At 42.0% G+C, this 101,205-nt stretch overlaps 5 protein-coding genes across 6 annotated transcripts in view; 3 read left to right on the top strand and 2 right to left on the bottom strand.

The window, feature by feature from the left end:
* Positions 1-2,891: 2,891 nt before the first annotated feature.
* On the bottom strand, positions 2,892-75,549 carry LOC119720493 (E3 ubiquitin-protein ligase UBR4-like). 2 transcript variants are annotated; one of them, XM_038190177.1, is made up of 112 exons: positions 75,413-75,549; positions 75,136-75,233; positions 74,307-74,410; positions 73,460-73,592; positions 72,950-73,095; positions 72,462-72,694; positions 71,548-71,815; positions 71,315-71,374; positions 70,637-70,848; positions 70,240-70,339; positions 69,425-69,565; positions 68,746-68,866; positions 67,715-67,923; positions 66,987-67,072; positions 66,694-66,776; positions 66,222-66,307; positions 65,643-65,880; positions 64,873-64,990; positions 64,654-64,756; positions 63,969-64,134; positions 63,439-63,521; positions 62,922-63,050; positions 62,260-62,454; positions 61,570-61,692; positions 60,508-60,648; positions 60,223-60,323; positions 59,608-59,824; positions 58,610-58,682; positions 52,426-52,504; positions 52,003-52,117; positions 51,351-51,472; positions 50,634-50,740; positions 49,794-49,889; positions 49,432-49,621; positions 48,339-48,530; positions 47,791-47,854; positions 47,233-47,315; positions 46,721-46,826; positions 46,463-46,533; positions 45,835-45,982; positions 45,391-45,720; positions 44,806-44,976; positions 43,957-44,208; positions 43,733-43,822; positions 43,083-43,235; positions 42,134-42,361; positions 41,727-41,811; positions 41,259-41,331; positions 40,934-41,114; positions 40,153-40,360; positions 39,037-39,200; positions 38,314-38,445; positions 37,951-38,035; positions 37,044-37,327; positions 36,458-36,592; positions 35,568-35,811; positions 34,739-34,921; positions 34,067-34,188; positions 33,226-33,459; positions 32,507-32,816; positions 31,953-32,087; positions 31,433-31,698; positions 30,846-31,067; positions 30,520-30,639; positions 29,979-30,071; positions 29,248-29,319; positions 29,020-29,097; positions 28,422-28,555; positions 27,974-28,058; positions 27,761-27,839; positions 26,929-27,090; positions 26,323-26,497; positions 25,530-25,674; positions 25,145-25,230; positions 24,491-24,578; positions 24,083-24,276; positions 22,961-23,200; positions 22,586-22,724; positions 22,116-22,241; positions 21,309-21,437; positions 20,875-21,059; positions 20,239-20,344; positions 19,558-19,740; positions 18,842-18,926; positions 18,513-18,640; positions 17,837-17,969; positions 16,977-17,188; positions 16,233-16,415; positions 16,022-16,103; positions 15,520-15,693; positions 15,154-15,275; positions 14,890-15,043; positions 14,322-14,365; positions 13,952-14,032; positions 13,476-13,563; positions 13,143-13,224; positions 12,624-12,777; positions 11,605-11,918; positions 11,404-11,476; positions 10,888-10,988; positions 10,185-10,284; positions 9,696-9,824; positions 9,003-9,092; positions 8,686-8,808; positions 8,231-8,331; positions 8,122-8,154; positions 7,758-7,883; positions 6,698-6,892; positions 6,268-6,492; positions 5,632-5,815; positions 5,197-5,263; positions 2,892-4,954 (listed from the first exon to the last, which is right to left on the bottom strand). In XM_038190177.1, the coding sequence occupies exons 1-112, from the start codon at positions 75,547-75,549 to the stop codon at positions 4,890-4,892; spliced, it is 15,831 nt and encodes a 5,276-aa protein (XP_038046105.1). In that variant the 3' UTR covers positions 2,892-4,889. The 2 variants fall into 2 exon arrangements, with proteins under 2 accessions (XP_038046105.1, XP_038046104.1); XM_038190176.1 differs by lacking the exon at positions 8,122-8,154 and having other exon boundaries at positions 8,198-8,331.
* LOC119720494 lies at positions 54,131-58,543 on the top strand. The gene is made up of 2 exons (XM_038190178.1): positions 54,131-54,485; positions 56,716-58,543. Exon 2 carries the CDS (start codon positions 56,736-56,738, stop codon positions 57,786-57,788), a length of 1,053 nt encoding a protein of 350 aa, XP_038046106.1. The 5' UTR covers positions 54,131-54,485; positions 56,716-56,735; the 3' UTR covers positions 57,789-58,543.
* A 222-nt stretch (positions 75,550-75,771) lies between the features above and the next one.
* Positions 75,772-82,805, top strand: LOC119720609 (AP-3 complex subunit mu-1-like). Its single transcript, XM_038190345.1, has 11 exons — positions 75,772-75,923; positions 77,171-77,249; positions 77,621-77,726; positions 78,317-78,429; positions 78,981-79,102; positions 79,363-79,489; positions 79,952-80,098; positions 80,693-80,766; positions 81,551-81,653; positions 82,193-82,471; positions 82,682-82,805. Exons 1-11 carry the CDS (start codon positions 75,889-75,891, stop codon positions 82,745-82,747), a joined length of 1,251 nt encoding a protein of 416 aa, XP_038046273.1. The 5' UTR covers positions 75,772-75,888; the 3' UTR covers positions 82,748-82,805.
* A 6,193-nt stretch (positions 82,806-88,998) lies between these two features.
* Positions 88,999-99,668, top strand: LOC119720209 (integrator complex subunit 5-like). The gene is made up of 20 exons (XM_038189797.1): positions 88,999-89,195; positions 89,782-89,980; positions 90,441-90,544; positions 90,835-90,943; positions 91,476-91,614; positions 92,116-92,308; positions 92,648-92,762; positions 93,182-93,399; positions 93,795-93,970; positions 94,235-94,343; positions 94,875-94,985; positions 95,220-95,493; positions 95,670-95,788; positions 95,978-96,181; positions 96,829-97,061; positions 97,585-97,655; positions 97,784-97,932; positions 98,415-98,519; positions 98,831-98,906; positions 99,376-99,668. Exons 1-20 carry the CDS (start codon positions 89,169-89,171, stop codon positions 99,573-99,575), a joined length of 2,931 nt encoding a protein of 976 aa, XP_038045725.1. The 5' UTR covers positions 88,999-89,168; the 3' UTR covers positions 99,576-99,668.
* Positions 99,669-99,998: 330 nt separating this feature from the next.
* The window catches only part of LOC119720210 (tubulin polyglutamylase TTLL11-like), a 5,808-nt gene continuing 4,601 nt past the window's right edge, over positions 99,999-101,205 (bottom strand). The window contains exon 7 of the mRNA XM_038189798.1: positions 99,999-101,205. This exon is cut by the window's right edge and continues 366 nt beyond it. The gene's annotated coding sequence lies outside the window, so the exon portion shown is untranslated.

Below are 101,205 nucleotides of genomic sequence, written 5' to 3' on the forward strand. Positions count from 1 at the left end.
TTTCTCTTGATGTTCCAGCTTAAAAGCTCACACTTTTTTTTTTACTTGTGACGAGATTTCGTATCTGTATGCTGGGGGAGCCTACATAACGAGTCTTGAAATTTTTCTCGAAACATGGCAATTTGCATTTAAATAACTGTGATGATTTCAATGTCTGTTTTGTGGTCGTTTGCTCAGGGCTTTCAAGTACAAATCTTTGGGCATTTTGGTCTCACGAAATGTTTCTTTTTGCTTTAGGGATTTGTCTATGAGAAACTGTCGTTTTGTGTTTCCAGAAAAATCGAAATGGCCAGAAAAAAATTCCGCAAATTGTTGCGAGTGCACCACATTTACTGTGCATTCAGAATTCTTTTAGAATGGTCACAGTTTTTTTTGTTCTTCAAATTGTGAAAGGTCACAATAATTTGTCTTGTTTGCTAAATTGTTCATCCAGATTAGACATAGCTTTTGTAAGCCAAATTATAGTTTTATTATCATCACTTGGTGTAACTTCTAGTACATTTTGGTACTAGTTCTACTAGAAATGCAATTCTGGTAAGGTTTTGGTTCTAGTTCTAGGTCCGATTTAAGTGCTGGTTCTGAATAACAGGGGTTCTAGTTCAAATTCTAACTCAGATTTCAGATCAACTTTAACAGGGGCAAAAGGTATGCACTGTGTATAATTTCAGCAGGAATTTTCAGCTTGTATTTCAGCTGGAGTATAGTAAAAGTGTCACAAAAGCCAACTCATCAGAATTGGTGCATTATTACTGGAAAATCTTAAGCTTCATTTAGCCTCCCTACTGCTATGGTTAAAAATCTTAGGTCTAATATTGTGTTGCCAAAAACATTTTACTCATTGGTTGCCATGACTTGTATATTTTATCTCAAGTGGATGAAGTCTGAAGATTTTCTAGTTTTTCTAGACTGGTTGCCGATTGGTAATTTTTTAGAAATGTTTGTCACTGTATTTACCTTTTTCCTTTCATTCTTTTTGCCAAGGTATCCCCAAATTGGGTCAGAAATGATAGAACACAAAAAGTATGTTGCAAAATCTTTTGTCAGTAGGTAATGTGGAACCATGAAGTGCCATTGAAAGTCTTTTTTAAAAGGAAGATGATTATTTTTGGGGAGGGGTGTATCTAAATTTGTATTGTAACTTTGTAAAGCAGAACTTTGCTGTGTTAAAAACACAAATGATATGTGATGTCTGATAAGGTTTGGAATTTGTTTCAATTGTTTTTATACTTAAAACGATCATTTCTTTCATAATTTATTAAAATACACCCCAGATACAACAAAAATGTAAACTGAGTCATTTTGTGTTTAGTATTTCCATCTTTGTTAAGTACCCAGAATGCATGAATGCGATCTTTAAAGTTGAGCACTTGATTGGCAAAGCCACCAGACTATTTTGGCTCTCGTGTTCATTGCTTGCTATTGAAATATTAAAACCCTGCAACTGACAATTGTGATGACACAAACTGGCAAAGGAAAATGTGCAGAACACAAATTTTGTCTTTGTGAATTTTTAATTGAGCAGATGTCCTTGTAAAGTTTGGGTAATATTGTGTAGTATAGGACACTAAAAGGCTCTTGTGTTTTGCAAGTTCAGTTCATAAGGCCAATAAAAACCATGAGCTCTGCTTCCGGTGACCCTACCTACCCTATTTTGATGGCCCTATGCTCTAATTTTTTTTTGGGGGGGGGGGGGGGAATGACGGGGAAAAACCCCAAAATCACCAATTAGCTGTTACCTTGATTACACACAATCACCTTTATACATTCGTACACAACAAAAATTGTCAACAAAAATTTAAAAACAATCTCTACCTGCCTACCCTATTTTCAAAAGCCATGTAATCGGAAACGTGACTATTTTGTTTCTTTTTTGGCCTTAAAAAATGGTAACTGATTTTTGTAAATCAAGTATTGAAATATTTATAATGTATCAACAAATACGAACGTTATTCTCTACCAAACCCGAGGTTAGGCTGTGAATGACGATAATTAAACGTTATTTAAATAATATGATTCAACATAAGTAAATTCCTACCACTGTTGCACCACGCATTTGAACACGGTCCGATTGTGTGCCCAATTTCCGGACACAACTTCAAAGAAACAAAATGTCTGCACTTGGAACGACCTTTTAAAGGGAAATATGTTTCGAATATTCTGCTAGTACTACATGTAAACTAATTCTAGCTCGCCGACCACGGCGTTGGTTTGGTAACATAACTTGACGACATTGTGGAAACGAATTGCGCTACTAAAACTAAAAAAACAAATACCGGAAATGGGTGTGCACTGCATGCAAATTCTTGCACTGTCAATTTAGGAGCTTACCTTTCTCTGTCTAATTTCTACACCAACTCAAGTACTATTTCACGCCGCTGTGACTTTGCTGCATTCTGTATAATCCAAGCTGACGGTTGTTCATTATTCTATCTGTTGGTGTAACCGACTACAGAGCTGTTTGGTAGACCTTTTTCCGCATCGTCTCGAAACCAAACTCAAAACATGGCTAGCAGACGACAAAATGTCCTGCGCGCGCACCACAGCTAGAACAATGTGCATGCTTAATAATACATGTACTCACGTTGTAATTCTTCGGATAGTTCGAGAGGGAGTAACAATGGAGCTAATAACATGACACATTTACGTAGTTCTAACCTAAATTACAAAACGTGCGGCGCGTCGACGAGGAGCAGACGATATTTGCAGACCAACAAGTTACACTGTCACGTGATCCCAAAAGGAAACCAGTGACGTCACGATTCCAGCGAAGCCAAAGCTGAATCAATCGTTTCGAAAACGCTATAAGTTTGGCGCACATGCCGACTTGCCTGTGGATGGGCGTGTTTGTCGGGGGGGGGGGGTGAAAGGGAACAAAAATTGATCTGAAAATCAATATTAGCTACACTGCTTTTATTGTTAAACAATTGACAATACATGTAGTTGGATAAAAGCAAGGAAATGTTAATGTGGATGATATTAAGGGAATTAAACTCAATAAAACTCTAAACTTTAAACAAATTATGCTGAAAATGCAAGCTGTTCGAACATACTCAAAGGCAAATTTAAAAAGTTATTTAACTGCAGTTTTCTGCAAGTGTTTATCATTTGCAAACTCCAGCACTTTCTTCATATTTATTTTGACAATAGAATGAAGCTGTTTTTTTAAATATGAAAAAAAAATTAAGGGCTTTTGTATTACACTAACTACTGAACTACTAGTACACTCCTAAAATATTAATGTCTTGGATATAATTTTATAGAGAACAATTATTCAACATTTCCCTGCTTGATTATTGTAAGAAAAGTCGAATGTTCAAGTCTTTGAGATGAAGAGATTTGGATGACAAAACAGGGGCCATTCAAAGATTAGTTTATAATCCGAACATATATTTATGTCTTCTGAACACATCATCACTTTTATGTCAGCAATTTTGGAATTTCTAATGACTTTACCAGTGCCATAAAAATTCCCGGATATATAGGTTTTTTTTAAATTTAAAAAAAAACTCCAACTGTTTCAAGAGTAATAACAATGGTTATAATGATATTCTTTCTGTATTTTAGACGTATTTTCAAAAACACAACTCTCATAATAATAACGGGTACTTATATAGCGCATTTAACTAATATCGAAGCGTTTGACATTATTATTACCCCTGATCATTGTGCCAGTGACACATTCCACACGACTGCATATTACATTGGCACCACGCATGTACCATAAAGATTTTTTTCTCTCAACTTGTACTATTTAGGATCTGCACATACATAGAACCAAGAGTTTTTGTAATGGTAAACAGATATCTTGGATTTCTTGTAAATATTTTTATATTTTGTTAATATTATTAATTTTTTTCCTCTCTTTTATTTGTCCTTTCCAATGCTTTACAGTAACATTCAACGATATAGATTTAATAATATCATGCACTAGTTTGGCCAAAAATGACTTTTTTGAGGCAAAAATCTGTTCAAGTCTTTATGTTTAACATGTCCATATTTCTGATGCTAATATTTTCAAGGAAGTTATTATGTTCTCCTGCTGTTGCCAAGTTATGAGTAGAGATGCAAAAAGCTTCGTCACTTTCTACGTTTTGGTGATACCAAGTTGAAACTTCTGCGTTATTCTGAAATACGCATATGATTATGTGTCCATATCAAGCAACTTGCGTATAGATACCGACTGTCACACTACTGCTAACACTACACTACTGTTAATACGCATTCTGACTGTGTGATATATTAAGCACAGGACATTAACATGAAATATAGATTTTTGTTAAGTGCTGACAATTATCACGTGTTTTTTTTACTTAAGAAGTGTGACATGACAGTGTAAAACTGACTGAACAGAAAACAAGCCAATGAAAAAGTCTGTCGAAATTGAATTGCAGTCTGGCGCCCTCTGTGGACTTGGCACAAAGGGAACGACAGCCTCAGTCTGCAACTGTGCAGGGTGACAACTGTAGAGGGCGCTTTTTGGCTTGCCATTGACAGCCAAATCAAAAAAAAAATTATATGAATGCAGGGAGTTTAAACAGAAAAGTTTCTCACTTTGTGCCCTGTATTCAAACAAAGACATGGACAAACTGGGAAATTGCCAACACAGGGCTGGATAGCTCAGTTGGTAGAGCACCGGAACAGCAATCCGGAGGTCACAGGTTCAGAGCCCACTCAAATCAACGTTATATTGATTAACATTTCAAAAATGGAAATATGACAAAAAAGTAGTGACACAAGAAACAGTTCTGCATTTAGGGGAATATGATGTCATCTAAAATACAATATTAAATGCGGTTACTATAATATTCTACTGTGAAATTCTTGGTAACAGTTACTAGATTAAGAGAAAGTGCTTAGCATAGCTGCTAAGCTGGGACGAGAACAAAGCGTCAAGGCATGGAGCTGATGGCGTCCGCCAAGAACTGGTCCGGGTTCTGGATGTCGCCTAGCAACTCTGACATTGAGAAACAAAAAAGTGTAAGAAAAAGAAATGTAAGAAACATAGAATCAGATTTAAAGCTACACTTTTGACATGTTTGTGCTAGAGCTTAACCGGTAGTCTGCAACTTGTCCTGTTTAAACTTTCTAAGACTAAATTTGTATTAGAACTTTAGAAGTCTGTTTGGACCTGGAGAGAACTTAAAAAAAAAAAAAAACTGAATCCTCCCTCAAAGGAGCAAAATGTTCAAATCTTACCGGCTACATCACAGAATTCAGCAAATGATTCGCAAGGCAGACTATCAACTTCATAGCGATACAAAACCTGTTTAAATGAAAAGAACAAAAATGTAGAATTTAATGATGTCAAAACTGGAAAATTGGATAATTTTATTGTTAGGGGTGTAGCCTGTTTTTGTTTTTTTTACAAATTTCAAAACCTAGATAACATTGGAATGTGGACAAATGTCACATCAACTTCTGGACTCGAAGCACAGAAGTCCGCTATTAAAGCAGTGAAGATGTCCAACATCTCTGTCAAGGTAGAATGCCACTGGATTCTGGTCCTAAAAAACTGGCTGTGGGCTGATTTTGTTAAAATCGCCTTCTATGATTGTTTTCCTCCAAATTCATTCATTCATTCGTAACAGGCTTATTCTAAAAAAGTTCATTCATTGCGACAGACCAGCTTACCTCGTCACCTCCTTTCAGTAAGGCCTCGTCGTTGTGTCGGATGTAATGCGCCAACGAGACCGGCCAACTGGTACCCTGGTGCGGCGTAGGCGCTAGCAACTTGTCGTAGACAGAGTCTAGCAACGCAAAGAAGACCAGGGCCGGCTTGTAGACGATGTAGTCCTTGACTTGCTTGTCTGTTGACCTGAGGGGAAAAATACGACTTGTGATGACTTATGATGACTTGTGAGGACTTGTGAGGAATTATTAAGACTTATGAGGACTTATGAGGAACTGTGAGGACTTGTGGTGTTTTATTAGGACTTGTGATGACTTGTGAGGACTTGTGAATTCTTGTGAGGAGTGAGGACTTGTGAGAAGTTGTGATGATTTATGAGGACTTGTGATGACTTTTAAGTAATTATGAGGACTTGTGACGACTTGTGATGACTTGTGCATTCTTGTGAGGACTTATCAAGACTTATGAGCACTTATGAGGACCTGTGAGGACTTGTGGTGTTTTATGAGGACTTGCGATGACTTGTGAGGACTTGTGAATTCTTGTGAGGAGTGAGGACTTGTGAGGACTTGTGAGGAGTTGTGAAGACTATTGAGGACATATGAGGACGTGACTACCACGGACATTGTTATACTCACGTAGTTGCTCCCATAGGGGTAACATGTCGGACGTGTGCCGCAGCAAGCAACATCTTGAGTAACCCAACCCTTGCTTCTTTCCATTTCTCTGGGGTCAGCACAACAGGACACAGTGCGGCGTAATAAAATGGCCCGTCTATCTCAAAGCTGGCTTCTACCCATTTGGAGGGCGGGGACTTGAGGAAGGTGGATAGGTTTTTCTCCTCGCGGGACACCGAACGAGTCCTAAGAAGGGAGAAAACAAAATGAAATACAGCATCAAATCAGATTAAATCGGCCGCTGGTTTCAATTTTTGGATGTGAGAAAAATTCTTTTGAAACTGGTACTGCAAAAATGCACCTTTTGATTTATTTGAAATAGCAATATAATGCAAAGTCAGTTTTCCTCTGTGGTTCATTTCAATATTTCATTTTGTTGGTTGAGACTCACGTGTTGATGACGTAGAGCGCCATGTGAAGCATGTACGGCAGCAGGTGAATATTGCTCTGTCGCCCGCCGCCCCCGCTGTCATTACTGAAGGAACGCTCGGCGGCAAAGCGCTGCAGTAGGAGCTTGATGTCGTGGATCGTGGCATGGTAGTTGGGCTCGTGGTGGCCGGTGCACTCCTGCAGGTAGATGTTGTGTCTGCGGGGAAACAGGACAATGTCGGGTCAGACGGGAACCGATGTAGGTGGAAACAAGTTAGGATAAGCGAGAGCCTAATAGGGATATACTGAGTCTGAGAAGTCTTTGGAATTTTGGCAGCGCTACCCAGCAAATTCCAAGCATACCTCACCCTAGTTCGAAAATTTGGGACTCTCAATACTGTGTATGAGAGTTCCAAATCTTAAGGTATTGAAAACATGCAATACAAGAAAATAGACTGGCAACTGAAACAACCAGTCCAACACCCCTTCAGTACTGCATTACATCAATCAACTGTGCCAAAAGAAACATCTGGCCGGTCTGGCACTGGTCTCTATTCCTACACATTTCTCCATAGTCAGCCACCAGACTAATGAAGAGGTCAGTCTTTTCAAACAGTTGGACCATGGTTGGACATGTACCATTCTGGTCTTTGGCCCCAAATTGACATCACTTGACTTCCCTCTCAGGTGCAACATATTGAAGAAAAGTCTCCTTGCGACTTCAAACTTGGCTGGTGAAACATTGAGGACCTTGTCTTTGCCTCGTGAACATTTTGGAGAATTTTGTCAGCCAAAGAGTGAGAGACGTTGGCCTGACTTCGTTTTGCATGTTTTTCAGCACTCAAGGTCCTAGTCTGACCTTTATACACAAGCACATTAGCTTGAATACAACGCAGGTGAGGTATGCTCGGAATTTCACGGGTAGCGCTGCCAATATTGCCAAGACTACATTTGATCCATCTTGTAGACAATGCCTTCAAAGGCAACGACATCCAAATTCAGTCTTGGACCAACACTACCTCGTGGTAACAATGTGGGCGGAGCCTGAAGGAAGTCAGGGTGGGAGGTGGTTCTTTCCTTACCTTGCCAGGCAGCTAGCGAAGGCGGATTCCGGGACCTGCGGGCCCCACAGTGGCAGCAGACCATTGCACTTGGTGTTGGCGTTCTGTAACGCCGCGCTCTCCCACTCTTCTCGTCCCCGAGCATGCCTGCAATACAAGTAAAAACAGTTATAGGGTCTGTGCGTGCAAAACAGAGGGCGCTGTTATACATTTTGATTTGGTTAATATGCAATGGAAGGCCTTACAGAGACAGCACAGTGATTTAGGCTGGTTCCTGGTTCTGCAAGATTTTCCTAAGTGGTAAGGGAGGAACCAGACATTGTAGCCCTAAAACACTTAATGCAGATGTAGCCTTAGCCAAACTAAAGTCCGCTCAACGGCTTACCTAACGGCTGCCATGTGGCAGTCATAGTGCACACAGCCTTAGACTTAGCCAAACTGAAATCCATTCAATGGCTTACCTTACGGCTGCCATGTGGCAGTCGTAGTGTACAATGTTGAAGTGGGAGACGGTGCTGTAGCCCTGCGTCTTGCGAGACTTGGTTTCATACTCCTCCAGGGGGTTGCACTTCGTGAACGTGTAGATGCCCAGAACCTATGCGGGAATAAAAAGTTTGCCGTTATATTTCAATAAAAATGATTTCTGCATATACCCGCCCACTGTTCGACAAGCCACTCCCACTCCTTGTTTATCCATGATTACCTTCTGTGGTTGATACTTGTTAAACTTTTCTGAATGTCCTACTTGGAATTGTTGGGTCAGAAATCTCACACAATGCCACACCCTGCCTCGTTCGCCCCACTCACATTTTATTCAACTTTGCCCCCTACTCCTTAAGCTCCACCCACATTTCATTAAACTCCTCCCTTTTCTTCACTAGCCCCACCCACATGTCATTCAACTTCTCTCCTTCCTTCATTAGCCCCACCCACATTTCTCCGCCATTACCTTCTGTGGTTGGTACTTGTAGCCCTCCCTGCATATACAGCAAGTCAGACCAGATTCGTCCACCAGTTCCTCCATCTGTTTCAGCACAGAACGCTCGGCTGTAACTTGCCCCTTCTCGTTAGTCTGTTCAAGTAAAAAACAAACTTGAAATCTTGAGACACCTTCAGAAGCTCTGAATCATTTTCATACTGGTTAATCAACACAGAAAGCATTACAATCTTGTGGGAGCTCTCACTGCATGAGCTGACAATAGCGCCCTCAACGGTTCACGCATGTAGCCTATGGCAGGCTAAAGCTCAGGACAGTGTCCTACTCACCGACATGCCCAGTGCTCCCAGCTGCTTCTGTCTCATGGCCATAGCCAGTCTCTTCTTCTCAGCCTTGGTCTGGGCTCTCACCTCCTCGATCTGAAAGGAGAAATCGAGATTACTCTCATTGAAACCTCAACTTCTAGGTCTACTCTAAAATGGTTGACTCCCTGAGGTACCTTGGTAATGAAACCCCATTCCTAACCTCAAAATGGTCCCTTCAACCTCAGTTTTGAAGCTACCACTGAGTTCTTTTTGACTGACAGCGCGAGTTTCTTTAATATATCTGCAATCCAAATAACCACCTATTTTCCAACTTTTTGCAATATTAAGATCAAATTCTACGATGTTCTTGTCGCAAACTTCCCAACAACATCCATGAGGTTCTCAGACAGCAATCCGACTTCCTACCCTCCGAACCCTCTCTCTGCCAATATGGTTATTTTACCATGAGGTTTCCAAACCCTCAAACCCATAACCTCACATATTTTTAGAAACGTCTGGATTCAGCTTGATCGACTCCGTGAGGTTCTCAGATAGCAATCCCTCTTTGGTAACTTCAGAGTTCAGCTGGAATTACTATGAGGTTCCTAGATAGCAACCTCTCCACCCTTCCAACCCTCTGCCATTATGACGAGAGAGGGTCACGTTAAAAACCTCACCATGAGGATTACAAACCCTAGCTCAAACTCCAAACCTCACCTTTTTAGCCACCTCAGGGTTGAGCTTGATTGACTCCATGAGGTTCTCCGACAGCGATCCGATTCCTTCCTCGCTGGAAATCTGTTCCATGCGATGGATGGCCAGGATACACTCAGCACCAACCAGCAACTGAAACGAACAAAAAACATGGTTAGTTCTTAACTCATGATGGCTCACTTCTTTTCACTACAGACTTGACATGGAGCATGTGTGAGATTTACTCCTCACCAGAAGTGACCATCCTTGATTCAAATTTCATGATTTTGCTTACCCGAAATTTCTGTGCTAATGATCACCATTCTGTGCTTACAGTATAAGCAAAATAATTCAGGTCAAAGCTGTGAGCAGATAATCTTAACAATCCACCGCATGTATGCACGCTCACACGCTAATGTTCCTTTACTAAACTGTGAAATGTGCTTACTGTTAGCGCAGAAATTACAATTATGGTAAGCAGATATTCCATGCATAGTCGTTACATGTGCTTACCTGTGTAGCAGGGTGGCCTGTGCACAGTCCAGTCAGCAGTCTAAGCACATACGGCAGAGAAGGCTTAGCTAGGAACTCCTTCCATGGGGGTGACTCAAGACTAAAAAAGATTGAGCAGAAATAACTTATCAGACTAGGGAAAATGTGAATTAAAAAGGCAGTAACTTGAGGTTCACCTGGAGGTTTTGAAGGAGTAACAGGCAGGGCGGTTTGGGGCAGTACAGGGAGTAACAGGCAGGGTGGTTTGGGGCAGTACAGGGAGTAACAGGCAGGGCAGTTTGGGGCAGTACAGGGAGTAACAGGCAGGGCAGTTTGGGGCGGTACAGGGAGTGACAGGCAGGGCAGTTTGGGGCAGTACAGGGAGTAACAGGCAGGGCAGTTTGGGGCAGTACAGGGAGTAACAGGCAGGGCAGTTTGGGGCAGTACAGGGAGTAACAGGCAGGGCAGTTTGGGGCGGTACAGGGAGTGACAGGCAGGGCAGTTTGGGGCAGTACAGGGAGTAACAGGCAGGGCAGTTTGGGGCAGTACAGGGAGTAACAGGCAGGGCAGTTTGGGGCAGTACAGGGAGTAACAGGCAGGGCGGTTTGGGGCAGTACAGGGAGTAACAGGCAGGGCGGTTTGGGGCAGTACAGGGGGTAACAGGCAGGGCGGTTTGGGGCAGTACAGGGACTACTGGGCTAACAAAAAATTGAGGACACATTACTTGGATGCCTGGGGTAGGTTCCGCGTGATGAAGCCGACGGCCTTTCCCACAATGCCTTGCTGGATGATCAGATCCTTCAGCTCATTCCCGTTGGAGTTATTCTAGGAACAGAAAATGTTAAAAAGTTGTGTTATTTAAACAGTTGGACTTGTATAAAATTTGAGGTGTTTTTTTTTTACAGGCACTTTTCAATATCTCGAGATGTGAATTTAATATTGATTATAAAACTATTGGCCAGGGGAGAATACAAATTAAACAAGCGGCTACTCAAGGTTGAAACCTCGCGGTAAACCTCATGGTAAACCTCGCGGTAAACCTCATGGTAAACCTCGTGGTAAACCTCGCGTTAAACCTCAAGGTAAACCTCGTGGTAAACACTGCTGTTAACCTCAAGGTAAAGGTAAACCTCACAGTAAACTTCGTGGAAAACACTGCTTTAACATCAAGGTAAACCTTAAGGGGGTTTAACCTCAAGGTTAATCTCAAGGTTAACCTCAAGCTACATTCGCCCCTTACCTCAATTCCTGCAGCGATTGCACAGAAGCATTCTAGATGGATCTCTTCATCCTGTGTGTGGTCAGCGTCAAATCTAATCACAAAAAAAGACAACTTCCTTATAAAGGAGAAATTTCGAGAGATGGCGCCCTTTTCGGCTCAAAACACATTTCACATGAAATGATAATCATTGAAAAGTATTGAAAAAATACAGTTTCTTACTTGTCAAAGTCCAAGTAAGGCTCAAAGTGCATGACTAGGGTCGTCATCTTATCCTTGTCGCCGAAGGACAGGAACGGGATGATTCTCATCAGACCCTGGAGAACCGTGGAGTGGGAACGGACAAAGGGACTATTGATGCGGTCTAAGAGAACCACCAGTTGGCTCTTGTCGCACGCTAGGATGACCGTGGGCTTGAAGTGGTCCAGGGGCTCGTTGTTCGCCTCTTGGAGGATGACCTCCATGATGGATAGGAGTTGCTCGGTGACGGCCGTGCCGCCGCCGGAACCGGGCTCTTCGTTCTCTGCCAGCAGGACCTATAAGTAATGACATTAATAAAAATTGAATTTTAAGCCTACTTTCCTTAGCATTTTGCCTAGGTGCCTTGCTTATATGTATTGGACACCATCTGGAAACATTCAACTGCCAAAATATCATGAAATATGCTACTTGATTGTAGTAAATGATAGGATCAAGCAGCCTGTGAATCATTGCACCTGGTATGCTGTCATTTTTGACAAAAGAGGAATAACTTTCATTCCTCATGAAGATTACGACCAAACCATTGGGAAAAACAAGTTTTTCGTATCTGAAAATTACAGCAACAGCCAATTTTATATATTACCTTTGATTATCATGTTTACTTGAAGCCATAATTTACAGTTAAACGAGTCAGGGACAAACTCACGGAGTTCTGAAGCTAAACAAATCTTCCTTCTTAAATTTATGAGTTAAGCAAAAGTAGCAGAAAACCTGTCAATACAGATATACATCACATTAAACATTTTAGCTTCCAAAAAATCATGTCTGCTCTTCGCACAATAGAAGCTCTATCAGATCAATTTCGTGGAGCAGGTAAACACAGAAAAGTGCTTGGACTGAAACCACTTGCAGAAACAGCTACCTGCTTAAATACACTGTGCTGTATATTTCTATTGGCAGTTCATACATTTTCTAAGCATATTTTTCCGCTTAGCACCTCTAGGAAATCGGCGTTGGCTTATTCCGGTGACAGCTCTTACCCTGTTCAGCACGGCCAGCATGATGTTGACTGCCTGCATGGCCGGCTCAATCAGCCGCTGACGGTTGACTTTCACTTTGGTGCAGAAGCACAGTAGTTTGAGCAGGACGGTGAGTAGCTGACGCCCACGAACCAGATCAGTCAAGCAGGCAAGCCTAGAAAAAAATCACAGCAGCGTTGTAGTCAAGTCCATCACAAGTAAATCACAAGTTTATTCACAAATTCGGTCACAAATAAATCACAAGTCCACTCACAAGTTGGGTCACAAACAACAGGAGATTAACAATAACAATAATGCCTTTGTCACGGCTTCTGTTAACAGCTTGTGACTTAACTTGGGACTGGAAAACAGTAATGGACTTGTGAGGACTTGTGATGGACTCATATACGCAACTCTTAAACATCGACCAATGAAAGCAGTGCATTCTGACATGAATATGCATGACGTGTAATCGGACATGAATATGCATGACATGCAATCGTCCATGAATATGCAAGACATGTAATCATTCATACATACCTGTGCAACATGACCTCCAGTCCCTCGCATTCACTCAGCACACCAGCCATCTTGTAAGTCTCCTCATCATCAGCCTCCTCATCTGAATATTCATGAACACCGAAATGAACCAATCAAATCAGCAGACTGCCTAATGAATTCGTCCTCACTCTCATGTGAATATCCATGAGAGGAAAACCATATCCAAACAGGAGACTGCCTGCTGATGCATAATTTACCACCCCACATCTGAATATTCATGAGGTGAGGAAAACTTTATCCAATCCTAACATTTGAAAATGGTTCTAACAAATGTAATGTAAACAAATTCAATTAACTAGACTTTAGGCTTACCGCTGTTATTGTCCACCGACTCAATGATGTCTTCTGTAGCGTCGCCGAGAAGGCCACGCATGCGATAGATAATGCGCATGGGTTCACCCTACAATGATAAAATAATTTTTCCAGGTCAAATAATTTACATACGGTGTCGCTGGCAAGCAGTAACACAATGACAACAATACACAAGACAAACTAGTTTCTGATTTGAGATTGAACAAAGAAATTGACTGGAGCAGGGTTTGAACCTGCTACCTCCGGATTGCCGTTCCGGTGCTCTACCAACTAACCTATGTTAGTGGTCTCCAAATTTGTTAAATGAAAAGTTAAATATTTGAAACAGTTAAAAGGGAACAAAAAGAACGACAGTTTTTCCAGGACACAATGTGGGATTTTCATGACTAATTCTTACGCTGTTTTCCATTATATTTTCCATGTATTCCATGTATTTTCCATGATTTTTTTTTATAAAATCTAAAAATAGCAGTCACCTCATTCTCAGGGCACCATATCTTCTGGTATATGTATTTCACTGGCAGATCAAGGCTGATAATCTTGTTGTTCACCAACAGCTGTGCAATGGAAAAAAAATATCAATTATCAGTATTGGTATCGACATGAATGCAATAGGCTAAACTTTGTGACTTGCACAGAAATTTGAAATGAAATTCCATGATCTTTTCATCACTTTTTCCAGGACACACTGGCTTTCTATCAGTAGCCTTTGACGGAGATACTCCGTAGGATTGATAAGGCCGTCGAATTTCGTTTGATTCGTGATATGTCATTTCTAGAGACAATCCTTTCAAATATGTCAGGAAAATCGTGAGTTATTTGATGATGTATTTGATGTTTTCTTACCTCCATGCCCGTGTCATCTTCAAGCAGAGCTATCAACTCACAGTCTGAAAAAAAACACAAAAAAAATCTGAATGAGTACCTAAACTAACAAAAAAATCATTTTCTTAAGGGAAGGGTATTTTTTATTTTGATGTTTTAAAATTGGCCATAATTCTGAATTGGACAGCCTATATTGAAAACTATTCAAACATTGTGACAACATTTAAATGTTTTTTCACCACTCAAAAAATGGCATAAATCTGCACTGGGCTTAATTCTTAATTGGGCAGCCACCCCACCTCTGCGTTACTTATTCTTGATGTTTCTCATGAGCAGTACCTTGTATTACACTGCATTATGCACTGTTGATTCTTGATTGGGCACAGCTCTTAATTGGCATGATTCTTAATTAGGAATGCTTCTGAAATGGGCATGATTCTCAAATGGGCTTCTTCCATGGTCCCGGCTCTGAATATCTGATTCATGGCATCTCTTGCATGATTTGTAGTTGGACATGATTTTGAACTGGACATGATTTTGAACTGGGCATGGTTCTAAACTGGGCATAATTCTCAACTGGGCAGCCTACCTCTGCATATCTTATTCTTGACGTCTCTCATGAGTGGTCCCATGTCAGGTTCGTTGGAGTTGTAGGGATTGCCTTGCATGCGTCCCTGCAGGAAATCTTCCTGCTGGGGGTCCTTCTCCAAAGTCATGAAGAACACGCCCACATCATTCTCCTCCTATATAAATCAGAAAACAAAGTCTTATACAAACATCCTTATGATTTAATGGTTTCTCAAATTTCAGCTCTGAAATGTAATGTTGTCTCTCCTTTGTTTCATTGACTTACTGGGTATATGATGCTGCACAGCCTCTCAAAGATAAAGACTGGAGTACGCAGGTCGTCTAGTCCGTAGCGTTTGACGGTGTCTACGCAGACAGCCATGAACGCTTTGGTTTCGGACTCAGTGCCTACAACAAAAGAAAATATACAATCAATAAATTGATCCTTATGTGAGCAATACATTATGCTTAGAAAAATATTGCTTAGCCAATGAAGGTACTGAGCAGAAATCAGCTGAGCACCAACCACAAATAGTAGAAAAGGTATGGCACTTTGGCTGGTAACCAGTTTTCGCTAAATAGCAAATATTTTCTGCGATAAGCAAATTTCTTATAGTGGCAGCTAAACAAAATGGATTAGTTTTCCCCCCACCTGTGGTCATGTCTTCCAAGAGTTCCAGCAGCATCTGTTGTGTCTCGTCAACCAGTTTGGTTCGCTGGACTACCAGTTTGCGCAGTGCTAGGTAGCCGTTGAGAACCGGGCCAAGCAGCTTGCTCTTGTAGTGTCGACGGATGGTGTCCACCTCCAGGAAACCAGCCAGCAACTCTGAAATTTGAAAAATAAAAGGGAGAATATTTTACTTATATGCTATAATCTGTGCCTTAGAGTGTGCCTTAGTGGTTAGGGTTCGTGACTCATGATCAGAGGGTCAGGGGTTCAAATCCAGCTGCAGGTCATATGTTGTGTCCTTGGGCAAGCCACTTCACCCCACTTGCCTCTCCCCGCCCAGGATTATCAACTGGTACCGGCAATAGCTAAGGAGTAACCTGCGATGGACTACCGTCCCATCCAGGGGGAATAGAAATATTCTCAAACATTTCATGAACAGTGTCCCCAAGCAAGTTAGTTTACAGCAATTTATTTTCCGTCTTACCAGTCAGCATCTTGAGAGCATAGCCTTGAGATAAATCTGAGCTGAGAGTGGTCTCCTCCAGAGACAACAGAATGTCAATTTCCTGAAGAAAGAAGAGAAAAAATTAAGAACATGAACCAAAACTAACATTTGATGTTTGCTAATTGTGACCAATAACCCGCAGTTCATGTTTCGGACAGTATGCTCTGCCCATGATCAGGAGACATTTTACCTTTGTGATCAGCACCCCGACGTGGGGCAGCAGACCCTTGGCGGCCAGGTATAGCTTCCAGTGAGGTGCCTTGGTCAGGCGTTGGTACAGGGTCAGGAACTCAGCCGAGCTCTCGCCGCTGGGGCCGACCTCGTCTAGATAGCCAGTCAGAAGGTCTAGCATCTGCTGTCTACGACTGGAAACCTAGGGGTAGATTTGAGTGAGAGTTAGGGCTTGTTTGATTGCAGTTTTGACTATCTTTGCTTAACCCAAGAGCAGGTTCGACCAACTTCACTCAAACGCAGGATGGTTGGACTACTCTAGTCGACAATTTAGAACCGAAGTCCGGGGTACGGTTTCATCACTGGTTAGTTATAGCCGCACGGCTGGTTATTTATAGCCGCACGAACCACATTGCACGACAAGAAGACAGGATCAAGAAGTTTTGTGATGACATTTTGACCAGCGTTTGACTGGAGAAGTTGGCAAGTTGTTATCTATGTGCAGGTGTAAGTTACGTCTCGAATAAACCACTAGTCAATCAATAGTCCAAACTTTCTTTTAAGTATAATCAATCCCTAAAGCTTGCTTTCTACTTAGGGAAGAACGCAAATAAAACAATTGTTAAGTCAAAGTTGAACCCAGAGATACCCCGTATAACCCCGTAAAACCTTGAGGTAAACCTTGAGTTACCAACTGTATGATTTCACGTTCTTTCCTCACTAGGGCAGACGTCTTTTTCAATTTCTGTAAGGGTTTCTTTACCTGGCAGAGGGACTCCACGATGTTGCAGGCCACCTGACGCGCAGCCCTGGACGAGGGCGAGAACAGCACCCCTCGTAGCCAGGTGCTACCCCCGCCCAGATGGAGGTTGTCTGGGGAACGCTTGACGCCTTGCTTCCAGCGACGGGCGTACTTTTCCATCAGGTACTTGCCTCGGGTCTCCTGGTGGCTGGCTTGCTTCTCAGTATCGTCTCCTGGAATGAAAAAAAGGGGAAATTGAGAGTTGGATTGGGTAGGTGACAGCTTGGGGTGCTAAGGCATGTTGTAACCCACTCCCTGCTTAGTCAGCAACTGATGCACTAGCTGGTGACTTACTGAGGGACGTAGTGGCTAGGTACTCACTTGGGGAGCCAGTTGCAAGGTTCTCACTTGGGGGGGGGGGGTGCCTGGTGGCTAGGTACTTACTGGGGGCGCTAATGGTTAAGTACTTACATTGGGGCTAGTGATTACGAACTTGCTAGCGGTGCTAGTGACTTGATACTTACGCGCTAGTGACTGGGTACTTACTTGAGGCACTAGTAGCTACATATTTACTTGGTGCGCTAGTGGCTAGGTTCTTACTTGGGGTGCTAATGGTTAAGTGCTAACGTTGGAGGCTAAGTAGTGACCACTTCCAGCGCAAGTGGCTAGGGACTATAATCTTGAGACGCTAATCGCTAGTCACTTCGTTTGGGTGTTTGTGGCTAAGTACTAACTTTGGGTGCTATATGCTGGTACTTACCACTCCCTACTTAGCCAGTCACTAACAAACAGCTAGTGAACTACTGACGGCGCTAGTGGCTAGCTACTTGGGGCGCTAGTGGCTAGATCCAAACCTTGGGTACTAGCTTCTGGGTACTTACTTTGGGCACTAGCCGGTATTCTCTGCTTCCACATGTTGTAATCCACTCCTTGCCTGGCCAGCCACTGACGCACATTGATGTAGACATCTTGACCCTCGGGCTTCACGTTGCTCAGATGCTCAACGTTCTTCTCCTGCACACAAAAAGAAGATATATCTCATAATCAACATTGATAGTCGCAGTTTATTTGAATAACCTGTGACCTTAGTTCACACAAGAGGACTTGTGAGGACTTGTGCTGGACTTGTGAGGACTTATGATGGACTTGTGAGGACTTGTGAGTACTTGTGAGGACTTGTGAGTACTTGTGATGGAATTTTGAGGACTTGTGATGGACTTGTGAAAATTTGTGATGACTTATAAGGATTTGTGTGGACTTGTGATGGACTTTAGACAGTCTAACAAGGACTTGTGCTTGCTTGTAGTGGACATGATGGACTTGTGAGTACTGGTGAGGACTTGTGCTGGATTTGTGCTGGACTTGTGAGGACTTGTGAGGACCTGTGAAGGACCTGTGAAGGACTTGTGAGGACCTGTGAAGACTTGTGAGGAATTAAGAGGACTTGTAGGGACTTATGAGGATATTTGAGGATTGGTGAAGATTGTGAGGACTTATGAAGACATGCGAGGACTTGTGATGATTAGTGAAGCCTGATTACATTTGTTCCAAACCCACCTTGTTCTTTTTGCTTGCAGGAGCCGGGGGCTTGACGAGAAGATGCAGTATTTTCAAGCAAGGTAAGGTAATGTTCTCCATGACAACAGGGCTGTTGGTCTTCACTGCCATCAGGAAAAGCTTCATAACTATAGTAACAGATAAACAAGAAAAGGTCTTGAAACAGAAACAAATAATGTTTGCAAAGTAAAAAACGAAAGACACTAGGTACAAGATGTTGACCGCAAAGTCGAAAAAAATGCCATCTTCAAGAGAAACACTTTGTGATGCACCGTTCTCATTTTTTGATGGTTCTACACTTTTACTACAGGGTCCTGGCTTGTATTTACCGCATTTGAGTCGTTTTTCCCAGCAGGTGTCGTCCTTCTCGATGGAGTGGACCAGAAGAGCCATCTCGTTTCTCACGGCACCGGCCTGGTGAGAAAAATATATAAATAGAAAGTGTCTGAAATAACCAGTTGATGAAATGAAAAACATGAAAAAATTCAAATGCCAGAAAAAAAACATGTTCATGTTGAAGCTTATTACCTGTATTTTACTGAAAGATAGTTTATTTCTAACAATGCTCAACAGTTCAGCTGTTACTTATACCGAAGAATTAAGTAATAAGTGTACACAAAAATTCTTTGTCTTAATACGTCTGATACCATGGTGTTTTTTGCCAATTTCTACTACAGCAAAAATGTTGGAGAAATGATTTCTCTTTTAAATCACTGTACTGATAGGTGTTTTTAGAAATAAAATCCACTTTATGGTTATAACCTTTAATTATGCACAAAGTCACTTCACATAGTGTGTCCATAACTCCTAACCAACTTGTCCATCCAACATAAAATGTGAACAATTTGATTTATTACCAGTGTTGTAGTCGAGTCCATCACAAGTCCTCCAGTCTCAAGTCAACTCACAAGCTATTCAAATGAACTGTGAAAATTGTCCATCCCCTAAAACTTGTGACTGAACTTGTGATGATTTGTGATTGACTCTGCCACAACACTGACAATTACACCTACTGGAAGAGTTATCTTCACAAGTACAAGCCTACCAGGTCTGGGTTGGACTTGTAGCCATTGAGCGCGGCTGTGATGCGCGCCATCAGAATGTCGTTCAGGACGTGCGTGGCCTCGGTGTTGTCGCGGGTCAGCAGGGCCAGGAGTTGCCGCACCTCACTGCGGAAGGTTGCCGAGCCGCGGCGGAGGTTGTACTCCACCAATTCCTGGATCAATCCCTAGGAGATGAAAACAATGACATGTTCAAAGTAAATTCAACATTTGGTTTTGTCCATTTTTTTTTTAGTAAACAAACTAAAAAATTCTGTAAAGAAAGTAACCAGCAGCAGTTTTTCTGTTTTGAAAACTAAACAAACATTACGCATAGATTGTAATGAATGATATCATAACAAATGCAGGTCTGAAATTTGCCTTCATTTTTGAAAAATTAATTATCTACAGTGTACCTACATCCACAAATAATCTAAATATATTCTGTTATCTCCAATAATCAGGACTTTAACGATTTGTTGTATGAAAGTATTCACACAAGTATGGTACAATATAATAAAAACCCTCATTACATGTTTGGTTTGGGGTTCAAAGATATGAATTCACAAAGTTCTTAAAAATATAACAGGATTCAGAGGGATGCTAGCGTTTGTGACACATTATGAATGAGACGTGAGACAAACAACTGCCGATTAAAGGATGCTGGTTTCCATAGCAACAGTTACCTGGTCAGCGATGATGCGTCTGGTCTCAGCGTGGGAGGCCAACCCTCGCAGCAGCGTCACGCAGTGTTCGGTGGCGGCCGCTGCGCAACCATAGCAACGACCCTGGCTGCAATGCAGAAGAAAATATGAATAGTAGCGTGAATAAAAACTGACTGCAACAGGATTTGGACCTCTGACGTTTTAAACTCAGTGCTCAGTGGACTTAACTTGGTTGTAAGTTGTGATGGACTTGTGATGGACTTGTGATGGACTTGTGATGGACTTGTGATGGACTTGTGATGGACATGTGATGGACTTGTGATGGACTTGTGATGGACATGTGATGGACTTGTGATGGACTTGTGATGGACTTGTGATGGACTTGTGATAGACATGTGATGGACTTGTGATGGACTTGTGATGGACTTGTGATGGACTTGTGATGGACTTGTGATGGACTTGTGATGGACTTGTGATGGACTTGTGATGGACTTGTGATGGACTTGTGATGGACTTGTGATGGACTTGTGATGGACTTGTGATGGACTTGTGATGGACTTGTGATGGACTTGTGATTGACTTGTGATGAACTTGTGATAGACTTGTGATACATCGTAACTACCTCAAATTCAGCAGTGAGATTTAGTGAGGACCTACTTTCTGGGCGTGGCTTGGCAGCTTGGTATACTGACAGCCATGGTACTGGGCGACGGTGATGGGTGGGGGCTCGTCAGGGGCGTGGCTACTGGTGTCATTCCGGAGGAGGGGCTGATGGACTTCAGGGCGGCATCTCGCTGGCGACGATCGTACTCCACTAGCTCCTTACGAGATGCTAGAACTTTCTGTATTGAGAAAGACATTTCAATGTATTTGTCCTCAAACGCGTACAGGATATTTCATATTGGTATTTAAGAAAATTTCGGACAATTATTACAAATTATGTCAGATGTGTATGTAGGTTATTTTGGGGGATATTATAGAATATTTCAGATTTTGAAGGAATCAAAATGTGAAGATTAATTTTTTTACAGTTCTTAATAAGAAATTAACATATTTGTCACCGATACAAGTATGGGTGGTGTCTTACATACCTGAATGATCTTGCTGAGTTCGTCAAATGTTCCTTTGCAGTCGCCGCAGTAGCGCTGTGCCAAGTGCTGTATGGTCTTATTCACGCTGGCACTGCTGCTGCTGCTACTAGCTGCTGCACCCACACCATCCTACGAAATAAGCAAACACATGTACAGTTTAGTTAACTGACCTCCTGCTGTCTGAACAGTCACAGACAGTCACAGACACTGATCCTCTTCCCCTGCCATGCCTAATTATACACTGGAATAGTCATCAACAGTCAGATCGTATTTCTTGTAGGCACTGTGACTAGTCAAATTCCATCAACAGACAAAAGCAGGTGACTGGTAGGCACAGCTGGCTTATCAATCTCCTACAGTCAAAGCATAGCTGAATTATTGGGTTATGGGGACTTTCTGCTGTCCCCATAGCGTCTTCGGTCCCCATAACTATCACTCAACAGGTGTGTGGTGCCCAAGGTTACAGAACAAGAATATGTGGGCGGGCTGTCACCGCATTATGGGGAAGTTTTTTATTGCTAGGCAAATTAGGACCGAGTTGTGGGGACTTTCTGCTGTCCCCACAGCGTCTTCCGTCCTAATGGTATCATGGGACAACTCCTGTGTAGTCCCCAAAACTACAAAACAAGTACGTGTGCGTCTGTCAGTGTATTTACCTGTGGTTTGTCTTGTCCAGCTTCATGTACCCTGATCAGCAGGGCCTCTAAGTGAGGCTTGTGGGACACCGTTTGTGTGAGGGTCTGTCTTGGGATCTGTGTGGGGTGTCTTTGTGGGGGTGTGTGTCAGTGCGTCTGTCAGTGTATTTACCTGTGGTTTGTCTTGTCCAGCTTCATGTACCCTGATCAGCAGGGCCTCTAAGTGAGGCTTGTGAGAGACCAGTTGGCGATAGACACGGTCAGCTTTCTCCAATAAAGCACTGATTGTAGCAGTCGCCTTCAAAAAAAATAAAAGGTAAATAAAAATTGAAGTAAATTAACTCTACTTTTCCATTTTTGCTCAGGAAATTCTTGAATCCTCTAAAATCCTCCACTGTGCAGGAACACAATGGCAGGTTCTTTGTACCTACCGAGTTTCAAGTGGCATCGAGCCCCATGTAAAGTAATAGCGGCTTAGCTCTACCTTCCTCAATCCTACAAAATCCTACGATACCTGGCGGATTTGGAAGGATCTGCGATTGAAGGTTATTTTGCTCTCCCTCAAATGAAAAATAAAGAAAGAAGCTACAAAAGAAGAAAAAAAATTTAGGGGTTGCGGGGATGGAAAGATGTGAAATTTACCTTCTTCCGGTCGTCTTCGCTCTCGATTGGGTCGACGGCACAACAGGCTCTGGCTGTCAGGGTGTAGTCAAACTTGGCGTACTTGCAGAACCCGCAAGCGTTGCACAAATACGGGTCCTTCTCATCGTAGTTGATGGCTCTAAGGAAAGAAAATAGTCAAATAGGGAAACGTTCGGATGATCAAAGCTTTCCTGGGGTGTGGGGGGAAGTGGAAGGGAGGGCGGAGGGCGGGTAGCTGTCAAATAGATAGATTATGAAAGTCATGTCCACGCTAGGGGGAATTTTGATGACTTGCGATGGACTATTGAGGACTTGTGATATTGTTTAATTCTAACTTCAACTTGAAACAGAGAGGGGTCATGAACGCTAGCTCACCTGCACTTGTGGCATTGGAACACGTTCTCGCCACAGTTCCCACAGACTCCCGGGTTAGCAGGGACCGAGGCGCTGCACCGTGGGCACTGTAGGGTCTCAGCTGAGGCGGTCAGGTTGTCGTAGAAGTCCGAGTACTCGATCATGAGGTTTGCAGCCACGATGGGGAGGGGGAACTCCACTTTGAGCTCTGTCTGGCCTGCGGCTAGCTGGCACTTGCGGGCTTTGTGCCACATGGTAGGCCTGAAAAGATATCAGCAAAAGTTACACCAACAAGTATTTAATACCGTTGAGAATTCGGCAACAGGCTTCTATGGTTTATGAGGCTTCCCTATTCATGTATGTGATGTAGCATCTACACCACATGTACATTAGTCTGGCGCCACATGTGTCACGTAATTTCAAGATACATGTGTAGGGAATAAGTCAAGTCTCCATGCAAGTCCCCGATGGCCTCCCTTCTCTCCTTATAGCCATTCTTTCCTCACCATGTTGTCGCGTCAGTGCAACAAGGTCGTAACTCCATTCTGCAACAAAGTCGTATCTCGCGCGAATACGCTCTGAGCAACAAGGTTGTATCTCGACGTCCATTGACTTTGCATGTACATCCAGGTTATTTTAAACGAGATACAACCTGACGACATTCTGAAACTCGTGTTTCCCGTACGGCTCATTTTAGGAGATACGACTTTGTTGCACGGACACGACGATATGCAACAGAGACGCACATTCGCCAAACTGGGGAAAACCTTTCCCTTTTGGGTCACGGTCAAAATCTCTAACTTTTTCCTGGTGTTTTGGTGTTTTACCCAAATTTCCTGAGTGTTCCCAGACTAGAAAATTGAAAAAAAAAAACTCATTATTTTTTCAAGGTTTCCTTGATTTCCAGAGTGACTGGGAAGCCTGTTTTATTGACTGGGAAAGAAAATGCATCCTGACGCCACTTTCTCTTTTTCATCATATTTTATCTCAATGAAGGTCAGTCATTGCAAAAAATGTTGAAAAGACATGAATCTTGGACTGAGAAACATTTCCAACTCTCAACTCTCCATAGATTTTGTACACAACCAAAGAAGCGGCGTCTGAATACTACATTCTTTCACTCGACTGCTTTATTAAACTCACTTGTTTTTCAGTTCCACCACGGACTGCACGGTGCGATTGTTGTAGTAGACGTTGATGGTGCGTACCATCTTGGTGCGCTTCAGGTCACTGATGCGCAGCGAGACCTTGGCGATGGTGTGCGTGCCCACCAGCTTGACGATCTGCGAGTTGGCCGTGTAGCGCGAGTCCACCTTGAGCGTGGTCAACTTCAGGTTCTGTCAAATTTTGGAGATTTAGGAAATATCAGAGAGAATTTTCTTCCCAGGCTTATCAAAGACCAACCCCAACAATTCGTAAGTCAAGAATAATGTTCACTATCTGTAAACAAAACTGTCACCGAATAAGTAACCCTTAAAAAGTAAGTGCCTGTAGCCAGAGACATATGTAAATTTCTGCTTTATTGAGATTGAAATTAGTGACTGGACTTACAGAGAACGGAACCTCGGGGTTGTTGCAAACTAGACACGGGTCACTCTCCAGGAAGTAACCATCAAACTGCACCAGGCCGGACAGCATGCTGTGAGACACGGAAAGAGAATGTTTACAGGCTAGACATATAATCAACACAATTTTCGTGTACGTGTTCTACATAACCGCTGAGGACCGACACACAGAGGGAGAACAACAGATCCTTTCAGTCCTCGGGAGTTGGGTCTTTTGTTGGAAATGGTCCTCTGTAGTAAGTTTGTGTGCTTAGTCTACGGGAGAGTGTTATATTACAGGGACAAAGGGAAACACAAAGCATTGTCCTCGAGAGTATAGTAAAACAAGAGTGGGTGGGCCAGGTTCGATTCCATCCCAGTAGACATGTGCGTACCTGATTCCATGGATTTCAGTGGAAAACAATGTCTGTGTTTCCCCCCGACCTTCTAGAACTGAACATTTGTGGAAGATTTTTTTTCTGTGACTCGGCCAGTTTTACTATCAAAAAGACCTGAAATGTTAACTTTAATATGTAGGATGCAACAAAAGGGTATGGATTTTGATTGATAAGAGGATATTTCTGATCAGGTTTGGAGGGGGGGGTAGGGGGTGTTGGGGGGAGGGGTAGGGGTGTTAGGGGTGGGGGAAGGGGATTCCTACTTGTAGATGGTAGAGTTGGGATGGTTGCCCAGGCTTTGGTTCTGGGTCTTCAACAGCGCCGCTGCTTTCTGGACATACTGCAGGGACTGCAATGTAGAAAAGAAATAACAATAATGTTAAGACTTGTTGCTCTAAATTTGGTATCCAGAAACAGTCAGGTAAAAATGTGATGCAGTTAAAATCTGATCAAGTTTTGTGAAGTCATGGTGCGCATAATGACTGTGACGTAACAGAAATTATGCACTACATGGTAAGCACTGAAAACTCCTTGCTAAAAATTCTTTGCTAATCCGTGAGGTAGCTTTAGTGTTAGCAAACAAATTCTGGCTACGGGTGGTAAATAATGTTCATGTTTATGGTGGATTTTTGGAGCGTGACCGTTCACCTTTTGTGCGTTGTACGGCGCCTTGAGTGAGAAGTAGCCCAGGAGGTCGACAAACTGTGCCGCTTTGCGTCCGTAGCTGGAGAGCTCCGGCCACAGATCCCACATCAGTTCCAGTAACTGCTCCTGCTGGCTGAACTGGGAACTCCTGCAAAACACATTTGGACGGACATACGTTTCTGTCATACAATTTACTACAAAAAGTCTTTTTTCAGAACTAAACTTTGCGAAGACAAAGTTTTACTGGCCTTTTTTGTACGGCACTTTTTTGACGGCTCTATACCTGAGTTGTAAGATTGGATTTTAAAAACCTCGAATTTTTTCATCTGTTACTTAAAGTTTCTGACAATATATTAAAAAGTGGCATGTCAGTTCTAACTATTTCTGGATTTTCACTAATAACCCAACTCAAAAATCATCCGAAATCAACCAGGTGGTTTTGGAGGAGTTTGGAGGATTGAGACCAAATGGCACACAAGTGTCGTTTATTTTGGAGGACGCATTGTGGCACGGTCTTACACTGTTCCCAGCATTGTTTATGCTCCTGCATAATTGAAGCCGACATTAATGTACTTTTTTTATCATCTGCACTGCTTCTGGATATTACCTACACTGCCTCAATGTATTACAGCGATTGTTGGAGGATTATGCAGAACTGAGGATGCACCCTAGCCAAAAAGGCCAAGGCAGTAATAGGATTTAAGTTATTAAACAGTTAGTAAGTGATTTTTGTTTTCATTTCTTTCATTCTACTGGTTTAAATTTTTGGAATAGGTAGTTGCGTGGATTAACGGACCTGAAGATATGAAGGAGTAGTCCGTGTGCCTGCCAGCGCACCGACGTGCTATTGGACTCAAGTAGATGCTGCCGTATGAAGCGGGACAGAGTGTCGCGGCCGGCCAGGCGGTTCAGCTGGTTGATCAGGGATTGGCACAGACTGTCGTCGTGGCGTTGGGTATCCTCAGATGATTCTGAAATAAAGTCAGTGGGTTTTGACTTGTTAAAGCATTAGTCCCTGTACTGTCCCAAACCGCCCTGTATGTTACTTCCGATAGGCCATTCCGAGCACTCATTTGTTGTTCACCTATGTAGGTCCCCTTCAATGGCATAAGCACGTGCCAGAGTGCAAAGTTAAAAAAATGTGTGACCATTAATCTCAATCAAGTAATACTTTGTAACAACTGGTAGTAAACCTATTCATTGTACAGGCTTTTGAGCTACCAGTTTGGCCTGGCTTGTTGAGTACAGCTTACCAGAGCCGTGAAACTGGTACCGGTGCCTAGGGCGTAGTGGGGACTACGGAACACTAGAGCCGACGGAACACTTCATCTGGTCCTGAGGATTAGTGTTTCAGAGGACTACAGAGAAGATTGAGGATTTTTTTTTTGAAAGTTTCACTCACTGTCCCGCCTGCCTTCTGACTTGTCCGTCTTGTCTTTGCTCTTCTTGTGTTTGGAGGAGGAGGACTTGTTGCCACAGAGGGCGCAGGTCAGGAGCTGAAGGAGGAGGGGAGACACGCCCTCGTCTAGGAAGAAGCTAGCTTGCTGGAGGCTGGATAAGACAGCTGGGAGATGAAAAGATCGAAATAATTGATTTCTGTTATGACAGACACAGACTTTTAATGAAACACTTTTGGGAGGGAGTGTGGCCCAGTGGTTAGGGTTCTTGACTCATGATCAGAGGGTCAGGGGTTTGAATCCTACTGCTGACTGTAATTTATGTTGTGTCCTTGGGCAAGCCGCTTCACCCCACTTGGCTCTCTCTACCCAAGGAGTGTAAATGGGTACTGGCATTTAAATAGTTAGAAAGTAATCCGCGATGGACTTAGTCATGTCATGCCACTGAAACCCGGCCATAAACGCTGGGCTCATGGGCCATACTGGCTCACGAAAGACTTGACTTTACTTTTGAAAATGCATTGCCCATGAAATGATTATGGTTTGAAAGACCATTCAAAGTAGAATCTGACCAATCACACAATTATACCTTGAAAATAAGCCGTTTTCTTGCAACTATGGCACAAAGGGATATAGGGTCCAAAATATTGGTCCACAAATAATCAACTGTTCAATAGAAATCTTTGTATACAATTGGTATACATAATGGCAATACTCCAGTAATAGCTCACGTTAATTTAAAAGTATCTTGCACAAGTAAACTAAGGGTTTTGGCATCTTCCTCATCTAAAAAAAACTTCAGTGGAGAAGGGATGATAATAATAAACCAGTTCTTACTTTCGTCCTTGTGACAGAATTTCTGCCAGTTTAAGGTTCGGGAAGCTGCAATTTCTTGGCAAGCCTTCAGATGCTCAATCTAGAAATGAGGAAAAAATACCATGAAAAATTGGTCAAAAATCTGTGGTGTTTTTGAGTAGCCATGCACCCACACACGTTTATTGTTAAATTCGTTGGATAATTTTGGAATTTAGAAATTTAATTTTGACTTACCAGAGTTATGAGAGTGTCGTAGGGAAGCGTGATGGGCACACTGCTGGTGCCGTCAAGCTCCAGACCGTTCTGACTGCAGATGGACCTGGTTGGAGAAAACATAACACTGTCAAGGATGGTACATGGCACATGATTGGTCAATTGCAGAGTTTTCTGGCTTTGATAACCAATCAAGTGAAGGAAAATAATGGTAAAGATGTCAGTGATGGTTCACAGTACATAATTGGTCAATTGAAGAGTTTTCTGGCTTGGATGACCAATCAAATGAAAGAAGATGACGTTTAAGATTTCAGTGACAGTATATGGCACATTATTGGTCAGTTGTGGAGGGGTTTGACTGGGAGGTCCAATCAAATGATACACTTTAATCTCCAGGGTTAGTCATTTAAGAATTTTTTCTTGAAATTTACTGTCATTGAAATTGTTTCCATTAAATTTTAATTCTTACTTGATGTCTCGGAGGTGTGACTCCAGAGTGTGCAGATCGCGTAGTTGGCGATATTTGTCCTTGGAGCCACAGATGAAGAGCAGCAGTTTGCGCACCTGGCGCCTGACAAACGGTGTCTGCTGGGTCATCATGTACTACGCGGCAAAAATAAAATAAATAGAATCTGATTAACACAATGCTGAGATCTGGGGATATTTTTTTACTGTAGAGGGCAGCAAAAACACCTAACTTTTCACTGTTTGATGTCAGCTTGATGTAAACAGGAGGGTGCTATGACACTAGAGGGCAGCAGACAAGATATATCAGAGATATTTTGAATCTAGGGGGCAGCAAATGCACCCATCCTTTTAGGTTTTGTTGGGGTCAGTTTGAAACAGAGGTTACTTTGTCACTAGAGGGCAGCAGACATACTAACTGGTTTAGTTTTTCATTTGAATAGACTTGTATCAGTCCATCATTTAACCTCACATAGCCAGTTGTTCAACAGTAAAAAAAAAAAATACATTTATGCACTAAATGAAAATCTGTTAAGTTTTGCATTTCCTTAAAAATGGGAGTTCCTTGTTTAAAGTAGACTTGTATCAGTCCATCGTTTTACCTCACACAGATAGTAGAACCAGGCCTGGTCGAAGACTGGAACGCCCACGGACGGTGTTGCATCGCATATCTTCTTCATCTGCAAATGGAAGGAAATAGACAAGTCTAACTAAACAACTCCACACAAAACACAATAGACCTGATTTTGCAACGTTACATTTTAAGTGTTATTTAGAACAAAAGGAAGGATTTAGACAAGTCTTTTTGTTTGGATTAAAGAGAAGTGTACCTGGTACGGCAGACGCAAGACCATCTCGGTGAGAAGTTGAGGGTAGGCTTCAAATACATCACCAGCATGGCCCTAAGAAAAACAAAATAAAATCATTGATTAATCTTGCATTTCATCATTACTGACATCATATAATCAGGAAGATATGCCAATACTTAAGATCATTTGCGTTTGTGCAAAATTGCACCAACTCGTGGTAGTTTTAGCTTGGTGGATACTATACATTTTGAGAAAATGAAGAAAACATATGTCCAATATTTTTGGCCTCATAAACAGAATGCCATTGCGGACACACATAAAATGGGCACACTTTTGTAAACAATGAGAGCTACAATCCCGGCCAAAATGGTTGGGACACTTGGAAATAACCTTAGCCTCCAACGGTCACCAACTCCCCCGCTCCCCCGGTCAATGTTGTTCTCTCCAGCGGATGGAGCACACACCGCGCAATGAGAGACAACATTGAGCGGGGGCTGGGGGGTTGGGGGCCCAGCGAGATTTGGCCGGGATTGTAGTCCCATTGAACAATGCCACAGTTGTATCCTGCTGCATTAGGTGACCACAGACTCTGAGGCAGTTTGGCCTTGAGACTTTTGGCCTTATGATCTTGCTACACTGGTCAGACTTGTCATTTTGGCAAGTGTTGCATGCTGCTGCATTCTAGACAAAAATACGCTAGAGGGTAGGGTTTAAAGGTTTTCAATTTTAAGAAGAGTGATTTCGTTTGATACCTTGACGTATTGTCGGAGGAAGAACGGTGACATATCTGGTGGGGAGGATGTCGGGTGAGGCTTGAGAAGATTACCACTGCCTCCAGATGCATCCTAGGAAAATGAGATCGGAACATGAAATAATTGAAATTAAAAACATATTAAAAACATATTTCCCAACCCCCCCCCAAAAAAGGTACACATTGATTGTCTCCAAGATTTCAAAAGAGCTCCAAACACTTTAAAGTTGACACTAAATTCAATAGTAATTGTACATCATGAGGTTTCAACATCCTTCATTTTTGTTGTCTGTTGGAGTGATTGTTTAGTCTTGTACTTATTAGAAGTTAAGTAACACAAAGGAAATAATATTGCCCCACACGTCGGGTTTTGTTGGACTGCACCCTACAAAGTCTTAAGTAGGGGGATACCAGCACCATCTATTGTTCATGCGCAGCGTCCATAAAGAGTTATTTGTCTTTTTTCAGAGCAGGAGAGGGGTATCAAACATCCTAATTTATTTTTTATTTTGGTAGAGTTGGGTTTGAGTCTGGTTCCCTACCTCGTCTACATCTGTTTCCTTCCAGTGGTCCAGCAGGGCCTTGAGGATCAGCAGGCAGTAGTCCACAGCTCCCCAGCTGAGCAGGGCCGAGGCGGTGGCGTGGGAAATCAGGGTAGAGGACTGACATGAAGAGAAAAGAAATTGTTCTTATCGTTATTTATTTTCTGGAAATTAAACTGAGGAGTCCTCAAAACCATTGAGGAACTGTAGCTAACATCGGACCACTTGTGATCACTTACGACCCCTTGTGACCACCTGTGACCATTTGTGATCACTTGTGACCGCTTGTGACTACTTGTGACCACTTGTGACCACTTATGACCCACCTCACTGGCCGCTTTCGTTCCTGACTTCGTCCGTGACATGAAGACGCTCAGTAGCCTCATGATGATCAGCTGGACCTCGTGGAATGCCGTGCGCTCGGCCACGTCAGCGAAATCCTTGCGTCGCAGGTTGAGCTCGGCCAGCATGGTGGACAGTAGGCTGACCAGAGAGTGACGGTCTTTGTCTTCCTCGATGTCTAGGTCTGAGCTCAGCATCAGGATCACCTGGTACGGAGAGCGACATGATGACAATTGAAGAAAGCTAAATTGATTATCCGAAGTGCTATTGTTATTTGGTATTGTTCGGCTTTAACTTTCCCAATAAATAACACTGGCTCCACCCACTACACTCACCTACATGACTGGGGTGGCTTGGCCCCACCCATCACACCCACTGACATTGATGTAATTTCCCTAACCACGCCCATCAATAAGGAATGCCTGGCAGTCACGGCCCCGCCGACTGTCTTCACCCATCAGACATGAATGGGATGGCTGTTAGCCCCCATCCTTTTGCCCCTCCCATCACACCCATCTGCATGAATGGGATAGCCCTGACCCCGCCCAGTGGCCCTGCCCACCACACCAACCTGCATGAATGGAATAGCCCTGACCCCGCCCACATCCCTCAGCTCTGGCAGGTACTGCAGCAGTCTATCCAGCAGCAATAGTCGGATGGCGTGCATGCGCTGGCCGTGGTCTCGCTCGGTCTCCGTTTCCCCCTCTGGCATCTCAACACCGTCCATCAGCTGGTTGCCTAGCGAGTTGCTAGGGTGACCGCTGCTCTCGGCGCTGTCAGGACGCCTCGCTATGGGCTCGTGGACGCCGTCGCCATAGGCACTGCTGCGACCGCTCGCTGTGTAACAAAATTTGAACAAAAGGTTCTTGAACTAATTTGAAAGGTTTCTTGCAAATAAAATTTGCTTATCGGTGAAGTATTCCTCCACATTCAATTGGTTGTGTTTTCAAAGTGCATTCCGTACAAGCTCTATCTTAACCTTGAGCAAGCTTTTCTCATTAAATCAGTCGGTTCGTTTCTGGGTGATGTTCGTACGTGACTTTAAACAAATAAAACCAAGCCTGATGTGAGAGGCACGTTGGTTCACTCACCGCTGTGTTCTCCCGTGATGGAGTCGACGGCACTACCCCCGCTCTCTGACCCCCCACTCCCAGCATGCTCGGCCGGGGAGGTACGCAGGGTGGAGCCATCAGTAGCAGCATTGCTGCCCTCATCATCACTGGCAGCTGGACGAGAATGGGGAAAGAAAATGGGGAATGTGTCATAGAGGTCACAGGCTGTACCATGCATTGTTCATGTTCAGCCATGCGTAATTGAGGTCTTCATGATACTAGATATCACATGCACTGCTTGGCACTGCGTTGCTGTTGGAGCATTTTGAAGGATTGCTACAGTGGTTAACCTCCACTGATGAAATTCAAAATGTTACAGAGATTTCAATTTTACATGCTGGCAAATTTTACAAAATTTGGGGGATGGATCCTTGCAAAAAGGACTTTGGCGGTTCAAAAGGATTCATGCCTAGTTTGACAGCAAAAACTGATAGGGAAAATGTATACCCATTAAAATTTACTCACAATTGTGAGAATGTGCTATAAACATTGTTCTATATACCATGGACTAAAAACACTGCATTCTGCCTTACCTGAAGCCGTGGTGTCTGACAGCGTTCCAGCCTCCAGTGACGAGGAGCTCTGGCCCTGATGATGATGACCGGACAACCCCAGGGACTGCAGGTTTAGCCCCCCGCTTCCCCCGTCCTGCCCAGATTGGTCCTGTAAGCTCAACGCGATGGCCAGCTCCATCATGGCCTCATCGTCTGCGTCCGGTGGGATGTCCAGCATGGGGGCGAAGCCGCTGCGTCCTCCTAGGAGGGCTTCTAGGGGAAGCTGGTTGACTCCTGGAGCGGCAACGTTGCCCTCGGCGGGCTCAAGGACCATGGGTTCAGCTTGCTCCTGTGAAAAGATAATTTACTAAGTAAAGTCTGTCACGAGCCAATGTGGCCTATCTGGCCGGCTTTTATCGCAGGTTTCCTTGGCATGAAAAAACTGAGAATATTTCTATTCCCCTGGATGCCGGTAACCATTAATGATGATGCCGGTACCCATTTATACTCCTGGGTGGACAGAGGCAAGTGAGGGTGAAGTGGCTTGCCCAAGGACACAACTCATTAGCAACGGTACTGAATTGTATAACGCTGTATTTATTTCTGATGAAACCCTAAGAAATATACAGCGCTAGGGCAGTTTTGGCGGGTTAGGACAGTACAGGGAGTAACATGCAGGGCGGTTCTGGGCAATTCAAAATATAAACCTTGACAAAACTTCATATCATAAAAATTCAGAGAAGAAGGAGACAACTTACTACAACTTCATAAGAGGGTTCGTCCTGTGACGCTTCTGACACCTCCTGCACCAGGGGCATTTCCCCACCCCCCTGGGGAGCTTTGTCTTCCGCTTCTTCCTCCTCTGCAATGTTGGGGTCTGGGGGTGGGGAGCTACAACGCTGGGGGGAGGGGATGACCACCTTACGGCGTTTGTGACGAGGTCGCATGACCTTGATGAGGGCCTGCTTGGCGGCAAAGCTCACGGACTGGTCCTGGGGTTGAAGTAATTGACAAAAATAGTCAATCACATGTCTTTGACATGTCTATCTTATGTCTTTCACATGTCTATGTCATGTCTTTCACATGTCTTTAACATGTCTATCTCATAATTTTCACATGTCTATCTCATGACTTTCACATGCATATCTTATGTCTTTCATATGTCTATCTCATGTCTATCACATGTCTTTCACATGTTCATATCATGTCTTTCACATGTCTATCGCATGTCTTTCACATGTCTATCTCATGTTTTACACATGTCTATCTCATGTCTTTCACATGTCTATCTCACATCTTTCACATGTCTATCTCATGTCTATCACATGTCTTTCACATGTTCATATCATGTCTTTCACATGTCTATCGCATGTCTTTCACATGTCTATCTCATGTCTATCACATGTCTTTCACATGTTCATATCATGTCTTTCACATGTCTATCGCATGTTTTACACATGTCTATCTCATGTTTTACACATGTCTATCTCATGTCTTTCACATGTCTATCTCACATCTTTCACATGTCTATCTCATGTCTATCACATGTCTTTCACATGTTCATATCATGTCTTTCACATGTCTTTCATTCAAACCTACCTCACACATGAGTAGGCGCACATACAACTTGGTAGCCAGGGGGATGTTGTCCAAATCACCGCAGGCGAATGCATGGATTATCTCAACAAGGGCTCCTACGGTGATCTCAACGTGGGTCAGGCCTGTTGAAAAAAAGAATAAGAAGAATGTTTAGGGGCTGTATACAACAGCTTACGAAGTAATAGAAGGTTAATCTGTATGGGAGAGTGGCCTAGTGGTTAGGGTATGTGACTCATGATCAGAGGGGCAGGGATTCGAATCCAGCTGCTAGCTATATGTTGTGTCCTTGGGCAAGCCAGTTTACCCCCACTTGCCTCTCTCCACCCAGGAGTATAAATGGGTACCGGCATTAGCTGGGGAGTAACCTGCGATGGACTAGCATCCCATCCAGGGGAAGTAGATATATTCTCAGTCATTTCATGACGAGGAAATCGAAGGTAAATGCCAGCCTGGTGGGCCATGCGTATTGGCTTGTGACAGACTTTATTGTCCCATTAAATGTGGATAATATAACAAAACAATTTTTGACTGTTGTAATTAAGTTCATGTATTTTTTACAACTTTTTGGCGACCTTTCTGAGAACTCTGATTTTTGATCAATTATTGTAATTTTCAGAGATGAAATAAGTTGAAACTAGCCAACAGCAGTCAATAATTGTGAAGTATTCTGACCTGGTAAGCATGCGGGTGCCAGCATGGCGTTGGCAGGCTTGGCATTGTGCAGTCTCCAGAATGCATCCAGCATGCGAGCCAGGAAATGCTTTGATTCTTGCTCCGTCAGCTCGGTGAGTTTGCTGCCGGCTGGTTCCATGGTTGGGTCCTCCACCTCTGCCTCCAGATCCGTCACCTCAAGATCTTTATGAAGAAAACAAAAATTGGATAACATCTGATTCAGGGTGGCACTCGATCTACAGAATGCTCAAGACTTGAATTAAGAGCATGAAACATTTGAAGTTTGAAAGACTTGTCTTGTCCGACAGCAATTTTTTTGGTGAATCTAAGTACTATTTTGATCTGAAATAGGCAAAGAATTTTGTTAGTACAGGATGGATGGTTTTTGTCTTTTTAAGAGATGTAAATTTTTCTAGTTACTTTTTTTGTCTTCATCAACAATTTTAAGAGCTTTATCAGGGATGAGATTCTGAAAAAACTGAAGTCAGATATTATAAAATTCTTATTATAAAATTCAAGGAAGACGTGACACAAAGCGAAATATTAAACAAAAACATTTTTGTTTCATTTCAAAATTGTTAAAATTCATTAAATTTCATTGTCCTTTTTTTCTAAAGAAGAGTAGGAAAGTACAATGTCGGAACTCCAAAAGCCAACTTGTCAAGGTCGGAGGTTCTAAAAAGTCTGAACTGAAATTCAAAGTCGGATTTTCAAGTCCCAAAGTCGGAATTACTTTAATCCGAGTAAGGCTTTTTAAAACTAATTCAGTACGCAACTTTTGGCATAAATGCAAATGATCTTGTGTGCCTTTAGACTGATTTTACAATACCTGATTCTTTGGACGTGAATGACTCGCAGTTGTCGGCGAATCGCACCAGATTCGCCGGGCGGGCGACCGCCACTGAGCGCGCCGTCACGACCAGTCGCTGGTATGCTTCGGGATCTAGATGCTGCTTTGAATGCTGCTGTTGTTGCTCTCCTGCGGGCTGACAAGAGGGGGCGCTCTGCGCTCGGAGCTGAGGCTTCTGGGAAGTGGCCAAGCACTGGATGACACGCTGCATCTGGGCTTGATCCTGAGGTTAAAAATGGGAAATCGGTTGTTTATGTAATTTTAAAGACCAGTCTGTACTTGACTCCGATCTGAATTTGCATTACTGAAATTGAATCACAAATTATTAGCACCATAATTTGCCGTGGTTAAAAATTTGAAGAGTTTACAAAATGGGTTGCTGAGGCCAAGTCGTACTTTATGCATGCCAATGTGAGTGGCATGTAACTTTGACGTAACAAATTTAAGTAACACAATCTGGTTTGGGTTGAAATATGTCCAACTTTTGAAAAAAATTTGCAGTGTGAAGACTGACAATGACATAGCATTTGCGTTCACTCTCGTGCCGAGCATGAACTTGCCTTAAATCAGGAGTGACTAGCAGATGTCAGTTTAGAAATAATGACAGTATTAAAATGGCTGCTTTGTTGTGATGTGTTAAGAGCGGAGTCAGTATACTGGAGTGTTGAGTAGTCGTCTGTTATTCATTTACATCACATGTCCATTATGCTACAGATTGATCTACACACACACAAAGTCTAAATTCACATGCCTAAACGCTACCAATTTGTGAAAGACAGTAGAGACAACAGAACTCAGAAGGGGAGAAGTATAATGTCCGGTATTGCAAAAAGTGTTCCACAGAGAATGACTTCTTTGTCCTGACTTGCCTTGTGGTTGTGAAACGCCATGCTGGAGGGCTGAATGGTGGAGAGTAGGGACTTGGCATGAGACTGGACACTAGAGGGCGTCGGCAGGGTTAACAGCTCCGTGGCCAGGTCTTGAACGGTCTGCTTGATCGTCTCCTGATAGAAATATCCAGAGAAATCAAAATGTTATCTCTTAAATATCCAGCTGCTGGTGCTCTTAGGCAAGGAGGTTTACAACAATTGCCTTGTGTAGCTCTGTGGTCCAATGGTTACGTGTCAGACATGTGTGCTTTAGTACCTGGGTTTGACCCTGACAGGGGAACATGGTGCTTGTGTTCTTAGGCAAGACACTTTACAACAATTGCCTCTTTCCACACTTACAGGATATTTTAATGAGATGAGTACCCAACATCTGATAATGAGTATCTGTATAAGTACATCTGCCAATTTCAAGAATCAGGCTCAGTGGGACGCGAACCCACAACCTTATGCTTACAAGTGCAAATGCTTCAACCACTCGACTAATGAGTTTGCTGGGGTCAGAGGGCCGATTTCAATCCACAAAAAACCCACCAAAGTCAAGAAAAAAACAAAACCAAAAATCAACCTTGTCTTCCATGTTGACCAGGCAAACAAATCCATCCAGCACCTCCAAAGATGACGCCACCAGACGATCGAGACATGACAGGGACGTTGAGGTCGGAGCAACAATCGTTTCCGTCTCGGCCACAGGAGCGGCACTGTTTGATGTCGCCGGGAGGTTGGCTCCGGCGCTGGTGGACGGGAAGTCGTCGGGAGGGTCGTCAGGCCAGCCAAAGTTTTCCTTGGTTTTCCCGTAGACTTTGATGGAATCGACCATGGTCACGCCGGCCGGATCGACCGATGGGCCGACTGTAAGGAATAGAGAATTGTAGTCAGAAGCCATTCACAAGCTCATCACAAGCCATCACAAGCAATCACATGACAATCATAAGCAAACAAAAGGCAATCACAGACCATCACAAGTCATCACAAGTCAATCACAAGTCATCACAAATGAAACACAAGTCAATCTCAACTGAATCACAGTGCAATCACAAGTCATCACAAGTCAATCACAAGTCAATCACAAGCAATCACAAGACAATCAAAGGCCATCACAAGAGGATCACCATACACTCACAAGCCTTTACAAGCCAAATGTCAAATCATCAAAAGTCAATTGTAAGTCAAACACAAGTCATCAAAAGTCATTACATATCAATCACAAGCTGATCACAAGCTGATCAAAAGTCATCACAAGTCATCACAAGTCATCACAAGTCATCACAAGTCATTATAAGTCATCACAAGTCATCACAAGTCAATCAAAAGTCATCACAAGTCATCACAAGTCCATCACAAGTCCATCACAAGTCAATCACAAGTCATTATAAGTCATCACAGGTCATCACAAGTCAATCAAAAGTCCATCACAAGTCAATCAAAGGCCATCACAAGCAAATCACAATTAAAATGTCAGTTTGCAACCTTACCAAAGAGAGTGAATTTCTTGTCCGCAGTCAGCGACTCCTCTCTTGTGAAGGGAATATCAAACCATCGGTTGCGGGAAGAGGTCAGCTGGAATTAACACAAACAGAGAAGTTCACACAATATGAGCACAAAATGGGAGAAACAATTTCCAGCATTCCAAAAATTTGAATTTGTATTTGAATTTACTGAATTGAATACTGAACGTTGAAGTCAACTAAATAAACAATGAAACCTTTTTCGGCAAATCTGAAACTGAATCCATTATCATTCAATGAAATATCGAAAGTAAAGTAAAAATACAGCGATTCAATAATTCTTGAAGTATGAACAAACACAAATTTGAGATGAGAATTTCTTTCTCATACCTGAGTGCTTCGTCCGAAGACCACCAGGTAAGCAGGCACACGTTCTATGGACTGGGCACCGACGTGGACACGGACACCAACCATCACCATGGAAGAGTTGTTGTTGATGATCTCAATGATGAAGCCCCCAGGCTGAACAAAAGAAAAAGAGAAGCAGAAAATCGCCATTTTAATTTACTTCTTCCAAAATGTCAAAGTTAAGTTACGAGCCAACTTTAACAAGGTAAGTAATTGATTGGTGACATTTTAATGGTGATTCTAATGGTCTTTTTCGATTTGAAATTAAATCCAGGAGATACTGGTTAGTTATGTTCTTCAGCAAGATATTTACAACAATTGCAACAGGATTAATAGGGAAGTGAGGCTTTTTGTGGGACTGTGCTTCTCTTTTGTGACCTGTGTGTGGTTCTGAATAATACTTCATGTTTTAAACAGTATTTTCTGGTAATAAGAAAGAAATTTTGGGTTTTGTGTAAGCGTAGACTGGTGAATATAAGTGCAGAACTCCGTGGTAAGCAGCTTCCTGTCTGTCTGTCAAAGAGTGTACATTGACCAATCAGATCACATCTTTTAGTCATGTGACCACAATAGCTCAGTCTAAAGGTCACAAGCACTTCGACATATTTACACAAAACAAAGGTGTGCGGGCTTACGGCCAAATCAGAAATAGTCAAATTCCCAGCACTCCCAACCCCACCCCCCCCCCACTCCCCCAGTTCTTACCTTAGTGTTAGCGACATACATGCCCGTTGTGTTGAGTCGATGCTTGACCTGTTGTACGTTGTACACCTGTAGCAAATCGTTGCCGCCAAATTCCACGTCGTTCATGGGTTGGCAGTGCTCAAAGAAATCAATGGGGAAACTGACCACACCAGATGGGCGACCACCTACAAGTCAAACAATAATTACAAAGATATTGTAATGCAGAGGCTAACAGATTTTTACATAACAACAGAGGTTTGGGGTTTTCTGCAGAACAATTTTCTGACCTAAAGGGTGAGCCTATGGCAGGCTGACTGAGTCACTGACTGATTGACTGACCAAGTTTCTGAGTGTAAATAATTTCCTCTACTGAGTCCAGTTTGACTATGAGATTAACTTGTGATTAACTTGTGCCTGATTTGTGATTGATTTGTGACTGACTTGTGATTGACACGTGACTGACTTGTGACCGTCTTGTGACTGACATGTGATTGACTTGTGACTGACAGACTTGTGACTGACTTGTGACTGACTTGTGACAGACTTGTGACTGACTTGTGACAGACTTGTGACTGACATGTGACTGACTTGTGACAGACTTGTGACTGACTTGTGACTGACTTGTGACTGACTTGTGACTGACTTGTGACTGACATGTGACTGACTTGTGACTGACTTGTGACTGACTTGTGACTGACTTGTGACTGACTTGTGACTGACATGTGACTGACTTGTGACTGACTTGTGACTGACATGTGATTGACTTGTGACTGACATATGACTGACTTGTGACTGACTTGAGACTGACATGTGATTGACTTGTGACTGACTTGTGCAAAAACTTAAAGCCCTTTTCAGAGTGTTGCAGATACCCAAAGTGAGAATAAAGTAGTTTTTTCCGTAAAAAATATATCATACATATGACTGACACGAGACTGACTTGTGACTGACTTGTGACTGACATGTGATTGACTTGTGACTGACTTGTGCAAAAACTTAAAGCCCTTTTCAGAGTGTTGCAGATACCCAAAGTGAGAATAAAGTAGTTTTTTCCGTAAAAAATATATCATACAAATTGAAATTTTTTTAGGAGAAATATATCCAGCACAGTGTATGCAACTTAAAAGAAAACTTTACTTGATCCGGACTTGGTGACTTTCTTCTTGCGTATGGGTTTGAGGGCGCTGATCGCACCGGTGGCCTGGAACTGACTGGACATCCAGTAGCCTGTCTGATCCACGTTGGCCATGTAGATGCGTAGACTGCCGTCCTCACACAGCAGGATGAGGGTGGTACGGTGCTGGTCTGAGGAGGAGGAGTGGCGGATGGCTACCATGTCTTGAACCTATGTGCAAATAAACATAAGAACAATTGAAAGGAAGCTTCCAAACCAGCACATGGCGGTGTGTCTTGATGGTTAGGGTTTGTGACTCATGATCAGAGGGTTCAAATCCAGCTGCTGGCCTTGTCTTGTGTCCTTGGGCAAGCCACTTTACCACATTTGCATCTCTCCACCCAGGAGAATAAATAGGGTCCCAGTGTTAACTGGGGAGGCAACATGACCACTGGCCCTATCTTGTGTCCTTAAGTAAGCCACTTTACCACACTTACCTCTCTTCTCTCAACGATTATAAATAGGGTATCAGTATTAACTGGTGAGGCAACATAGCCACTGGCCCTATCTTAGACTTACTGGCCAAATTTCTACTAAACCTGTTAACTATGGTGACTTAAAGACCACAAATTTTCATGGGAGGGGGGACATTTTTTATGGGGGGCTATGCCGCTAGTTGTAGGCATTGCAGGATACCTCAGAAATGTATGCCTTTACCTTGTACACTAGCATGGATCTTTTAAACCTAGACATGTTCCTGTTTTCAGGGAACAGAGTCAGAATTTGTGAATTTGCCTTCCATACCTTGGCTTTGGCAGGTAGCGTCTTGATCTCTTGGATCCTGATCCGGTCTGGTTCCAGCATCAGCAGCACTGGGATGCTGGTGGTCTGAGTCAGGCAACAGACCAAGCCTGGGTGGTTGGACACTTCGCTCCATTGACATAACGCTGGCGGGTTGGCCGACTTACCGCCGCTACTACCGTTACTGTGTTCGGTGAGAAAAAAAACCAAAGTGAAAACTGTGGACTGATATAGGACAAGACTAATGCTTTTGAGGAATGGAAAACATACTGGAGTTAAATGATCAAATTCTTGTATTGAAATATGTCTTCTGTTTTGATATACTGACCTCTTCAGTGTAATTGGAAAGAGGTTCCTCAGCTCGGTCACTTGCTTGCCGATTGATGCACAGAAGGATTTGCCTGTAGAAATTGTAAAAACATTTTACAGTTTTTTAAACTTACAATTGCCTCTTGATTTTGAAAATCTATAGTCAGCGTTTTCAGGAGTGTGTCAAAATTTTAAAGTTATTGTAATAAAGTGGTCATCTTGAACAGCGCCCTCTGTTGTCAGATTACATCCTCAATATAATGTTTGCAAAAGTGGTCACCATGTACGGCGCCACCTTGTGTCATATGGTATCCAGTCACTCCTTGAACAGCACCCTCTGTTGCCAGATTATGTTCTCAAAACCACATGTCTGCAAAAGTGGTCACCATGAACAGCGCCACCTAGTGATATTTGGTGTCCAGTTCCACCTTGAACAGCGCCCTCTATTGTCAGATTATGTTTTCAACTGAGTTGAAAGAAAACTCACCGTGCGAGTAGCTGAAGAAGAGTAACTGTAGCGTGTGTGAGTAGTAGCAGGAAACTCCACCGCCAGCAACTTGGCCACCAGAATCCTAGTAGATAAAAAAAAAACTGTCAATATTTTGTCCATATTGTTTCTGGGTATTCAATGTCGCTGAGTGTGTAGTTGGAAGACCCATTCTTGGCAGAAAACAAAAAATCCACTCTTAGGTTATTGGACTCATCCATACTGATGTTCAAACAACAAAGAGGCTGTGCATAGAGGGCAGGATTTTGATTTTTTTTTAAAGGAAATTTTGGGGCAAAATGAAGATAAAACTCGAAACGAAAACAACGTTGAGTGGCTCTAGAGCTTTCCAAAAGCCTGATGTTTTTTGATTGGTCGATGAAACTTGATCTCGACCAATCGCCTACCTTCAAATCGTCGTGCTTCACTTCCAGCACATTGGTAACGTAGAACGGCCCGTGACGGGCCTCACTGGCTTCCTCCATTGGCTGGGTATACAGGTAACCGGCCGAGGACATGAGTACCAGCGTGCGGGTCCCCTCATCCGAGAAGATAAAGCAGGCGTCGCGGATCTTGCCGCTTGGGACCAGGAAGTAGAAACACGGGCTGAGGGCGTCGCGGGACAAATCATAAATCTGTGGATTCATCAAGGAATATATACAATGTCATAAAATGTCATACAATGTAATACAATGTAATACAAAGTAATACAATGTCATACAAAGTACTACAATGTAATACAATGTAATACAATATAATACAATATAATACAATGTAATACAATGTAATACAATGTCGCACAGGTGCTAATGGCTTTTAAGAAGCAACTAAAATTTTGGGCAGTTTTTGAAACCGCGGCTTTGCTTCCAGCATCAGTTTCAGTAAGTTAAGCATCCTGGAGACAAAAAATAAGGTTTCGCAAACACTTTGTGCTTGAAATATGCTCACTGGAAGTGCATGTTGTGACTGTTCTTAATCGGGATGCTGCTCCAACTTGGGCAGCCTGGGAGTACCAAGTGTTCCCATTTGGGAATGTTCGCCAACATGTAAGCGTGCTAACTTGAGAACAGCCCTCAGTTAAAAAATGGTTGTTTCTGCATCAAAAACTTAAAATTAATACAGTGTACCTATCAACCAATATAGTACATACTGGACAACAGAATTATTACCCCAGCCAGTGTGCTTAAATAAATTTTAAACAAAAATAATGCTACAATTCTTAATTTGCTGGAAAATTGTTGATTTATTAATTTTGGTGAGGAAAGTTACTTATAGTAAGCTTGATAAGATTCTGAGGTCCACTTTTTGATTCTTAAAGTATTTTTTTATTTGGAGAAATTGAAGTTCAGGGATCACCTTGACAAAGTCGGCGGTGACGATAGCCAGCTCCGTCTGTGAGCCCGGCAGCCAGATAGCCTTGATGATGAAATTACCGGCTTCTAGCTGGGGGTGAAGAACCAGGTGATCCGAGACCGTCCCTGAACTGGTGAAGGTCAAGACGTGGCAGTCCTGGTGATAAAAATAATCAGTGATCAATAATCAGTGATCAATAATCAGTGATCAATAATCAGTGATCAATAATACGAGGGAGTAGGGCCTAGTGGTTAGGGTTTGTGACTAATAATCAGAGGGTAAGGGGTTCGAATCCATCTGCTGGACATGTTGTGTCCTTGGGCAAGCCACTTCACCCCCACTTGCCTCTCCCCACCCAGGAGTATAAATGGTATCGGCATTAGTTGAGGAGTAACCTGCGATGGACTAGCATCCCATCCAGGGGGAGTAGAAATATTCTCAGTCATTTCCTACCAAGGAAACCAGAGATAAACGCCAGCCTGATGGGCCATATTGGCTGGTGACAGACTTTACCTTTTACTTAGTGATAAATAATCAATACTTTGATAATCAATCATTAATAATCAATATCAAGACATGGTGATATCAGCTTGGGATGTAGAACGAGGTGATCTGAGATGGTCCCTGAATTATTTTGCGTCAATTTCACAAACCTTGAGGCCACAGACTGCCAGGAAATCTTCATTGCTTGGGTTACCGGTGATGCTGAGTACCGTGAAGGGAACCGGTGCGGATGACAGACGCTGCGAGACAATAGCAAAATAACGAAATTCTTGATAATTAAAAAAATGTTTTCATAAACACTGTATACTCCGAGTTGCTTGGTTGGCTGGCTGGTTCGAGTCTGATATATGATGGGATTGTAGATCTTGCTTACCGTGAGTGTGAGTTTTCGTTTGCTTGAGTCGGCCTGTTTGAGTAATGCCGATAGCTGCAGGACGGTGATGCGTCCCTTCTCATGGCAGACGGCTAGATGTTGGCGTCGGCCGTGGGGGGACGCGAGGCAGCACATGGCCACGCGCCGCAGCATGTTGGCTCCGAGGAGCTGACGAATGGTCTGTCCCTGGTCGCCGGAGAAGTTGGCTCGGACGTTCTCGAAAGCACCCTCTTGTGAGCCCAGGGTCGGCACCTGCGCGTGGCGACAAAAGCGATATCACATACAACACAATTCAAAATTGTCAGAATTACATTTCATTTGTTAAAATTAATTTTATCCTTCCCAGGTGCATCACTGACTCGAGATTAAAGTTGTGATAAACTTGTTTGGACTTGTGATTGTCTGTGATTTGACTTGAGACTGACTTATGATTAATTTGTGATCAACTTTTTGATTTGTGACTTACTTGTGCTTCTGACTTGTGATTTTGACTTGTGATTTTGACTTGTGATTTTGACTTGTTTTTTTGACTTGTGATTTTGACTTGTGTTTGTGACTTGTGATTTTGACTTGTGATTTTGACTTATGATTAACTTGTGATCAACTTGATTTGACTTGAGATCGACATTACCAACTTGTGACTGTATTGTGATTTCACTTGTGACTGACTTGTCACTAACATGTGATCAACTTGTGACAGACTTGTTACAGACTTGCGACTGACTTACAACTGAGTTGTGACTACCTTCTGATTGACTTGTGACTAACTTTTGATGAGTTTGTGAGTGACTTGTGACTGACTCGATTAAACTCTGTCGGTGAGTGAGCGAGCGTGCGACAGATTCTTACCATGAGTTGCTCAGTGGACTCGGTCGTCTTGTCCAGCGAGTGTAGATCCTTCAGCGCTTGTTGGGCCCTAGTGGTGGCTCCGATGGCTGAGGTTTGGTTGCAGTGTTCTTCAATGGGGCCTAGTAGGTACTGGAGTAGTTCCATCACAGTGCACGCTGTGCTGCCATTCTCCTGTGGGTGTTTGGAAAATGAACAGGGGAAAACGAATATGGGGCATTAGATCGTGCTACGTGCTTTTCCATCTGTTCAAATCCATAAATGGTCATTGTTCCCAAAGCACATTCTATGAAGTATTTATCCAGTTTTTTCCTGCGCACTCTGGAATTCCTTTCCCATATCTTGTTTTCAAGTTGATCATAATCTGTCCCAGTAACATCAATACTTATCTTTCTACTTGAAGTAATTTGTCTTTTTCTTAGATTTCGTTTTCCATCCCTTCTTTGTGTAGCCCTAAACTTTCAGTAGTCACTCAATAGGGCCTTGTGATGAGAACTCTCATAAAAAAAAATGATTCTACCGGCATAGCAAATTTGGTCACTGAATCTTTTAGATCAGAGGTGGGGAGAGAATTGGTCAAGTTCTTACCAGGAGACTTAGTATGATGTCTTGAGACTGCATCAGCTGCTTAGCCAGCATCTGATGGAAGCGAGCAAGCTCCTCACCGCTCAGGATCTGCATCCCGCCCACCAGCCCCTCCCCAAGGATCAGCCCGCTTGGGCGGTCCGTTGGGGAGAGGGCGTTGGGGGTCGCGCTGTTGGTCTGATGTTGTTGCTGGTGCTGTCGTCGTAAGGCGCTGACCGATGCGCTGCGGGCTTTGTCGTCCGTGGAGGAGGGGACCGAGGAGAAGGGGGATGTCAGGGAGGTGTTGGACATGCTGGAGTCCAGGTTGGAGCCTGGGGTGCGCTTGACTAGGGCCTAGGAGGGGGTGGGGGTCAAAAGAAAGAGGTTATCAAAATCATATCATTGTCATATCAGTGTAAAAACATTGTATGCTATTTTTAAGTGAAAGCGACACATTTTGTAAGTTACCTGGCATGACCCGTCGTCCTTATCCCCGCAGTCACAGAAGAATGATCCGTACTTGGCGTAGGCGACTTCGTGGCCGCGATGGCAGACACGAGCGCACACGGTGCATATTCCCACACCGTCAATCATTTTACAGGTGTGACAGTGGTACCTGTCAGAAGGGCGAATCAAAACAAAAGGACTGATTTTGATAAGCAAAGAACAGAAACTGAACTCTTAGAGACATTTAGGGTCATTTGCTTTTTGTTCACGTTTCAAATAATAACTCTACTCAAACTAAAAAGAAAAAAGATTCAAAACCTAGCCTGTTGAAGTTTCATCTCAGTGGATATTACCATTTTTGATAAAACAGTGAAAAACCATACACAATCTTTCGATCACGAAACATGATTTTGTACATAGCACTCTGTATTTCCAACGATATCCTGCATATTCTGCTTTTTAACAATCTTTCAAACTACCTGTACTATCGTTTCGTGGTTAACACATTTTTTGACACCCAAGATGAAGTTAAATCTAGCGATGAATCCCTAATTTGGAAACTGGCCTACATGTTCCTCACTTGCACTCCTTGTTAAGATAAATAGCGCCCTCCTTAGTTCATGCACAGAGACAACCGCTCTTTGCTTACCAGTGTTGGCTCATGAAGTCTCTCTGGGTGATTGTGTATGTGCACAGCTTGTTACACAGCGAGTCTTCATCCTGTTGTACAAAAGACAAGTTTTAACTGTGAATATTTTTTTTTTACTTTTAGCTTCAAACCTGAATTGTATGCTCTGATTTAAAAACCTCTGGGCTTTTTAGATTTTGGAAGACGTTATCACTAGTGGGATCATTTCTCGTTTCATCTGGTTTCAAAGTTTGAGGTTTTCCATCTAGAAATGTTTACCGAGTCTTCGCCCCCAGAATCGTCCTCTTCCAGCATCATATCCTCTGCCCAGTCCGAGTCTGCTTCCTGGGTGCCTGAGTCGATGTCGTAGGCTGGGGCTAGGCTCCTGTAAGAAACGTGGTAAAACAAGCTAGTTTCATTGCCAAAAACCTCAGAGGTTTTCTATGAAAGCAAGGGTAATTCTCTGGCTCCAGTGTCACTTAGAAGGCTTAACTAAACCAGAAAAAATACAAAGTTTCGAAAGTCCAAATAATTCGGGGAGCTAAAATATCCTGAAGCCAAACCTAGTGACTACGTCGTGGTTTAAAAAAAAGGCGGGGAAACAGCGATAGGGCAGAATCAGCCGTTTTTCGCCAATTTGACTACTGCTTTTTTAATGAAGGCTTTTAGGATCATTTGACATCAATTGTACAAACTTTGGACAGATTTTATAAGCAAAACTATATTATCCTGCACGAAAACACCAATGGATTATGAAGAGGGAGGGATAGATAATGTGGGACATGACTCACTTGTCGCCAGACTGTTTGAGAGCTCCCAGTACGCTGGCGATGTAGGAGAGAAGGTAGCAGGAAGCTTCCATCACATTCTGGTGCTGTGGGGGGATCGGACGAACAATCAAATAACAATGTCACAAAAAACAGATTGGAAACAATTACTTAAACTCCTTTCTCTCATATAAGTAACTATACAGGCCAACCAAAAGTAGACCAAAATCTGAAAATGAAATTCCTTGACTTTCCAGGAAAAAAAGTTAAAGCTTTCCATGACCAATTCCTACACTGTTTTGGCATCTTAGGAGAATATTTACAATACCCTGGCCAGTCATCACACTGAAGCAAGGGACGCCGACACCTTTCAGCCTTCCGGTTTGACACAAGACCCCAAATGACCCCCACATTAATTTGATTACGAAAACTATACCATCAAATTCAGAGCATTTCACTGATTTTTTTCTCTTGCATTTCAGAGCTAATTTGTAGCTTACAGTAAGAGATTTCAAATTTAACCGAGAAGTCAGGAAAAGTTTTGAAACCCGCGGTCCGACAGTAGAACAAACAGATACTCACCTTTCCTTCTGGAGACTCCGAAGACAGCTTCTCTGCAACGTCTTTGTGCGATAAATACTTCTTGCTGCAATCCAAACAAAAATGAAATTCAAATAAATTACTGATAAATCAACACAATTCTATAAAGTAAAGATAAAGGAGAACAACTTATTGGGCAAATTCAAACAGATAATGTCACAGATTTGTCTCTCAGAGAACAAACGAATTGGATTTTCAAATGAACCACAACAGGAAACTGACTAGGTGAATTACAACAATATTTTGAAAAGTTGAACAAAGAAATTGACTGGAGCGAGGCTTGAACCTGCGACCTCCAGATTACGTTCCAGAGCTCTACTTGGAAAAAACAAGCTGTTTACTCTCTGGGTGATCCCAGTTTGCTATTTGCCAGGTCTGTATCGTGACATATGGCATAATGGTTTATGGCTTCTGACTAGCGCCCCTTGAACAAAGATACTGACAAATTGGGAGACTGCTAATATAGGGCTGGATAGCTCAGTTGGTAGAGCACCAGAACGGCAATCCGGAGGTTCCAGGTTCCGACTTACCAGACGACGAGCCACTCGTTGGCAGCTCGGAACAACTCGACGTGGCCCATGCCTGAGCCGGCCCCAGCAAGCATGACCATGACGGGCATGAGCTCGGAGAACCCCAGGCTGTCGCCGGCCCCTGATAGAAGCTGGCTGCCCATCGGGATCAGGGCCTTCAGGAGGGCTGTGGCAACGTCTTCTCCGACAAGACTAAAGTATGGAAACAAAAATAATGTTTTTCTTATTTTTATTTTATACTTTGGGCAGGGGTATTGCCAGACCGATTTGTATGGGGGTGGGAATTGACCAAATTGGGAACAGAGGCTGGAGGGGTAGTACATCGTCTGCCACCAGGGGGCACTGTTCACAGTCGCATTTGCGTTCATGGTGGCCTTTTTGGGAAACTGTATTTATAAACATCAGCGAAGTATTCATTTAGACGAATCTGGCGACACTTTCGAACATGTGAGAGTGCCCAACCATTCCAATCAGCATAGTTCATAGGGGAAAAAATTAAGGATTTCTGACCTTACTGTTGAAAACTGGTTACCACAAAACTTACACAGCTAGTAAGCAGGCATACACGTGGAGAAGCTGTGCTTTCAACAAATGATCCAAAAGCAGTAAAATGTTTTTGAAAAACTGCTTAGCTGAATGCCCCCCTTTCTACTTCATTTACCCCGCCCACCTTTTCTCTTTGACAATGTCTGAGGTCAAGCTCTGCAGCAAGATGTGGTGCTCTTGAACCCCCCCCCCAAAAAAACCCCATATCCCCACCCACTTTTTATCTTTGATGCTATAAGACTCCATGGCCCAATTTCACGGCGCTGCTAAGCACAAAAATTTGCTTAGCACAAAAATTTGCTTAGCACAAAAAAGTCTGGCTTATAGAAGAAGGTTATCAGCCAAAAAGTCCATGCTATTTTCATGCTAAGCAAACAACAGCTGAATACTAATCAGGAGCAATATACATCACGTGGAGTTTTGGCTGGTAACCTGTCTTTATAAGCCAGACTTTCTTTTGTGCTAAGCAAATTTTTGTGCTTAGCAGCGCCGTGAAATTGGCCCCATATCTTCCCCCTCCCTTTACAAGCCTTATTTCCCCGCCCACCTTTTCTCCTTGACGATGTGCGAGGTCAGGCTCTGCAGCAAGATGCGATGCTCTTGACCTTTGACCCCCGGGTGACTGTCCTGTATGATGCGTGCCAGCCAGCCCTGCAGGGAGTCTGAATCCACCAGGGAGAGGCGGGTCAGTGTGGCGCACAGTCTGTCCAGGGATTTGTCACCAGGTGTGTCCTCCGCTGTGTAGAGAGGGTGGGGAAAATTAGCTGGCTGATTCAAATATGAATGGCAATTGAATAATGAGTTAAAGAATTTAACACATCAAATGACTTTGTCAGAAATTATTTGAAGACAACAAATTAAATATATACAATTAGAATCAAAAATTCAAAAAATGATGATTTTTGTTACCAAGTTGTAAGAGTCGATTGAAGAACTTGAGAACCCTGATGCCGTACTCAGCGGACAGATGTTCATTGGCCGACGACAGCAACACTTTCACCAGATCTAACAATTAAAAAAAATAATGATTGAGGAATACTGTGAATACAGATGACATGCTCCAATGTTTGCTTTTGCCCACGAAATTGTAGTTTCTGAAAGGAAAATCTAGCGGGACATGGTTGACTTTACTTGTGATTGACCTGTGATAAACTTGTGATTGACATGTGATTGACTTGTGACTGTCATGTGACTGACTTGTGATTGACATGTGACTGCCTTGTGATTGACATGTGACTGTCTTGTGATTGACTTGTGTTTGACTATTGACTGACTGTGATTAAATAATGATTGCCTTGTGACTGACTAGTGACTGCCTTGTGATTGACATGTGATTGACTTGTGACTGACATGTGTCTGCCTTGTGATTGACATGTGACTGCCTTGTGACTGGCTTGTGACTGACATGTTTCTGCCTTGTGATTGACTAGTTACTGACTACTGACTGCCTTGTGATTGACTAGTGACTGCCTTGTGATTGACTTATGACTGCCTTGTGACTGACTTATGACTGCCTTGTGATTGACTTATGACTGCCTTGTGACTGACTTATGACTGCCTTGTGATTGACTTATGACTGCCTTGTGATAGACTTATGACTGCCTTTTGATTGACTTATGACTGCCTTGTGATTGACTTATGACTGCCTTGTGATTGACTTATGACTGCCTTGTGATAGACGTATGACTGCCTTGTGATTGACTTATGACTGCCTTGTGATAGATTTATGACTGCCTTGTGATCAGATACCTGATTCTTCAGTGTAGAAGACCTCCAATGCTTTCTTGGCCGGTCCTTTCTCCAACTCTGACTCTAATGACTGGATGGCGTCTCGGAAAACCGCCTCCTCCAACCCACTGCAAATGAATAAACTGGAATAAGTAGTCTTCAAAGACATATGAAATGATTGCAACTTTTTATTAGAAGAGTTTAAAGTGAAGGTCAACGTAGCAATGGAGATCAAGTTTATAATGACAATTTGGCTTAAAGAAAGATTCTGCCATGATTGAAATATTAAGCATTCTGACTGTTTATGATTTATGATGACAAGGGATATTTGGGTCAGTCTGTATTGTTTTATTCCTAAATGGCTCCATTTTCATTCGAAAAAAATGTGTTTATTTGGTTTATTTGACAAGTAAATATGGTGTTACTACTCCACTGTGATTTTACAAAGTTTGCAAGAGAATTTTATTAATGTAAATCTAAATACGAGCATGTAAGAAGACTACCATTTCCCTGGTTGCCATGTGTTATGCTGTTCATCCATTACAAATGACAGCACATACCAGGGAAGGCTGGGTTTTCCAAAACTGGATTAGGCTGGTATCCAGTCTTACTTAAATTCCTAGACTTTGAGTAAAAACCAGTCTGAACCAGTCTGAACCAGGTGCCTCCCCCCTCCCCACCCCAAGGAGACAAGGTAAGGTGTTGAAACTCCAAGACATAGGATATGAACTTGCTTACCTCTGTGGCGAGGCGTGCTTAGTGATCAGCTCATGACAAACCGAGATCAGACATAGGTGAAGCTTGTGGATAAACTCCTCGCTTTCGTTTCCACCGAGAAGTCGCTCCACGGGAACATAGGTCTGACAAATTATGAAAAAGGTAGAACAATTTTTTTTGATTATGCCGAGAAATTGAATTGTGAATACATACTCATATTCCCAAACCAATTGCAAAGATAACTTTTTTAAAACATGCGGAAAGACTCAAAGCTCCAGCTTTGTTTCAAAGGACTTTACGTTCCTAAAGCACACTGACCCATTCTGAAACCAAGTTTCCAATATCAGTTTCTTATTAAAATTGTGAATCTGGAGCCCAAAGCCGAAACTGGTGACAAAGCCGTGGTTTGGGAAATGGCCAGGCTGAATCCAAGGGTGTTTTTGAAACCTTGGCTCCACTGCTGACTTAGGCTCCAAGAGGGGACTCCAACTCAAGAACTGGCCAACACTCTGCTTCAGAAGCATCGAGAACCGTTTTGTGCGACCCATGTTCAGACGTTCCACTTTCTGTGGATATTACAGCCTTCTAAAGAATTCTGAAATGGACGAAGCCAAAGCTGGAAAAAAACACGTGATTTTGAAAATATCTCCTTGTCTGGTACCCTGACTCTTACCAGTTCAGCAAAGCTTTCTGTACTGGCATCCAGCAGCAGAGGGAACAAGACGTCCACCAGTTCTTTTTTCCAGGGTTCCTGTAGGGCACTCACAACACTTCCTTCGTCACACCACCTACGCAACAGAGAAACAATAGCCACAATAGAAACCATAATGAATTCCAGGAAAATTTAAACAGGAAAGCAGTTCTTCCTTTTATTTTTTGAAAATTCCGTGAGGTTTTATCACATCTTTGGTTTGCCCCCAGCTGTGGTTCCAGAAGCATTTAGAGGCCATTGCAAGTCCAAGCAAATAGGAATGCCCCAATCGTATGACGTGTATGACGTTTTTACTAACGAACCAGATGATGGTCACAAATCTAGCAATGTTGGAAACAGCCAGAGAAAAAAATTGTTGAGGTTTTGATTTGCAGAATGACTCACATGAGTTGGTCTGTGCACAGTCTCACCATAGCTGTCATGACATGCTTCAAGGACGACGAAATGGAAAACACAGTCTGACCTGAAAAATAAAAAAAAATAAAAAAATCAATGCAACTTTTATTGCATTTTTTTTTGTTTTTAATATTTCAGATTGGAATGCTTCTTCTAAGCTATTGAATGCACAGCTGGATGGAGAATTGTGAATGGCATTTCAAAAGAAGAAGAAACATAGCAAATATCTACAAGATTTCAATATTTCACAAAACCATTATTACCAGAAATCCAAGCTTCTGTATAAAACAAATAGTGCAGGGGCAATTTTAATGTGTATCTTTAGAAATAAGTGTTTAAACAAATAAAGTGTGACCGTCACCTTTATAGTATCTTTAGGCTTTCATTGGCTTATTTTGCATTTAATCACATGATTTGAAATGTTATACAATTGTAGGAAGTGAATATAATTCCCACATATCCATGAAAACTAGACCACGTAGACATCACTTGATGTTCGTTACATCAAAACCACAATGTTTATTTCCTCTTCGATCGACTTATTTGCATATTTATCACAGGATTCCAAAATGCTTGGGTAAACAATTGCAGGATATGAATATCCTGTCCTAAGCTTATCAATTAACACTTTCACTTTTAAAGACAATGAACCACATGGCAAAGAAATTAACAAGTATTTCCTTTTGTCTTTGCATAACCTTTTTGAAATAAATCTCCATTATGGGTAGCAGTTTTAAACAGTGGAGGGGGGGGGGGTAAAACTGGTCAATTTTCATGGCAATGCTCAGCACACACTTCATATTAAAAGTACCCTCAAGTACCTTCATATTAAAATGAGATCAGTAAATATGAAAATTTTTGTGATTACACAAATGCACTGTCTGTTTCTACAGCAAATTCTTTAAAAAAAAAAACATTTGCGGACAATTCCCATCTTACATCCCCTTTGAGTTTCAACGGCAAAGTCACTGAGAAACGCAACATTATTTACTTGTGGCCCAACCAGGCAAAACCTCAACTACATGTTATGAAATTGGAGACATGTCATGCAGACATGATTCATGTTGATCACCTGACACTATGGGGTTTGCGAAATATTGCCTTCAGCTCCAGCTTTGGCTTCACATCATGCTTAGTATCGACATGTACATGCAACTCATCTTGAAGCCTTGAATGTTATGAAGGGCAAAACCTAATTTGATTGATTATTATGATAATTTTTCTACTGAGCTAAACGTGTTATGGAAATGAAATAAAAACATTCTACTTGATCGAATCAAACATTTGCACAGTGACAAGACTAGTGAAATTTACAGCTGGGGTTGGCAAAATTGGAGACAAGGCCATGGTTTCGAACAATGATTACTTACTATGTACCCATATTGAGCCAATATCTCCTGAAGCCAAAACTGGAGATAAAGCTCTAGTTTCCTAAATCGGAATCTGTCAATATAGACCACTATTATTAAGCCACAGTCTCCAAACCAGGGATCTAAAAAAATCTCCTGAAGCCAAAACTGGAGGCAAAACCGTAGTTTCCAAAAATCCAAATTTGTCAGTATGGACACAAAGGGGCCAAAAACATCCCGACATTGTCTGAAGCCAATACTGAAAATGAAGCCGTTGCTTCAAAAATCCCTATTTGTGTTGAACTAGAAAACACACCCCTCATAAGTGTCCAGACCTGTGCTACAAGCTTGCTACATGGGTGCGTGAATAAACAAAGTCAGGAACCGATAAGGGTCTTATCACTGTAAACAAGGGGTTATTTGCATACAAAATACGTGGGACTCAGCTTTAATGTGACCCTGCACTTGTGACCTTATTATAATGAGGGGAACTCTGCAGCGTAGGTGAAGGTCTGCAGTGTGTCCTTCCTTGCTCCATGATAATTCATGGCCATGTACTTTGCACACTGACTTGTACATGAACATGCACACTGTGCAATGCTGTTGTGTGCATGTTACACCATGTCCGCATTTTGTAAACTGTGTATGTAGTTTGAACATTCTGGAGCCAGTGTGAACATGGTGTGAACATCTGTAAATGTAAGTACATGTATTCATGGAGGAAGTCTGTGTTCCTTCCTCCAGCAGGTGACACTCTTTAAATAGCTCAGTCTAGGAGCCAGTCTGCTGGAATCCATTGTTTATGGGGTCTGTACATCCATATGTACAAAAATTGTAAATTTAACATCACATATGTAACTCAGGACCACTGTGCTACAGGGGCATTTTGTTTGTAATTTTTGTTGAATTTTCAATGGGGAGCATTTGCGTATAACTACACTACAGGCTTAATATCATATCTGATTCACCGCTGGCAAAGGGCTTAAATGCTTCTTAACCTAAATACTATGCTAGCATGGCCAGCTAGCATGTTCGCATGATTCACATGCAGAAATATCCATATCTTGGGTTTTTAAAGAGCAAAATGAGACACAGCAATTACTCAGTCCAAACATATGGTCCAAAAAATATAGCCGAAATCAATTTTGAGGTGTGACATTCAGCGTGCCAAATGTGGGAGAATACTCTGCCAATACATGCAATCTACTTTGTAGCGGACTCTGTGGTCACGCTTGGTTAGATTCATTGACTATTGTGTGTCCTGCTTTTGACAACGATTCAGGGGTCTATCCAGGTTTTGAGGACAATTGGGTCATATGCCTGGAGAAGTGGTCCAATGTGTTTTCATTTTAATAATAACAAACATGACAGGTGGTTTGAAGTGGACCAGGGTATTATAACTTTTGCGGGGTGACAAAAAAACCCAGACATAAAATAAACATGATAAACTGAGAAAAAAATGTCCCAGGCTAGTAGGAGGGCAATTTGTGAAGGCCTCAAGACAATATAAACTTGTTTTCTGTATTAACAGCCTTCAATGCAGTACCCTATATAAAGGTGCTACATAATGGGTCTCATAATTCTCATAAACTTCATTTACCTGTCTTTAAAAATAGACATAATTACCAGCGCCTTGAGTACCTAATTGTTGGTAGATACGTGCGCTATATAAGACTCCGGTATTGTTATATTGTAGACACCCTTGATAAAATATTAACTAAAAACTACAATTTTCAATTTTGAAGATGAAGTCATGAAGTATAATGAATGTAAACTGGAGGAGATAATAATGAAGCCAGTAATTGTTCATCACTTTAAAATATCTCAAAATGTAATTCTATTTTAAGTCTGAGTTTCCAACAAAAACAGAATATAAAATGTCTTCATTTGGCAACTATTTCTGAAAATAATACCACACTGAAAACAGCCATTTTTAGGCCATTTTTTTATACACTGCTCATTTTTTACAGCAATATTTTCTATTAAAAAATGTTCTTTTTTTTCCTACCAGTAGACCTGTACACAAACCATAATCAGGCATGCAAATGGGATTTTAGAAGAAAAAAAAACGAGGAAACTCCAAACCACACAAGATTTTGTACAGCATTTTTCAATTTGTAATGGCAATCACGAGAAGTAAAAATGAGGAAATCAGCGGATATCAAGAAAAGTTGAATGCCTGTATAATACAACAGGGTATTTGAGGCCGGGGGGGGGGGGGGGGGGGTGGTATTGGCTAATTACCCCCTTGTGAAAGTCATACAGGGCGAGTCAAAAAGAAAGCTACCTGGATTACTGATTTTTCCCTTCAATTAAAAAGCAATCAAATTTGGCATGCCAATAAAATATGTATTATGTATGAGCATGTTCTTCCACTTGTGAGAAATAGGATTACCGATATTCATCCATGCTATCAGAAGTTATGCATGTTTTACTGAAAAGGATCAATTTTTACAGCTGTCCATGGAATGCTAAATGCTTCGCTTTTCAGCTGAGCGAGAACCAGAGATTACACACTGGCATTCAAATAATAATTAGATTTTAATAATTTGAGTCAAGACTGAAATATTATTTTTAATGTCAAACATGTCAGAGTTTGTGCTTTGTATCATGAGGAACAAATCAAATCTTTTTCTGAAATGTAGATGAATTTTGTGGTACTTGTATTAAAACAGAAATAACATGTGAATAGTGTATGCAAATTAAATAAGATTTTCAGTTACCAGTCAATAACATGTACTTTATTCATTTCATATTTTTATCAAATGGAGGGTGCTACATGATTTTAAAGATGTTTTTGTCACTTTCAGTCACTTTCCTTTTTACTCAACTGACCCCAATTTTCCATTAATGAAAGCCCTTTGTCTCTGTTTGTATTGAATTTAACACCTCAGCTGTCCCCTTTGAAAATGTTTTACTTTATTTACAGGACTGCCGACTCCTCTGTTTATGATTGAAAACAAAATGGCGGCAAGCACCATGGCAACTAAACCTGTGCCGGAGACGCAGAGCCGGCTGGAGTGCTCTGTCTGCCTCAAGCGTTTACAGGATCCCAGAGAGCTGGATTGTCAACACAGACTCTGCCTGAGATGCCTGCAAGCACTCGCGCAGAGTCAAGACGTCGGTAGCAAGACGCTCACTTGCCCGGTGTGCAGCTGCGAAACCATTGTTGATAATCTCGCAGACTTGCTGGACAAGACAAATCTCAACGTACACACACATGCCAAAACATGGAGACTGAAGTCGGAGGTAAAAGTTGTTGGGGAAAGCCAGAAAGTCCAGTTCGCTTTCGACGTCAATGCTTTCTCGGACGGAGACATCGTCGTGGCCGATATCGGACACGGTTTCTTGATTGCTCTCTCATCCAAGATTGAATCAGGAACTTCAGAGGAACTGGAAATCAAGGGTCTGGTGGATCCTAGCCACGTTGAGGTCAATCAGAAGGATGAAATTATTGTTCTTGATCGTCCTGTTGTTCAGTTCTTCGACCGGGAGTTCCAGTTTCTCCGCCAGTTGGACCCGGGGCCGGAGGTCAAAGTTACAAGCCTGGCGGTGGACGAGAGCAATCGCATCGCAGCGGGTTGCGACACTGAAGAGATTTTACTATTTAACGAGGACGGATTCCACGCTAAGACGCTGCCGGCCCCGATGCTCAACGACTACTTGGCTGCCCGAAATCGGAGACTGATTTACACCAACTACAGAAAGGAATTGCTCGTCGGAGTCGATTATGACGGGAAAATGCTATTCTCTGTACCAATTCAGAGCAGCATGACTGGGAACTGGGGGCCTAAAGGCGTGTGCTGTGACATCGACGGTAACATCTTTGTCGGATGTTGTGGTTGGCAATCCTGGGGGGAGATTCAGCATTACAGCCCTGAGGGCCAATTCTTAGGGTGCGTGGTTAAGGGGTGCGGCCCTGCCCATGGGATCGCACTGACACCAGATGGCGATCTAGTGGTAGCGGCAGTCAAATCTGTAAAGGTCTACTGCCACAAGTGAACATGCAGACTCACTATGCACATGACCGTGCTTCAATCCATTGTGATAGGATTTTAGTCTGTACTGGACTAATGCATGTTTAAGTGCTTAGAGTACTCACTGTTAAAAGCTTGTTTCTGATTGGCTGAAAGATTGGGATTTCAATCTGCACTGAATCAATGCATATTCAACAACCAAAGTACACACTACTGAATAGTCGATTCTGATTGGCTGCAGACTGTACCATAAGAGCTAAAACCACTCTATTACTATTAACTACTCGTTTCTAATTGGCTGAAAGATTTACCGTAGCACTCTTGGATTTTAGTATGTACCAAATTCAAACTAGGGTAGTATATAAAATCCTTAAACATTTAATATTTTCAATACAATTAATGCTGCAATGGTCTTCGTGTATAGATTATTATTTGTTTGTTTTTCTTGAAATCCTAAACAGTTGAGGTGTTTGAAAAGATATGTTGAGGACTTTAATTACGTTTTTACATCTGAAGGGCTAAAAAAGATTTAATATATTATATCAGAAAGCATCTCTTTTGCTGAAGTACAGATATGCAAACAAAACAAGACCAAAGCTTAAGCATGATAGAAATATCAAACATATTGTAAATGTGGAAATTAAATAAAATGTGTAGCATAAAAAAGTTTAATGTTATTTCCACAGCAAGTCACAAAAACGCTGTTTTTATATAACAGTCTTTAGGTTGTACAGGATGATCGAATTATATAAATCCTCCAAAAAATACATAAATCTAGTTATTAATATTGCACAACAAAGCCCCCCCCCCCCCCCCCACAAAGAAAAGAACCAGAAAAGTACTTACTTGAAAGAGTGTTGAGGTGCATGCCCAGTACCGAGTTTAGCTGGTTCTCAGAGGCTATGGGATGGCTGGTCCTCTGTGAAGTCAAAAAAATAAATGTAAAGACTTGATGACATGCCAAGTGAGAAATAATAATCAATAAAAAAATTCTGTATAAATTTAACGCAAAATAATTTTGAATTGAAGTGCAGCAGACGCATAAACAGAAAAACCCGTGTTTTGCATTAATGTATATAGCGCCCTCTATGGGTCTATGGTCAAGCATAATGGGGAATGGTCATGAACACACTCATGGATCGTGCACTAGACATATGTAGTGCCCTCAATGGGTCATGAACAATTAGACATACGTAGCGCCCTCAATGGGTCATGCACAATTAGATATATGAAGCGCCCTCAATGGGTCATGCACAATTAGACATATGTGGCGCCCTCAATGGGTCACACACAATTAGACATATGTAGCGCCCTCAATGGGTCATGCACAATTAGACATATGTGGCGCCCTCAATGGGTCATGCACAATTAAACATATGTAGCGCCCTCAATGGGTCATGCAAAATTAGACATATGTGGCGCCCTCAATGGGTCATGCACAATTAGACATATGTGGCGCCCTCAATGGGCCATGCACAATTAGACATATGTGGCGCCCTCAATGGGTCATGCACAATTAGACATATGTGGCGCCCTCAATGGGTCATGCACAATTAGACAAATGTGGCACCCTCAATGGGTCATGCACAATTAAACATATGTAGCGCCCTCAATGGGACATGTGCAATATTAGACATACATGGCGCCCTCAATGGGTCAAGCACTAGATAAATGTAGCGCCCTCAATTTGTCATGCACAATATTTGACATATGGGGCAACCTTCATAGGTCATGCACAATTAGACATGGGTCATGCACTAGAATTATTCATATGTAGCGCCCTCAATGGGTCACACACAACTAGACAAATGTAGCGCCCTCAAGGTCATGCACAGATCACGTACCGACGCTGCAAAGCCCAGCGTGTCGCTGCTTCCGTTGTTGGCGTTCCATTTCTCCACGGCCGTGCGCACCGCCTGCGGCATGGCGTTGATCTGCAAGAGTCCCGAGAACCAGGGGAGCCACTTGGTTGCGAAGGACGAGCTGACGCGCAGGACGACACTAAACGCTGCCTGGGACTCGAAGGTGGTGGGCCCCGCGATCTGATGCAGTAGGCAGGACCTTCGAGAGGAAAACAGACAATAAGTGAGGTGGAGTTTTTGAAACCATGGCTTAATCTCTAGCTGTGACTTTGGGGACGTATTCCAAACCCCATTCTCGTACTGAATGAACACTATGCGGGGTTTGAATGACGAGAACCAACATGCAAACGGTGTTTGTGGACAGAATTTTTACTCCCCACTTACTGGTGAGTAGATGTCGAATATCAAGAACAAGGATGGCGGACCTAGGCCTCTCAGGTTTGAAATCATGGCTCCCTCTCCAGCTTTGGCTGTAAGATATATTAATCCCTGTACTACGGCTGAAAGTTATAGCGCCTCCAATAGGTTATGCACAAGTGTTTGACAATCAATACAAGCATACCATTTGGCAAATTTTTTTTTTTTAATGTTTTTTACCTTGAGAACACGGTGTACATTTTGAGTAGTTGAAAGAGGATGGGTCGTAGGTCACTGGCAATCTCCAACACCTTGTATGTCTTTGCAGTTTCGTCACCGCTCTTTTGGTGAAAAAAAAAACCAATAGAAGAAAAAAAATGAGTTCTTAAATCTTTAAGTACAAACTGATTGCGGTACAATAAAAACGAAACATAAAAATACATTAAGAGGATTTTTGCAACATTTTTTTCCATAAAGATATTGACATTGGTATTATGAAAGATCTTGGAAGGTTAGGGTACTTACAATGGAGCCGATGAAGTGATCTTTCAGAGAGGTTTCCACTTTACTGAGGATGCAGTCCAGAAGACAGATGGAGTTAAGGCTCGGCAGATGAGCTGGGATGACGATGTCATTGGGCATTACAAACAAAGGCATGTGGGACAACTACAAAAAAAACAACCGGAAAATAAAACAAACAAAAATAAATAAAACAATCCTAAAATTTGTTCAAAGATGCATTGCTTTCAAAATTCAATGTTCAAACAAGTTTTCATGGTGGGAAATTTCTCGGCGCAAAGGCGTGATATTTCAGACAAATTTTGTAAAGTGTATTTGTGATAAGCACGGTAAAAATTTGCTTGGCAAAAAAAGGTTACCAGCCAAAATTGCATGTGTTGCAAATTGCTATTGACTGGTTCCCCGCTGATATGAACCAGCTCATATTTTCTGCTTAGCTCAACGAAATAGTTCCCTAAGAATTTTTCTACAGCTGTACTGTATAAAGTAAGAAATCTATGCTATCTAACATTAGCAGAAAATTTGGCGCTTAAAACTGCCAACATGTTTCACAGGTTAGCAAGGAATTTTGGCTTGTGCACTTCATGATTCCATCCCAAAACTAAGCTTTCCATGTTTACAGGGTTTAGTTCAATAAGGTTAAGCCATGTCTGAATGACTTGGCTGCGGCTTGAAAGTACACACGAGTCTATGTGAAGTGGCTGCAGCCGCTACCATAGACTGTGTGTTATTGCAAGCCGTAAAGAAGTAATTCAGACATGGCCTTAGAATTGACTGTTCTGGATTTGGGCTTTAAGCCCCGCCCACCTTTGACCATAAGCCCCGCCCACCTTTGGCCATAAGCCCCGCCCACCTTTGGCCATAAGCCCCGCCCACCTCTGGGACCGAGTTTGATTGAGCTTCCATGGTCACCTGACCAAAAGACGTGATCTGATTGGTCAACTGCACTGTTTGATTGACAGACTGGGAGGGTCCATTGAGGGTTAGGGTTGTTAAGGGTTGTTCTCATGTTCCCATAGGGCTAGCTGGATAAAGGTCAAGGTCAAGGTCAAGGGTCAAAGTTCATACCTGTGTTCCGATGAGTTCTTGAGCCAGTTGGATGTCAAACTGTACAGTGCTGCAGTGCTCTGTGATGATATCCAACAGGCTCTCAGCTTCAGATACTGGCAGTCGCTGCTCAGACAAATGGTCCTGAAAAATGGAAGTCAACAATAGTTTCAAAGACTTCAAAGACATGACTTGCAGATGAGACAGAAATTTGAGAAGGGCAAAACCCAGAGATGAAGCTTTTCATGACTTGAAAGGTAAGTAGGATGACTTACTTTTTATGTAGTTTCTGTTACTGTTAGAAGCAACAAAAATTGCTAAAAATCTTAAGTAGGGAGCATAACGACTAACGTGCTGAAGTTTTAGCTCAGTGGATACTATACATTTTGAGAAACCAGAGAAAAAATGTGCACAGTTTTCGGGGTCTCGTAACTGGATTCCATTGCTACAGCATCTAAGAAAGTGTGTGTTAAAACCATCTTCAGTGATTGTTTTTTTTCTTCAAACGATTCAATTTCAGGCGGAATATTTTCACAGGGTATTCGTTACCATCTTCAGGTTTTTTCTCATTCAATTGGCAGGCCCATTTCCGGGTAATTACCAATGTTCCTACTTGTGTCAATGATTGTAGCATTAGGCTGTATGAGTTTTTGTATTTATTTATTTATTTATTTATTTATTTATTTTATTTTCACATGGGATGTTTCTTACCCTGATCCAGGCTCTGTACTTGTCGTTGGCCATGCGTGGCACCCAGCGCAGCGTGTGCAGGATCTCGCTCTGTCTCAGGCAACGCTCGCTGTCTGTGTGCTGCCCCTCCAGTAGCTTCATGTAGGCAACAGAGGGCGCCAGACTGCCCAGGAGTCGCCAGCACACCACCGAGGTGTAGTGGATTGCGCAGGCATCCTGGAAAAGGATAGGGACAGATTTTAAGTAAAAAACACATGAAAGTTTAAAATTTTCAGAAAAATATTTTCAGGCATGCAACTGGGAATTTAGAACAAACGAGGAAATTCCAAACCACACAAGACTTTGTACAGTGTTTTTCAATTTGTAATGGCATTCCTAAGAGACAAAAAAAAACAAGATCAGCCGATCCGAGGAAAAGTTGCATGCCTGTGTTTTAATGAAAGTGACTTTTCAACCCTGTTGTTAAAATAAAAAAGGACACAAGATTCAAAAAGATCAGAGTCAAATTTCATAGAGTTAAAAAAGGACTGAAACTTGGTAAGCACGGAAAATATGTGCTTAGCAGAAACTGGTTACCGGCCAAAATGCCATGTGATGCATACTGTGTGTAACTGGTTCCCATCTTTTATGCGCTTAGCACGAATATTTGCAGCTAAGGAGCTTGGTAAGTGGGTCATCCTTACCATGTACTGCAGTGGTTTGTCCTGCTGTCTGGCCACCGCGTCACACTCGCTGCCCGCTGCGAGTAGCTCAACCAAGGTGTGGTACAGCTCATTGTAGTCAAAGCTGGTGTCGTACAAGACCTCACAAGCCTAAACAAAACATTTATACCATATGTCAGGAAATTTTAGACTGGACGCCGATTCACACCTCACACGAATGCGAAGCGAAATTGATGTCGAAATTCTCTGGAATACTAGGAGATTCAGTAAAGTTTAAATGTCTATGCTCAGCTGCTAAGAAGACTTGATCAAATCTATGTATTTGCCCAGTTGCCTTGAAGACTGTAGGTTTAAGTGTATGTTTGTGCTCAGTTGTCTTAAGGACTAACTTAAGTCTATGTTTACGCCTAGTCACCAAAGGACTCAGTCAAGTCTTTTTTTTTTGTATTGAGCAGCTGCCTAGAGGACTCAGTCAAGTCTATTTTTGATTACACAAAACAGCTGCCTGGAGGGCTTGGTCAAGTCTATGTTTGTTTACCTGTTGGTCTAGTTGTGGTACGTCTTTGCCGTTGTCAACATCTGAGGAGATGAGATTGTAGAACATGCGCTTCAGAGCTGTGCCTGTATGGAAACAAGTTCAGAAATTAGTTTCAGTTCGGTAATTTTTATGAGAAGTGAATTAGTTTTATGGTGTAAAAGCAAATATTTTAGTGAAACTAGACTTGTGGATGAAACTAACTTTTAATAATGTCAATGGACTATGTGCATGGGCTTGTGAGGGCGCTGTTGTAGCAGACCAGTAGACCATCCCTACATTATATTCTAGACTGTGAAAGGAAGGGAGCCCTATATGGAGTACCGAAGTGTGACGTCATTTAGAACCAGAAAGTGTAGTGCAAACGAATGGAGTACGCGCGCGTGTTGGTTCACGGGCTGAATCACGCGCTAATGTCTTTCACACACATTTTGTGCGCGTGACGTATTCACTTGGGTACTCCATTATGTTTCGCGTTATTAGAATTAACATTAAAAGTTGGATGCATTTGAGGGCAAATTGTGTTGGCTTACCGTCTACCCCGACCGTGCCGGTCTCGCTTGTGGTGGCTTTGCGGTAATTCTCCTCGACTTCTCGGCACGGGTTGTAGAACTTTGTGGTGGCGATTCCGCCGCGCTCTTCCTGGTAAAGCATTAGGGCTGGGTCGGTGCTCTGAACGGTGAAGATGTTCCACTGGACCTATCGGTGCAAGGAGATAGAGTTAGATAATAACATTTAAAACAAGTAGGGTCACAAATAAATAGCTTATTTCATTGACTTGGAAGGATTTGTGATGACTTGTTGGGACTTATGAGGACTTGTTTGGAATTGTGAGGACTTGTGCTGACTTATCAGGCATTGTGTGGCTTTTTGTGTGGCTTTTTGAGGACTTGTGTGGACTATTGAGGACTTGTAGGGGCTTAGTGCTGACGTGCTTACTTGTACGGACTACTGGGGACTTGTGTCGACTTGTGAGAACATGTAGGGACATGTTAGGGACCTGTGTCGACTCGTGCTAACATGTGCGGACTTGTGAGGCTTTGTACTGGCTTGTTATGACTTGTTATGACTTGTGAGGACTAGTGGGGACTTGTGATTGACTTGAGAGACCTGAAACTTGTGAGGACTTGTCGAGGACTTGTCAAGGACTAGCATAGGCAATGTAAGAAGAACGTTTCAAGCTTTCTGAGTTTAAAAGTAGATCCACTGTCAACCTACCTGTTCAAAGAGAAAAGGTCTGGCCTGGGTGAAGTGATGGACCAAGAACTCAAAGATGAGAAGTAGACGACACAGTGCCAATGGAGACTTGGTCTTCACATAGCTGCGACAAGAAATGCAGATACATTGTTAAATTTCAATCCAGCTTTCATTTTCTAAGGGGCAAGCTTAGACAAAGAGTCAATGACATCGTAGCTATTTATAGCATTGACCTCTCACCTTGACCTGGATACTTGGGACAGTGCCAAGGCAGTCTGGAGGAGGATGTCTTTCTTCTTGGCGACCGGCAGACTCTCAAAGATGAACATGAGGAGTTGGGCGTGTTCCACATTCAGATCTGTGGCATGTGACAGAAAACAAGAAATTATAATTTACAACATTTTTGATGAAAAACTTAAACTTTGGATGGATAATGTTTCGGTGGTCTAAACGGTGGGTAGAAGATAGAAACAATATATTCCTACTTGGGTAGATTTAACTCAAGATTTCAGATTTGAATATGTTTAAACACGTATGATTTCTGTACAGTCACAAAACAGTCGCTGAATCACCACCACCTACAATTTTGAAAACAGTTTTGTCCGACTTTCTTTTGAATTGTGGAGCAACTCTAAAAATTCAGTCATGGGTAAAACAGTAACTCATTTGCTTTGAAAACAAAGCTGGGAGTTTTTTATCAAACTTGATAAGTTGAGCAAAGATAGTTTCCACGATGATCACGATTAGTCAGAAAAGTTTTCAATTTTCAGTCAAAATGCCATCTTACACCACCTTAAATGGTAGTCTAAGTTACACCATAATTTGTTGAAGCCGCGGACCTATGCACTGTGAAACTTTCATGAAATGCGTCATAGCTGAAATCTTGCGCAGTGTGAAATGTTGCGCAACTAGCGCAATAAAATATGGCGCTAGTGGAGTTATGATAATGCATAAAGTTTCGTGAAATCGTCTACAGTCCCACTGACCATTTTTTAGTTTTTTTAGCTAACCTTCGGATTCTGTGAGTGGCTCCCCTCGCACAGCGATGTCTCTCAGCGTCTCTAGGACCCGCTGTAGCACGTTGTAACAACCGAGCAGAACGCCCTCCTGCTTGGTCATGGATGCCTGCTGCTGCTGTTGCTGCTGCAGCAAAATGTGGGCCAAAACTGCCAAGGTACGGGGCGGGATGTTCAGGGGCCACGGACCCTTCGCAGTTGGAGAAACACCGAGATGAGCTAGAAGAGAATCCTAGAAAGACAGAGAGATTTGAGACATCAGGGGATGGAATGCGACACAAAATAAAACTAGGGGCAAATTTCAAGGAGACGCTTAGTGCAGAAATTTGGCGCTTGTGTTCTTGGGCAAGACACTTTACGACAATTGTCTCGTTTCACTCACTAACGGGTACCTGTGAAGATATCGAGCTGCTGCGGGAAATTGGTCACATGGCCTGATGAACAGGTGAAATAACTGTGAAGCGTAAGATAACGGACAAACTTTTGAAAAGAATACGTGTTTTAGTGGCATGACTTGAGAGCAATCTGAGATGGCTTTTTATTACTCAAAGTAATTCTATTAAGCTTTCCTACCTGGAAGTTGTCTGGTAGTGCCTTGGAGGCCAGCAGTGTGTGGATGAAGTGGAGCAGAGCAGCGGAGAAGTTATCCATTAAGACAGCTAATGGAGGAAATCAATGATGTCCATCAGAAGTCATCACAGGTAAAGCACAAGTTAGTCACCAGTCAATCACAAGACAATTTCGAGTAAATCACAAGTTGATTTAGAAGTCAATCACAAGTTGATCACAAGTCAATCACAAGTCAAATCTCAAGTCATCACAAGTCAAATCTCAAGTCATCACAAGTCAATAACGAGTCAAATCTCAAGTCAATCTCAAGTCAATCTCAAGTCAATCACAAGTCAGTCACAACTCTATCACAAGTCAATCACAAGTCAGTTTTTCTTCTCTTTACAGGGTTTTTTTAAGGTTTGTGAGCAACAGTGCAGTTTGTGTTGTGTGTTAAATAACTGTTGAAATTAGTTTTGAAATTAATGATATTTACTGTCATCTGTCTTCACTGTTCCTTTGTCCAGATCCTTGACGACTCCAGCTATCCCCGCGATGTGACTCTCCGTGAAGGCAAGACTGTAAACCAATCACAAAAATCACAAGTTTCAAAACATCTCACAAACTTTAAATAATGTTTTAGAACTGTCAAACTGCACGAAATCATATATTTCTATGGTACATGTATTTACGTCTCCAGTGCACACACTGTAAAGATTGTTTCAAATTTTGAATTCTGTTTAAGAACTGTCAAACTGTACAGATTCATATATTTCTATGGTACATTACCTTGGAAAAGAATGGATCAGTCCATTATTGGAGTGGAGAAGATGAACAGTCAGAAACTGCAGCACGTCTGAGGCTAGCTTCAGGTACTGGAAGGAAACAATACAGAAATTAACAAACGGGGCCTTTACCAAAACCTTGGTTTTTGATGATTCTGATTGGCTGTTGTGCTTGAAGAAATGGCCCCTGAACATGATTCATGTGGTATACATGAGATGTAAACGGGCAGTGATTGGATAATATACTGAAGGAGTGGCCCCTGAACATGATGAACCAACGTTACACAAACAAGACAAAAAGGGCAGTGTTTAGTAATATGTTTGAAGGAGTGGCCCCTGAACATGATTATTGTTGCATAAACCAGACGTTATTAAAAGGGAATGATTGGATAATATAATGGAGGGAGTGGCCCCTGAACATGATGAACCAATGTTGCACAAACAAGAGGAAAAGGACAGTGATTGGTTAATCCGGTTCGTTAGTGTGACGTCATCTCACATTAACCATGCATACTTCACACGGTGTAGCATAGCATGAATGGATCCAGAAGTTAACGCATCCTCAACGGTTTATCCAATGGGTGCTAGTTATCAGTGGTGCGCGCGCGTAACGAACCGGATATGCGTGAAGGAGTGGCCCTTGAACATGAATAATGTATAATGAGCAATGTGATTGGAGATGGACAGAGTTACTGGGCTTCCGAGGACAAAAAGGCAGACAAACCAACAGACCTGTGATGGCTCCTCTCTGTCTGGAATCTCGGTCAGGCTGGGCGAGTCCTCCCTCTTCTCCGCCTCTTTCTTAGCCTCGGGCTTGGCTCCGCCTGGGACTGGGGGAGGAGGTGGTGGCCCTTGATTGTTAGCGGGCGCTTCTTTGGGGTCGGAGTCTGGGGTAAGGGTCTCCTCAAACCAGGGTCCCAGTATGGGCTCACTATCCTCGTCTGGATGAGTCGAGGGGAAAAAATTCGTAGAAAACGAAAGAAAATAACTCAACAAAAGTAACGGAAAAAAAGTGCTGAATGAAAAACAAGAACAGAATCAAAGGAGAGTGCAAAGGGAAACATGCGACAAACTAAAATTACGGAAAGCTTGCATGAATGATGGAGACAACTCCATTCAAAATCATAAGTTTTATAAAAATGGAACCAAAAATGAAACAGATGAAGTAAAACAAATGGCTCAAAACCAGGCTTTGAAAGAAAAAATCCGACAGCTACAAATCTTGTCCCAAAGCAAACTTAAGATGTTCGTTAAAAAAATTCCGCAAATCAATCATCATGAAGTCTGTCAAATGAATGCATAAAAGAACGTTTTTATTTGTGATCAAAAATGAAAAGCTTATCAACCCCAAAAATACTTAAAAAGAATAGGTGTTTCGCAGTGATGGAGTTTGCAGATAACTTGGGAAAGTGAATCCTATAAAGTTTTAGAGGGACTTTCTAGTGGTGTTGGGAGAATTTGTTAAAATGAAGTCAGGATGAGAAAGGCTGGGCTAGGTATTGTTAATGCAAAACCGAGGCAAGAGGATTGTGGTAAAATATCCTGCTGGTGGACATAGCAAATTGAGGGACTCTCTAGTGGTGTAAGGAGGAGTTGTTGAAATGAAGTCAGGATGAATAAGGCTGGGCTAGCAATTGTTAATGCAAAAATGGCACTGAGGCAAGAGAATTGTGGTAAAATATCCTGCTTGTGGACATAGCAGCCACAGTTCCCCTTTGCTTGTCATTGCATTTCTGTGTCTGTTAGGCCACGTTGTATATTACCTTCACTACTCTCTTCAGAGCTGCCAAAGTCGTCGCCGTAGTTTGTGTTCAGGGAATTACTCTCAGTGTCAGCTCCCTCAGAAGCTAGGGAGTCTTTCCGTTGCTTGGCGGTGGTGCATGCCTGGAAGTGAAGTAAAAAGAGTCCCTAGGTTTGTGAAGATTAGCTAAAAGTTCAGGAAAAAGTTCTGAAACTGGTTTATAAAGTTGCTCTAACTTTGCTTTTCATCAAATTTGATTTTTTTTTCAACTAATACATTTTCAATTTTTCAAGTTTATCTAAACGAAAAAAAAGGCTACTTTTTTCTCTTTGAACTTATTGACTCTCTGAAAATATGCTTTTAGTTTGGGCCGCTTTTTTTTTCCATAAAAAGAATTTGAAATTTTGTACAGTAAATATACCATCACTAAACATGGGTGGATACTTTTGTTCGATGTCCCATGATTCAAAAGAAAAACATGTCATTAAAGGTGTAGGAGTCTGTGGGACCTTGCTGCATTGAGCCATCAACACCAGTGCATAAACGGCCAATTCTGAGACAATGAGAGCTAGTCCCATTGAACAATGCCACAGTTGTATCCTGCTGCATTCAGTGACCACGGACTCCTAAGCAGTTTGGCCTTGAGACTTTTGAGCAGGGTTTCTAGCCAAACTACCCTAGGGGGTTAGGGTTAAGCTTACCTTTTTGTAGGCGGATGTGAAGAGGTTGATGAGTAAGTTGGTGAGTGGAACGTTGGTGATGATACAACTGACGCGTTGCCAGGCGGTGTACTGCGGCAGGATGCTAAGCCTAGCTGGGGCTGGGTCTGTCGTGTCGATCTCCTGTTGAGATCGAAGAATTAGTGAAACAATATTGAAACCTTTCAATTGATTTATTTTGCATTGAGGTTATACTTTTTAATACTTCGCGGATTTTGACTAGTCAGCCGAGCTGCAAAGCTCGGTGGTCGAGTGGTAAGACATCTGCACTAGCAAGTTAGCGGTCGTGGGTTCGAGTCCAGCCCAGTGAAACTAGCGAATCTAAAATAACATAGTGGTGCTTATCAACTTTTCATTAAAAGGCAAAACCAAGTTTTACAGCCACTTTTGCAGTTCACTTGTCATCCTGTGTGGCCTTGCATTTGTGACGTCAGTAGAGGTGCCCACGAGTTATGGTTCTCGTAAAGGTTCATGCGAATGTTTAAAAGGTGTCGCAACTGTGCTGCCACTGTAAAATTTGTGTGGAGTTGAAATGTGCTCAGGTTTTTGCCAATTTGTCGCACAAAAGCCAGCCGCGATGACGCAAAGTCACATTCGCCTGAGTACGAGTATGCAACAAGCTTGAACCTGCCTTTGACATGTTGCTCACAAGTTATCTCTTCCAAGTGATTTTCACTCCAACTCAAGATCGTGAGAAGTTTGAATACCTTATTTGAAACAAGCATATGTATTTTAGTTGCCACAACGCAACTGATGGATGAGTAGGATTTACAGACTTGTTTCTGGGTGCTACGTACCATGGAGAGGCCCTCTATGTGCAGATCTTCCAGCAAAGCAGTCAGGAGGGACAAGGCGCAAGATGACAGAGCCACCGTCAGACTGCTGATGTTTTGAGTTCTGCAAAAAATTTGAAATAAACAAAAATACTTCATTTCAGGCCTTTACTCAATGACTCAGTCCATCAGTCAGTGACTCAGTCAGTCAGAGGAAACAAAAATGGCACCAAATTATGCCACAGCTGTTCAGAAAGGTCATGTGGTCAACTGTAGATTAACATAATCACCATCTGCATATTAAAGTACCTTACTTCAAACTTGGTATGTTCAAAGAACCTCCACAATGCTAGGCATTGGATTTCTCTCAACTGAATAGCAAAAGACAGAGGTTTGATAAAAAGCCTGATTTTTGCTTCACCCTTTTGCAGAGCCAGGTCTTCCTGTGCCTGCCACGGCGCCCTCTTTAGCTTTTCCTTGCCCAGGCTTGGGCTCGGTCTTGAGACTTCCGGGGATGTCCTTCTCCTTTTCCTTGGGCTTCTCCGGGATGGTTGCTGAGGCGTTGAGGTTCAGGATGCGGTCTAGGTCACGGAGGATGCACCACGCTCCGAGCATGTGTAGATTCTGAAGATTCTGTTATTTAAGATTACATAAATGATGGAAAATTAAAAAACGAATGAAACCGATTGGCCATTAAGCTTGTAGTGGCCCCTGAACATGATTAAAAGCCGACATGATTGGATATTAGGATTTTCAAAATTGCTCTAGAACACAGGTCCGAACATGTTCAAATTTCACTTTATGATTTAACATTATGATTACAAAGGAAACAAATTGTTGTCACATACAACCAAAAGAAATTAAAATTGTTACAGTAACTGGTTATTTTTGTCCAAGAGAAGGCCCATGAACATGAAGCATTAAAGGGCTGTGACTGGCTGCTATACATGTACATCAGGATATGTGGCCCCTGAACATGAATTGATTTCCAATGTTGCAAGACAAAGAGGAAGAGGTATGTTACACCAGCAAAAAGTCAGTGAATGGGGGATATTATAAATAATTCTATCATGAGCAACAACGAGCAAAAATTACTTACATGGCCACCGGCTCGTGTGGACAGTTTGACGGCACTCTGCAAAACTCTGAAGAGACTCAACTGCAGAAGAAAGAAAATGAGTTAAAACTGGAATTCAGACAAGAAATAGAACCAAGCATGGAAACTAAGATAAGGAGGAGCATTTTTTTTATTAACTTGAGACTTGCATTTGACTTGTGATAATTTTGGGTTGACTTGTGATGGACTAATGACTGACTTGTGATTCCACCTACCCCTTTCTGCACAATGAGCGATGCGATGTTCTCCTGTTCCTCGTCTTTAGCCCCTCCGGCCGGAGTGGCCGTCGTGAGGCTACTACGGGCCGGCTGACCACTCGACAGCGACAGCAGGGTGCTGGTGGTGGTGGCCGACACGGCCGCAAAGAGGCAACTCATGACGATGGTGGTCAGTTTCTCCATGTGACCTGGGGTCATGGGTTCAAGGGTCGGCAGGGCCAGGACCCGGGAGACGATGGTCATGTCGTTGAGGAGGGAGGGAAAGCTGAAAACGGAAGTACAAAAAATGTGAATCGGACTTAAAAATTGAATTAATCTTGAAAATGTATTATGCTCTCTCCTCTCAATATCCATGAACTGAATTTCTCCCTGCTTATAATGGAACGCTCCGGATTTGGCCATAAGCCACACCCACCTCTGGCTATTAGCTCCGCCCACCTCTAACTTGTATACATTTATTTCAAGTTGTTCACAGAAAAGCTTTTTCAATTTTTTTGTAAACATAAAAACTTCTCAGGAATTATATTTCAAGATTCCACACACCCATCAATTTCTAAGACATTCAAAATTTAAGCAAATTTAAGAGAAAGTTTTCAAGCATATAATGAAAACCGTTTTTACTTTTTTTTCTTTTAAAGAAATGTAACTTGACACAATTCTCAATCCCTCTTTTTGTGTTTCTCCTTCCAACCCTGCATTCTTGTGTGCCCCTGCATGTTTGTTTCTTGTTCCTCTGTCATTTGCCTCTGAAGAAGGCCTTGCTAAGGATAAAATATCAGGCTATTTTATTTGTTTGATTTGTACATTTCAGGTCAGTCCAGTCAGTGAGCAGTTTGCAGCACTTCAATTCAAATTTGACAAGGTATGTCTAAGACAAGTACACAAAATGAACCATAAACATGTCCACCTACCTCGCTTTCATGGAAGAAGCGTCCGCAGCAGTGCTGGGCAGCACGAATGGGAACCCGTTGGCAGCGTCGCGGAACGCGTTGATGTAGCGCTGCAGGAACGGCAAGTTCAGGCAGACGTCAAGTAGGATATCAGACCCATGCAGCGAGTGAAGGTTGTCGATGTTGCGGGCCGCAAAGTAGGCCTTCATGTCGGCACTGGGGTCAGTCTTGGTCGGGGTGGATTTGTCGTCGGACTTTTTTGTAAGAAGAAAAAGAGAAAGAGATTACAGTCTATTCGAAAACAATAAATGTATAATCAATGTAGACAATGACTGGGATCTTCCTTCTTCATTCCTACAAATTCCTACTAAATCCTACAAAATCAAAAAAATCTTCAAAAATTAAAAAAAAAATATCCCACAAAATCCTAGAAAATCCTAAAAGACCAAAACCACTGGAGAGTTTTGAAGGATTTGAAGTTAAGCAAGGCAAACAAGCAGGCAATCAACCTTTTCAGTCTTCAGCGATGCGCCGGAGCTGTAGTGAGGTGCCGATTCACAGAACGCCGACATCAACTGCTTGAGGAAATCGGCTTGGGACATCGGCCGGGTGTCGCTGACTTTCACCAGTGTAGTTGATGTCGTACTCTCTGGCTCTGTGTAGAAGACGGAAGAAAACCATCATGAAACTTTTAGCCATCCATGTTATGGAAACACTTTTAAAAGGAGAACATGCTTTTGCAATCTGAACAAAGATCTTCAACTTTTTAGAATAAAGGACTCAGGTAAAAGATAATTAATAGATTAAATCGGCACACAAATTAAGAGCCATTTTTGAGGTGAAAAGTTGGTGGCGGGCATTTCGTATGCATTCTTAAAATCAAGGTGCGTGCGCGTTTCAGTTTAAACCCTATTGGTAGAAGGGCCACTGAGTGCTTGTGTACCGCCTGCGCACAAATGTGGTTCTATCTCTGTACTGGCTCCGAAGTTACATCGCTATAAATTGGTCTGTAGTTCTACCTGGCTCTTCAATGGTGGCAGTTGAAGGGGGCATTTGGGCAGCTTTCAGCATGGCGGTCAAGGTGACGATGTTTGACCGCTGAAGCTGGCCAGACCCTGTGCAAAGGCCCTCTACCAGCGACATCAGGTTACGCTGCAATAAATCACATTTCATTCATTATTGGAAGAAATATCACATGGGCGTTGAGAAGGGGTGGGGGAGAGGGCGTTACGGTTTTCACTGACAAAAACGTTGTTCTGACATATACATCAAGTGTTAGTCGGCAAAAATGCTGCAACGAATAGCGTTTCATATTGTCTGATTGTGTCCAATAATGTCCCACTGGAACAGCTCCCCTGATAATCAATCAGTGTCCAGCCCTCCAAATGCATCTAGGATACCATCAAGTGTTTGTATGCTTTTGTTATTGTCCATTGAGTTACATTCAACTGGACTTTTGAAAGGACTTGTGTTTTGGGTTTTTTTTTCAGACTGGACTTGTGCCGAACAAAGCATTTATTATAATGTGTTTTTTTTTATAAAGCACATGTATCTACCAGGCTCTTCGTCATTATTTGGCCAATGAAACATTCCAAAGACAATCTCAGCTCCCTGGGGAGTGTACAGCTCGATGCTGCCATTTTGGCGCAAAGCAGCTAAAATCGACCACAACAAGTATCTCTGCTCTCACAGGTACTAATGTACTCCTGGGTGGGGAGAAGCAATGAGTGACAAAGTGTCTTGCCCAAGGGCACACGCACCATAAACCCAGGCTGGACTTGAACCCACAACTTGCAGAATTACCCGCAGACTGTGAGTTCAATGCTCCAGACCAAGAGGCCACGGCACTCAACAACAAACTCATACCTGGGAGACAGAGCATGCAAGCTTGTACTTGAGCATCCGTTGCAGGCACAGGTCCATGAGGGTGTGGCAGGCAGTGACCACCCGGCCAACGATGGACTTGGACACTACAAAAACAAAAAGAACTTGAATGGAATTCCAGACTTGGCCATGAGCCCTGCCCCCCCCCCCCATGGTTTTTGTACATAGCTCACAGTTTTTGTGACTGAATTTGGTCAACCTACCTTGGTCCCACCCGACAATAACGCTCGCTGTTTGACTGACAAAGAGGAAGAGTCCATTACACATATGCAAGTGAAATTTTAAAAATTGCTTGGACAAAATAAATGAGACTGAGTGTAATTAATATTAAGATGACAGGCACAAAAGTGGCAAAATTCTTCACTAATTTACAATGCACTACCAGTACAAAAGTGAAATAGCAAATCATAGTTACTAAACTGTCCAAAAAGTCCAATGTTCAACTGGAATTTTTGAAGATCAAAGGGGGGATATGACAGAAAAGGAGGAAAACAAGCATGAGTTATGGAAAAAGTGTCATTAGCTGCGTGAAGAATGGAGAACTAAAAACGCATTTCAATTTTTTTTAAATGATTGTGCATGCTTTGCTAAAAATACTATGACTCTCCAAAGATAATTAACTGTGTACACCACCATGACCACCCACATCTGGATACCAAACTTTTTCTAAGTTCAAACATAGTATAGCCTCAACCCCCCCCCCCTCCCCACTTCCCCCCTCCCTTCCAACGCATTTTACTTTTCTTTTTTCTATATTATTAACAATAACATAACATGATTGACAATAACAACAAAACTTTCAGTGACTTACACAGGGTTGAGTGCTCTGTGATGTAGTGGGCAGAGAGGGCCACAAAACAGGAGTAGAAGTTTTCATATTTATCATCATGGTTCAAAATGTCGTCACCACTGCGGAAAAGAAAACAAAGGCATAATTTACATTATTGTTGGGTGTTTCCTCCCTATCCTAAAAACTCAAAAAGTAAAAAAAAAAAAAAAAAAAAAAAGTCGAACACACGTCTGAATTTTTGGTTTCAAATTTGGCAGAGTAGAACTACAGCATACGTCTCAAATAAAGGTCCATTTACCTCTCTATAATCGCATCCACAAGTAAGGACACATCCGAGCTCCTAAAACCCGACTGGGAAGCAGAAACGAGCGCCTTTTGGACGGCGTTCCAGTCGACTCCGGGAACCCCGGATGCCGCCATCTTGGTGACTTTCATTTCACGGTACGGGGTAAGAGCGCCCTCCATCGGCGCTTCGCGTTCAAAAAATTCTACTCCTGATTCATTTGATTTTCAGTGATACAATTTATTTATATATATATATTTCATTGCTTAAAAGATGTATCAAAAGAACTATGTTCAAATTTACTGCGCTGCAAAAATAAAATTCTATTTAATCGCTGGATTCAAAGTTTCACCATGTCGTACGAGGCTGCGAAATTGACCTTTGCTCGACCTAATTTGCATAATTGTGATTTTCTGGACGGGGAGGGAATATAATTTCTCTCTTTAGATTTAACATTTCTTGGCTCTGGTTGAGCCAATAAAGACAGCAAGATGATCCATAGCTTATTTATGATTAACCCTTCCGGGTGAGTTGTATTTTGATTCTTGGAATCGCTGACGACCGTTTTTATAACTTTACAAAAATACTGCTGAATTACATTCTGTCAACATCATAACATTATAATTTACATTGCAATTGGCTGTACAGTGTACAGCATCGCAATAGTCTACCTGTCTACACTACAGTCTACACTACAGTGTGTCACTTGTGCTCCACAAATTACAATGTAGTTGTCAATTTACAATTATTCTACAGTGTAGTTGTCAATGACAATTCCATGCTCGGTAACGTATCATGTGAAACTAAGTTATAACTATTAATTTTAATAAAATGTTACGTTGAATGGTTGATTATTTTTTGATAGTGGATATTTTGCCGGAGGTAACGCCGGCAAACTAACGTTTACTAAAGTTTTGCCAGTGGTAATCCATATCAACTGAGGGCGCTGTACTCTTTAAGATAGGGCTGAATTATAAGATGTATTAAATTCCCACCTAAAGTTGTGTAGCACATTTGGTGCAGTGGTTATGCAACGGCTCTCGCGAGAGGAATGACCCAGGTTTGATCCCGATCCCCGCCACATTTCTAAGGGTTTTTTCCCCATCCCCAAATAAATAAGAATATTGTTCTTTTATTATTTTGACATTTCTCAAACATTTTATTGCAGATCACATTTTCTTTTTCAGATTTGTGGCTCTGGAGGGAAATAAAGTCCGAAATTATAAAATGGTCTGATTCCCATCTTGTGAATACGAAGTTACAACAATAATATTGGCATGGAGCCAGACTAAAATTTGTCACTGGAAAATGTTAAAGTACAAAAAAACAGTAACTGCGCATGTTCAGTGCATATCCGGCAAACTAACGTTTACTAAAGGTTTGCCGTCTCTGGCAAAATATCCACTGCCAAAAAATATTAATTGCTTCTTTAAAAATAATACAGTCTGAGCCATCGAATGGCAGCAATATTGCACAGATTGTGTAAATTGCCATGAGTGCACAGTCCACAGATTGCGTGTTTGGATTATGAATGATTATCATGATTATGACTGAGCCCACAAACATATTTTATACTTTCCCTCATCAGTCCAGCATCTAAGTAAAACATGGCACCTATATAATGGTTATGAGCCCAAAAAAGTATATTTTCTAAGTTATCGTAGTCACTGTCACTTTTTGTCAGATTGTGTCTGTGCTGTTTATTTTTATGTTTGTGTTTTGATAATACTACTAATTTTGACTATACTAACCTGATTGATATCTACATTTCAGGGATATTTTTATGGAAAAGCACTGGAAAAGCGTCATAGGCCGTTCAGTGTGTGACTACTTCTTTGAAGCCCAGAACAAGGTAAACTCTCCCCCACCCCCCCCCCTTCGCTCCTGCCCTAAAACTCCCCATCCCCACCCCACCCCACCCCACCTCACCCCACCCTGATTCCCCATCCCTACCCCCCCCCCATCCCTACCCCCATCTCCACCTCCAGGCCTTCCCAAAATCACTCCCACTCCCAAGCTAACTCCTATGCCCCAAATTCTGCCACCATGCCCACCCCACCTAATCCAACTCCCCTCCCCCACACCCTCCCCTCACCCATCCCCCCCATGTGAATTAATGTATGTTCACACGTGATTAGGATGGTATTTTTTACAACATGGCAATAGCACATAACATTTCAGAGACTTTTAAGCAGAATTTTTTTTGTGTGTCCAAATATACAGGTCAGTTGCCATGACGACGTTCCATCCGTTATCTCCACCCCGCATCATTACCTCATCAGTATCTATAGGAACCAGCTCTTCTTCGTTGCCGTGGTGCAGAACGAAGGTGAGCGTTATGCAAATGGCACCCTCTAGAGACAGAGAGTCAACACATTGGATTAGAAATTACGTCCATGTGTTCTTGCCTTGGGGCCAGAGCCTTCAGAAGAATAAGCCAGATTAACCACTGGTCTCTGTACCGCCCAAATCTGCCCCAGCACTGTAGTAAGTTTTCATGGGTTCATAAGGAAATAAAAAAAGTGTGATACAATGTTGCACAGTTTCTTGTAGGTTAATCGAATAGCACAATGTATGGGTTGGGTGCGATCAGTGGATCTGTGCTATGATCTGTGCCATTTGCTTGTGCGATTGGCCGATGGCGATGTGCCATCGGTCAATCATGATTGAATTTACTTATTTACAGCTCTGGGTTATTGTTTTAAAAAAGAGAAGTCAAGTCTGATATTTCATACAACGGATCACGCATTCGTATTTCTGCACAAACTAACAACAGCCCTAACCCACCAATCGCACCCACCGATACTGATACACTGTTAAGTACTTAGCATATAGGACAATGTCAAAATCGTACTAGTCCCCATTCCATTGTTGAAATAAATTTCCAATAATTCCGGATCAATTCGTTTCCTGTTGCAGTTCCGCCACTCTTCGTCATCGAGTTCCTTCACAGGATCTTTGACACATTCAGCGAGTACTTCGGTGACTGCACAGAGACTACAATTAAGGAGCACTATGTGGTTGTTTATGAGGTAAAATTAGTTATCCCATGAGTGGAACAGGGAATTATGTACTGTGTGCCTGGGTCCCACATACCACGAGGCCAAACCAAGTGGCATGTGGAACACAGATGCGCTACATTTTCCATGTTCCACGAATTTATCTCCAAGTAAATTTGACACACAGTAAACATGGAACGCGCACGCTGTACACAAACTTTTCAGCTGACATCCAATTCCACATGTGTGCAGTTGGATTAGCACGTGCATCTTAGATCCAAAAGTGGGCATGACCTATGACTGCGAGAAAAATACTGCAGTCAATTTTGGACAAACTTGGTACGAATTTCGCCCGAAATTTGCAAGATTACTTGACATCTAGAGGTACAAATTCAATTTTTCCAGGCAAAAGTAAATATCGAGTGAAAAAAATGGTCTAGATTTCAAATTCAGGAAAAAAAATTCAGGTTTTTTTGCTTGCATTGGTGTGTGGCTCACAATATGGAGGAAGTCCAGTATTTGAGCCACATATTTGGGGCTAGGTCGCTCCGTAAGTGGAATTTCCTTTCCGTTCGTTCTTCCAGCTTCTTGAAGAGATGTTAGACAGTGGTTTCCCACTGGCCACAGAATCCAACGTCCTGAAGGAGCTGATCAAACCACCCAACATCCTGAGAGCAGTGGTCAACACTGTCACAGGCAGCTCCAAGTAAGTTCCTTGACCTCTGATCTCCCCCTAGTCCATCCATTCTACTTCAATTACATGCTATCAATTTTAAAAGTATGAACTCTGCCTCAAAATTGCACATTAAGAGTCAGAGAGGGGCGGCCAGTTGAAAAAAAGCTACCTTCCAGAACCAGCGTCTGTTAGCAAATTTGTCGTCACAATCCCCCCCCCCCCCATGCAATCCGGCGTTGCCCCTGCCTTGGGAGATTTCATTTCAAAATAAACCTTTTTTTGTCTCGCAGTGTTGCCGACACGCTACCGAGCGGCCAACTTTCCAATGTTCCCTGGAGGCGAAGTGGGGTCAAATACACCAACAATGAAGCCTACTTTGACGTTATCGAAGAGGTGGACTGCATTATTGATAAGTCGGTAAGTAATCTCTGTTTCCTTTTTTTTTTCAATCTTTGATTTGTCAACTTCCATTGCATTTTCACTGGATTTGTTGCGGCAACTTTTGGTGAGAAATCAGTGAAGTCTATCACAAGTCTGTCACATGTTGGTCACAAGTTAGTTGCGTGTCAGTCACATGTCAATCTTATGTCAGTCACATGTTCATCACATGCGAATCACAGGTCAGTCACAAGTCGATTGTAAACCAGTCACGAGTCAAATCATAAGTCAGTCACAAGTCAATCACAAGTCAGTCACAAGTCAGTCACATGTCAATCACATGTCAGTCGCAAGTCAAATCACAGACTAGTCACAAGTCAAATCTTAAGTCGGTCACAAGTCGGCCTTAGGTCACGTCACTAGTCTGATCCCATTTAACAGTGGATAAACTACGACAGTGAAATCCCACAATTCAATAAATGTTGTGTCCTTTTCTTACAGGGGTCTGTAGTTTTTGCTGAAATTCAAGGTCACATTGAGTGTAGTGTCAAGCTTTCTGGAATGCCCGACCTCACGATGTCCTTTGTCAACCACCGCTTACTTGACGACGTCAGTTTCCATCCATGTGTCCGATTCAAACGTTGGGAGGTAAGTTCTACAAAAGTACCAACAATAGCATATCACATATACATTAATATTTCATATTTCATAGTTCTGGCCACTAAAAGAAAACAAAAATCCTGTTTCGTGGTCAAGAACAACTATGCCTTAGCTGAATCTTGTTCCTTGCATTAGTTTTTGAGGTATTAGGCGAAAAACAAATCACCTTTTTACAGTAATCAGTCCTACCTGGAACTTTGCACCCAAATTTGCCGACCTCAAACTTGTTTTTTGCCAAGTTTGGCCAAAAGTGTACAAAAGTGTATTTTGAAACTTTGAAAAGTCTTCCCTATGCGAGTTCATTGTGTGTTATTGGTTAATTAGACAATCATAACAGATTGCAATCATAGGGACCCTAAAGTAAATAACGTATGTATAAATGACCAACAGATAAACATTAAAAAATAAAACTTTTCCTACCTACTTTTTCCTGGCTTTAATTAAACCCACTTTAGAAAATAGATATAGCTCAGTTCGGGACCTCTGTTGTAGACATGGCCTTCATAGAATGATTGGTGCCTAATTTGTATCCTTAATATTACCTCAAAATTGACAATATGTTGATTTTTTTATTCCCCACAGTCGGAACGAGTGTTGTCTTTTGTCCCACCTGATGGGAACTTCCAACTATTGACCTACCACATTGGAGCATCTAGGTAAGATAAGTCAGATTATTTTTTTCTGAGAAACCAAGATAATTTGATTTCTGGTTAATGGAGATCAACAGCTATCGACTAGTATACAACAATTGTTCAAAAACTTGTTGTGGTTTGAAGAAAGGAAAGAATTTTTGTGGGGGGAGGAGAACAACAAAATCAGGGGAAAGTAGAGGAGGGTTTTCGGTTTAGTTTCAGTTCACAACCAATTCAGACCAGTTTACGTCGGATGGCGTGTATACATGCAAAGGTTTTGCGGTATTTGGAACGGATGATGCGTAAACACGCAGCTAGCGAGGCCGGAAAAATCTGACTGCGATTGGCTCGCAGCGAGCGAGGCCAGAAATATCAGGGTGTGCTACCTGCAGATAACAGCCTGAACCCGTCTGGCATCGAGCTTCGTGAAAAACAATCCCGCGCCTGGGTCCGGTCAATGTCAAAATAATCCTGGCGCAAACTGGTCAATAAATATGTTGGAGGTTCTTATCCAGTTACTGCAAACAACGATTTGAGAAACAATTAATTTTTTTTTTGAGGGTTTATCCGTAGACCTTCTGGTTCATACTTCAACGGATTTGTGAAGCAAATGTGACATCATGAATTATTCGCTGCAAAATTAGCCAGAGTTGACATTTGTTTATTTTGTGCATTTGCAGCACGAATACTTGCCGGTATGAACCAGTCTTTACTCTGTATATTAGGGCTAGCTGGATGTTCCATTTGCCACAAAGTCATTGATAATATAACTTCACAAACTCACTGTCTCTTTTATTTCCGCACTCAGCCTGACTGCCATCCCAGTCTACATCAAACCAAACATCTCCTTCCGGGACAACTCTGGACGGTTCGAACTCTCCATTGGACCAAAGCAGACGATGGGCAAAAACGTAAGTATAACGACATTGATAATATTGAATGCATTGCAGATAGCTTTTATTTTCACTGAATGCCACGGTGTGGGCTTCTTTAAGTACCTCCTTGATGGTTACAAAGAGTGAGGAAGGGCAGCACTCTTAAATGATTTGCCACCAGACGTCCACAGGCGTCACCAGACCAACTTGAATTGGGGCAGGGGGAGTTGTAACATCAAATTTGCGGATGGTAACCAGAAAAAAATTTCTGGTCAAACCCCATCCCCCAAACCCCACCCTCACCAGGTCAATATGTGGCTGGACATCATCTTCCTATTGGGGGCGCTGTTGAAAGCGGATAGTCTTGAACACTATCGCACAATAGGTGGCGCTATTGGTTGCGGCATATTTGTGACTGAAATGATCTTGCCAACAGGATGATTTTGGCAACGAAAAGAATTAATTTGGGGGGGGGAGGGGTTCGCAACCTCCCCTCCCCCACCCCAATCCCCCCCCCCCCCCCACCTCATTTTGTCGGATCTGGTATTATTTTGTTTTTGATTTACCATGTTCAGGTGGAAAACGTAGTGATCACTTCGGACATGCCCAAGCAGGTACTGAATATGAACCTGACCCCCACCCAGGGGACGTACAGCTTTGACCCCGTGGGCAAGACTCTCACCTGGGAAGTTGGCAAGATCAACCCCCAGCGACTGCCCAGCATTAAAGGCTCGGTGTCACTGCAGAGCGGTGCCCCACCCCCCGAAGCCAACCCTACCATCAACGTGCAGTTTTCCATCTCGACGCTGGCCATATCTGGGGTGAAAGTCAACCGGCTGGATATGTATGGAGAGGTATGTTTGCCTAGTGTCCTGACTGACTGACTGTCACATGTGACTTAGACTGGTTGTTCCCCGGTGAAGAGTGCCGGGCAGTGCTGTTGTATAGGATTACCCCGCAACTAACATTAATTTGTTGGGTTATTAAGGAATTTTGGCGAATGTACCTACATGCATTCCGTAGCTTGCCCAACATTAAAAATATATTTTGTTCTTCCTTTTCAGAAATACAAGCCCTTCAAAGGAGTCAAGTATATAACGAAGGCTGGCAAGTTCCAAGTTCGAATGTGAGTCTCTGAGATTCCAGAAATATATGTAAACTTATAGAAATATATCTCGCAAAGTTGTTAACAAACTCTTGTGTAAATTACATAACCATGAACATTTAATGTCAAGTATTTAATTAAAATCATGTAGAAGTGCAGAGTCAGTTCTGAAAACCAGTTTTTACAAAGGGTCAACATTTGGTATAAAAATCATCAAAAAAAGTAATAAAACCCTCTTAAAATCTCTGAATGGAAAGGGGGTCCAATTGCAGTTCTGTGTACTTCACAAAAAGCTGAACCTGAGTTGTTAGAATTGTTGTCTTTTCCATTGTATATTTGTCTCAATATTTTACAACTTTTTAAAGTGGGTTTTGTTTTGGTTTATCGTTAGGACATTAGGCCAAAAAAAAAAAGTCTCCGGTTTCTGGTATGGAGCTTGCCCCAAAAGTGGTGCGGCGACGCGGCTTTTTTTTTTTTTTTACCCGTTTTTTTTTTTTTTTTTGGCTTCAAATGTCGGCTGATGACTGCAAATGATGCCCGACTAAACTTAGTGCAAATATATGGGAGTCCAGATATTCTCGATCATAACCCCTTCTAAAAACACGTTAAAATTGTGCAGCAGCAGAATTCCAGTCAAACCAGTGAGTTTGGCGGTTTTGAAACATCATCTTGTATTGAAAAAAAAACTTTTTCATTTTGCCGACGCGCATGGCTACGGCGACGCGCGCGCATACCAGAAACCGGAGACTTTTTTTTTTTGGCCTTAAGATCAGTTTTTGGCTTAGGGTGTTTGTGAAACTTTGCCTTTGCCACCAGCTTTGGCATCTGGCTGAGTTTTGCAGTTCTCGGGTCCCCGACCAGGTTTAATATTGCGTCATTTCTTGCTTCCAAAGTTAAAATCCTAATAAAATTGAAAAGGTCATTAAGATTCGAAGGGTCATAAATCGTTCTGTAGCCAAAGATTAAGCCGAAGCTGGAGAGAAAACCTGTGTTTCAGAAAATGGTTTCTATTTGGGTCAGTGCATGAACTTAAGAGGGCGCTATGTAACCTAGCAGTGGTTGTATGGGAAGTGACTGCAGCCGCTAGCCAGTGGCTTCCATAAATGCGTGTGTTATTCCTGGCCATAGCCAAGTGATTTAGACACGGCTTAATTCACTGGTTCACATGCCAAGTTTATCAATTTGCAATCATTGGATACCAGGGAAGGTGGAGTGTAATAAAAAAAATGTGAAATTAGTCTGGTTCCTGTTCTCCTTTTAAGCTCCCAGGCTTCAAAACGAGAAGATGGGACCAGTCTAGAAAAAAAAATCCTTACATACATGTATTCACTGGTTTCCCAGTTTGCATTGTCACAATTTACGAGATTAATTAAAAATGTAATGTTTACAATTGTTATCATTTTGGGAGCTTCAAATTAGACCACAGTAGGTCACAGAAACAAAAATGTTCCATTTATTGTGTTCCATTTAAGATGATTTGATGTTATTAATACAGTACTGTAGAAATATATGAGGCAGTGAAAACAAGTTTAAAAGTGTCTATTCCGATGAAAACATTCCCGGTAATTATCTGTAGTTTCAAAAATTGTGAGACCCCATATACATGTATTTGATTTGTGTATTCCATTTTGCATTTTGTGCCCTATGGTATTTTTTAAGTTCAGTGGTCTTCACTTTAAAAAAAGAACTTGTTCATGAAAATGGCCTTTGAAAAAAATTCTAATTATTAGAAATTGACAAAGATCTCTTTAGGTCAATATGTTGTTGATCAAGGATATTGACCAGAGCAGGGTTCGAACCTGCAATCTCTATAATCTCTGCACCAGCGTTCTGTTCAACACTTGTCTACAATTTACAACTTTACAAATGAAGTTGGATCAATGCAGTGCCACGTGCTTGTATTTTGTTCTTGTCAAATTCTGTTTTAGATTAATGTTACCTATATTATGTGAAAATTATTACTTCTGTGCTTTGTTGACAAAAGTATGTGCATAAATATCCTACATGCAGCTACTTGTAAAACTGTCCAATTTTCAATGATTTTGCGAACTCTGTTGTAAGCCTGTATTTTAAACTGCATATGAGAACGGCATCATGGAACTTCGCTTGAACTATTTTACGTCAAGACTTAAACCAACCATTTCATATTCGGTTGGATTTTTCATTTGTTGGTTTAATTAATTTTGTTGGTTTACACGTTGGCGTTTCTGAATCATGAATCTTTATTATTGTCAATTGGTCCAATTATTTTTTACAGGGATAGGCCTTTTACCTCACACAAGTGCCGCATATTGAGGTCACTTTAAAACCAGCTCGCACCGGGATTATTTTTGCTCAAAATTTTTTTTTTCGACAGCAGCAACAGCAGCAGCAGGGAGGTGAAAAAACCTGTCTACTTTTGAGCATGGATAAAATTGGGCAACCCCTCCCCCCACTGTAACATCCAGCCCCCCCCCCCCCCCCAGGATGAGAACCCAGGCTACGCCGCTGCATAACCGTCCATGTGTCAAAAACTTTCATATGGATATTAAACTCACACAAAATGCAGTGTATTTAGGTCACTGGAAGAGAGTATTTATTTACATTCAAATTTACAAATTTACTGCGGTTGTATTTACACTTACAATATGCTGATCGCCCATCACCACAATTAAAAAATCAAAACGATGGCATAGTAGTTTAGTCGACAGAAGATAGAGTTTTTCGATTTCAAACTAAATAAGAATGAAGATGGCTTATGTTTGTGACTCATTAAAAAGTTTGCCGGTCGGGCTGTGACTCGCAAAGTTGACTTCTCTTAGGGAACTTTCTTTCTTTGAACAGAAAAAAAAAATTCGGTCAATTTCCTGTAAACAATAACTTTATTGGATCTGTAATAATGAAACGCCATCCGCATAAAACGAACAGAAAGGATATTCAAACAAAAATAACTCAAAAGGAAACCAGTTTCGGGTTGTTTCTTGTCTTGGAGTCTCTTTTGGCGGGAGTTTGCAGACGATCACTTCACATCTAGCACACTTCTTCAATTTCGTCCCAGTAGCAACCCTCGTCGCAACACTCGTGCTGTAAATCTCGTTTGGGACGATTCAAGAAACCCCCGGCTGCCTCCGGTTCAAGAAACGCTGGAACAGGAGCGAAAAAGCAAAATTTAATCCTACTGAACAAAATATACCAGTGGGCTTACTACTTACAATAATTGCTTTTTTTTCTCAGTATACGTGTGTAAATATAGCCTAGATCGTTTACAGTGCAGCCGTGTTCGAGGTGTGTGTTTTTGTTCAACAGGGATACGCACGTCTTGTGCATTCATTGCTAATGAATGGGCCGATCCAGTAAGCACCGCCCCATGATATTCTGACCAATCACAGCCGTGATTTATGTCCGACATGCGTGCACAAAAGTCCGACATGCGTGCACGCGCGTATGATGCGCGCGGCTGGAAAATGCAGTGTGGCATTGGAGAGGAGCACGTGTTAATTTGCCCACGTGCGCAGTGGGAGGGGCTTACTGGATGGTCATTAATATAAAACACACCTCAAACACGGGTGCTGAAACCAATCAGTCTTTGGAAATATCAGTAATGGAATGTTCCGGATTCAGCCATAAACTCCGCCCACCCTTCGTTGGTGTACATTTTGACCGTAGTCACCTGATTGAAAGACGTGATCAAATTGGCCAATCCGTGCGGGCTTATTTTTTGATTGACATGGCAGGAAGGGGTTCATTGATGGTTGCTATGGCGGTTATTGCCCTTCTCATGAACTGAAGGTTTCGCGAAGCAAAAGTACTACCAACGACAATATCGAGATGCCGGACAGCTTGCCAATTTGTACACAAACCGTGTGAATTTATTTTCTAAAATTATCAACTCTGCTGTCCCAGTGAATTCGCCACTATTGCGAAATTTTCTCCGTGCGAGAAAAAAGGGAACATCAACCAACGATTGACAATACTTTAGACTACCAGTGAATTTTACGTTCTCATTACATTGTGAGAATGGACTGGGTTTTTTTTCAATTATCTTTAATTATATTTTTGTAAATCATTACCGATGGCGTCAGGGGAAGTTATGGGCATTTTTCATATCGTGAATAAGTCCAATTGCATTATTATGTTCATCCAATTTCCATATTTTCTTTGGCTTGTTAGCGTCCTGAGTGTTTTATTACCATTTTAGTTTAAGTTTTAATTATCATAAGTGGTTCGTGGGGGGGAAATAACACTTTGGTAATGAATTCGATCATTTGTTTTCATTATTAGCGCTCATCCAATTTCCTGAGTGATTAACATGAGTGGTAGCTCCCAAACTAGTTTCTGACAAAACTTTTTGTGACCTAGTTGCGGGGTGAGGTAGCTGGTACTAATTCCAGCTAGTCATGGGTAGGGCGCCAACAAGCGTTTGTCTTGAGATAGGCAATTTTCAACTTTACTGTGTCAAATATAGAACCTGAAAATTGGCCCCTGGTGCATGCAGTGACGCGCTTCCGAAACCCTTCAAAAAAAGGGAAAGAAAATTAGTATGTTCAAGTCGGAATTTTTTTAATTGCATTTGGTACATTGATTTCTTACGAATACGAAAGTCGCCCATGGAAGCTCGGACAACTAAAAAATATAGACAAAATATATAGACAAACAAGTTGGAAAATAAAATCGTATTTTATTTCAAGATGAAGCTTTTAATTTGGCCAGTGATTCACAGAAATTGAAAACTTAGATATAGTGATTCAAAGTGAAATGTAAAAATGAGATTGCCTGATGAGTGACTGTTACTGATCCTAACCAATATGGTGCCTTCGCTCCTACCCCCAACCTCGTCCCCAGGGTGTCGAGCAGTACGCGCCCACCACTACCTGCTCTCTCACCATGGTATTGAATCATTTGCATGTGCAAGATTTTTGCACACGTATGCAAATGAGGAACAGTCTGGTGCCTGGATATGCGTTACACATTAGCGTTTGTTTTTGTATGCGGTGTCTGGGGTAAAAACAGAGTCAATTCGTAGCAGCGCGAGCACGGCGTGAGTTACGAAAACACGATTGTTGAAATCAAACTGTAACGATCTTATCAAGACAACATGCAGTATCATATTTCATATTGATATGAGCAAATTGGAAAAGAAATTAGTATTTTCGAGAAGGCGTGGACGAATGATCGCAAAAACACGTACTGCACGTTGTGAATATATAGCACCAAGTACACGATAAAAATCCATTACTAACCAATTGCGGTATTCAATCAGGATACAGGAAGAAAGTTTCCTATCCAGGGTTTACTATTGGAAACGCAGTTGGAAATAAAGTAAGCACTGGGGACGAGGTTGGTGAAGCTCATCAGAGTATCCCAGCGTCCTGTTTGCAGGGCGGGGGGTACGAGCGAATATGGTGCCGTACTTGCTGACGCATGCGCAGTACTGACCGAAAAGGATCGTGGACGAACCTGAAACGTCTATAATAATGCTTTGATCAGATTTTACTTATTAATAAATTAATTTCAACAGGACAACTGAAGAATGCTAACTTTAATACACATGGGTTGATTAACTAACCTTGATTTATGCCTTCAAGTTCAATAATAAAATAATGACACCAATGATCAATTACAATTACGTTCAAATTAATTCAATTCAAATTGAAACCTCTGTATCTGTATGTAATAATTATGTAGTGCCTTGTTCAGTAACTACGGTATTGACAGTGGTCAGGGCGTCTCGACAGGAGTGGCAGCTAGCTATCTTCATTCACATCGCACTCAGTTTTGGATGGAGCTACGAAGGTTTGATCTATTTTTCCTCGGAGTTTCTGCCTCCTCTCACAGGTTTGCTCATATCGGACGAGTCAGTCATGAGAATTGCTTGTTTATTATGTTGGTTGACGAAAAAGTTATGATTTTGCGGCTAAAGACTAAATTGCGTTGATTTATTTGGGGAGCAAATTTTTGCCCGTGCGTCACGTCACTTTGTATTGAAAAAAAAACACCCAGGACATACATTGCAGAAGACATAAGACCGGTTCTTGTAAACAGCGCCCCCATCGGCCATTTTGTCGATAGCTATAGGAAATAAAAAGAAACTTTTATTGATGATAGCATTTCATTTTCATTCAGCCAGCCACTGAGCCAGACTTTGTTTTCACACGGAAACACATTAATAATATAATTCAGAAAAAAATATCGATTAATTTTTAATGTTTTTTTTTTTTTTTTTTTTGCATTCAATACCCGTCTTGCTGCGCTAGTGCTAGGTACGGTACAGCTAGCTAAAGGGTTGTGTATCGGCCATCGTAATTGTCAGAGTTCAGCGGCAGTGTGCAGTGTGTAGGTGTGTGGTGGCGCTCCGTCAAAAAACAGCTGAAATTGACGACAAACTTTGGGCTAAAGTCGAGAAGATACATTGTATTCCTGGTGGGGATGTACAATTCTGTGGATAATTGCAAAGCGATAAAGACAAAATGAGTGCTTTGCCAGCATCACCAGAGGTAAAAAGTAGTTGTTTTTTTTACTAACGTTACGAATCTTATTCACAAATCGGCACGTGTGCCTTGTCATATGCACAACCTACGGAGTCTGAACCAGTGCATGTCATTCATTTCATTGTAAATCAGACACTACTTTATGCACAGGTTCTGTTGCATCTTGCTGCCACTATTTGTTTGACCATAGGTTTGACAAGGATTCCACACATGGACATCTCTAACTTTCCCTGCAGTAACCTATCACAGCCATCAGAAAGCAACAACCATGACAACATGTCCTCAAAAGTTAGCAGGGCCAGGGAAAATAATTTATTTGTAAATTGTATCATGTTTATTGAGAGAAAACACTTGGCAGGCTTGGAATCTTTTTAGACCAGTCTCTCATCATAGCGTTTGTGCACAGTTGTCAAGTGATGTCCAAGTACGTCAATACTCCACTATGGAGGGACGACCTATGGGATGTTTGTTTGTTTGTTTTCAATCTCATAATACTGATTTCACATCTAAAAAAAAAATTACATGGCATGGGCCTTTAAATTTATTGCATGTTTCGATGAAGCGTTATAAAAAGCCATTGTTATATTTGCAGGAATTGCTGATCTCAATCCGGAGTTTCGTGAAAGGAATTCACGCGAGGTCGGGTCACAAGTTGACGAGTGAGGAGCATGCCCGGTGCGCTCTTCACCTCCTGCGTACGCTGCCGGCAGCGCGCACGGCCGTCCTGGAACACCTGTGTCACGTGTTCGACGAGAGCGTCAATTCCTATCTGTTCGAGTTGGAAGGAGAGGGTACGTTAGTTTTGTCATTAGCTGAAATTGTAGTCAAGTCCATCACAAGTCAGTCACAGATGACATCGCAATACAGAGATAATACTGAGGAAAGTCATGTGTTACAGTGCTTTCAAACAGCTTGTGATCTGACTTGGGATTCATTTTATGATGACTTGTGATTGGCTTATGATAACTTATGATTGGCTATGATGACTTGTGATTGACTTATGATGACTTGTGATTGGCTTATGATGACTTGTGATTATCTACTGACTGGCTTGTTGTGACTACAACTCTATCTAGAGCCTCAAACGTTTATGCAAATTTGTGGAGTCATGGTAGAATATAATTGACCTGTACTTCACTAATGTGTGCTAATCGTATTTCTAAGCGCTTTGTCCTGCTTTATACCTCTATGAAATTGAATATAGTTTTTAAAGCATAATATTATGAGTTTTTTTCTTTTGTCTGTTTGTAGCCAGCACTGGGCTGAATCTTGATGGAGTCATTCAGGAAATCTATGATGTCCTCTTGAATTTCGTCAACACCAACGCGGATGCCTGGTCGCCCCTCATTTCTTCTGTAAGCATTTTTTTTTTTTTTGGAAATCGTAAATTTCTTTTTGAAAATCTCCACTTCATTTTGGCTTGATATATAAACCGAAACATTTAGCTTTGTGTAAATTTTCTCACAGTGTTTGTGACCGAGTTTGACCGAGCATTTTTGTTGCAATCTGAAAACAAAATGCTTTAATCAACTGTCCAATTTATTTCATGTTTTGGGCAGGAACTTTCTTGAATCCAATAAAACTGAGGGTTAATGTTTGAGCGCTTATTTGAGGAAACTTTTTGTATTGCAATTCTCACCCACAGTGGTCGATTGACCTACTGGGCCAAATCAGCAGCACCTATGCAGGCCGGAGAGGAGTGCCCCACCCCTCCAGCCTGAATGAACTCCTCCAGCTCTGGATGACTTGTAAAGGTAAATGGATCATTCCATTATCTCTTTTAGTGGAGGTCAAGCATCCCATTATGGAAAGAGTGAAATAATTATTTGCTAGTTACTTTTTCTACCTTTAGTGATGAAAAGTATGAAGCAATCCTATGGCGATAAAAAAGTAAAATTCAAATTTTAATTGCCTTAATTATTTAATCATCAAATTATTTGTATCATTTATTTGGTGATTTGTTTAAAGATACTCTCTAAGTAATGCCTATTGCTATTTCCCAGGTTTGCAGCATTGCTAATGAACGTGTAGCTAGCTTCGTGACTTTGGGCGTGATCCCTGGCTACATGGCATTTACTGGTTTATGGCTTCTGACTAGCACCCCTTGAACAAAGACACTGAAAAACTTGGGAACCGCCAACATAGGGCTGGATAGCTCAGTGGGTAGAGCACCGAAACGGCAATCCGGAGGTCACAAGTTCAGACCCCTCTCCAGTCAATTTCTTTAATCAATCTTATATGAAAAACAGTTTACAGGATTTTTGTTGTTGGATTTTCCTATTCCAGCTACCAGAACACTGATGGACGTGGCCTCGCAGTGTTTTGCAGCCATGGTTGGGACGTGCCCGGACCTTTGCGTGGACGCACTGTTGGACACATCTGTCCAACACTCGCCCCACTTTGACTGGGTCGTCGCACATATCGGGTCAGTATTGCCAGACATTTGTCATTGAGCCCAGGAAATAGTCGCTTAACAAAAAGCGGTTACCAACCAAAACGACATTTGATTTGTATTGAGTAGTACCAGTTCTCAGGATTTTGCTAAGCGCAAACGTTTGCAACATTTTCTCATCACTGTGATTAGTAGCTTTATGAAGACGGCATTGTAATTATGCAAAACTCAGACGTTGAAATTTTCTGGAAATTTGGAATGGCCATAGTTAATGGTTCTCTAAAACAGTAAGTCATTCAAAATTTATACCAAGTTTACTTTCCAAGTGCTCATAGCAAGGGTCCGTGAAATTAATATTTCTAAGGAACACATTTTGTCCAACTTTCTACTTCTGCAGATATTATTTGGCCTTGGTGTCCTGCCTACTGGCCTTGGTGCCCTGTATAATTTTGCTTCAATTAAGTCCAACATGGCCTTGCCCTAAAAAGTACCAAATAAATTCAAGGCCTGATTTTTTTTGTTTTTTTTTGGCAGGTCCTGTTTCCCAAACACCATCATAACTCGCGTCCTGTCCTGCGGATTGAAAGACTTCTGCAACAGCCAATCGCAGGGCTTGGTTGCCTCCGACAAGAAAGTGCCCAAGATGGCGTCGGTGGTGGGAATTCTGGGCCACTTGGCGTCGCAGCATTCACAGGACATTCGCAAGGCCCTGCTGGAACTGTTCCAGGTACGAAGACGTGACAAATGGTCGTAGCAATGAAGTGACGTGTTGCAGATGCAGTGATAGTTTTGTTTAACCTCTTGCCTCCGGGATTGTTTTAGGCAAAAAACACCATTTGTGAAAAAGACAAGATACAGCTGCCCAATTTTAAAATCAAGTCAACACCACAAAAATACTGACTCTAATTAAGAGTCATTTGTACAAAAGTTGTACGACACTTCACACAGTAACCTCATATTTTGCAACACTCGAAGACCCGACCACAAGTAATTTACTCTTAGCCTCTTGTTTATTTTGAGTCTGGTTCCAGCACTCCAACTTGTCTTTTTCCCTGTGTATCTGTAGGAGAGTTTGGAGAGTGATGAGGAGCAGCACCTGTTCACGGTTCCGTTTCTCCTTCAACTGGCTACCATGTCACCTATGCTACTCCGGGTCATCACGACAGACTTTGTGCAAGCACGTGAGTTTTCTTTTCCAAAAAAAATTGCAATTGACTTGTGAATGACTTGTGATTGACTTGTGATTGACTTGTGATTGGCTTGTGATTGACTTGTGACTGACTTGTGATTGACTTATGATTGACTTATGATTGACTTGTGATTGACTTGTGATTGACTTGCGATTGACTTGTGATTGACTTTGGATTGACTTACGATTGACTTGTGATGGACTTGTGATGGACTTGGGATTGACTTGGGATTGACTTGGGATTGACTTGGGATTGACTTGTGACTGACTTGCGATTGACTTGTGATGAACTTGTGATTGACCTGCGATTGACTTGTGATTGACTTGTGATTCATCACAATCACCTCAACTACAATACTGCCATATCTAATGAACTAACAGGCCCTTTTGTTTGTTTTTTTGTTTTTTCAGTGACGCCAGACGTTCTGAATCGCCTGTCAGAGCAGTTCTTCAAATCGTCTCTCCTCTTGCAAGACAAGGACAGTCTCCTGACGTTAGTCATCCACCTCATCTGCCGCTCTGGCAGCGGCGCTTTCAAACTTCTCTGCTTCTTGCTCGACCGGGCCTGCGACAGAGGTCAGCAGTCGAAGGTCAACGAGCACGTGCAGAAGACATGCGCACTGATTCTGGTATGGACTGTAGGGGGCGCTTTGGATGTTGGCCGTGAGGGCACTTGAAGATGCTAAGGACTAGTTTGCATGGTTATGTTGAGACCAAAGACAAGTTCTTTTAGAACTTACAGCAGGACTGTTCTAAACAGAACAAAAAAACTACTTAGCAAGTTGATAATAAGCAGGACAAGTTCTTCTCAGAACTAATATCTTCTAAGCAGTAGTTATTACCACATGGTGTTACCGCAAAACCCGAAACGATACCGATACCCCACCATGCAAAGCCTCAAATCTTATATGGTTATGCGAGTCGTATTGGATTGACTTTGGGGTTTTATTTTCAGCAAGTAGAAAGCAGTGGTAAGAAAAACGTAAAGAAAAACAACTGTTTGTTATATTTTTTTCTTTGATAGGATCTGTTGGTTCTGGACCTACAGCGGTCTGTCTACAGTCAGACTGGCAACCTGTCCCTAGCCCAGCAAACAGGAGCATCGTCTGCACCGGAGACAACGGAGATTCCCTTCCTGACCGAACTTCAGAAACACACCAACACGCTGTGCGCTGACATATTGACGGCAGGAAAACAGAGGTAAGAAGTCAATTGTAAGAATTGTTTTGGCTGTTCCCGGAGGGTCAACCTATCGTTGTCTTTGTACCTGAGTGAGTGAGTGACTCACTGGCCGACTGGTACTTGGCAATTAGACTTGCATAAATCTCGCCTTGGTCCAAAAGTACGAATAGGATTCCCAAACCCCCCCTCTCCCCACCCCCATAATGCCAATGAACGGGCTAGTGTGGTGTTGCTGACATGGGCAGTGAGCAGGTTCAATGAATCAGCCTATTTTGTCACTAGGTTGCCATGGTTACAGAGGCTGCTCGGTCTAATCGGCGTACACTGCGGGGAGAGTTGTGCCACTGACATCTTAACGTGCGTCCTCATCAAGCAGTCGGCAGCATCAGAGGTCAGTGTTTCCTGTGAGCGGAAAGAAATTTAGCGTCAATAAATTTCAAAATAAGGGAGGAAAATGACACCAAAAAATATACTATTAAATTATTTAATATCAATCTGAAATTCTGGCCAGGGTGTAAGTAAATAAGTAAATTTGGGGGCTGATCGTCCTTACTCACAGCAGAAACTGAATTGCGAATGACGCAGCGACAATGTGGTCAAGCCAAAGGCTTGTGTTCATGTTCAAAAGTGTTCATTTTTGCAGAGGGAGGAAAACCGGAGAGCCCGGAAAAAATTCTAGCGGCACACAAGATAATCAACTAACAACTCTAGTCACATATGACCCCGGCCGTGAACAGCTTGAATAGCGCCCTCTAAAGTTCACACACACAGCCACTAACTATTCATAATCTTGTCCATGGTTCGCAATTCTTCTCACGTATGACCTGAGCTGTGACAGCTTGAGTAGCGCCCTCTAAAGTTCACGCACAAAGCCACTAATTATTCTTAATCTTCTCCACGGTTCGCTGTACCTTTTGCGCAGGTGTGCCTCTTCACATCGTTGCAGGCCGAGATTGAAGCAGCTTTTCCCAACATCTTGCCGAGGACATTGAGCAAGACCATGAACCAGTTACAACGCATCGAAGAGTCGGAGGTAATGCAATAAAAACAAAAAAGTAACTTTGAAACTTGAAAAATGCAATTTGTTAGTCGGGCAGTGCTGTTGTATAGGATTACCCTGTAGTGCCAATGAATCTGCTAGATCTGGCCCGTTGTGTAGACCAGATGCATGAAAAGGCGTTTTCCGTGAATAGCCACTCTGAATTGATTGAATAGAATTTTGTGTGCTTTTGGACCAGCTTTGTCTTGTCTTGTTTTCCGTCGACAGACCAAACAACTACTTATAAATCTCACGGAACTACTGAAATGGGAGACAGTCGGGGCGGGGCGGGCCACGCCCAGGTTCAGTTTCAGATCCGCCCTTGTCCCCCACCTTCACCCGCTCTCCACCCAGCTTCACCACTCTGACCTCACCATCGCGACCCAGACCATGGAACTCTTGCAGCTGATTGGCCGGCCCCAGCCGGTCTCCATGGTGACGCTGGTGGGAGTCGCTCAGTCGGCGGCCGAGTTTTTCTTCACGGCGATGCACATCAGTCGAGGTTGGTGCATCTTGAAGAGTTTTCAGGCAAAATGTTGATATCATGTCCAATTTATTCAATCCTAACAGCAGAGGGCGTCCTTTAGGATAACTAGTGATGGCCTTTGCTCAAACCATGGTTTTGTCTTCAACTTTGCCTGGTGATGTTATACAAGTAACTGTGTGCTATCTTTGCAGGTAATTCCAACAGGCATAGGATACTAGACCAGTGTCAGAGCTATCTTTCTGCATGGTGCCAGCTATCGATGGGTCAGCAACTCGTGCTCAGGACTCTACTGGAAGGCATTACGAATAGGGTAAGGCCAGGTGTTTACCAAGCAATGGTATTGATATCAGCTGTGGCTTGTAATTTGAGTGTATTCTTTTGCCCATTGGTCATGCGTGTGTCCTTGGGCAAGGCACTTCACCTCAATTTGCTCTTTCCGACCAGGAGTATTAATGCATACATGGACTAGCTTAACTTTTAAACCTTACATTTTTTACAGCAAAATTGTTACTTGTTCGGCGGCAAGCCAAGCATTGAAGGCGAGTTGGCCCCTTTGCGAGACAAACAGACGTCGCTCCTGAAAGAGAACCAGAAATTTGCTAACGCTTCCTTTACGCTTCCGGCTAGCAATTCGGCCGTTTTCCACGCCGGTACCATCGGTCGCGGCCTGAAACCCAAAGCAGAACAGGCTGCGATATCCAAGGTAAGGCAAGATCCCAATCACTTAACTATCTTTATTGCAAGCCGCAGCCGAGTAATTTTACTTAAAGCTTCAAAATACATTTGGATCTACTTATGAAGCCGAAGCTGGGGACAAAACCAAGATTTGGAAAACATTAAATAGTCTGTGAGGAATTGAAGCCATTTCTCAAATCATGACTCTGCCTACAGCTTGGGATCCATATATAAAGCCGAAGCTGTAAACAACACCAAGATTTGGAAAATTGTCGAGTAGTCTTTTATAATGCAAGGATCGAGAATTTAAGGCGTATCCCAAACCATGGTTTTGCCTGCAGCTTTGGCTTCGGTTTCTGTTTGATTGTTGCGAGAGAAAAAATGCTGGCGTTGACTTAAACCCTCACCTCTGTTTACTATTACTATTTCAAAAATTTTACCATTTGTAAAAAATTACAGTGATTGAAACACAGGGATGGCTCAGTTGGTAGAGCACCTGAACGGCAATCCAGAGATCGCAGGTTTAAACCCCGTTCCAGTCATCTTTTTTGTTCAACTTTTAAAAAATTATTGTAATGCATGAAGTCAGATTCCTTTTGCTATGAAATTGTCCCAAGAACACTGGAACTGTTATATAGGGGTCTACGGTTCATATCCCCAATTTTGCTACTTCAGGAGGATGTTCTACAGAACTGCCAGTATTTCTTGGACACCCTGTACCTCTGCTGTTTGGGCCGTGAGGCTTCTCCTACCCCTACCCCTCCAGCCCCGGTGCTGAGCCTCAAGCCGATTGATGAGAAGGCGGCCAGGTCACTAGCAGGGCTCTTGGTGGAGTTGGCGTGCCCGGACGTTGCCCACATTGGGGTAGCGTGGCCTGAAGAGGAACACATGAAGCTGACAGTCGAAAGGTAACTACCTAATCAATGCCATGGCCAGTGGTTATGGTGTCCGACCCATGGAACATGGCGCTTGTGTTCTTGGGCAAGACACTTGACTACAATTGCCTTTCTCCGCCCAAATGTACTTACATTTGCTAATCAGAAGTGAACATTTTCTGCTGGGATTCTCCACCTAAGTACAAACATTAGACGTGAAATTGGACTCTGGGATCTAAATCACTTTCTAATGGAGCACCCACCAGTAACGGCCGAAAGCTCTTTTTTTTCAGAATAACTGTCATGAGGCATTACTATGAACATTGATTTGGTGCCCAGATCGGTCAATTTTTGTTATCAACATTTTTTTTTATTGGAAAGATGCTATTCCAAGGCTATAAACCACAAAAACTTAAAAAAAAAAAAATGTATGTATCCTGTCTTCTGAAAAGTCCATCACCATTAATCATTATAAAAAAAAGGAAAAATTGTATTCAAAAATGAAATTATTTTTGTAACTTACTTTTTGTGGGATCGATATTTGCTTGCCTTGCAGGGACCTGTTTGTACGACGACGGTTTGAAGAGAATCCGCTTTTCTGGGATTTCTTGGAAATAATCAGTAGAGGTAAGAACAAATCATGACTCTAATATTGGCCCATGGCAAAAAAACCTTTCCTCAGAAGTTTGTAAAAAAAAATGTTCACTACCTAAATAATTAATTTATTTTTAAAATGTTGGTTGTGTCTTCTGTAGTTCCGGCTGCACTCTGCCAGTGTGCCGTGCTGTTGTATAGCCTGCATGCCACTCTCATTGCATTCTGGGATACCAGTAGAGTGACGAGGGGGGACAGCGCCCCCGCCCAGCTCCGAGCGACATGCAGGCTACTGGAATGCATGAAACAGGTATGGCAATCCATCCGTGCATGAACGATAGAGGGCCCCATGACTGGATAGTGAACTAAGATTGTAGGTTGAAGTCACTTGGACGCCATCTTTGGAGGCCAAATGTGAACAAGTCTGTGCATCAGATCATGATCCATGTCATGCCATTTGTTGTGGCATCACCAGTGGCAGCCATATTGAAGGGCTTAAAAAGTGACTCTGGATGGCTTCAATTCTGTATGCATGGTGACTGGAACATGTAAATGTAGTACCCGGTCAAAAATATTTCTCAACGTGGTTCTGTGCCAATAAATGTGGTGTTAAAGTCTTTGAGATTCTTTATCTGGAAATAAAACAAAGTTTTCTCAAAAGTGAACAAGTCTTGTAGGTTAGATGACTGAAAAAAAACCAGAAGACAGAAAAAAATGCTTTCAAAATAAAAAAAAAATAATTAATTTGTTTTCAATGGAATTTCTGTTATCAACTTGTTCCCTCCCTTGTAGTCTGGGTTCCTACCCCCTCCCCTGTGCTACTGTAGCCTCCTTGTACCCAGTCTGGAGCCCAGCGAAATCAACCTCCTTCTGACGACCATATGGGCTTTTCTCAAGGTAGGATGCTGTCGTGGTTATGTTTGTAATATATTGTCATATGTTGGTTTTCCTGAAACAATAGTGGTCTACCTTTAATTGACATCAATTTCTTTTGCTCATGAATATAGGAATTTGTATTTGCATAAGAAAAAATGCAAAAAAGCCCTAAACTTAACAACTGTAGAAAGGAAATAAAAGACAAAACACTAGGGTAAATGGGACACTTACGTACATTTCATGAATTCAATTCTGAAAAGAAAAATACTGTTTCATAGTTCCTTTAAGTTTTTTAATCACAAGTATGGAATATTCTTTCTTTTTTTGTACAGGAAAATCCACCAAGTTTCAACACTCCTTTGAGCAAGCCTGACCTGAGTGGTAAATACGTCAGCTCATTCCCACCAGGTTCGTAGATTGAATTTCCTTGAAAAATTCTATTATATTTATAGGAGACTTTTTCTCAACAGCTTTGAAATTTTTCTGGTCAGCGCGCGCGCGTCGATTTTAATCATGCACGTCAATCTTTTTTTTCTCCAAAATGTTTCGCGGTAGCTCCAACATCGCCCTCTATTTCCGCATCTCCTCAATTTTTTTACCAAAGAGCACCAAGGAATGGGAAATTGTACCAAGGCAAATGATCGAAAACACCAAGGCATATTATGGAGCACACTAAGGTACATGAGGACACCAAAAAAGCAAAATAGTACCCCACCTTGTCTGTACAATCCAAGCTTGAGAAAAAAAAAAGCAAAAAAAAAAAAAAAAAGCCGCGTGGCCGCGTCAATTCCGGAACTTTGGTCTGACCAGAAACCGAAAATATATTTTTTTGGCCTTATACTCACTATTTATTTTGAATCCTATATTTTTTTTCTAGGTGTAACATTGAGGTATGCAGAGGTCATTCACGCCATCGTCCACAAAAACATCAGTCAGTTCGGCGACCTGTACTTACAGCTGTTCCCGACACTGGTTCCCATCACCCCGTTGCAGGGGACCAGCGCTGTGCCCGCAGTGGCAGTCGGTTCCCCATCGCAAGGCCAGGTACCGGCTCAAGGCACCGGTACCCCTACATGATAAGAACTGTGCTGTTTATATTTTCTGAAGTTGAAACGAACACAAAGACCAGTTGGCAGAAGCCAGTCGTAGTGTTTACACTTCGCCTTTGGAGAAAAAAAAAACTTTGTACTTTTATAAAGATAACTAAATATTGACTTTGTCAATCACATCAAAATTCCTGAACTGAGTGATAGTGTGTTACCTAGCAACCTTACAACTAAACAAAAATTTCTTTCTTGGCTTGAGCCTATGTTTGTTTAGTGGCAGTCAGATTTGTGTGGGCTTCCATTTTGGTTTTTGAAAAAGGTAAACAAACTTTAAAAGCGTTGATGTTTTGTGGATAGTCTTTTCAGTTTTTACACTTGGAAGGATGTTTTTGTCATATACACGGTATAAGCATTGGTTGTACAATACAATAAAACCCTTTTACACAAGCAAAAATGGTGTATTAGTAAAATTTATTATAAAAATAGATGACTGTTAAAAAATGACTACATGGCAGCGCTTTCATAACTGTAATGTCAAAAAGATTAAATATATTTCATACATTATGTGCATAAAAAAAATGCAGCTGTGTTTAAAAATAGTTCCTACATTCTTTACACCGATGGGATTAAATATAATTATTAAAAAAATTCTTAATTTTTTTAATGGGACGGATATTGGGCTTTAACAAATAAGCACAATTTGTATTTTAAAAAAATAATGAATAAGATACAATTCATGTAAAATCTTGCAATTTGTAATTTTGCATAAGAAAATTTGCAGATTATTATATTCAAAATTTGCGTAAATATTCAAAAAGAAAAGATAACTCCCCACTTATACAATTTATAAAAAAAAAATGAATTGCAGATTTCTCTGAAATTTACATTTAACATTTCATAAGACACATCTCTACCAATGAATAAGTAATTATACATTAGCACAAAATATACAAATAAGTGAAACAAAGAAATGGAGATATCAAATACCTCAGAAATTTTTGCATAAAGTGTTCCAAAAAAAGACTGAAATTTCTTCCCGTGTTAAAATTAAAAAAAAGTTTAGGCAAATTGCTATTAACGGAATCATTAATTGCAAAATAAACCCCCCAAAAGCACAAATTCCTTCTTCAAACCTTCAATTGAAGGAACAAATTATATTTAAATCACGAAAAACAAATTTGGAAGTCAAAACTTGTAACTTGTGTAGTTGTTAACTCAAAAATGCACTTTGTTCATGTGCCACAAATGTATGGAAGTAGTTTTACCCTGACAATTTTTTTTATAGTTAGAAATATTAATCTATTCACAAGATGATAGTACACAGATACATTTCAACACGATCGAAACCAAAAGTGGACATCACATATTATATAACTATTACATTTTTCATGTGCAGCATCTGGTAGAAATGATTTAACTTTTTGACCTTTTATTCAAGTTGCACTGGCTGTGCAAACTAAAGAGGGCGCTATCTATACTAAACAATGGCAAATGCACAGTGCAGCACCTAATGGCCACTCCTAAATCCTTGCAACACTTCTTTTATCAAATCGCCTCTCAACACAATTGTGTGTACATTGAGTGATCGATAACTATCGTGACTTTTTAGAGGAAGAAGGCTGATATGAGTTGTGGAAATGAAGGATCGTATTTTGGTGCAA

The sequence above is a fragment of the Patiria miniata genome, unplaced genomic scaffold (assembly GCF_015706575.1).
Source record: "Patiria miniata isolate m_02_andy unplaced genomic scaffold, ASM1570657v1 HiC_scaffold_9, whole genome shotgun sequence".
In the NCBI taxonomy this organism is placed as follows: domain Eukaryota; kingdom Metazoa; phylum Echinodermata; class Asteroidea; order Valvatida; family Asterinidae; genus Patiria; species Patiria miniata.

Excerpts from the sequence above, each read along its gene's own strand:
- LOC119720493 (XM_038190177.1), bottom strand. The coding sequence starts at position 75,549 with ATGAAAGTCACCAAGATGGCGGCATCCGGGGTTCCCGGAGTCGACTGG. Across the intron at positions 71,375-71,547 it reads CGCTCATTGTGCAGAAAGGG|TTGAGTCTCTTCAGAGTTTT; the intron begins GTAGGTGGAATC and ends TTTCTTCTGCAG. Across the intron at positions 66,777-66,986 it reads CTGATCCATTCTTTTCCAAG|TCTTGCCTTCACGGAGAGTC; the intron begins GTAATGTACCAT and ends ATTGGTTTACAG.
- LOC119720494 (XM_038190178.1), top strand. The coding sequence starts at position 56,736 with ATGATTGAAAACAAAATGGCGGCAAGCACCATGGCAACTAAACCTGTG.
- LOC119720209 (XM_038189797.1), top strand. The coding sequence starts at position 89,169 with ATGAGTGCTTTGCCAGCATCACCAGAG. Across the intron at positions 94,344-94,874 it reads AGCAGTCGGCAGCATCAGAG|GTGTGCCTCTTCACATCGTT; the intron begins GTCAGTGTTTCC and ends CCTTTTGCGCAG. Across the intron at positions 95,494-95,669 it reads GGCGATGCACATCAGTCGAG|GTAATTCCAACAGGCATAGG; the intron begins GTTGGTGCATCT and ends CTATCTTTGCAG.
- LOC119720609 (XM_038190345.1), top strand. The coding sequence starts at position 75,889 with ATGATCCATAGCTTATTTATGATTAACCCTTCCGG. Across the intron at positions 80,099-80,692 it reads TCCGATTCAAACGTTGGGAG|TCGGAACGAGTGTTGTCTTT; the intron begins GTAAGTTCTACA and ends TATTCCCCACAG. Across the intron at positions 82,472-82,681 it reads GGCTGGATATGTATGGAGAG|AAATACAAGCCCTTCAAAGG; the intron begins GTATGTTTGCCT and ends CTTCCTTTTCAG.